Source organism: Filicampus tigris, chromosome 7, assembly GCF_054856515.1.
Source record: "Filicampus tigris isolate MCC_2025a chromosome 7, RoL_Ftig_1.0, whole genome shotgun sequence".
Classification (NCBI taxonomy): domain Eukaryota; kingdom Metazoa; phylum Chordata; class Actinopteri; order Syngnathiformes; family Syngnathidae; genus Filicampus; species Filicampus tigris.
The window spans coordinates 23,073,191-23,194,229 of NC_141223.1; the positions used below are offsets into that span (position 1 = coordinate 23,073,191).

General features: G+C 41.1%; 9 protein-coding genes and 1 long non-coding RNA gene across 15 annotated transcripts; 4 read left to right on the forward strand and 6 right to left on the reverse strand.

The window, feature by feature from the left end:
* Positions 1 to 7,085: 7,085 nt before the first annotated feature.
* LOC147145192 (claudin-9) lies at positions 7,086 to 8,052 on the forward strand. The gene has a single exon (XM_086035572.1). The coding sequence runs from the start codon at positions 7,211 to 7,213 to the stop codon at positions 7,847 to 7,849; it is 639 nt and encodes a 212-aa protein (XP_085891698.1). The 5' UTR covers positions 7,086 to 7,210; the 3' UTR covers positions 7,850 to 8,052.
* A 6,008-nt stretch (positions 8,053 to 14,060) lies between these two features.
* LOC147145193 (claudin-4-like) lies at positions 14,061 to 15,225 on the forward strand. Its single transcript, XM_086035568.1, has one exon. It carries the CDS (start codon positions 14,191 to 14,193, stop codon positions 14,845 to 14,847), a length of 657 nt encoding a protein of 218 aa, XP_085891694.1. The 5' UTR covers positions 14,061 to 14,190; the 3' UTR covers positions 14,848 to 15,225.
* Positions 15,226 to 16,756: 1,531 nt separating this feature from the next.
* LOC147145194 (claudin-3-like) lies at positions 16,757 to 20,022 on the forward strand. Its single transcript, XM_086035569.1, has one exon. It carries the CDS (start codon positions 17,426 to 17,428, stop codon positions 18,071 to 18,073), a length of 648 nt encoding a protein of 215 aa, XP_085891695.1. The 5' UTR covers positions 16,757 to 17,425; the 3' UTR covers positions 18,074 to 20,022.
* Positions 20,023 to 26,005: 5,983 nt separating this feature from the next.
* On the reverse strand, positions 26,006 to 35,355 carry LOC147145195 (THAP domain-containing protein 5-like). 4 transcript variants are annotated; one of them, XM_086035937.1, is made up of 6 exons: positions 35,184 to 35,355; positions 33,734 to 33,854; positions 32,045 to 32,134; positions 31,590 to 31,972; positions 29,077 to 29,263; positions 26,006 to 26,366 (listed from the first exon to the last, which is right to left on the reverse strand). In XM_086035937.1, exons 1-6 carry the CDS (start codon positions 35,255 to 35,257, stop codon positions 26,250 to 26,252), a joined length of 972 nt encoding a protein of 323 aa, XP_085892063.1. In that variant the 5' UTR covers positions 35,258 to 35,355; the 3' UTR covers positions 26,006 to 26,249. The 4 variants fall into 4 exon arrangements, with proteins under 4 accessions (XP_085892063.1, XP_085892060.1, XP_085892062.1 ...); XM_086035936.1 differs by having other exon boundaries at positions 26,010 to 26,366; positions 33,671 to 33,854; XM_086035934.1 differs by having other exon boundaries at positions 26,008 to 26,366; positions 31,590 to 32,134.
* Positions 35,356 to 36,027: 672 nt separating this feature from the next.
* Positions 36,028 to 45,623, reverse strand: ppp5c (protein phosphatase 5, catalytic subunit). Its single transcript, XM_086035314.1, has 13 exons — positions 45,497 to 45,623; positions 43,720 to 43,961; positions 42,670 to 42,817; positions 41,650 to 41,771; positions 41,519 to 41,584; positions 40,532 to 40,630; positions 39,534 to 39,639; positions 39,321 to 39,463; positions 38,847 to 38,934; positions 38,165 to 38,205; positions 37,745 to 37,923; positions 37,581 to 37,662; positions 36,028 to 36,962 (listed from the first exon to the last, which is right to left on the reverse strand). The coding sequence occupies exons 1-13, from the start codon at positions 45,591 to 45,593 to the stop codon at positions 36,900 to 36,902; spliced, it is 1,476 nt and encodes a 491-aa protein (XP_085891440.1). The 5' UTR covers positions 45,594 to 45,623; the 3' UTR covers positions 36,028 to 36,899.
* On the forward strand, positions 45,223 to 101,815 carry LOC147145197 (cyclin-dependent kinase-like 1). Of its 3 annotated transcripts, none has more exons than XM_086035313.1 (12): positions 45,223 to 45,611; positions 46,762 to 46,870; positions 92,153 to 92,284; positions 93,415 to 93,603; positions 93,807 to 93,928; positions 96,335 to 96,407; positions 96,698 to 96,788; positions 97,564 to 97,764; positions 97,841 to 97,923; positions 98,014 to 98,070; positions 98,811 to 98,966; positions 100,718 to 101,815. In XM_086035313.1, exons 4-12 carry the CDS (start codon positions 93,415 to 93,417, stop codon positions 100,811 to 100,813), a joined length of 1,068 nt encoding a protein of 355 aa, XP_085891439.1. In that variant the 5' UTR covers positions 45,223 to 45,611; positions 46,762 to 46,870; positions 92,153 to 92,284; the 3' UTR covers positions 100,814 to 101,815. The 3 variants fall into 3 exon arrangements, with proteins under 3 accessions (XP_085891439.1, XP_085891438.1, XP_085891437.1); XM_086035312.1 differs by lacking the exon at positions 45,223 to 45,611 and adding an exon at positions 45,621 to 45,824; XM_086035311.1 differs by lacking the exon at positions 45,223 to 45,611 and adding an exon at positions 45,992 to 46,056.
* Positions 72,003 to 86,471, reverse strand: tgfb1a (transforming growth factor, beta 1a). Its single transcript, XM_086035310.1, has 6 exons — positions 85,264 to 86,471; positions 74,831 to 75,115; positions 73,988 to 74,222; positions 73,713 to 73,863; positions 72,934 to 73,044; positions 72,003 to 72,849 (listed from the first exon to the last, which is right to left on the reverse strand). Exons 1-6 carry the CDS (start codon positions 85,592 to 85,594, stop codon positions 72,802 to 72,804), a joined length of 1,161 nt encoding a protein of 386 aa, XP_085891436.1. The 5' UTR covers positions 85,595 to 86,471; the 3' UTR covers positions 72,003 to 72,801.
* Positions 101,816 to 102,461: 646 nt separating the features above from the next.
* On the reverse strand, positions 102,462 to 111,817 carry LOC147145199 (cytochrome P450 2F1-like). Its single transcript, XM_086035308.1, has 9 exons — positions 111,471 to 111,817; positions 111,086 to 111,248; positions 110,180 to 110,329; positions 109,321 to 109,481; positions 108,365 to 108,541; positions 108,145 to 108,286; positions 105,703 to 105,887; positions 105,484 to 105,625; positions 102,462 to 102,774 (listed from the first exon to the last, which is right to left on the reverse strand). Exons 1-9 carry the CDS (start codon positions 111,645 to 111,647, stop codon positions 102,590 to 102,592), a joined length of 1,482 nt encoding a protein of 493 aa, XP_085891434.1. The 5' UTR covers positions 111,648 to 111,817; the 3' UTR covers positions 102,462 to 102,589.
* Positions 111,818 to 111,933: 116 nt separating this feature from the next.
* On the reverse strand, positions 111,934 to 119,260 carry LOC147145200 (cytochrome P450 2F3-like). The gene is made up of 9 exons (XM_086035307.1): positions 119,037 to 119,260; positions 117,411 to 117,573; positions 116,971 to 117,120; positions 115,295 to 115,455; positions 114,486 to 114,662; positions 114,127 to 114,268; positions 113,374 to 113,561; positions 113,164 to 113,305; positions 111,934 to 112,691 (listed from the first exon to the last, which is right to left on the reverse strand). Exons 1-9 carry the CDS (start codon positions 119,247 to 119,249, stop codon positions 112,510 to 112,512), a joined length of 1,518 nt encoding a protein of 505 aa, XP_085891433.1. The 5' UTR covers positions 119,250 to 119,260; the 3' UTR covers positions 111,934 to 112,509.
* LOC147145201 (uncharacterized) lies at positions 115,582 to 116,964 on the reverse strand. Its single transcript, XR_015087428.1, has 2 exons — positions 115,867 to 116,964; positions 115,582 to 115,771 (listed from the first exon to the last, which is right to left on the reverse strand). It is a non-coding gene; the product is annotated as an uncharacterized LOC147145201 (long non-coding RNA).
* Positions 119,261 to 121,039: the final 1,779 nt, after the last annotated feature.

Consider the following 121,039-nt stretch of genomic DNA (forward strand, 5'->3'; position numbering starts at 1 on the left):
GGAGGTCAAAACTGAGACAAGACCAAGGGTTTTGGAGGTCGTGACAAGACCAAGACTTTTGGAGGTCAGGACTGACATAAGACCAAGGCTTTTGGAGGTCGAGACAGGACCATGACTTTTGGAGGTCAAGACCGAGACAAGACCACGACTTTTGGAGGTCAAAACTAATACAAAACCAAGGGTTTTGGAGGTTGTGACAAGACCAAGACTTTTGGAGGTCAGGGTTGAGACAAGACCAAGGCTTTTAGAGGTCAGGACTGAGACAAGACCAAGGCTTTTAGAGGTCGAGACAAGGCCAAGAGTTTTGGAGGTTGAAACTGAGGCAAGACCAAGATTTTTGGAGGTCGAGACCGAGACAAAACCAAGACTTTTGGAGGTCGAGACCGAGACAAGAACGAAGGCCCTGTTTTCCTTCCAGGCACAAGTCTCATGCAAAGCTTAGTTTAATTGTGTGCGAAGGTGTTTTCTTTCTTTTGCTATTTTGATAGACTTTGCGCTGGTAGAATTGGGTGTAACAGGGCATTTGCGCCTTTGTGCACCATTGGTGGGATGGAACGTAATGTTTTCATGGCTTATCCTCGCTGAAGCCGTAATTTGCATCAAAGTCAGAGTGGTACGCTCCACGCCCAAGTACACCGTACATGACATACAGAAACAGAAATTAGACTTGTAAGAGTTCGTGTAAGACATTGGCACGTAAACTGTAATAGCTCCCCCTTCGGTGACCGTCTTGCACCTCCCGATCGCGTGTCCGTATGTGACCCCATTGCCAGTTAACCAAAATAGAGCTCTGGAGACTGATCTAAAAAACGACAGCACTGATGTGGGATGGCCAGTGAGTGACCAGGGGTGGCCATGGCCTCCACTTGGCCCTGCCACTGCCTGGAGATGAGTGAGGCAGTTGGGTGATTGGACTAAAGGTCCGGCAAGACCACACAAGGCGGTTTTGAAGTGTCAATTTTGCAAATAATAATTGTTTGGATGGATGACAAATACATATTTGACAAAACACTCGAGGACATAGGGAGGGCGTCTTTCAAAGGACATCTTTAAAATTGGAAAGTAGACAACGAATGTGTAAATATGATAATTTAAGAAGAGCTGCTATAAAAAAGTGTACTGAGAAAGAACAGAGCAATACATAAAAAAGAAAATGGAGTGTTGATTAGGATTAAAGGATTAGGCTGCATCATTTGAAATGAACAAGACCAAAAAGGCCTACAGAGATCCTGCAGCGGATGAGGATGATGTAGTGCCACATGTCGTGTGTTTTCAGGACCAAAATAAGACAGCGGTCAAGTCAACCAAAGTTGATTTAACAGTATTGTTTTTTCTTGTTGCTGACATCCATTTGATTATTTATTTTTGTTGTTTGTTCTTCTTCAGGCGCAGCGCACGACAGGCAACAAAATCTCAACGGTGGCTCCCCAAACTATCGTCACTTGGCGACTCTGATCAGGCTATCCAGTATGGTCTGATCACGAAAACATCATTCGGCACCACATTCGTCATTGAGAGGATTATATCGCAGTCATACTTCAGTCAGTATTGTTCTTTTATGGCTGGAAAATGATATATGTAAATGACAATAAAATTAATGAAGATGGGGCGGATTATGGTAAATGGCATGGACTCCATGTCACACAGCATTTGGCTTCAGGGCTCAACAAATATAAGTCACTATTCTCAAGACAAACCAAAACAAAGCCCCAGAAAGAAGCAGGAGAGCTGAAGTCTCAAATCTGAACGTCTTTTACTTTCTCCAACAGGTGTGACATAGCAGCAAGTAAATACTTGCAGTCTTTGTTGTTGGTGGTGTGAAGTGTGAATGTGAGGCTACATATGTGACCACTCGGAGTGGAACGATACGGGCTCATTATTACATCACAATATTTGGAGGAATGCAATTGATGGTGGAGTCAAGCCAATGTTTGGGTTTCAAATAATGGTTTTAAGACAGAGTTAGGGTTTTAAAAATGTTAGGGCTTCTAATTTGGAGGTTTAGGGCTTAAAATTAGTGTTGTGAACCAGGGTAAGTAAATCAGTTTGGATTTCAAGACAAGATTACGAATTTGAAAACGATTTGGGGCTTTGATTACATTTTCAAGACAAGGTTTGGGGTTTTAAACAAGGGTGGAGTTTCAAACCAGCATTTAGACTTTCATTTACAGTTTCAAGCAAGTGTTTGGGCTTCAAAGTAGGCTTTTAACCAGAGCTGGGCATACTGTGACGGACCGGTCCTTCTATGAAGGGGCGCCCGTTTTGTAGGCGATGGGAAACTTGAAAACATAGTGGGACTAAGCAAAGTCGGAAGCCCATTTTTTCCGTCTAGTTAATCGTCTATTTTCACCACTGCCTGGAGATGGGTGAGGCAGTTGGATGGCTGGAATAAAGATCTGGCAACAACACACAAGGTGGAACCATCTATATGAACATATTCTATGAAATGTTAATCTCGCTAAAATAAATATCTGTATGGATGACAAATACATATTTGACAAGATGCTTGAGGACAAGGGGCGAGCGCATCTTTCAAGGGACATCTTCAAAATTGGAAAGCAGACAATGAATGTGTATTACTGGACGCAGCCCCAGATGACCCAAGGCATAAGCCAACTCAGCACCTGCATAGGGCCCCGACATGAGAAATTAATTAATTAAAGGTACACTTGGATGATCTTAACATTGGCACTTATATTATAGGTTTGCATGTAAAAATGACATCAGTACTAAAATGCCCACCTCAAAAGACTCTGTAGTGATTTAAGAGCTTTTTTTTATTAGGTTCACACAAATTTCCCCGCATCTTTTTGGGGCGTGGCTCATGTTATGTTTTCGGTCTCAGCTGTCCACGCCACGGGAGGGAGCCAAGCGTGGTAATGTTGCTCGCTTTGTCAGTTCTGTTGTCTAAAACGGCGACCGATCGCCACCAAAATGCCAATGCATATTACTACTCTTGTCCACTTCAACCTGTGAAAGTATAAAAGTGTTCTGCACAATAGTTTGGATTTATTGACATAAAACGTGATGTCATCATGATCACCTCCACAAAATCAAAAATACCGTGGCGATCGCTTCTCCACTTACACAGGCTGAAGCGGACAAGAGCATGAATGCGCACACAAACCCCGACTGGTTTATATTTCGGACATTTAGCGACGCTAAACTCGTGTCAACTCCTAGGAGGGAGATGGCGGCTTGCAGCGAGCATGCAGGGCAGGCAGATTGGAGCTTTATACCCCCACCCCCTTTCCTCCCCGGCTAAAAGGTAGGATAACGGGACGGCTAATAGTAACAACTAGCTTCAGGCCGTAAAAACAAAAGGCGTTAGCACAACAACATTAGCTCCTTACTGTCCGCGCAGCCTGTGGAGGTGATCATGAGCCTGTGTCTTCATGTTGCGGGGTTGCCTCCCAAGCAGTCGCGTAAGTTGTCCGACACCGCTTGCAGCCGCCAGCATACGTCAATGTTCAGCGAACAAAAAGTTCCAGCAAGGAGGCTGACTGCACAGCCGAGCGTGGCCACATTGGAACGTACCGTTTCGGCTGTTACGTTCCATTGGACAGCGTGATGTTGGTCGAAAAACTGTGGCCATTCCTCATCCAAATAAATGTGAACGTCCACTCATTCCCACTTCAGTCTCTGTAAATATCCTGACTGGTTTAAATGCCTTGCTCGTCCTAACCGTGATCAGCAAAGAAGCAGTGTTTTCTTTTTTTGAGCAAAGAAGCAGTGGGCACTCGTCCCAGCCTAAATCTATGTAGCTATGCTCATTTCCTCATTCTCATAAATCAGCCACAGAGAGGTTAATCCTTTTGATAGTTGAAGTGGTCATTAGTAGGGATGTCCACATAAATTTTGGTGCCAATTGATCACTATACTTGGAAGTTATAAGCAATGAAAGTACCGGTACAATGATTTCCAATGGAGAGTTTGTAATCGGTCCCTCCAGTGACTCCGACTGAACAAGGATAGAACGGTAGGGGGCGCAGCCATTCTCCTCATTAACAAGAAGCGTTATTCATGGAGTCACTTATTTCCTAATTTCTCCCAAATTTATTGATAAAATAGAAAATGACAACTCTTTCCATTTTCCTGATCAAAAAAATATACAAAATTAACTTGGTAGTGAAAACAAAGCCATCCCGGCCCACCATCCTTTTAAGTCAAGTGAGCCTGGAGTAATATTTTGCTATCTGAGAGGGTAGTACTGAGAAAGAACATAGTAACACAAAAAAAGTTCAATGTTTTGATTAACCCCCTGGTGTTATTTGGACATTTATGTACTTTTTGGTGTTTTTTCATTTTTTTCCATCAAAAAGAAAGCATTGAAAAAAAAAAACAACACTAGGGTGCTGATACTTCACAAGGGTTGGTAAAGCGGAAGTCAACCCAAACATATTTTTTCAAGAATATGTTCCCAGCATGCCCTGCGATTGGCTGGCAACCAGTTCAGGGTGTCCCCCGCCTACTGCCCAAAGACAGCTGGGATAGGCTCCAGCACGCCCCGCGACCCTTGTGAGGAGAAGCGGTACAGATAATGGACGGATGGATGGATGTTCCCAGCAGGCCCACGAGTTGAAACACGGCTATCTGATTAATTTTGCTTTTGTGGAATATAAGTTAAGCAGCAAAATGCACTTGTTTTTAGCCATCTCTGGGGGCGGCCATTTTGTCTTCTGTCGACTGAAAATGACATCACAACTGCTCACAATGACCAATCGCAGCTCAGATTCAGAGAACAGGTCAGCAAGATGGATAACGATCCTGATCATTTGAATCAGGTATGTATTGCAGCAGGGACAGATGGAAAACAGGTAGGAGGCCGGCCCTCGGGGAACAGGATTGAAGACCCCTGAGCTAGAGGATCGTAAATTCATCTAACTAACTACTAACTAATATGATCCGGTTTTACTGAAGTTGCTGTTATGAGCGACGTATTATTAACGTGCTTCGTTAAGTTTCATTTCTTGAAGCAGCGGGTTGCAGTCAAAATGACAGTGTTGTGTTTCAGCTTGGTGCATTATGGGGCAAATGTTAACTATTTCACTCCAGTCAAATTGTGTTGCTGTTTTCAGGTAACGTAACGCTTTATGCACCCACAAACGGTAACACGCGACATCTGTTTTTATATCCAAACCGCAGAAAGCTCTCAATCTCACCATCTGTGGGAATGATTATTGATATGATAATTACAATCATTTTCATACATTTGCTGCTTATGATGCTTTCATAAACCAACCGCGAGGAGGTCAGGTGAAGTCACGCTAACGATTGCTAATATGAAGGTGATTGCTGAAATTTCCTGCCACATTGTTGATTTCTCTACTTATGTCTTGCCACACATGTATTGAGTAATTTTCCACCTACTTGCAGACACATAGACAGACAAGTACAAGACGTTTCAACTGCCCTTTTGCTCACACCATCCTTTAGAGTTGGAACGCCCATGTATGTAGGGATGTGAGAATAAAATGAAGGGAGACGGAGAGACTTTTTTTAGAACGCCTGTAAGGATTGTATTGTACAGTTCTTCTCCGATCTCCTTGCAAGCATAAAATTCAAAGAGAGTATCTTCATCTCCTTATTTTGTGTGGTTTTCATAAATGTCTATCTGATGAACCTGACACCGTCTCTGTGCAGACCCCGGGCGCAGCACAGCATGCACATCGTATTTAGGATGATGTCCTGCTTTTGCTGCTTAAAAAAAACAAACAAACAAAAAAAAACCCTAGAGGAAACACTGGCCTTGCTTACCATAGTCCGTGCCTGCACTAATATATGTCTGCCTTTTCAAAATCATTGTGACTGATAATATTTCAGTATGCGCTTTGCTTTATCTGTCTATTTTTAAGGTTAAAGCAAATTGATGTTACGCAGCCCAAAGCCAAAAGAAATGTGAGTGTTCATCCAATTTCAAGTTTTTTTGTTTTTTTTAACTTTAATAAACCAAGAATTTCAAAAAGTGTTCAGAAGTGGTTTAAATTAATAATCAACCCAAAAAGTGCTGGATTAGTCAAAGGAGGTATTGTTAGACTAATCGACTAATCGGAAAAATAGTCACTAGATTAATCGGGAGAAAAATAATCGTTTGGGACAGCCCTAGTTGGGAATGCTCCAAGAGGGGTGTGTGAGCGAGTGTGTGTGCACGTTTGCGCGTGTGAGTGCATGTGCTGATCAATCAAACAATCGTGACAAACGGTGTTCCCCCAAAATACTAGTAGGCTACTTAACAAATGTTTTTGTGCCGATATGAATATATTTTTGTGTGCACGCGTGTGTGCAGCAAGCGTGTGTGGGCGAGTGCGTGCATGTGACGAAGGGCTGGCCGCAAATACAAAAAATGCACTTGTGATTGTTTGAATTTCTACCCCTTTTGCTCTCGCCAACTGTACATGTGCACATATGAATATATGCTTGTGTGCATGTGTATGGGCACATGCGTGACAGTTTTTGTTGATTATGGCGGCGCCATGTGGACAAAAGCGGTAGTATTTGACAAAAATCAACCACATTTCCCATGCGTGCCAGCGCCTAGTGTGTGAAATCCTGAGGAGGAAGTGAGTATGCTGTGAAGCAATTCAGGACATTTGTATTTTTTTGTGTGCCAGGGTTGATCCCATCCTCCTCAAAGTTGCTTTGTGCCAGTAAAAACGATACAGACCCCCTCAGGGCATGAAGTCCCATTCAAATATTGTACTTTTTAGTCAATGTTTCATCAAAAGAGTTGTGAATTTTTTTTATTAAGGTTGATTTCTTGCCCAGTGCTGCTTTAAATAAGTATTTCAAAATTTTTCTAAAATGTCATCACGTGATAAGTTGGATTTCATGGTTCTCAAATCGCAAAACTCTCCACCAAAAATGATCCAATGACAATTTCAAATGGAATTAAAAAGTCTTTAATTTAAATTGCCTTAAGATGTCGGAACTATGTGCTAGGTTTTAGAATAAATGAATAATCGTTTTTATTGATTGCGATTTCAACATCAATCTGTTTTTCTCACGATCACTCTCTCTCGCTGTCTGGAAGTATTTCCCAGCATCCAGCAGGTCGACACCACCTGGCCCTGACTCCACCTTCAAGTCGGATAAACAAGGTCGAATCAGTTTCTCCCTCTAGTGGGACTCGGGACCTGCAGCCGAGGGGATCTCATATCACCTGCGAGGCGGCGCACAGTCTAGCACACAGAGGTCCCTCTCTCCTCAAATAATGGCATCTTCCGGCGTGGAGATCCTGGGCCTGACGCTGGCCGTGGCGGGATGGCTGGGTGTGATGGCGGCGTGCGGCCTTCCGATGTGGCGGGTGGCCGCCTACGTGGGCCAGAACGTGGTGCTGTCCCAGGTGATCTGGGAGGGCCTGTGGATGAACTGCTCAGTGCAGAGCACGGGCCAGATGCACTGCAAAGTCCACGACTCCATGCTGGGGCTTCCTCGGGACCTCCAGGCGGCTCGAGCCCTGGTGGTGGTCTCCGTGGTGCTGGGCGTAGTTGGCGTCGCCTTGGCGACGGCAGGGGCTCAGTGCACCGACTGCAGCCGGGACGTGAGGGGGAAACGGCGTCTGGTGGCCGTCGGGGGGCTCGTTTTGACCCTGGCGGGCGTTCTGACGCTGGCGGCTGTGTCCTGGACGGCCCACGTCATCGTGTCGGGCTTCTACGATCCGCTTCTGGAGGAGACGGGGAAGCGGGACTTCGGTAATGCGCTCTACTTCGGCTGGGCCGCCTCCTGCCTGCTCATCCTGGGGGGGGCGCTGCTGTGGTGCACCTGTAGCTCCCGGAGGGACAATGGGCCCGCCCAGGTGGACTACGCGGCTGTTTCTCGGCGTGGATACGACAGACGAGACTACGTGTAATGAACGTGTTGCCAATGTGACCAGCAGGGGGGAGCAATGAGCAATGGGTGAGAACGTTTGAAGGACATTGGAGTGTTGGTTTTTCTTTGTTAGGTTTTTTTGCCCAAGTTTCTATAGTGGTGGGGGTCATTGTTTGCTTTTATATTCTATGTCAGTGGAGTCTCCTTTCAAGAGGTGCGCCAGATTTTAAGTGTAATGGGGTGGTCTGGGCTAATAATAAACAGTGGTGTCTTGATATAGTTTGATATCTCATATCTCAATTCATTTTTCATCATTGAAATGAATGGAAATGCTTGATCCCTCCCAAAAAAACATTTAAAATTTTATGATTTTCTTCTCAGTAACAAAAATAGCACTCTATAATATTGTATTTGACACAATTAAATAGAATGTAAAAAATTAAAGCGTTTGCTTCATTTCAATGGACATTTTGCTGCTCCTTCTGGTCTGCATGCCTTGGCCACATGAGGGCAGTATAATACAGACATAGGAATACACATGAAGCCGATCAGTCTTCAGTAAGATGCAGTAAAAATATCTTGTTCTTTGCAGAGGATAAAAACTAAATAAATGGCCCTGAGTCTTGCTAGTTTGTTTGTGTTCAAATATCCGTTGCTGTCTGTTAGCCCACCAACAAGGTTTTCCAGTTTGTGTTAGCATTAAGCTAATGTAAGCGTTCTTAAAGTTGTTTGGTTGTTTTAAATACGCATCTATTTCTCTGTTTTACATTTCGTTTGACTGTAAACTTCAGCATGGAGTGGCAGCAAATGGCTCAAACTCTCTTTTTGAAAAACTGCTGCTTGTTGTGAAGTGAGCTCAGTTGGGATCACTGCCGTCCGACAGCACTCCTATCTCAAGGCACCACTGTATTCCGCATATTCTTTTAATCACTGTAGTGAAACTTTGATGTTGTGTTTTATTTTTTTATTTTTCAGGTTTTCATAATTACACACTGAACCTGCTCATATTCGTGGTTCGGCATTCATATATTTTATGGGGAACCTATACTCGAATAATTAGCTTTAAAAACTCATCGATTTGCTGTTTTTGTGATCACGACAAAGCAATAACAGTGTTGCTTTAAATGAGATGAGATTTTCATTTGCTTCTATCTTATGGCATCTATAAGCAATTACAAAACCTTTTGGGGGGTGTCAATTAAACTTGCAGGTTCTTCTATTTGCTGCAGGGATTCACTGTTATTAGCTATAATACGCTTCTTTTAATGTTATTTTCAAGGGTTGGGAACTTTATTTTCAGGCCCGTATTGACTTTAGCTGAGTTAGTTTCTTTGTGTTTGAGGGTATGTGCAGGGGGCAGAGGGTACGTGGCTTAAAAAGTTTGGGATCTGCTCAGCTATGTCATGCAAGAATGTAGATTTTTAGACGCATTTGACCGCAGTCGACAGAAAAGTAAAACAGCTGTCAGTGGTAGCAATTAAAGTCATGAATTCATGTAGTATCCTATCCATTTAGTTCTCAACTACTTATGTTCATGATATTCTGCATTAAAGTCACTTCCACCATGATAAGCGCCTCACCTGTGTTAGTTGTTCTGCAGAAAGAGCGCACATACCAGCTGCAGCCCCCGACATGAGATATTTAGTTTCGGGGAAAACTTAACAAGGAGACAAAGGGGGGCTTGTTAGCCTCGTCTTCCTTTTGTAACTTGTCCTGAAACCCGGTCTGGGATAATCGGCCAAATGTGCAACAGAAACCCTCACAAAGACTTCATTGATCACCTGGTCCCCGTAACCCCCCACCACATCACACCCCCCACCTCAATGGGACTCTGTAAAATAATAGTAAATGTAAAAGCCTTTCAGTCCAAATGTGCCAGTGAGTAGGACAATAAAAAGATATCAAATTAATTGTACATAATTGTTTTTGGCTTTGTGTTTTTGACTTTCAAGCTGATGCACAAATGAAGGCAAATGAACCATTTATGATGCGTCTTTGTAATTTAAAAATTAAAAATTGGATTCATTACTTGGTGAAGTTGATTGTTGAATTCAACAAATTTTGCAGCCCTATTATTGAGTGACCTAGTTAGTGCACTCTAAACAAACAAAAGTGGCCTACTTGGCTTTTTTTGGAGTTGTTGTTTTGTGAACTAAACACGCTTTAGTTACATGATAAGGTTAATCACCATACAGGTTTGTTTCCAAAAAATACGGGACAATTCATCACTTAAAGGGAATGTATTACGAATGTACTTTTTAATTGCTTGTATATAGATAGTTAGGCCTCTAGATTACACAAAAACCTTTTGACCACTCACAGTAGAGATTTTTTTTTTCCAAAAGACCCTCTAATCTTAATGTCAACTATACATAACTACAGTACAATGTGTAGCCCTGAATGCCAGAGGAATAAAAAAGTTAACTATTATTGAGGAAAAAAAATCATAAGGCTCTATTTTCATGGCACACATGCACTCAGGCGTAAAAACTGGCAGATGTTGATTTTTGTGCAAGTGTTTGCCTCATTTTGTGTGTTTGGGAATTTGGCAGACTGTGCTGGAGATTCCGGCGGACCGTGGCATTTTCTTTTACATGCTTTCGGCGCACCCAAAAATTGGGTGGCCGAAAGTAGAATAGACCTTAGAACAGCTAAAAGCAGGTCTAAGTTGTGGCGCTGGTAGTGTAACATGATTTTGGTGAATTTGATCGAGGTACAGATTCAGTTTCAGAGTCATCGTATTTCATTCATGAATACAGCATCGTGCATTGAAGTGAATCATTTTAGAAATCAATTCATTGAATACATTATTATTATAATCTTTAATATATTTTTATAATCGCCCCCCCTGGCCGCAGCACATCTAACGGAGGGAGGGGGGGCAGATAGGTCACACATGGTCATGAATGACCCTGGTGAAGGTGGTCTCCAAGTGCCCACTTTACAAATGTGATCTATGGTCGCCCTGGCCAAATTTACATCACCCCAAGTGGAGATCTTCTTGCAGTTCAGTGCATCGATCTCTTTCATGGACTCCAGCCATGTAGACTGTGCAGCCATCCTGGACTGAATTTAAAGAGAATGACAGGAGCCGATTCCATTGGCCAGGAGAAAGTCGGCTGCGTTCACGCTCACAATGGCACAAACACCTCTTCTAACTGCGTGTGAAAACACCAAACAAAAGACAGCTATACTAATGCACAAAGACTGCACTTCGCCCTAGACTTGCGCTGGGGACGGAAATGATGGAATAACAAATGCATTTTTTTCAGAGAAAAGAGTTGTAATCTTATGAGAATAAAGTTGTATTTTTCAAAATAAAGTCGTAATCAAATAATCCACCACTATTCGTAGAGAATAGGGACCGAGCCTTGCCAAGAAGAGTGAAAAACGTAATTGAAGCTTAAAGGCCTAGATAGACCAAAAAGACGCTGGCCAACAGTGGCAGACGCTTAGCCCCTGTGGCGTCCGGCCGGCTGTCGGCACGTCACGCTGGAGGAATACACCGCAACGCCAGACAGCGACGCTGACCATTAAAGTACCTTCTGCGCTTGCATAAGATGTAATACCCCTCCATACCATCGGAGGCGGTAGTCACCATTTCTCATGGTTAGAAAAGATGTTGGCCGGGGGCTGATTATAACAACGTAAACAATGCATTCAGCTCTATTCTTCGCTCACGATGAACGCCCACGCGAAGTAAACCATCATGTTCTTGACACGGTATTGTGAAATAATTACATTGTCAACCCTTGCTTTTCTAAGAAGATTATGGCAGCGGAGGTGTGCTCGCTGTTTTTCCACATTTGCCACTTCCCGTTGGTGCTCCGAGGGCTGATTTGCTAGCTAACAGCCAATGAGAGCGACCAAATGTTACGACTGGCGACACCGATTCAACATGCGTAACCGCCCCCAAGACGCTTACAGACAGGTTACGACACTACGACGGTGGCCACTACACCAAACAGACGGCGCATTCAGACGCCACGACGCTTCACGACCTCTGACGTCGGTTTGGTCTTTCAGGGCCTTAAAAAGTTGTATGATTGCCCACATTAATAATTCAAACCATAAAATGTACATTTATGGCATTAATGTAACATAAACTATGATACCAAAACCGGTGAATAGAATTTCCAACATGTGATATTACACTTAAAAATAAATAACTTACAAATGAGAGAAAAAAATGCACCACCAAAAACAAACATGAAGCAAAGACTCTCTGTTAAGAACCCTGGCTAAGCTTAGCTCGTCCCCAACATACAAATCTTCCATGAAACCAATGTGCTACAATGCTATTAGATAGGGCTTTGGCGCCATCTTGTGCCATCTAACTAGACTTCAGAAAAAGAGCAAAGAGGCCAAAATGAAGAAACAGGAAGTAGACACACTTTATTTCTTTAGTGGGCAACAAAAAAAATGTATTGGGCCAGATCTGGCCACAGGCCTTGAGTTTGACACCTGTTAACCAGTGGTGGGTTTGCACATATGACATTAATTCGCAGTCTGGACATGGAGGGGTGAAGATTTGCCAATCTTGAGGGAGTCTCAGAGTCTCCAGAAGTCTCCAATAACTCCACAAAAAGTCACTCTTTTGTTGCTTATCACATTTTAAAATAAATGAATGAAGTCACTCAAGGGGTCACAAAAAAGGCAGAGCAATAAAAGTCTGGTAACAGTTCATATAGAACAAGGCACATAAAATAGTCTGAGGGCAAATAAACCTTTAAAAACACTATGACCTTCAAAACAAGGACACTGATAAGACCCCCCACTTCCCCCACCCACCGCCTGGCACCATTGTGCACACAGGTAATTGTCTATTTACTTCCTGACAAGAATTGTGTGTACATTCAAAGTTTTTCACCGAGGAAGAAATTTCCTTAAAGGTGAGGTCACACTGACAGGTCACTTCATTAAACACACAAATGTAATGAGAGTCAATGAAAGAGCTAAATCAATTCTCCCAGTAAAGAAAATAATGCTCGGACTGGCATGTACATGCCTGTTGAACTAGTGGTGCAACAATTAATGGATTATCAAATTAATCAATATTTATTTTTGAGAATCCATAAACCATTTAGAAACCTTGCTTGATTTAAAATTGTCTCAATCCTTGAAATTTCAGCCTCTCAACAGTATTCTATGAATCCTGTAGTCTTCCATGAAAAAAAACTTTGTGTTGAATCAAAATAAAACATTTGCAAACATCAGCTTTTACTTTGGAAAACAATCATCAACATTTTTGCAGATTTTCTGACATGTTACGGACCAAATCAGTAACTGAATGAATATTAATTTTATGTGTTTGTGCATTTTTTGCACTGTCAATTTGAAATAATGTCCTGTTTTGAAAAAAAAAATAAAAAAATCGCATTCATCGATTCATCAACAAAATAATTGGCTGATTAATGGATTATTAATGTTATTGTTAGTTACAGTCCTATGTCACATATAAAACAAATAATTACATGTTGTGTCTTTTAGATAACTCCATAGCCCTGCCTCACGGGAGTCTGCTTAGGTTAATGCTAACATACTGAAAACGGTATTTACATGCTAGCGGTTAGCATAGAAAGTCAATATTTTAGACATTTTTAAGCAATTTATATTTCAACAGGAGTAATACATTTAGACAGATCATAGAACATTACTCACAGGCATACGTTATTCATCTTCTACAAAAGAAAAGACTAATATTACACTCTTTTATTGAATCACTCACAGTAGCGGTATTAGAAGACTGTATTACACTGTACTTCCTCCTGGTGGTCAGGCACAGGAATTGCTCCATTAAATGATGATGATTCTTTACACTCAATTACGTATGTTATTCATAATCTACAATATTGTAGAGTGCTATTTTTCCACAATTTTTGTGGCTGGAACGGATTCATGACATTTACATATACATAAGCGTTCACATTCAAATCGAATTTCAAGGCAGCACAGTATTTCCTGTGGACAAAATACCTTCCAAATCCGAGGTAGAATGGCTTGTGTTGACCCATAGATGTTCTACTAGCTAAAAAAGGGGAAGTTGGCGTACCAGACCCCCGCGGGTGCTGATATTCAGTTTCAATCATTCATCGGCAGGTTTTTGACCACCTCTGTTATTCTTTAACCGCTCCAGATCTGAGATAGCCACTTTGTGTGTACTCTCCCCTCCACCAAAACAGGTGGGAGCGCTACCGAGGAGTTAAATGATTAAGCCGAGGCCGTTTTCCTAAGCCATAGCTGCTTTTTTTTTTTTTTTTTTTTTTTTTTTGGGACGCTCCACCACAGAGCCTGACAGTTTGAATTTTGAGACTCCACCTTCTACTGCCTATATGAGCGAGCGGGCCCATTGACAGCACAACGAGAAGACAACGAGAAGACATGCCATCGGCGGGACTGGAGATACTCGGAGTGGTGCTGGCTGTCCTGGGATGGATCCTGGGCCTGACGTCGTGCGTTCTGCCCATGTGGAGAGTGTCAGCCTTCATCGGGGTCAACATTGTCACGGCGCAGACCATCTGGGAGGGTATCTGGATGAACTGCGTGGTGCAAAGCACGGGCCAGATGCAGTGTAAGATCCATGACTCCATGCTGGCCCTCAGCGGCGATCTGCAGGCCGCCCGGGCTCTCACCGTCATCGCCATCGTGGTGGGCCTGGTGGGCATCCTGGTGGCCATGATGGGGGCCAAGTGCACCAACTGCGTGGAGGAGGAGCGGGCCAAAGCTCGGGTGATGATCGGGGCCGGGGCGGCGTTCATCCTGGCATCCGTGACCCAGCTCATCCCGGTGTCATGGTCGGCCAACGCCATCATCATGGAGTTCTATAATCCCGTCATCCCCGACGCCCAGAAAAGGGAGATTGGTGCGGCTCTGTACGCCGGCTGGGCCGCCGCTGCCTTCCTGCTCCTCGGCGGGGGCATCCTGTGTTCCAGCTGCCCCCCTCAGCCCGAGAAGAGGTACGGGCCACCGTCAAAGATCATATACCCGCCCAGCAGATCCATCCCCCCGAGTGGCTATGAGCAGAGAAACTACGTCTAATGCGGCTTTTAATGGACGGTCTTGAACTTTGTAGATTTGACTGTGTTCCAAACCTGGCTAAATTTATGGAACATTTTTGAGTTTTTTTGAGTATCGTTACTTGGTATCGGTAATTTCTCATAATGTAAGTACTTCTACATGCAGTCAGTCTGAAAAAAGTGGGATTGCTGCATCCCTAGTTTAAACTACTGTTAAAAAATTTTATGAACATCTCTGGGTAACGTCAATTTTAGCAACAGTTTTTTGCTACTGGCGGAAGGGTTTGGTCCCACAGACAATTTTCTTAATACAAATTCACCGTTTTGATATCAAACTAAAAAAAAAAAAAAAGTAATGTACACTACTATTATTTTGTATTAAAGATTTGTTTGGATGGTGGGACGGCTGAATCTTCATTAATGACTTTTTTACAATGTGAACACTGTACAAAAATATGCACTGGTACAATGGGTCTGAGTTTGGACTTGAGTCTTTAGCTGTGCCTGCATTTTACATCTTCCTTTCAAAGCATTTGGAGACAACTAAATTCTTCCAACTTTGTACTAACAGTTTGTGTAAGGGTATTGTCTCTTCCGTAACTTGACCAAAGCCTCTACTCAATCATTGTTTTTAAGTTCAAAACTTGTTTCTGGAATGTGAACGGTATTTTTCGTACAGACTGAGGGCTCTTCACAAGTACATCCAGGTGAACGGAGGCGTCTACAGCATCAGAGCAGCCGTCTACCGGGCTGTTTGCTCCCAGATAAGAAATATGTCCATCTGCTTTGTCAGCTCCTAAACAAAGGACTTGCTTCATGGTTGAGAAAAGGGAAGGGGGTGAGGGGAGGACAGAAGGCAGTCGTTTGGTGGTGGTGGTGGTGGTGGTAGGGAGGGGACTCCATTTCTAGAGAGACGGTCACTCGGCCAAAGAATTCCAAGGGCATCCCGCAGACAGACAGTGATTAAAGGCCATCAAACACTGTTTGCTGGCATGTGAATGCTTTAAGAGTGACCGGGGCAAGTTGAGAAAGTTCCAGAGTCCTTGCCTTTAACCTCCCTGTGTGAGTTGAAAATAAACAACAACTCACGCTGTATGCATTCTAACCCAAGCTTCTGTAAATGTCTTCAATGTGCATATGACATTTATTCCCTAAATCCAAAACTAAATTGACAATAAAGCTTCCTTCCTTTTGAAATCCACATTGGACATCCTTCCTTTTTCATTGCTAACCAATCAAATGCTCCCTAGGTGATCACATGTACTCATGAGGCCTTCGGCAGTGACTTACTCAATCACAATATTTCAATAAGTTGGGACTGAGTCCTTAGCCAAATCTGAATCTTAAGGCCTAGATAGATACACCAATCCGCTGTCGGAGGTAAGGAAGCGTCGGGGCGGCGGACTGCGCCGTCTGATTGGTGCAGTGACCGCCGTCGGAGCCCGTCAGGAAGCGTCTGGTGAGCGTTTCAGCATATTGAATCGGCGTCGTGACATTTGGTCACTCTGATTGGTTGTTAGCTAGCAAATCAGCGCACGGAGCATGAACGGGAAGTGACAAATGCGGATAAACAGTGAGCACGCCTTTGGTGCCTTAATCTTCTTACAAATACAAGAGCGAGGGTTGATAATGGGAGTATTTCACGACACTGTGTCAAGAATGTGATGGTTTACTTTGCGTGGGAGTTCATCGTGAGCGAAGAATATAGCTGAATGCATTGTTTACGTTTTTATAATCCGCCCTCGGCCAATAGCTTTCCGGTTGGCATTTTCTAACCATGAGGAATGGTGACTACCGCCGCCGATGCTATGGAGGGGTATTACATCTCACGCATGCCTAGAAGGTACTTTAATGGTCAGCGTCGCTGTCCGTCGTTGCAGTGTAGGCTACAGAATTTTTTCAGCGTGACGTGCCGACAGTCTGCCTGACGCCACAGGTAAGCGTCGGTCACGGTTGGCCAACGTCGGATTGGTCTGTCTTAATCGTTGTGTTCAACAACTGCAAGTTTGCAACTTTGAGGGGATAGTTCAAGACGCTTAACTTGGAAGTTACAACTGAACACCAGCACCGTACGATTTCAACCAAAACCCAGACAAAAGGGTGTTGAGAAGTGGGCTGTTAGGAATCATTTTTTGGCACCCATTGCAATGGAAAGGCGGACAAATAATTTGCGAAACGAAACAAACTGTCGGAGTGTACTGTATCGCAACTTTCTTTGCCGACCCTAAAGGTCCATCCCACTAAGTGCAATTTGAGAACCACTGCCCTAAAGATGACTGTATAAAAAGCCCAGTGATGAAACCTGTGATTTTCAGCTTTAAACCATCCAATATGCTATTAGCCAAAGTGTTATCCGCCTTCCACACTTGCCTAAGTGATAAAAGGCCTCATTGTGGCCCATTGTGAAAGCCGAGCGCGGAGTCTCTTCTTCTCCGCGTCTTTCCTCCCCCCTTGTGCGCTGATGTCAGCTCCTCCAAGGACTCCTCCCATCCACCTGACCCTACTTTATAAAGCACAGTGCTCCCGTCAAGGCTGCATACACACGGCCCCAGCTTCCTCAAGAGTTTCTCCGGCGTGACGTTGGTGGAAGAGCCTGCAGGATGTCCGTCGGCCTGGAGTTGCTGGGCATCTCCCTGTGCATCCTGGGATGGATCATCGGCATCGTGGCCTGCGCCCTGCCCATGTGGCGGGTGACGGCGTTCATCGGCAGCAACATCGTGACGGCGCAGATCATCTGGGAGGGCCTGTGGATGAACTGCGTGGTGCAGAGTACGGGCCAGATGCAGTGCAAGGTCTACGACTCCATGCTGGCCCTGTCGCACGACCTGCAGGCCGCCCGCGCCCTCACCGTCATTTCCATCCTGCTCGCCATCATGGCCGTGTTGATCGCCATCACCGGCGCCAAGTGTACCAACTGCATCGAAGAGGAGGCCTCCAAAGCCAAGGTGATGATCGTCTCCGGGGTTTTCTTCATCGTGTCGGGCGTCATGCAGCTCATTCCCGTCTCCTGGTCGGCCAACACCATCATCCGGGACTTCTACAACCCCTTGGTGACTGACGCCCAGAGGCGGGAACTGGGCGCCGCGCTCTACATCGGATGGGCGGCCGCCGCCCTGCTCATCCTGGGCGGCGGACTGCTCTGCTGCTCGTGCCCGCCAAGCGAGGCCCGCTACAACAATTCCCGAATGGCGTACTCGGCCTCCAGGTCGGCAGGGGGCCAGGGGATGGAGAGGAAAGACTACGTGTGAGCGAGGACGTGGACACAAAGACTGGAAGGCCGTCGCCGCCAGGAGATGATGGAAAATTCATACAATCGTCGCTTTTCTGTACATTTTTAATCGAACTGTAAGTCTCACATGTGACTTGCTTAACACTCACTAATGACTGATTAGACAAAAGTTTCCCAAAGCCTATTGAGCCAATACTCATATTTTAGAAAAATCTCATCGCACATCACTCGACATTAATAGACAAGAGCAGCATTGAGATGGAATTAAAGGAAAATTTAAAATGAATCCAAGCAACTTTTTTTTCAGTCAAAAGAAGTACTTACATAAAATGATGACTAACCAGGCCAATTGTACCTTCTGACATCACCACTGTAAAAAAAAGAAAACAAAAGAAAAAAAAGTGTATTTTTGGGGGCTAATACTGCAATTTAAGTTGGAAAAACTTTCAAATTTAAATTATCGACATTTATGGCAACAATGTTATTTAGCATAACAAAGCAAGGAAGTTGTTTTAAGAGTTCCATCCATCCATCCATCCATTGTTTTTACCTATAGCTTAAAGTTTGGGGACGATTAGTTCTGCAAACTCTTATTTGTTGAAAATGTGGGAAAGCTAATTTTCACACTAACAAAACTTAAACATTGCTGAATTGCCCAATTTAAAATTTTATCGAAGTTTGCTGCCTTGGAATTTTGAGTTCACTCAACTTTTTTTTTTTTTTTTACAGAATGGTTGAAGAGCATTTAATTGTTTTGCCTGTGACTACACGTTGCTGGAACCTAACACAGTTTTGTCAGCATCAATTTTGAGTCTTCAGTAAACCTGTAAATTCCCGTTTTTTTCTTTGAGACTCGACAACGATTTTGAGTCTTCAATGAACCGAACATCAATTTGGAATATCCACTAATCTAACCTCCATGTTTTCGTAAATTTTGAGGGCAATTTTGAGTCTTTGGTGCAATTTTTCCCAACTTTTATTGAGCCAAGGCACATTACATTTGAAAATTGGACGGCGCCCCACCAAACAAAAATGTACAGTATACTGATTCCTCAGTGTGAAACGTGGGCCTGTTTAATTGAACATGAAGCTATTAATTCTGATGTAAAAAAGGCAACAGTTGGAAACACAGATTAATTGTACCTTCTGCCATATAGTGGAAGAGCATTTCATAGCTCTGTATGTCACTATATGTCACTGGCATAGACAGATAGATGAACAAAGATACATTCTTTGCTTTAAATAAATAATTTTTGCACCATTCTGGCAGGCAATTTGTCCTGAAATTGCTTTCTTCTTCACTTTTAAGTTTAACACATTTTCTTTCCAGTAAATTGCTTCTTAACATAAATTGAATAATAGTTGTACGTTTAAATATTTGTGTGCCACAATTTTCCATGACTTCTGATTTCATATTAATTTTGCTGTGAACATTATATTTAACAATTAATTGCAGGGACAATTATGTATGTATGATGAGGTGACGATACTGTACATGACATTTTTTTTACAGTCATAACAACCCTATTGCGTATATTTGTGGCTATGGGGGGGAGTTTTTGTTTGATTAAATCCCATCTCGTGGAGGAGCATTTAACTGTTTTGCCTGTCACTATACATCGCTGGCGTAGATAGATCAGCAAAGATACATTAATCGCCATTTTCGCCTGTAGAAACAATCGGCACAGGCAGGACTGTCGCTGCATTCGTGCTGAATATTGTGATCCAGAAGCCACAATGTCTCCTTAAATTTCCGGGACGCGTTCCAAGACAACTTGAAATAATCCAAAGGGGTTATCAACAAGGCAGTGTTTAATAAACAAGTCTGTAAAAGCATCATCAATCTAATCTCATCCCACATGTACTGTGATACAACATGCACTGTTGTCCATACCACAACAATGTCTACCATGTTGCTTTGTTTGTGCTTGTATCTTGTGACAATAAACAAACTCATGTTTTAAGTAAGGTAATATCCTTCTGTTCTTAATTTTTACCATGACGTCTGACATTCAATACTGTGCCATGGAATCGGTTAACAGTTGCCGGTGTACCCACAGAGACCTTTAGTTTTATGTGGTGATAAATCATGGGAGAACTACTCAAATAAAGCCTTTTCATACACCAGAGGCGCGATCGTTTGTGGAATGAGTAATAAAATTGTGCACTCAAGTCAAAAGTATAGGCACTAAAGTAAAAGTTAAAGGTGAACCATTTAACACTGGAAAAAGTTCCTTTTTAATGACACGATCCTGTGTACTTCTACTAAAGAAAAGCCTGAAACTGGATATCATGGAAGCAATACCTTTACAAATGCAAAATGCAATAATGAACACACGGACTAATATGGATAAAACTGAGTGGTAGATCCTGTAATAGAAAAGAAGACAAAGGCAATAACCACTGTAACAGTTTCCATGTGCTTTTTTTTTTCAAATTACAATAGATTAAATAAAACCTTAAAATACAGATATTCTACTTTAAAAAGTTTACAGTAACACAAGTAAATGTAATCCATTACTTTCCGCTGGTGCTAAATGCTCAGTTTTGATTGATATAGAGGTATTATTAGTCTAGGAGGGTTAAGATAGCCGCAGGGGTGGGCAACTCCGATCCTCGAGGGCCACGGTCCTACATGTTTCCCACCTCCAACACACCTGAGTCGATAGAGGAGGGAAACATCTTAAACGTGCAGGACAGCGGCCCTCGTAAAGCAGAGTTGCCCGCACCTGAGTTTCAGGGTCAAATGATTAGAAACAGCTCACTGTGTGATACAACCACAATAATGAAGATATTCTCAACCCTCCTGTTTAGTTTGTGTCTCAGGAACAGCGGTAATATTCCTGTGTCATTTTTTCCAGGGCATGTTTAACTATTTTAAAGAGCCAGAAAAAAAATGCCTTAATACAAAAAAAACCGAAATATCAAATTTAACTTGATTAGTCACCATTGTCAATACACAGTCGATGATCTCATGAGATTTGGTCCCTTAAAGTGGCCTGTGAGCTTTTATGTGGTTGGAGCCAGCGTGTCACACCCAACAAGTGTCACGATTCTAAAATATTGATGGACGACTGATAGGCAAGTGTGTCAAGTTACGCCCGTGTATCGGTGTCGCCGTCGACAAAGACTCAGTGTGACGTGGCCTCTGTAATTAAAGCTACGTTGTGACAACATCAGCATTACAGAGCCAAGAAACCGCGTCCATCAAGTACTATTGAAATGATAGTAACTACAAAAGGTGTACTGTGTGAATGCTGATAATGCTGAAGTGAAATGCTGTGGCATTGATTCAATTGTTGAAATGTAAAAGCTCAACGTTGCAATGGTCTAACTCAGAAAAGAACGGTGGAAGTAGGAGTTCACGATGTAAAATAAATCTTAATTTGGGAAATTTATTGTGAGAATGTGGGAATGTGAAGGAACATGATAAAAACTCCCCAAAATGTCCATTTCGATGGTGAAATTGTTTTTATTGGTTGAGAAATGTGGAAGGAGAAATCCAATGCATACTTTATGTAAAATAAGTCTTAAAGTGGAAGTCAACGCAGACATTGTGTTCCATGCAAGACCACTAGTTGAAACAGGGCATTCTGATAAATATTGCATTTGTGGAGTAAGTGTTAATCCACTCGTTTTTAGCTATTTCCGGGGGCGGCCATTTTGTCTTCTGTCGACTGAAAATGACATCACAACTGCTCACAACGACCAATCACGGCTCAGATTCAGAAAACAGGTCAGCCGTGATTGGTTGTTGTGAGCAGTTGTGATGTCATTTTCAGTCATATCAGCCATCAGCCCCAGTGATTGCTAAAAACAAGTGCATTTTGCTGCTTAACTTATATGCCACAAATTAATGCAAAATTAATCAAAATGCCGTATTTCAACTAGTGGGCCTGCTGGGAACATATTCTTGAAAAAAATATGATTGGATTGACTTCTGCTTTAATTTGTGAATTTCACAGTGAAAATGTTCCCACATTTGGGAAATGTGATAAGATAGTTCTGTGGTCTGAATTGATGAAGAAATGTGTAAGAATGGTGCCAATATGTTAAATGCATTCATTTGACAATGGTTACATGGAAAATGTGGAACAATGAAAAATGTGGGAAACCTGGACGTGTGAACATTTCTTCTCAGGATGTCCTGAATGAGTTGAACAACTGAGCAAAACCCATTCATTTCAATGGGATTTTTGTTTTCAAACTGGAATGGTTTGAACCGGTTGAAAAATGTGGAAGGAGAAGGATTAAAAAAAGGGTCCGAATAATGCAAATAATTTTGATGCAGAATATTATGTTTGAATGCTCCTTAGCCTGATTTAAACAGTTTTCAGATGGAAATGTACGGTAAATTATTATAATATTAAATCAAGCATTATTTTTCCCCCTTTTTTATTAAATTGTATGTGGTGAGAATATGATGCCCAAAGTGAAACAATGGGAATAGCTTGCACAGAAACATGACATAGCGTGTTTCATTTCCTGTTCTTTTGCCTTGTATAGTTTGTGTTTGTTGTGTGTGCGTGTGTGTGTGTGTGTTGGGGGGGTGTTGCGTGTGTGTTTGTGATCCACTGACTCGAGTCGGACCTTCAGGCATGTTTAACCAGCGTTGAGGTAATCATTGACTCTCACTGCACAAAAGGCAATTAATTCCCAACGGATTTCAACAGTGCCATTCCATTACACGCATTTCAAGCATTATATTTGTTGTTTAATTATACTGTAAGTATTAAATGTACTGTACTGATGTACAAACAGTGAGTGTGTGTTGTAGTCATTTTAGACCAGGCTCCTGTCACATTAGACTGGCTCTAAGCAAAGGAGGCTGCTGACAAGTGGTCACATGACCGAAACTGGGGAATGTGAAGGGCAGAGAGGTTGCCTGGCACCTGAAGTTGGAATGAAAAGGAAAGCCCCCTGACCCCCTCCCCCAACTCCAACTGCCAGTGAAAATACACAAGCGCACTATGTCTTCTCATGGGGACTCAATAAACGTTCTCTTCTACAACAGCGAGAATGCTACTTAAAGCAACTGTAGCCACAAATCTTGTTTCGCCATAGTAGTCGACTTAGCTTAATGCTAACAAACAAGGCAAAACGCCAAAGCTGGGCTAATGAATACTAAAGGTGTTGCGGTGTTACAGCCCTTTAAGCAACGGATATTTGAACATAAACATGGTAGCAACACACATAGCAAGATAATATATAATAAGACTCAAAGGCAAATATTCTTTATTTTCTGTGAAGAACTAATATGCCTGTGGCACACTGACTAGTGACTATCTCCATGTATACCTGTATGACCACCACATGGCCAAGGCTTTCACATATGAGCAGCAGCTCCAAATCCATTGAACTGAAGAAATAAATATAGCAAAAACGAATTCTTAATCTATTTAGTTGTTATTACTGTCCAATATTAAAGTGTGCTAATTTTCTTATTTCAAAAAATACATTACAAAAATTTGACTGCTGCTCATTGAATTGATTTTCAAAATATCTATAACAATGTGTGATTCTCAATCTGCTTTTCTGACATTAATTAAGGGTGCTCCACAAGGCTCGATGCTAGGTCCTGTCCCATTCACTGACTATCAATAAGATCAGATTCTCCATAACAGACTGCAACGGTCATCTTTACACAGATGAAAGAGTACTGTATTGCTCTTTCAACACTGCAAACATTGCTATTAAAATCTTCCAGCAAGCCTTTGGTAGACTACAACAATCACTTCTGAGCCTGAAACCTCAATGTAGATAGGACCAAACACATGATTTTCTCAAAGGCAAGAATAATTAGAAAACAATCATCAGTCCACCAACACGCAAACAGGACACAGTATTACAAGATTCATACAACACAAATATCTGGGCATCTGGTTAGATAAGAACAATTCAAAATTCACATCGATACACTCATGAGGAAACAAAACAAATTTCGCCCTGCTGTGTAGGAAACAGCTGGTGTAAGCATTATCAATAGACATGCCTCTGTCTCAACACTAAAACCAGCAGACTCTGTTTTTCACTCTGTACTTAGATACATCACTGTGGGAAGCTACTCCACCCACCACTCCACTTTAAATCAGAACCTGGCACGGTAACCTTTATCAGTATGACGAGATATGCACTGGCTTATTTTCAGTTATAGTCAGTCAAGTAATAAACAGCAACCTGCCACCGTACATCGACACGTTATTGAACTTGTCCCAAAATAACCACATCACGTCAACGTGACTGTTTAACTGCTCAAAATTCCCTGGAGTAAGACTGAATTCCGTAAAACAACTTCTAGTTTTTCAGATGATTTTTGCCGATCTTAAAAGAGCTAATATTGGCCTATTAACCTGTCTGGCCCTACTCCGGAGAATATAACCTATTCTGTTTAAAGGGGAAGTCAACACTAACATTTTCTTGACAATAATATGTTCGATGCGCTTCCTCTAGTCTAAACACAGCATTCTGATTAATATTGCGTTTGTGGAATATGACTTAAGCAGCAAAATCCACTCGTTTTTAGCCATCTTAAAGGGCAGCCATTTTGCCAGTTGCTGTCGACTGAAAATGACATCACAGTTGCTTCGGGGTTCAGGTAACCACCAATCACGGCTCACCTGTTGTCTGAAGCTCAGCCATGATTGGTTGTTACCAGAGCCCTGAGCAACTGTGAGGTTATTTTCAGTTGACAAGTGACAAAATGGCCGTTCCCTGAGATGGACAAAAACGGGTGGATTTTACTACTTAACTCATATTCTACAAATGCTATAGTAAGCAGGATGTCGTGTTTAGACTAGTGGGGCACATAGAACATATTATTGTAAAGAAAATTTGAGGGTTGAATTCTTCTTTAAATGATTAATGTTATTGTCTTTTGTTTTTGGCAAATATTCATTTTGAACCACTCCAGATGAATTCCCCTGCGTAATTTTGTAAAAACACTTTGAGTTTCGGACTATTTATGCAGATTTTAAATCAGCTATATCGGTCACACCCTACTCTGGAGAATAGAATGCATTTTGTTCAGATGATTCATGATTTGTGTCACGTGATTAGACAAACATTAATTCTAAACCGCTCCGGATGATACACGTGGCACAGTTGCCAGCTGTTATAATGTATATACTTTTTGTATAGTATTGATGTTTTCTATAATTGCAACGTGATAAGAGTGGGTTTGTGTGGATATCTGCCTACTGAAAGCCCAAGTATTAAATGCAGGGCCTGCCAGGGCTGTTCACACAATACGACTGCAGCAATTGGAATTCAGTTATTAACATGACATGCATTTAACCGCAAAAATGAATGTATGTTTTACAGACTACAAATGGGAAGCTCAAGTGCAGACAAAGAAGGGAGGACGGAACGCAGTGTGTTGACTTTGTCGGGTCAGATTGTACCGACAACCTTTATGTGTGTGTGCGTGTGTCTGGGTGTGTTCTGGTGGAACATCGGGCCCATTAGCTCAGCGCTGCAGAGGAAGATGTGAGTTAATGCCTGCTGATAAAGCTTCAGGCCAGATGAAAAGAGGAATAAGAATCCCTCCCTTAAATTCCAGCGAGCGAGCAGATAGCAGCCCAGCGCCGCAACGCTCGGGTCGGGACGGAAGCTGGATGGGAGACCAGGTTCTTGGTTAAAAAAAAAAAGGGGGGAGAAAAGCAACGGAACCTCACTGACCTTTGAGAGTAGCCGTTGGTGGATATGATGTGATATGTGTGGATCATGGATGTGTTGTTCACAATGCTGAGATTGAGGCAAAACAATAAACACAAGACTTTACTGCCCACTAGTGGTCACACATATCAGACGTTAACCAAATCCAATGGAGAACATTAAAAAAAATAGTTGTCTTGCAGCATTTAATCCATATATTGTACTGGAACTAATAGATTTGTGGTATATGGCATTAATAGAGTAGAAATGTCATAACATGTTGCAAACAAGATGAACACAACCAGTACATGTGAATGTAAGTTAGTTTTAATGACATTTCTGTTGTGATAAAGACACTTAAATAGGTGAAACAAAAAGTGGTTACAGGAAAATAATAAGGGTGAAACCATAAAACACACACACATTGAGAACAGTCCCCCGATATCATTCACGATTGTGCAAATCAGTGTGACCCACATTTTAATTAATGAGCAAAAAAATAAAAATAAAAAATCTTGCGGCACTCAGACATGATGTGACATTCACATCTTCTCCTCGCCGTCGCTGAGAGTGTAGAAATACGCTGCATCGTCGTCCTCGTAGATGATGGCCACAGTCTCGCCAGGGTCGCACATGCTGGCGCTGCTCTGGATGTACGCCTGAAGGGAGTCAGCATGTAGAAGAATATATACAGAGCTGTGCAGCACCATCTTGACTCTTGAGAAAGATAGCGTGAGAGTGACAGCAAGAAAGCGTGTGTGAGTTAGAGTTGTGGCCGTGAGTGATTTGCGTGCGTGGGGAGAGATATGCTGAGACAAATGTGACAGTGTGCATGTGAGAAAAGGAGTCTAAGTGTGAGAAAGTGTGTGTTTCTGTGTGAGAGTGTGTGTATGTGTGCGAGAGTATGCATGTGTGGCGATTGTGTGAGAGTGAATGTGTGAAAGTGTGTTTAAGTGAATGCATGTGTAAGCAAGAGTGAGAGTGAATGTGTGAATGAGATAGTGTGTGAGAACAAATGTATAGGAGATAGAGTGTGAGAGTGAATGGGTGGAATAATTCATGAGAGTGATTGTGAGAGCGAGAAAATGTGTGTAAGATTGTGGTCACGTATTTATGTGTGAGAGTGAAAGTGTATGCCAGTGAGTTTAAGAATGAATGTATGAGATCGTGTTCCTAAAATTGTTTAAAGGAGAAATTTGAGGTAGTGAGTGTGAGAGCTAGTGTGAGAGAGCGTGAGAGTGAATGGGTGGGATGAATGTGTAAAGTGTGAGATGGCAACTGCGAGTGTGCGTGATGTATGAGAGAATGTGTATACGCGTGCGAGAGGTGAGACATTCACAGAAAGTTCTTGTGTGTGATAGCTAGTGTGGTGAGTGAATATATGACAGATGTAGGGCTGTGCAATTAATCGAAATTCACTCCACCATTACAAAATTGGCATAATCGTAAAAAAAGATTATTAATACTAATTTTGAGTTGTTTTGAGGCCTGCGCACACGAGTTACTCTGCCGCGTCGCCCTCTCCAAGTTAGCTAGCTAGCTAGCCACTAGCCAGCCAGCCAGCCAGCCCGCACCCCGCAAGTCACACTGCACACACTCCTATTCAACGTTTTAAAAGAGTAACAGACCTAAAAATGGCACAAGACCCGCCACAGGAACGACTTGAAAACAAGCAAGGCAAGTCGAAATCGCTTATTTGGTTACATTTTGGGTTTGCAGTGGAAGACGGCGAGCAAAGACGTATAAAGTGCAAGCGGTCTCTGCATTCACCAGCAACACAACGAATCTATTCAACCATCATTTAGTTTAAGATGATGTTATGATACACCAAAGCAAGAAAACACCGAGTTAGATTTGGCGTCGCCCGCAATCGGCACGAGGGATTTGTTTTAAATAATATATCTTATGCAAATATACACTCCTTTTACTAGCACAAAAATAGAAACCATGCTAAACATTATTACTGTGACTTAAGTTAAATTTCTTGTGTAGTCTATAATATGAAGTCAAATTTTTTGTGTTCATTTTTGTTTCAAATTGCTTCAAATGCAATTTGCAACCATATTATTGGTAATTATATTGTAATACAGTTTATATATGGCCTACTGTACTTTAGAAGTATTGTATAGATTACGTACTAGTATGTAACAGTCGACATTTAAATTAGTTTGACCCAATCAGCATATTAAATGTATAATTTAACATAAGCAAATTGCTTTAACTTTGATTACTATGTGTAAATATTACTTTAAAAACAAAACAAAAAAAGCTCCAGATAAAGGTCTAAATGTATAGATGAATAGCATGTCTGTTATTCTGTCAAAATTGGCATTTTACTCCAGTTTACTACTTTGGCAATTTATAAGTGCATAACTTTGGCAATTTATAAGTGCATAATAGCAAGTTAACTCGTTTGTTTATACAAGGAAACCATACTTTAATTTATACATTTGCACTTTTTAAAAAAAAAAATAATTCATTTAATAAATGTTGTTGGGTCCAAAATGAACTTAAATTATAGCGTTTCAAAGAATTTTAATATTTATTATTATTATTATTATAATTATTAATAATATTTTTAGACATGTTTAAACCTGTTCTTGTTTTGTAGCAAAAAATAAATAATCATTTGAATAATCGTGATTTCAATTATTCCCAAAATAATCGTGATTAATATTTTTTTCATAATCGAGCAGCCCTAACAGATAGTATGGTGGGAGTGAGCAGAACTGGGCATCGTCTATCCGTCTATAACTTCTGGGTGGTATTTCCTACCGTACCTCGTCGGCGACAGACAATCGGCGTCAAGAGAATATAATTTTCAGGTCACACGCATGCATGGCACAAGCAGACACGCCACCGAATAAAGAAAAAATATCAAATACAAACAACAGACACTCACACACGCACGTACAGCGTGGTGATCTGTGAAATAAAAACAAAATGGGGCACGTCGTTGCATCTATGGGACCGAAAGGTATGCAACAGTTTTATTTTTTTCTTTGTTTGGCGGGAATTCATGGACGGACTAAAGCATAGACAAATTCCCAGCTTGAGAGATAGCACGTAAGAATGACTGTGTGAGAGAGAATGTGTGACAGAACATGAGCGATATCGTGGGTGAGAGAAGTTTTGTAAGAATGAATACCACTTTATGAGAGTGAAGGGGTGTGTGTGTCACGTGAGTGTAGCGTGAATTGTGAGAGATCGTGACTGTAAGAGATGAATGAGAGTGAATGCGTGAAGGACATGTGAGTGAATATATGATAGAATTGTGTGAGACTTTGTGTGAGACTGCTTATGAGAGTGAGGGTGTAAGACTGTGAATGGGATGGGTTTGAGAGTGACTATGTGAGAGCGCATCCTCACCCTCTCCAGGAGCTGCAGTCGTTCTTCAGTCATGATGTTTTTCTGCCTCAGCTGACTGACAGCGTTCTCCAGGCCCAGCAGCTTGTCCAGGTGGCGCCGGTGCCTCTGCTGCAGGACCTTCACCTTCTTCTGCAGCTCGGCCACCAGCGCCTCCAGCTGCTCCTTGCTCAGACGGTGCTTGTGGTAGCTGGCCCGCCCAGCAAATGCAAACGCGCATGAGTAACCGTAAGCAGGACGCTCGCACATGTTCGTTCATGTCTCTAGCTATCATTTCGCTCTAGCAGTCATTTCCGAACAAACAAGAATGACAATATTTTCTAGATCACTTTTTCGCACTGAAGACAGTGATACCATTCAATTTGCCCCGTATGCTCCAGTTTCCTGCACACACTATGTGCTATTTTTTGGGCAGGGCTGTTTTATTAGCTTACAAATTACTTCTAGCTACTAGAACAGGGGTGGCCGAGTCCGGTCCTCAAGAGCCACAATCCAGCCTGTTTCAGGTTCATCCCTACGGCAACACACCTGTTTCAAATCATCAGGCTCATTATCAGCCTTGATGTTGAAACACACCTGTTTCAAGTCATCAGGCTCATTATCAGCCTTGATGATTTGAAACAGGTGTGTTGCCGTAGGGATAAACCTGAAACAGGCTGGATTGTGGCTCTTGAGGACCGGACTTGGCCACCCTTGTACTAGAACTCACCATTAGTGGATGTGGATGATATACTGTATGTATGAAGTGCATGAACAAGATTTTATAGGTTTTACGTTTGTATGAAGGAAAAAAAAACTGAATGAATTAGAGGGTGACACGGTAGTGGATTTTCACTACTGTCCCCTCCCACAGAAAAAAATCCTGTACAGTCTCGTCCAGTCCTGAACCGTAGTAAAAATATATTTTTTTAAAAACTCTGTCTCGTCCCGGTGATAACAATTCCCATCCCATCCCGCTAACGCTCCCATTTTTGAGGAAAAAAAACAAACAGTGTCACCCCCTCTTCGTCATGAACGCCCTTACTCTTGTCTGGTCCCGTAAATATTCTACCCTGTGCCGTCCCAATCCTGTGAATAAAAGGAGGTTGACTCCCATCCTGCACGAATCTCACAGGATTCCCCAAAAAATGTCAGCCTCTAGAGTAAATGCCCATGTGCACCCTTTCCTCAATTGATAAAGTGCTGCATTATCGTCATTATTGTACGGCAAGTTTAAACATTTGTGATTTCAAGCTCAATCAAAAATAATCATGATTACTATTTTTTCCATAATCGTCCACAGTCTTTTATACAAAATTTTAGTTCCGATGCGAAATACAGTAATCCCTCACCACCTTGCGGTTCGAGTTACGCGGCCTCATTGCATCGCGGGTTTTCATAAAGTATTTATCAAAAAATAAAAATAAAAATACAGCCATATTGTGGAAAGGCGCATTGTTTCAAAGATATGAGTTGACTCTGAGGCTTTGTACATACCCGCGGGCACTCATAAAAGGCGCATGATTGGCTCTCGGCGTGAGATCGACCAACGGGAGCACGGGTGGATTTATCCTGTGAGCTGGTTGGCTGCGCATCATCGCAGCCTCTCGCTAGTCTCGTCCACGCTAACAAACGAGCAGCAGTTTTGAACAACGTTCTGTTCGGAAACTCATAACGTTATTCAAATGTGCCGTTCATTTAGTCAGAGGATAGTAACCAGCTGAGTTCATAAGTTGTGAGCACGACGTGTTCAACACAAGGATGACAAAACATTGGCAAATAAAATGGTAAAGTGTTTGCTAGTTTTGTCTTAAGTTTGTCTCAAAACAGCTTATCTTAACTAGAATCCCGCGTTGCATTTGATTCAAAGGACCTTGTTGATGTTATTGTGCAAAGAAAAAGTTAAGCCATGCTTACTTCCGGCGACCGCGCTTCTTCTTCGTTTTAAAAGACGAAGAAGAAGGAGGGGCAACGAAAAAGCAGCAGCAACAGCAGCAGTGACTTTTTCGCTTTGCATAACGACGACGACAAGCGTTTAAAAGTGCATTACACCAGGATTGTACCTTTGGATAAAACGCACCATTGCATTCTACTTAAGATAAGACAAAAAGTAAAACTTTAACGTGGTTATTAGCGAATGTTCTGTCGTAATCGTCCGCTGCCGCGGTTGAAACTCACATTTCTCTGACTTGCAGCTTGATTTATTTCTTCATTTTGCATTTTTAAAGTTAAATTTGTTGTATAACAAGTATTTTAAAGGATGGGAACCATGTCGGGGGGTTTGCAACAGCATAATAGAGGCGTATATCCCCCAGAATAAAACTTTAAAATAAATATAATATAAAATTGAAATAATAATAATAATAATAAAAGAAGACGAAGAAGAAGAAGAAGAAGAAGTCAACCTCTACTTCGCGGGTTTTCACCTATCGCAGGGGGGTTCTGGTCCCTATTAACCGCGATAAACGAGGGATTACTGTACTAGCTGGAAAAAACAAAACAAAACGAACACACACGGACACTCACACAATTCTCACCAGTGCTCCTCCAGTTGGTGGTCCCGGCTGTCTGCGTTGTCGTCATCTTCATCCTGCTGGTCGTAACGTCCGTCCGCCTCAAGCGACAGGGGCATCGATGGTGTTGGCGGGGGTGCGTGTTTGGACACAATAGGCAACGTGGACGCGATGGGCTCAAGGCTCAGAGCGGATGATAGCACCGTGTCGGAGGAGACCAGCAGGTGGCCGGGGAGGATGTTCTGTATGGACTCCAAGTAGGCCATGACCTGAGTTTGGCTCGACTCCTCTGCATGCATCTCTTGGACCCCAAGTCTATGGGCGGGGCTGATAAAGGTGTCCGCCAGCTCCTCTTGGCAATCGCCGGGCAGCAGGACCACCTCGCCGTCGTGGTGCCCATCCACTGGCTGCATTAAGGGAGGTATGGTAGGTAACGTAGGTAGGTAAGGGAGGTTAGCGGCCGCGTTCGACCCGCCCACCGCAGCCCGCATGCTGGGGTCCTCTTCCAAGACGGCTTCCCTGCGAAGCACTTTGGCTTTCCTCTCGTTGTCATCCATCACTTTGCGTTTCTAAAAAGATGCGGAAGACTGATTTGCATTGACAATTCACTGGAGGTCATACATGCATTTGTGATTAGAAACGTAACAAAAGGCTATGGATGGAACAGGTAGATTAAGTGGAGTTCTATCCAACAGTAGAACAGTAAATTAAAAAAGTAACTATGGAATCAGTACATCAGATTTTTTTTTCGGACATGGAATTAGAAATATAAATCAAGTGGAATACGGAACTAACTTCAGATGTGTCATATTATCACGTGGGCTACACAGCCAATCGGGTGCCTGTATTGCGAATCCAGGCATCCGATTGGCCGCGTCACACGGACCCGGAAGTGAAACGCTGAAATGCCATACTGAAGAGCAAAATGACATTTTAAGAACAACGGCTCATTATTTTGCAGCGAAACAAGACCAGGACGATGGCAAGGGACTTTTACCGCACCGTTCCGTGCACCCCAACCCTCACTACATACACAATGAATGAGTGTCAATGACGCGCTGCGCCCAGCTAAAATCATTTTTGAAAAGGACTTCAGGAGCCGCATAAAACCGGTCAAAGAGCCGTATGCGGATCGCGAGCCGCAGGTTGGCCAGTCCTGAAGTAGAGGAACTTAAAATGCATCAGGCTTTAAATGAAACTATTGGATTGGAAATATAACAAAGGGATTCATGCAGAACTGGGAGACGAGAAAATCAACTATGGGATCAGTACACTGGAAATGTTAAAAACCAAACAAAACAAAAAGTTGTATACGGGAAAAAAACATTTTAACTATACCTGAAGGTTAGACATGGAACACGGTAGATTAGAAATGTAAACCAGATGGTATACGGAACAAGGAGTAGAAAAGAAACTATGGGATCAGTAGATTAGAAATCAAAGACTTGGCTGTATATGGAACTACTAGATTAGGAATGTAATGTTGCAATGGAGGCAGTAGATTTAAAATGCAACTAGAGGCATATGGAACTAGGACATCACAAATGTAACAAAAGGTTACACATGAAATTGGCATATCTGAAATGTAAGGTAACGCTGTAGATGGAATTGTTAGACAAGAATTGTAACTATAGATTGTATACTAAATCAGCAGATTTGAAATGTAACACAGGTTGTAAATGGAACAGCAGAAATTTAAAGAGAAACTTTGCATGGAACTATGAGATTAGAAATGTAATAGAGGTTGTAAATGGAACTTGTCGATTGGAAATGCACAGTAAATAAAAGGTTTTATGTGGGACTACTCGAGGAGAACGAGTAAGGGTTAGTACTGTATACTGTGTAACACGGGTACTGCACAGAACCAGTAGATAAGAAAATAAATGTAAAGTTTAAAACTAATTTAATGTTGTATAATACTACTAGATTAGAAAAGTAACTATAAACTGCATATGGAATCCATAGATTAGAAAGGTAAATTGATCTTGTTTATGCATATGTAGATTAAAATTACAACAACAACAAAAAAAATCACCCCAAATGAATATGGAAGTGGCAGTTACACTTGTGTTGTTGCGTCTGGTCGCGTTTTGTTCTCGCGTTACCTCGACCCTCCGGAAGATGGTGGGCACGGCGTCGCTCTCGAGGTAGCGAATCCCCCAGCGTACCTTGAAGCATGACGGCGTAAAGTGCTCGTGGCAGATGTACTGGTGCCGAGAGGGGGTCCAGTTGTCCCGGCCGATGTTTCTCAGCCACAGCTGCAGCCGCTCGGGATCCTGCAGCGGGAACCTAGGACCAAGTACAAAATAGTACAGTACAAGTACAGACGCGCAACAGGCGGATTACCATTTTAAATAGCCATCGTATAGGAATTACTGGATTAGAAATGTAACACAGGTTAAATATAAAAGCAGTAAATACGAGCATTATAAGGAACCAGCATGGGACCAGTACATTTGAAATGTAACAAAATTTGCAACATAAATTTGGAAGCTGTAGATTAGAGATGAAACAAAAGGTTGTATCTGGAGCCAGAAATTAAAAATGAGACAAGGGGGATATCAAAGTAGTACATTTGAAGTGGAATTTAAGGTTATGCATGGAACTGGTAGATTTTCAAATCTAGGGTACACACATATATACATATACATATATACATATATATATATACATATACACATATATATACATATACACATATATATACATATATATACACACATATATACATATACACATATATATATATATATATACACACATATATATATATATACACACATATATATATATATACACATATACATCTATATACATATATCTACATATATATATATACACACATATACACATATATACCTATATACATATATATATATATATATACCTATATACATATATATATACATACCTATATACATATATATACATACCTATATACATATATATACCTATATACATATATATATATACCTATATATATACATATATATACCTATATACATATATATATACCTATATACATATATATATACACATATATATATATATACATATATACCTATATACATATCTATATATATACATATATACCTATATACATATCTATATATATACACATATATACCTATATACATATATATATATACATATATACATAGATATATATATATGTACATATATACATATATATATATACATATATACATACATATATACATATATATAAATAATCACGCGCACGCACGCACACACACACGACCCCCCCCCCCCAACCATACACACACTGACACACAAAAATACATATGTAAAGTGGCCACTTCGTTCGGGTATCTCTCAACTCCAAAAGTTATACGTCACGTCATTTAACTCAACAAAAGTGATGGTACAGTGTCACGAAACTGCACTCTCTAAGGTCAAAAACCAGGACGAACCAACGCGTACAAGTCCTCAAATGGTCTTTACCCGTCCGTGTTTTTGTATCGCAATAAATGTGTGAATATACAGATTGAATAGCAGTTTAAAGTTTAAAAAAACAACAAAAAGAAAAAGACGCGCGGTCACCCAGACGACCGTAAACAGCTTCACATCAAACAACATTCATCCAACCTGTCTTACTTGTAAAAGCTTTTTCGGTCGCTGTCGCCCGTCGAGTCATTCTTACAGTTTGGCACCGAACAATATTTGGGCATGTTGTCCTACTCGGTGTCGTCGACGTCGAGTCAGCTTTATCTGCGCGTGCAGACGGATTGACAAGATGAAACTCGTGCAGTGTTGACAACGCGGTGCACATAGTTGACGCCATATTTACGTGACCAGATCAGCTGCTTGCTGACGCCGTATACAGGCGACTGACACCGTAGCTTTGTACAATTTGGCAGCATAATTCTTTTCAAGATAAATCTTGAGGTTTTGCATGAATGTTTAAATGAGACTCTACTCACACTTTAAAGTAGGGAAACTTAGTAACTACCATATATATTACTTCATCTAACACTTAACTGTTGCATTGTATTCTTTTCACTTTGTTGGTTTGCGTCTATTTGCGGAGAGGAGCAATTGTGACTACTATCTATCCATCTTCCATCCATCCTGTACTTACTTATCTGTACTTCACTTTTTCCCCCTGACTTTACTCCTTACATTTGAAAACAGGGTTGCACTTTTTACTCCTTGCTTCATCAAAATAGGCTGGGTAATTATTTCACTCTGTGGATGTCTACATACATGAAAAAAATGGCGTTAACAGACCTTTTAATGTTTGTTAACACTACAAACCAGGGTACCTCCGGGTGGCATAACATCAGTGACTACTACTGACGTGAACTGAAAATGATAATCCATTGGATCCCGTGTGTAAGGCAAGTTTTTACAATTTTTCCGAATGACTACACATCAATACAATAAATTGATTCTTAATTATTATTATCCCCCTCAAAAAAAGACACGCATTTATAAAATCTCTGGACTGATTTTTTAATTATTTTTTTCTCCAAACATTACATGGAATCTCAATAAATGATACAGTATATATACATACACATCAGTGTATTTCTTCACCTAAAAAGTAGAGGGTCATCAGACAGTGCGGCTGTGCGTTTTCAAGACAGGGTTACATTTTGGACGTTTTTACTGTTTTGTGTGGTACTGGTGTAATCCACAATACTGGGTGACATGTCGAATGTTTGGGTTCGGAGAGTGGGGGCAGTGTGCGAGCTGCCGGGCTGAAAAGATGGAGGGGCAGAAAGGGAGCAGCAGTATCTTCTTCGGTAAGAAGAAGAAGCAGTGCAAATTAAACATTGACCACGTCTGTTCTAGCTAACACGTCAAAAATGTCAAACAGCACCTATGTGTGAACCCAGAGTCAGTCTCTCTTTTTGAGCTGGGATCATAACGTTTACGGAGATCTCGTATACCTGAAAAGTAATACAACGTGGAAAAAAAGACGTATTGTTAAGAAACACTCTGACGGAAATGTCGCTCTTGAACCATCTTAGATGTGCGCACACGCTAAACTCTTTGAGAGTCGCTCCTCACTAACATTCCATTACAGATCTTTGGTACGGACCACATAGGTGATCCATTTAAAATGGTTGAAACAAAAAAAATTGTAGACACATCCAGGTTTCTGAGTGTTGAATTCATGTACGAGGTGACCAAACAGAAGTGTTTTCCAGTTTCAGGAAGTGGTAACCTTGTGGGCCAGGCGAGGGGGTCTAAGGGATCTCCCTCAAGATGAGGGGGAGCAGGATCCCTTAGGCCCAAGTGGGAGTCAGGGATCACTGAAGAGCGTGAAGTGTGAACTGTTCTCGGTGGACCGACTCCGTTCAGGTTCTACATCATCCCCAGCTGCATTAGCGTGTTGGCGTATGCCATGGGCTTGACATTCGGATGAGGCTGGAAGACAAAGTTAGGAAGAAGTAATCCATAAGAAATCAACATCAAGGCTTGAAATAAGTGGTTTCAGAATTCACATGTTGTGCCTCATTAAAACACAATGAACTGCAAAACTGAGAATCACAGATTTTTAAGTTTTAAGTAAACAGCGGAGACTGTCCCAAAACGCTTTGCTGGGCAGGACAGACGCACATTAAAATTGCCTCAACACGCTTATGTCACCTAAGTGCACGACATGGGCAGTCGTGTCAAGCTCGTGCTACTTAAGCCACAACCAGCTAGCTAGCAGCAAGCTTCGGCTGGCTACAAGTGTGGTTAAACACTTAGCAGACTTGCTCTTGAGATGGCTAAAAACGAGTGCATTTTGCTTCTTAATTCATATTTCATATTAATCATATTGCCGTGTTTCAACTAATGGGCCTGCATTTAACATATTCTTGAAAAATACATTTTTGGGTTGACTTATCATTTGATTCAGGTGTAGAGGAGGAAAATATCTAAAACATGCAGGATACTGGCCTGTGCACCAGAGGGACTGATGGTGAGGAAAGAGCGCCATGCTTCGACACAATAAAAGGAGTTTTCACCTCATGGAGTGTAAATCTACATGATACTGACCACAGCAGTGAACTGGTGGAACTCTGGCTTTAGATCGGATCCCCTGAGGTGGATAAAAGCTCCTTTGTTTCCCATCTGGTCACTGTAGGAAGGCAGGAGATCACAGACCAACGTTTAATGTCCAGCAACGCTCGGTGACCAAAAACAGGACCAGCGGCGCTCACCAGTAGTTGGGTGCCGAGAAGACGGTGATGCACTTCCCTGAGTGAGTGACCTCGTAGCCCTCGGCCTTGACTTCGTGACTCCGGATGATGAACTCCAGCTTGTTCTGGTCCAGGAAGCGGTCCGTCACGTCGGGCCCGAACTGGCAGCTCACGCCTCGCTTGCTGATCGACCGGCCGTTCTGCACACACGCGTTCATTCCGTCATTACCTCATTCACTGCCACTGACTAATTTATTTGTGTTTTCACAGTCCAGCCATTCAATCCCAGGAACTTATTTAGATTCTTCTCAATTTTTTTTTTTGAAACGTCAGGGTAACAGGATCTGATATTGCCTGGCAGTAAATTCTTAAGTCATCGCGAAGGGGGGGATGTATGGTGCGGGGGTTGGTGGATGTTGGGTTACATGAGGTTCTACTGACCTGAGGCTGGGGGTCCGACCAAAGGAGGTCACACATGGGACCTACAAGACACATGAACACATGACGAAGATGCATTTTAACAATTAGCTCACACACAACAAATCTCAGCATACACACACACACTCACATCACTATATGTGTCATTATATAGTCATGTCACCCCCACCATACACATTCGAGCTGAACAAATCAAATTCAAATCGACATTGCAATAGTAGAATGTGATTTCCATATCGCAATGGCTGCAATTTGGAGGAAAAAAACACTATTATGAAACGTGAAAAGTTCAAATTACTGAATTACGTCTACACCAGTCGTTTGGTAGAATTTTGGAAGTTGCCAGAGAATGCTTAAAAGACTGCAAGTTAAAGTGTTTAGGAAGTTACCGACTCTAATTGAAGTAGATAAATAAACTCTATTTCATAATAATTCATGGTTCGTTTGCCTTTATTTTAGTGTAAGACTAACTTATTAGACCAAAATATTTATGTATAATAAATCTGATAGTGTATTGTAATTAATTTATAGCTTTGTTAGTTAAAAAATACATGGGAGTAGGACCTTGAAAAAGAATTGCATATTAAATAGCAATATTGAGGGGGGGAATCCTTTTTTTCTCCAAAAAGTTTGTTTTTCTAAATTGTTTAGCCCTACCACTCACGCTCACAAAGAAACACTGTACCCGAGTCTGGAGGCTGTCTGTTCCTCTCAATCTTCCTGAGGTCCTCCAGTGTGACGCCGTCTTCACTGAACAGCCCGCCATGCATCACCTGTGGCACAAAAACAAAGTCAGATCAGGGCTGTTCACTACAGACTTACAAGAGATTAAATACTACTGACAAAATGGCGGATTTTAGCATTAGGTGCTTTGCACGCTGCCCCTTGAAGAGTGAACAAGGGGTAAAGAAGGTGAATCCCGAGAGAAAACCAGAACAAGAGTCTGTCCACTCATTCCATTCCTGTACTGCAGGTAAAAAAGGCAATTATGGACCTTATGTGATTGGTGTCGTGCATTTGAGTCACTGATGTTTGACCAGAAGGCACAAAGAGTGAAGATTCAGACTGCTACGTTTGCTTCTTGTGTTTAAAAAAACCCAAAACATTATAGTGGGGCGAACTCTGTAAATGTCAATTTCCACATTGTGGCTCTGCCTACCAGTATTTTGCTGTTGATGCACTGCGCGAGCGGCAACCATTGGAAGACCTCGCTGAAAAGCTGGAACATCTGTGCCGTGTACTTGGCCTTCACCTCGCCCTCAAAGCCGTACATCTGGTTCATGTTGTCCGTCTCGTGGTTACCTGAGGGTAGGCATTCTTAGGCTATCGAAGCAAAATTGGCCGACGCGCGTGCTTCCGCCTTAACGCTCACCTCGAAGCAGGTAAAAGTTGTCGGGGAGGAGCAGCTTGAAACCAAACAGGGTGAGAATGACCTCTACGGAGAAAGAGCCGCGGTCCACAAAGTCACCATTGAACAGCTGAGGTCAGCCCAGTTAAGAACATTTTTGCAAATGGAAATACAAGTAAATACAGTGGTGCCTTGTGATATGAGTTTGATTAATTACCTGACCATGCTGGTAAGTCAAAAAATGTTATCTGAAATCATTTTTCCCCAATCAAATGAATGAAAAAGCCATTAATCCAATCCAGCCTGCAACCCCCTCCTCAAAAAAAGTTTGTTTTTGTTACTACTGTAAATAATTCTGTAAGATACTCTATTAGTAACTTTTCATAGAGGATAAAGAATATATGCCTGTGAGTATTGTTATATTACACTGAGGAACAATTTGCAAAAAACATATTGTTGAGTTAGATTTTTATGCTGATTAAACTAAAATTGGCATGCTGATTAAAAACTTTCTGTCATTTTTTTTCTAGCACATCAAGTTTTTCCTCCTCAATTTACCAGATAAGCAATATTCCACTGATTAGCTATAGTAAGACTTGCCAGCATATTACGATTTGACTTATCTACAGCTTGCTTGTGCAGTCACAAGGTGTGTAAAGCTCCCAATAGGTCAGTACTTTCGATATCTGGAAACAGAAAACATAATAGGAATTAAGAGGATCAGCGCTGTCTTTTTTCTTTTTTGTAACCATGGGCATAATTAAGTTCTATTTAATTTTATGCAGTTTTTTTTTAGTTCTGAAAGCTTGTACCTATTCTATCTGTCTTAATGTTTTATTTACACACATACACATTTATTTATTTTTTAAGGAAATTGGGCATCCTATAGCTCAAATAGTTGATGTGATGTGATACGAACGTGCTGAAATTCAGGACACTTCCACCTAGGCCTAACCTTAGTTGAGCCACTATGTAATATGGCTGACAGAAGGATTAGCGACATTTCGAGACATAAAGGATACGTAAGGATTGCTCTCCGATGGCAGACCGTTCAATTCAAAAATGTTGAGGAGATCGTAGTACTGCCCATGCGTGTCGCCACAAATGGTCATTTTTTCTGCCTGTTGGGAAAAACAACACATCAGAGATCGAGAGCAGAAACAAAAGAATCAATGTAGGAATTTGTTTCTAAGTTAGAGCTAACTCGATTTTTTTGGGGGGGGGGGGTCGTCGACTCGTCGGTTTATAAACAGATACGGGTTACTGTACACCACGGACTGGTCAACAGCCAATCACAAGCAGAGGAGACTAGTAACGCACTACATTTATTTCGTTGCACATACTTGAGTAGATTTTTGGGAAAATTGTACTTGTCAGACTAGTTTCATGCCAAACATACTTTCTACACATACTCAAGTATTTTATTAAGAATGAACACTCCTCTTACTCTTTGACATTGAGTTACACTGCAATCGCTGATCTTGATTGTATTGTGGCGACGTTGACTCGCACAAAATTAGAAAAGCCAGTAGCAAACTTTCCATGAACATTCCGTAAAGTGGTAAACAAACAGGGGCTCACTACACTCAACACTACCTTAACTTGGGGTACACACACAACTACTGTTACACAACTGGGAAAACCAAACGACAATAATTTGAGATAAAATACTATTCATAATAGACGCTAAGCATGGTGGGAAGTTCCTCAGTACTTGAGCAGTGTTCTCACTGTATTTACTTAATCTTACTCATGTAATTATTAGGTGGACTACTTTTCATTTTTACTAGTTGAATGATATTTTTCTTAAGTAGCAGCAATCTTGAGTACAACTTTTGGCTACTCGACACAATTCTGATCATGGGGCACAAATACACGGGTATTGACATTCACACCTATAGGCATTTTATTATAAGATATTTTCACAATGGGGAATTATGACACCACCAGAGAAGTATACCAGTAATCTACTAAAATGTTGTGATCCTTTAAAAAAAAAACATCCTCACCTCTTGTAATGTGACTTCAACGAGACTTGGGAGTTTGGATAAAAGGTCTTTCACTTGCACTAAAATCTGTAAAAGAGAACAGTTTACTGCACGTCTGCTTGTCTCTCTCAGTGCTTTTCAATGCACTTTACCTGATATGCGCACTTTCTGTGCAGTTTCTTCTGCTCTTTGAACCAGTCCATCATTTCCTTCATGAACTTCAGGGTGACCTTGCCCTCCTCCAATTTGGGGCCCGTGTAGTCGTCCTCGATGGCTGCGACACGAGAGCGGCATCAATATCAGAGCGAGGATGTCGCAAATACAATACAATGCAATACAATTTTATTTGTATAGCACATTTCACAACAGATAGAGCCGCACAAAATGTCACATAGCACTTTACATACAAACAACACAATAGGCATAATACAACAAGTTAAATCAATAAATTAACATAAAACACTACAGAATATACAATAGACGGAAAAGAGACAAAAAAATCTGGTCTCAGGTCGCATCAAAAGCCAGCGAATAGAAATGTGTCTTCAACCGGGTTTTAAAAGTGGACAGAGTGTGTGTGTGTGTGTGTGTGCGTGCGTGTGCGGGTGTGTGCGTGTGTGTGTGTAATGCAGAAGCTTCTGAGCATGACTTTGTAACAAAATCTTCTGCTCCGCTACTACCATCATCAGCAACAAGAGGAGAAGGAGAACAGTATATAAGAATATAGTACAGTACAGTGGAAAAAAAAAAAAGCTCAAATGCTGAGGACATTTTTATACACTAGGAGCAAACCAATATGGATTTTTTGAACCCGATGCTCATTCCGATATTTAACAGAACACAATTTTCTGATAACCGATTACTGGACTGATTGCTGAAAATATATCATCGCAGTCCAGTGAAAAAGACGTATGTCCAATTTTGCAATAAAAAAAAAATGACGTTAATGTGGTGTATGTAATGTGGAAACCCCATTTATGTAAAAAAGTATGTATATTTTTAAAAAAATGGACATAAGTGCTTTTCACTGGACTGCGACAATATATAATAACCCAGAAGGAAAGAAGGGGTGCACCAATGCTGTTGGAGTTGCATCAGGGGGTGATTTGACATTAAATGAAATAATGTCTGGCAGCAAGTGTATTTTTCACAATTTTTTTTCCCACACTTACTCATGCTTTCTATGTCCAGAGAGTCAACGACTGACTTTTTGACCTCGTCGCTGGCGATGGCTCTCTCGAAGGCCTTCTGCTTGACGATCTTATTACATTCCTGGTACTTCATTTTCGCGTCCTTGTCGTTTGGTCGAACACGCACTACCTGTCGTCACACAACACACATTTAAAAGCAGCTCATTTGATTTTGGCTGGCGTTGGCCAAAAACCTCTTAAGTCACATTTTGGTGAATTTCATTTTTTTTATAAAAAAAAATACACTATTGTTCAGTTCACACGTTTTTTTTTTTTTACACATTACTGACCAATCTAGAGTGTTGAAAGTGGCTTGCTCTCTTTCGCGTTGCAATGCTAATGGTTGAACAAATGTCCCATTTTTGAGGTCTCCTGAAAAGTGACTATTTCGGATGTACAAGGTTTTGGCCCGACGCCAGCGTTTTATTACCGTTTTACCCGAAAATAGGAGAGAACCCTGATGCAAAACGGTGAGTAGTTGGCACCCGCCCCCAAAATTTTAATCACTCAACAAAACTGTATTGTTATTGTAAAACTGAACTGCTTTGTTTTTAGTCAGATTTCATTAGACAAGGTATTTCTTGAAAGCAATTGCAGAGGGCCTCAAGCTGCTTACTTGCATTACTCTTGTCAAAGTCAAGTCAAGTCAAATTTATTGATAGCCCTTAATCAAAGGAAAGTCTCAAAGGGCTTCACATACGCACCAGATCATATACACGACATCCCCTGATCTTAACCCTCAGGAGGGCAAGGAAAAACTAAAACAAAACATCTGGGGAAAAGTGAGAAACCTTGAGAAGGGACCACAGATGGGCGAATCCCCCTTCCAGGATGATCAGGCTGCAATGGATGCCGAGTGGGCAACATTGAACTCTTAATATGCCAACGCAAGACATGACACCGACTCTCACACGCTCGACACTTTGGCATTATAAAGGGATTAGTGGTATAATCCGTCTTTCAAAGTGTGGAGATTAGCTACGTGTAGACCTGGCGAGGCCTTTCAGATTCCTCTTCTCCAGCCCGCCTTACCGTCTCGTAGTCTTTGAGCGCAGCCTTGAACTTGCCCAGTGCCATGTTGGAGGTTGCCCGGCGGTAATAGCCTTTGATGTAGTTCTTGTCAATATCCAGCGCCTTGGTCGCATCTGCCAAGGCGTAGCCGTAGCACTCAGTGCGCAGGTACGCCAGGCTGCGGTTGCTGTAGTAGATTGCATTGGATGGATTGAGCTCCAAGGCCTCCGAGTAGTACTTGATTGCATTTTCATAGTCTTTATCTGCAAAAAACAATGTAATAGTGTGTACAATTACATTGCAATTCTACAATAAATTGATATTTTAACACAAACAGTGGAGTAACACAAGAAAACTACGTTTTTTCCTCATAGGAGCTCACATTTGATGTTAATAAAAACGAAATACTGTGCCGCACGCTTTTATATTTTCACAGTTTGAAATGGACAAGAATAGGAATGTGCAAATGAATTTTAGTGGCAATTAATCACTATCAGACACTAGGTGACAACAGAACGTGACAAACCAAAACAAGGAACAACACGAATCAAGCCTCCCTGTGATGGCGTTGATAGCCTGAGATGGGGAAAGAAAGAAAACCACGTGCCAAAAGTGGGTGGGCCAATTTGCGGCTTTAGTCATCACAAAAAAGCCCATAAATCACTACAGATTCTTTTGGGGGTGAATTTTAGTGTTGACATTTTTTTTTCATACAGACTTTTATATAAGTTAAGTGTTGATGTTCAGCCAAATCAAGTGTCCCTTTAAACAAACCAATTACTGTCTGTATCATTGCCTTGGGCCAATTAACAGCTCCGATATAGATCATGTAGTAGCACAATTATTGAAATAATTTACTGTCACAAACTACAATCAATTTAAAAAAGAAAACAGAAGGATTGATACAATGTGTTTTTTTTGTTATTTAAGTTTGTGAAGAATAATTGTCAGATTGCCATCATGGTAATCGGCAGAGGTTCATTACAAATCCGACAATCCTGCTATGTAAATAATATTTTTTTTAAAAGAGTGTTATTGCTCGAATAGTCTTTTTTTTCCCAGACAGCAAAAAGCACATTTTCTTTAATGGTATATGATCCTATTTTTCAGAGATTCAGAGAATAAAGGAGTCTGTTCCAAATCAAAAGGCAGAATATTACCATTAGTCACTCGTTAAACTCTGACTTTATTCTCTTTACTCCCCAACTTTACTCTCAGAACATTACGACCCCCCCCCCCCCCGAAAACAGGCAAATATTCAAATCCTACTGTATTTAGGGAGCGTGATAGTTATGTTTATTTGGCGTTCGGTGAATAATGCATTTAAGTGTAGCCAGCTCAATAATAATGATTTCATTGGCGACGAGGGGCTGCAGTTGAACGCCGCTGATCACATGATGGTTCCGCTGATTAACGGAATATTCTAGCAAGTTCTACGCACACCAAGTAACGTCAAATTGTGTTAAAAATCTTGCCAACCCATCGGCCATGTGGCTGAACTACCGTTTCGGGTCCAAAGTGACTGTGAAGTGAACTTGACTTGGACGGGACAATGATTCACGCGGTGTAAGACGCCGTTAGCAGGAACGTATTTTTTGGAGCTAGACAAGTGAGCTAACCGCTTTCAAGAGTCCAATGAATGGACTTCATGCGCTAGCATGCCTTGCTGGCCTAGCTTCACATTGGCGTGGGGCTGTGATCAGGAGCATTTAAAAGGCAACATTTTGCCCCCCAAAGGAAACAATGGAGACGCTCTCGTCTGCGTTCGGCCGCCGAATTGACAGCGCTGCCAACTCACCTTTAAAGTATTTATTGGCCTTCTCCTTGAGTAGCTCGGCATCGCTTACTCCATCCGCCATCTTCTCCACGCTGCCGTATTCCGACGCGTGCGCCATTGACGGACTGTCGCAAAGGTAGCAAAGTGACGACAGTGATTTTTTTCCTTGCTCAAGATGAATTAACATTTTTTTCCCCAAAAGTGTGTTTATTTCGAAAAAACAAGTCAAATGGATACTGAAAAATAATTTCTTAACTCAAATGATGTGTAAAATCAATGACTGTGTTCGTTAACATTGCATAGAACACACAACAACAAAGTATGACACTAAAAAAAAGGACACATACAGGTATAGTTTTTATTATTATTATCATAATCATTATTTTCAAACAAATGTCTGTGATAAATAATATTTCTGAGACAAATTTGAATTAAAAACGTAAATATTAATTGTATTTCGCGTTATAAACCGGCAGGGAGCACTAGTGACATGGAAACTTCACTCTAACTGTAGAATGAATGTGTTAGTTCAACGTTGCTGAGAACACAAAACGCAAAAGACTCTAAAAAGGAGGAACCTGGTATTGTACTTTTTGTTTTCTATATTCACCCCGTTCGGTTTTATTTTAGTTGTGCATTTTGCTACAAACCAGTAGGGAGCACTAAAGACATATAGTAACCGTAGATCGTGTGAAAACCTAAACTAAAAGTAGTATTTCCCAACCTTATTTGAGCCAAGTCACGCCACTAAACAAAAATGTCAGAAAATATATATGCAGTACTGTACTGAAATAATGAGGGCCTCATATTTGATTTCTCAATGTGAAATCGTGGCCTGTTTAGTTGAACACAAAGCTGTTGTATATGCTTCCGCCATCCTGTGTGGAAGAGCATTTAAGTGTTTTGCCTTTCACGATATGCCCCTGGTATGGATATATGAACAAAGATACATTATTTCTACTTAATAAATCATAATTTCCTGACCAATTAAGTCTAATTGGATAATAAAACAGTGGTTGGGATGATTGAACTAACGTAGTAGAAATCATCGTGTATATGAAATATGCTCAACCACATTTTAAAATGCTAGTTCAAACCATATAATTTGCTAACATTATTAATTTGGAGGAAATTTATACCTTGAAGAGTACTGTGAAATTACTCATTTGTAATTTTAGGCCTTGAAGAGTCCTGTGAAATCAAAAAACAACAAAAAATAAGCCTGAGAACTTGTTACTAACAAAGTACATCTTCACACATATTTTTTTATTTTGGTCTTCTTCCAGGTGCCTCCAGGCGTGAGGATGTTGCTTAAGAAGTTTCCTGCCATCTGAGCGCAGCAAGTGGCCTCCGGCCTCTACAGATGTCCGAGTGAAAAGGACAAACAAAGCACAGGTGTGCATCCACACAAATACATGCACACATCCACTACAAAAGGTTAGGGATATTGGGCTTTCCGGTGAAATGTCACGATTGGTGAATTTAATTTGGTCCTCAAAACTTTTTTTTTTTAATGCATGTCCAATTGTTCAGTGGTTCAGTACTTTTATTTTCACAAATTGCTGTTCTCCGTCAAGGGAATGGCAAGTTGCGTGGAAAGTATTTGGACGTGCAGTCTAGAGAAGGTCACCTCTTAGGGTTTTAGTGCATTGTAGTTTAATCCTAAAATATCACCCGAAAGGCCAGTATCCCTAATGTTGTGTACGCGCACACGCACGTATATGGCATCTAACACCCTGGCGCCTTAAAATAAGTAATTTGCCAAATACAGCGCAACCGAAAACAGAGATGCTTGCCTTTCCACGCCAGAACTCCGCTGGACAGTCTAATTAGAGTGGCGCCCGGGAAGAAAAAGTAGACTTTTGATTTAAAAGTTTGTGGGTTTCTTTGTTAATGAGGAGACGATGAGGAGTTTCATAAATTACTGTGACATGGAGGAGTATGGACCAGTCAGCTCTCCTTGCTCTGACTCACAAAGCACATCCCAGAGTCAAGAGTAAGAGGCCCAGCAGCCAGGTGAGTCACTCCCGGTGACCCCCTGGTGAACACTCACTAACCCCACAGTGTGAGTTCATTAACTTTCCCTTAAGCCAGAAGAACGATGACTCGTGTCTCCCTCCGAGTCATATAACCAAGGTGGCAAAAGTACTCTCACTCTGTGCTAGAGGTGAAAAACGTACAGACTCTGAAATGTACTTTTGTCTAAGTTCAATTACAGTGAAACTTCGATTTAACGGACTAAATGGGGGAAGTGGTCGTCTGTTACAGCCAATTGTCTGTGATATCGAAGTACATCGGTCACTGGTGGACGCCCGTTTTTCTGATGTTTTTTTGGGGGGACCGACTGACGGACCAACTGACTTCTGACGGACTCAAATGACGGATTGACAATTACAATTAAGTTGTCACTGACTGACGAATGACAGACCAGCAAAAATTAGTAAAATGCCCACCTCTGTCCATTACAATAGAATAATGTTTTTGTCTTCTTCTTCTTCTGTCTTCTACTTCTGTCTTCTAGCGGTTGTCATACAACCTTTGGTGAATTACTGCCACCTTCTGAAATGGAGTGTGGCGGGCTGAAAAATGCCGTTTCGCAACCTCTTAGCCCCACTCCATCCAAAAATTAAAATAGAAATGTAACACTTAACTCACAAGAACTTCTCTGTAAAACTGTCTCTGTATTCAAAACTATTATATTCATTCTTAGTCAGCCTGAGTAACTCATGATTCTCTCTGGTGCATACCTCCACCTGCCGTTCATATACAGTCAATGCAGTCCGGGTCACCTGTCTGTCTCTCGTCAGCAAAACGAGGGTCTGCCAATGATGGACTGTGAGGTCCGTTCGGACTTAACCATCTTAGTAATGATTACACAGATGGACGAAAATCTGCTTCCGTCCGTACTTAGTCCGTGTTTTTTTTTTTTTAAGTTTCCAGTCTGTTGTCTAACGCCAGCAAAATGGGCGTCCATCAGTTACGGAATGTCCACCTCTACTATTTTCTGTCCGTTGAATCCAGGGTCCGTTGATTCTGGGTCTTTTAAATTGAGGTATCATGTATATATATTCTGATTCTTGTGCACAAGACCTTCTTTTATTAACATACATGGTACTCACACGGATTAATAGCATTTCAATTAATTTCAGTAGGAAAAAATATTTGACACACCAGTAAATTGAGTTTCATGCTTGGTCACGGGATAAATGAAGGTGCGTTTGTTACTCCCCACCATTTCATACAGTGTAACATGTCTCCTGTCGAACGTATTTTACTAGTAGGTGAAAAAAATAGACTACGAAGGGACAGGAGCGGACGTGAGCACCCCACGCGAGAGTAAACGCAGACAGTGAGTGGGAGAGACGGTGTGGGAGGGAATCTGGCAAGCCGGGTAGCGGAGGAGGAAGACTGCTGTCCTCTCGGGTGCTCGATGGTCCAGCACAGAGCCTCTGGGGGGTCCTGAGAAAGTTAAACAAACATAAAGTGAGCAAGCGAACACAGAGACAGATGAAGGTTGCCGGGAATGTGAGTGACATTCCTGGGCCGCAGGCCAGTGAAGAATGAGGCCTTTAGATTGAGGGCGGTATATATTACATAGGCCTGATGTAGACCTCGTCACTATTTATTATTGTGGAGCACGGAAAACCAAAGCCGAACAGTGTTTTCTCTTGATTCCCCAGGGGCTGTTTTTCAGAGGCTTCCTCTCCTGAGCTGAAAGACAAGATAAGTTTTCCAAAGTTTACATACCGGTACTTTAGGGATCCCAACTTATCTTATCGCTGGTTATGCAATCGTAAATACTTGATCCAACAGCGCTTATCAACACATGCGTGTGTTATCCTTCTTGTTTTCAACTTTGTCAGTGAAACATTCAAAATATGTGGTACTTGTATAAACCACTGCCACTGAACTTTCACTAATTCATGACTAACTCACCTTATTAACTGAAGGTGTTATTTAGTCAGCTAGACTTTTAATTTAAAGTACACAGTGTAGTGCAGGGGTCTTACCACTCAAAGAGCTATTTCGACCCAGTTTCCACAGAAACAAAAAGAGTGGGAGCCGCAAACAATTTTTGACATCTGAAATGAAGATGTTAGCCTATATATATATATATATATATATATATATATATATATATATATATATATATATATATATATATATATATATATATATATATATATATATATATATATATATATATATATATACACATACTGTATATATATGTGTATATATATGTATATATGTTGCCTTGACCTGAATTAAAAAATACAATTGAAAAAAGCACTATTTCACTGAACAATGAAAAAAATTGCAAATTAACTGTCTGAATATTTACTTGGTTAATGGGACTTCTACTCCTGAACCTCTGCACACAGCGTCTGCAAATCAGAGCTGTAGAGAGTCATTTTCATCTTTACGCAGGACTGAAAGCTGACGTCTATTTTAAAAAAAAAAAAATCATATTTTTTTGTGTAAGCGTTCATATTGCGTTCATACACTATAAATGCGACCTTGATCTCTTGTCAGCCAATCAGAGAAGGGGTAGCAGGCACAATGAAAGGGTCAAAGCGATATGTTGAGAAATGATGAAGTTTTACTGCATGCTTTACTCTAATTTGAACACGTTTTTTGACTAGATTTTCCATAGTAATCTCTTCACACAAAAACATCCCCCAAAAAGGCACATTTTTTTCTGCCACAAAAAAAAAATCTAGTTCTGCGGAAGCCGTCATCCAATTTTCAAAATTGTTTTTCTAAGGTTGAAGTAGGTATTCCAACCAGACAAATCTTATGTTGCTATTTAAAGGGGACCCCCAAAAATAAATAAATACAATTTGAAAAAGAAGTGCCTAACCACACGTCAAAAATGAAATTTAACCAATCTTTTGATATTAGCCCTATCCGAGTTGACTTTGGACGAGAGGCGGTGTACCCTCAACTGGTCACTCGCCTAGCCTGTTGCAGGACAAACAAAAATCACAATTCCGGTAGCCTTTCTGCCACGATAGTTAATAATGGACAATTTTGACTAAAGGCGAATGAAAACTGTATTTGTTTTATACAACAGTATTTTGAAGACTGAAAAACAGACTTTTAAAAGAATGGCTCAGAGTGGAAGTTTTTTCTTTGAAAAAACATTAACTGCATCTTAAAGAAAGTTAAGGAAGTTTATGATTAATGTTTTCACAATTTAGGAAGTGTGTCATTTCCTATGTAGTGTTCTAGACACACACGTTGACTCAGGAACAGTTCATCAGTAATTTTTCTGAAAATCCTGTCTCACAACAATGGCTACCAAATAATAAACTGAATGCCGACTTAACATTTGAATTACTGGTATGTCAGATATTATTGTTGAGTCTTCCTTTCCTTGTCCTTGTCTCTCCTCTGATGAAGTAGGTCACCAGTGAGAGCTCAATTTAAGCAGTAGGGTCGCACTTTCAATGTAAACCATGTGTTTTTTTCCTCCAGTGGGCAGGACTTCAGAAACTAAATTTAGGAATTAGGAAAACATTTTATCGTCTCTTGCGCCACCCGTCCCTGTGTGCTATTACCCCCCTCTATCTCGCTGGGCATGGACTTTGGGTTGCTGGAGAAGTCTGCATTTTTAGGACCCTTTTGAGTCATAAATGAATCTATCCAGCCAACCTCCCGTTGATCAGTAAATCAACATCCTGAGCTGACACATTGTACGCTGAGCCACAGGGGAGGCACAGCACGGAAATTTCATGTAAAAGGAAAAAGAAATGTGGCGCATTACCTGCCCAAGGAGTCAGCTATGATGGCTTTCTTTTTTTTTTTTTTTAACCTTTCCACATTAAAAGCTGTTTTTTTAAAAGCCAGTTAAATAAAGGATCAGTTTATTTCACTTCCAGTCTTTATGGGGTGGATGTTGTAAGTAATATGAAGGATAATTAAAGGTGGCGCAGGCTATGAAAATAAGATGACCAATTTAAATATATAGTTTCAAATTCGGTTCACATGGGGTACATTAAGATTACAAGAGTGCTTTATTATTTATTTAATTTAATTAATTTCTACCCCCCAAAATAAAAGATTCTGAAATAAGGAAAGTAGTTGTATACGGTACAAGTTGTACCTCTACTTACGAAATTGAATGGTTCTAGAAGAAATTTCTTAAGTAGAAAATTTTGTAAGTAGGGACGTGTTTTCCATGTAAAAGCCCTAATCCGTTCCAAGCCCCCTAATATTCAGACATTAATGTTTTATAAAGCATAAAAATTTATCAAAACATGTAACAATGTTACAATTAGATTATTGCACAATAAATAAGAGTTGTGCATAATGTAGAAAGAACAGCAATTTATAGAGTAAAGAATAAAAATGATGGTCGTTTACCTTTTAATTGCTGTCCTCATCGCTTTTTGCCATCTTTGGTTCATGTTCTCTCTCAGAAGTGTTTTTTGCCTGGCGTTTTGTAAAGAACTGATTTAATAACGTGGCGACTGTCATGTTCTTTGGCGAGATCAACCAAACGCATCCCGTTTTCATACTTTTCTATTATCTCTTGTTTGTTTGTATGGCCAAAAAAACGATTTTCTTTTTTCTTTTTTTTTCTTTTCCTCATTTCTAATTCACGTCAAACTATCGGAACACCTCATGGCCCGAGGGGCGAATGACGAGGACGCGGCATAGACATATCTATCACATATATATTTATCTACCTTTCTATCTGCACACATAGACACATAGGGTAGAGGTCCCTCTTAGCCAATGGGATGCCAGGAAGATGCAAGGCTAGCCATTGGCCGAGCAGCTATGAGTATGTTGCGTTCAGGAAACTCCGGAGCTGCGATTGGCAGCCCAAACTGTATTTTTACCTTTCGTATCTTGAAATTTCTTTCGTAACAAGAGGCAATATTTTCCTGTTGAGGCGTTCCATAACTTGAAAATATTTAGAGACGTTTGTAAGTAGAGGTACCACTGTATACTGTATGTTCATGTACAGTGTGTGGGGGTGTGTGTGGGTGTGTGTGCGCGTGTGTGCGCGCGCGTGTGGGTGTGTGTGTGTGTGTGTATATCTATTTCTATCTATCTATCTATCTATTTATCCAGGCTATCTATCTATCCAGGCTGCGATCGATCGGGCACTGATAATGATCGGCTGATTTTCGTGAAAAATGACGTGATCGGCATATTCGATCAAAGCCTTTTATTGCCGATCAAAGAATCCGTTCACCCGCAGCTCGTGTGGTGTGCTGTGTGTGGTTTGCGTCTTGTAATATATGCCATGAAAAGATACTTCCCGGGGGGAGCATGTACACAAGTTTCAACACGACCAACTTAATCCGACATTCGAAGAACAAGCAATTGGAAGACTACGGTGAGTTTACAAGGCTCACTGCATTGAAGCAGCAGCAAAAGAAGGCCTGTTGTCCTGTTTAAGTTTTACAAGTGTTAAATGGAGCTCGGATGTCAGTCTTGTGTCGAAGTTGAGTCTAACAAGGGAGTTTTTCGCTCGCGTACTGCTTTTAATGACAATGTTCGAACGAGGCAAATGTATTCCAAAATGTGTTATACATGATGCGTTAATTTTTTCTCGTTGACAAATGCGCAAGATAGTTTGCCTATGCACAGGAAACCAAGTTCCTGAGTCGTTTCAATTTAGGAACTCATTGAATAGTTTATTCGAGTGAAGCCTGCATGTGACTATTTTTTCTACTTTGATTATATTCTGAACCATGCAATGTTTAGGTGGCATGTTATTTATTTGACTTTTTGCATAATTAAGTATTTTGAGACTGCTGATTCTTTTGATCTGTTAAAAACCGTGTTACTAAAAGCTGTTTTTTCAATTATCTTTGTGACTGAGTAATTGTTGTATTGTGCCAGCAACAGCTTTGTATTTCTTCATGCTTTTGAAAGTATATATAGATTTTTGTCAAAATTACGGCAATAATATGGCTGAGTTTTTTTCCAGATATTATTGCATAATAGCAGTCACCATAAATAAATGGAAAAATATACAGGTATGTGATCGGAATCGGTATCGGCCGATCTACAGATAGATAGGAGTCAAAAGTTTGGAATCACCTTCAAATTCAATGGCTTCAAACACATTAAGAGGGAATGAAATTCAACCCTTATCTCTTGATAATGCACAGCTGTAAACTGAAATTCATTCCAAGTCATAAAGCAACATCCACATCATAAAGCTGACTGACAAAATACCCAATATGTGCAAAGCAGGGCAAAAGGTGCCAACTTTGAAGAATCTGTCTATAAAACATTCTGTTTTGATTAAAATTTTTTATGTTTAACAAATAATTCCATCAATATTTCTTCATAATTTCGATGACTTCAGTATTAAACTACAATTGAGGACATTTTTGAATAATGAAAAAACACTCAATTAGAGATCAGAGGGCGTTTCCTAAAGTGTTTTAAGATACGAGCGTGGTCATGGAACAAATTAAACTTGTATCTCCAGTCGCCCCTGTGCTTAAAGCCTGCTTAAATATAAGAAAAACTATGATCCCAAGAGTCTGATGTCATTCCAAACTCAATTTACATATTCATCCTTTTTAATAAATGCAGATCCATAATCTTGAAAAACTCAAATAGGTGAATTTGTGAATATGCGGGGGATTACCGTATTCCCTTTCACTCAGCTACCGCCAAACTTCTTTTTACACTTCTGATACTATATGCGAAGACAGCACATTTGCAGATTGATTTCAAACACCCCCCAAAAAAGAAAAAAAAAAACACCACCCTTTTTGTGCTGCTGTTTGTTCACCCAGAACAGAGATCCGGGGAAAAGTGTAACATTATAGGCCGTGCGAAAGGGGTTTATGAGTCACCCAGCACCCCTTTCCTCATAGAGTGGCCTTGTTAAAGAAAAAGGTAGAAAGTGGCAGATAATTAAAACAAATACAAAGTAATTGCTCCGGGAAGTGAAAGCGGCCCAGATTCCTCATAAATTAAATTAGGATGGAAAACAATTCTGCCGAATGAGCTCAGCTGCAAGTCTGAGCCTGTGGTTATTAGCATAATCAACCACTTTATATTTCCAACCATTTTTATTTTACGTTTGCTTTTTAGTACGTCTATGTCATCTCTCAGGATTTTTTTTCTTCTCCTCACTTCCTCCTCTCCTTCCTTCCCGGTCACATTCTCACAGACCTCATGCCACTCCTCCGCTCCGTCTCATTCTCATCGCAAGCTTTTCGAGTGTGTACAACAATTACGCATGAGGACGCAATACGTGAGAAGGAGCTTGGTGTTTTTTTCGAGTGAGATTGAGGGAAGGAGGCATATGAACCCCCATCCTAGTTGATTTCACACTCGTTTAAAAAAAGCTGTACTCAATTTGAAGTAATTATAATTTTCTCTTACTAGAAAATAACTGTGTTGGATCAAAATCTTGACCCAACATGCTGAATCAAATCCTCAGCCCAATGCACTGGGTATTAATAACGCAGCATTGGTTCAAGCTTTTTTGAACCCATTGCTAGGTTCGCTGTTTCATCCAATTTGGATTCTTTTTAACATGATATCAAATCCAGTATGGAGCCTGTTTTAAACTGAGTGACATCTCTACAGAACAGTGATTCCGAACCAATCTTTGTTTATCTGATGGGCAGAACAATTATATTCTCTTCCACTGGATGTACCAGTAGTACAATGAGTACAGAATATCCACCAATTGCCATTCATACAACAGAGTAATAGCTTTGTGTTTAACTAAACAGACACGTATTTATCACTGAGTCAAATTTATGAGAAAATTGAGATGAAATCATTGGACGTCACAAGACCAAACCCAGAAAACAGCTGAGCTGTGACGTTTGCAATCAAGCCCAAGGGCAAATTCCAACTTCCACGGTTGATGACAGACGACTTTAGATCTCATACATTCATTTTATACTTTTAAACATTTAAGTCGGCCTACAGGAGTTGAAATGGCATTTCTAATTTTACTACTGCATAAGTACAGCGTGTGAGGGCTTTTGTCACCTCTATTATTCTCCATTTTAAAAGCCAGTTTGTCAACAACAAATTGAGTTATTTAAAACCTCAATCAGTATTAACAGTTGTTTTAATGAGGACTCATAAACACGACCTAAAAGTTCAAAAGCCTCATGATGTTCGTTGTGACACATTTAAGACTTTCTTGCATCCGTCACCATGGAGCCGTGCTTTTTGCGAGGGGTTGTTGAAACAGCTCACTTTGAGTCAGACAGGGTGGTTGTGTGTTTGCTTGCCACCACGCTGCATACTCGTACCAAAGTGCCAGACGGCGACCAGTTAGCAACAGAGCTCATAAAACAAGCGAGAATCCCCCGGGATTACCGTTCAAAGCGACAGTGGCGCGCCGACGGGGCCTCCGTGAGGCTTTCATCTGCCCGTGCGGTCGGCGTTTTCGCACCAGAGGTGACGGCGTGTTGTTGTAGCGGGTTTGTTTTACTCCCAATGGGCTTGAGCACTGCACACATGGGCTAAGCTTTCCCACAGAGAGGACCCCTATTATCATGAGTGAGTCTGGGGTGTGGGTCCACAACACTACTATACCGTATTTTTTCGGACTATAAGGCACCCTGTTTTCCATAGTTTGGCTGGTCCTGCGACTACTCGGGTGCGACATGTATAAATTAAAAATAGAGGTTGGACTGGCATCCAAAGTCCCCGTTCCTTATTTATGTTGACTTTCTGTGCATTAACGCCATCTTCTTTCTACCTCTCTTTGCCCATACCCCAAAAATACATATTACCTTCAGATAATATGCTAGCATTGCTACTTTAAAGGGCCTCAATGTCAGCTGTGAGTGCACGCACGTCACGGTGCGAAAGGCAGAAGCGCGAAGAAGGGAAAAGAAGGAGAGCAAGAAAAAAAACCAGAACTGTTAGCTGATGTGTGGACCGGGGCTCCAGGCTGGTGTGGTCGCGTTAGAGTCCCTTGTTGTGGCGCGGAAAGGCCCTGCGAAATGAGATATGTGCCATGCACCGTAGTCTTTAAGGGGATATATTTTTGTGGCTCAAACATTCTTCTTTGTAATGTGTCAAATTGAAAAGACATTTACATTCACTTTACAGACACTTGAATTGGACCAAAGCTAGGTATTGGTATTTTTGCTTGAGTGGAGCACTGGTCTCCATATGTCAAGTAGGTTAGCGTTTTGATTAAAATGATATGCTGCATTATTTTTCAGTCACCCAAAACAATTGTAGAATACCACAGTTTGCCATTTAACTGTAAAACTGAACACTGATTGCATTTAAAGTTCCTGTTAAATCAAACTACTGCAATTCACGACAAACACTAGCCACCAGCTAGCTCGCAAGCTAACCGGGGTTGCTCTCGGCCGACGGACAGCCAGCAGGCTCATGTGGGGTATCACCTCCTTGCTTGGTGTTGGTGTCTGTGTGTGGGTCCACATAATAGAGACCATTCAGGGAAAGTCAACTGTTTATTAAACACTATGGCACACATTCTCAAGTCCGTTGTGTGAACAAGAGCCTAAACTACACACAAAGAAAATACAGTATGTTTTTACAAATAAATAGCCATGTTTGTATGCCATGTGTATACCAGCTGTGAGGCTCAAATGCAGCTTCTGAAAATATCCAGTTTCACACTGACAAACCATCCAGGATGTTGTGGTGGGGGGTGTTTCCTCTTCCTGTTGCTGTTACTGTTGGACTTTCCTGTCAGTTAGTATTAACTACTAATAGAGCTTTGGGCGCCTTCCAGACCCTCCTAAAAGATACTTCTTTTTTCTTCTTCTTTAATCTCCACTTTGGATTCCTCCCAGTGAAGTAGATCACATTCTGTACACTTGGGTGGCCAGCGAGGAGATGAGACAGAAGGTAAATGAAGAGAACACGTGTTCATCACATGCAACATAATTGTCTTCTTGGTCATCTCAAATACATCTCATTCAGGAGGTTTCTGAAGCTAGTTGGAAAGATGAGCTGTTTGTTGTCCACGTGGCGGCCTAGGATTAGTGTGATGTTCAATAAAGTGCCTTCATTTTATTACACTGTCTACTACGATGCTAGACTAGTGGTTAGCAAAATATGGCCTGCGTGCTACATTTTTTGTCCATTCTTTAATCCAACCCACGCATTTACATTTTCAAGAGTGCTGTGACATTTGTTACTTTCATTTAGCATTTTTTTCCCTCAAAATTGATTAATTATATTTTGGCCATTACAGTAATTCTTTGTAAGCTTCATGCATATACTGTTATACCATCATACAGTATATGCATGTGAGGTGCAGTTATCATTTTTGTCCAGTTGGGGTTGCCATCTTCATGTACTACGCTGTAGTATGTATGATGTTGAATGTATGTGTTTGCCTTTAGAGGGCGGGCCTGGCCTATTGAGTAATGTAGAAGTGATTGAATAGGGATATAAAGTTGTTAACTGGCTTTAGTGTTAGCCACTGTGAGTGCAGAGTGACGGCGTCAGTTGAGGTCATTGGCAGGTTATCTTAGAATGTGCTTGTGTTTACTGTTTTGTTACCGTTTGTTCAATTAAGCAGTTGAAAGAGCACCAGCGGTTATTTCCCTCCCCCCCTCAAGCCTAACCACTTGTTATGGATTAATATTCTTTCAGACAAGTAGTGGTAGGTTATATTTAGTTGGCTAACAATGTCCCACGTCACATAAGTTTGAAATCAACTGTTTGTTACAGCTCTAGCTGTTATGAAACGCGCTATGTAGATAAAATTGTATTGTATTGTATTGTATTGTTCTAAAAGTGCATGGTTTAAACTCTCCAAGATGGCTCAAGTCTTTTATGTCCCTCATGAAGACTCTCAGCGATCTCACACAAGCGGGGAAGCTGCAGGAGATGATGTGGATGAGTTTTTCATCAGATACCACTGCTGACTGTGTAAACTCAACTGTCGCCACTCCTCCCAATAATTTACACATGAGCGCCACAGTGCTGCCCTTCAGCGTTACCAAGATGGCTGTCAATTGGTGGGGTTGCACTTGTACTAAATGCCAAACATCATCTTGAATTAACTTGACCACATCGTTAGACAGATTAGCGTTGTTGTTTGATTCAATGCGGGGATGGGCGGGGGTTTGGTCTCTAGGGCCACATTTGGCTTCTAAAACCCCTAGACCAGCCAGACCATTCATAGATGAGAGGGGAAGAAAACGAGCTAAATTTGCAGTGCCTAGCAAATTTATTAGACCGCCACTCAATGCAAAGTTTATGAGACAGCTGCCCTAAATTAACAGCAGTGGTAATTACCCAAATAATTTTTACGTTTCATAATACAATACACCAGTGTGTAGAAGCTCTTTAATCAAGATGATTTACCGCTATATAGTGAGTAATCCATCATACAAGTATGGTCAATGCTCATGTTGGAGCAAGGACAAATTAAATTTTGAATGATTCCATCCATCCATCCAATATCTACCGATTATCCGGGGTGAATTGAATGATTGAGTAACTCAAAAGGTCAAGAACGGATTTAGTGTGACACAGAATTTAGCACTGACACTAATACATCCAAGTCACTGATGGTAAAGATGTTGACTTGCCTGACTTCCATGCAAGCAGCATGGGTTCAGTTCCCATTTGGTGGTAGTGTGAATGCGAATGGTTGTACTGTGTGTCTACTGTGTACGTGCCTTGTGATTGGCTGGCGACGGGTCCAGGTGCTCTACCGGTCTCCCAAAAAGTCATTTGGGATAGGTTACAGCTCACGTGTGACCCAAATGAGGACAAGCGTTGTAGAAAATGGATAGATGATAACAGTTTTCCCTTCATCACTTAACAAAAAATATACATACCGTAGATGTTTTTCTTCCAATACATGGTGGTATCAAGATATGATTGTAATCATTGGCAAATTGTCATGATGATATTTTGAGTTACTCTGCTTTTCTCACCACTATTGTGTACCTGTAAAGTGAGTGTTTGAAGTGTGCGATCAAGACTTTATGGAATAGTGCAAAGAGGAAACACAGACTAAACACTTAATTTCCCCTCGTGGCGGTCCGATCACAGGAAGTGGGCGTAGATGGATGACTCAGCGTACTTTGACCTCCCTCGCCCACGACAACACCCTGACACCCCCGCCCTCTCTAATTAGTTTGTTTTTTTCACCCTGTCTGAGCCTCTCGATGCGCGTCCTCAGAGGAGAGCGTGTCCCGGGATTTTGACGGTGATGACTCATGCTGACGTCCCCCTCCGCCCTGCCTTCTCAGACACTTTCTCTTGCAGAGTGGAGGACAGGGGTTCTCAAATCCCCTTTTAATGCAAATTTAATATAACTACCATGTGTACCCCTAAATGGCAGAGGAGTTTAAAACCTACCAAAATGGGTGTAACGGTTCACAAAAGTCACGGTTCGGTACGTACCTCGGTATGGGGGTCACGGTTCGGTACGGGTTCGGTACAGCAATAAGTCTCAAGTGCATAAGGCTAGGTTTTGTTTTTTGTTTTTTTACTTTTAACAGAGAGCAAGTTACAATTCAATTTTCTATACACCAAAAAACATTCCCTGTTATAAAAGCACAAAATAGAATAAAAACTTGCGCATTATGGTTGTTCATTAATAATAATAACAATAATAAGTAAACACAGGAAACACACCTTTCTTGTATGGATAGAATGAGGTTGCAGATAAAGTCAGGTAGCACTTGCCTACAAGTAACTTTTAACTTCATTCTAAGAGTTAGGGCGCAGCAGAATACAGCTCATGCTCCACCACGGCTCTTGTGTGATTGTATAGAACAGGGAGGGCGGTCTTGCTAATATGCGCCCGGGGTGGGACATTGTAACGGGGCTCCAGCAAAATCCTTTAATAAACATTTGAAGCTCCTCGACTAAAGCATATATGTATATATGACGATTGCTTCAGTTTTTACGAATATCGTTGGCTCTGTCTGCTTTCATTTCTCCAGGCTGCTTAAAAATACCAGGGATAAGTTGTTGGTGTTGAGCGCGTTTCTTTTTTTTCTACCCCCGGTAACTCTATTGAGGTGATGTTAGCATTTTTGAAGTGTTCCCTGCAACATACCGAACGGAGGTACAACAACGCCGACACACAGCTTTTCAACGCCCCCCAAATTCCTACTTTCCACACATTCAACTCATTCAGGCTAAAAAAAAACACAAAAAGTCAACTATTCACCATTCATTTCCATTGGAACGTTCAACTTTTCACATTTACACCTTCCCAATTTCCACAAATTCAAGTCATTCAACTCATTCAACTCACATTCAGCTTTTCAACACCCCCAAAATTCCTATTTCCCACACATTCAACTCATTCACACTTAAAAAACCCACAAAAATTCACCATTCATTTCTAGTGGACCATTGTTGTTGCCCCTTGGGCTCCCCAGTGCGGCGGGCATCTTGGGCAGGGACATTAGCTAGACTGGGGAAACTCACCCCGACGTCTTCCCAGTGCGGCGGCCATCTTGGGCAGGGACATTAGCTAGACTGGGAATACTCACCCCGAGGTCTCCCCAGTGCGGCGGCCATCTTGGGCAGGGACATTAGCTAGACTGGGAATACTCACCCCAAGGTCTCCCCAGTGCGGCGGTCATCTTGGGCATGTTGTTCAAAAATATTGGTACACCCCGATTTTTCATCCCCATGTGTCCCTAATGAAGCGACCATGTTGTTCAGAAGTATTGGGATACCTCGATTTTTCATCCCCAGGTGTCCCTAATGAAGAGGCCATGTTGTTCAAAAGTATTGGGACACCCCGATTTTTCATCCCCAGGTTCCTTCCTTCCCGATATTCCTTGTTTCCTTCCTTCCTTGCTTCCTAGTGTCCTGTTTTCCTCATTTCTTCACCTCATCCTTTCTACTATTTTGTTTTCTTTCTTGCTTGTTTTCCTTGATGTATTTGTTCCTTGCTTCCTCCCTTCCTTTGATTCCATGATTCTTTGTTTTCCTTCTTTTCTCACCTGACTTCCTTCTTTCATTGTTTCCTTACTTCCTCTTTTCTTGTTTCCCTTCTGTTTTTCAAGTCATTCTATTTTATTCAACATCATTCCAACGCATTCCACGGTTTTCATTCAGCTTCCTTCGCCTTCACATGCAATTTCTCTAGAAATTCCATTCTCTAGTACTATATATACAATACACTATATTAAAGGCTGATTTGTATAGTGCAGACGGCTCCTCTAGTGCCATGCTTTCTCCCGCACTCACCATTTTTCTTCTACTATCCATTTGTTTTGGTCTATTTCTTCTTAAAACAACAAATGTGGCGGTCGCTTGGTCTCAGCAGGTCTCAGCAGGCGATGACTTTTTTTTTTCCCTTCATCAGACGTATTTGTTGTATGACTGCGTGTACCAAACCGTGAAGCCCGTCCGAATGCAAAACTATATATATATATATATATATATATATATATATATATATATATATATATATATATATATATATATATATATATATATATACATACAGTGTTGGGGGTAACGCGTTACAAAAGTAACGCAGTACAGTAATATATTACATTTAGGCAGTAACGACGTAATGTAACTTGTTACTCCGATTTTTTTTGTAATATTATTACAGTTACTGAGTCTGGTAACGCGTTACAAATTTCGGGCCCATAATACACATGTTGACATCTGTAATTTACATTTAACAAGTAGGTCTGTTCACAACATCACTTGATCGTAACTTATTACCTCCAGCAGTACTTAATAAACAATTCCTGTCGCTCTTGGAGCTTCACGTAACAACGTGAGTGTACGAGTCAACTCTCTTCTAAGGAATTCGATTGTCTTCAAATCATTGACAACACCTAAGAGGGCTGAGAAGTTATTGTTTGTGACAATAATCACTGTCACGGTTTCATAAAATAAAATGCAAATCATAGACACAAAATACAAGCAGGAACAAACCTAAGTAAAACGAAGCGAATAAACTGCAAAAAAATAAGTCACTGTGCTTTTTACATATGACTTAATGAACTTAGTGCCATCAATTGCCTTATGTAAAACGTAGTGATTCTGATTGGCTGTTCACAATCAAAATGCAAATCATCTGCCGGTGACCAATGACGTCACGCGACGGCACCATCAATCGGACAAACTACAATAGACGCCATTATTAGTCTGATGCGCTCGTATCTTATTTACCTCTTTTTTTTCAAAATCACCTCGAAACTTTGTCTCCTGTAGTAAAAGAAAATTAGAACCAACTGAACTTTCAATTATTATAAATAGAAAAAATAATAATGAAAAAGGAAAAAGCATTTAGTCAGGTCAGTTTTGACTTCAATACATATTTTTGGTTTTATTACACATGCCCTGTCTGTGTGTTTCTATCTATCGATCTATCTATCTATCTTGTTAGACCAATTATCGATTATATGTTATGCATCACTATTATTTGTGTGTAAATGGCAAATGGACTGTCACTTGTATAGCGCATTTCTAACTTTGGTACTCAAAGCGCTTCACACTGTACCTCATCTACCTCCTGATGACGCAGCATCGGGAGTAACTGGGGGTTCAGTATCTTGCTCAAGGATACTTCAACATGGTCACAATGGCCGGGAATTGAACCCACAACCTGCCGCTTGGGAAAGGACCACTCTACCACTGAGCCATGCCGCCCCCAGTGTGTAAATTAATTTGAGAATAATGATAATTTCATTTGTGGTTTACTGTCTGATTATTTATTTACTGGACAAAATATCAGTTCAAGTATTTATATTTAAAAAATAAATCTTATTGATACAAATATTGATCAAAGGTTGTGATGTCCCACCACACCATAGAGTCGAAACATTTAATATTATAGACCACACTATATAGTTAAATATGCTCATAAGTTAACTTTACCAGCTAGAGTATGGCAGCAAATTTTGCATTTTCCATTTAAGGTCTTGAAATCATTATTGAATAAATTAATCCCCGATTTTTGAAAAAGTAACTTAAAAGTAACTTAAACTTGAGTAACGCATTACTCTACAAATAGAGTAATATTGTAAAGCAACTTATTACTTTCACATGCAAGTAAATAGTAATATGTAATATATTACATTTTGGAAGTTACTTGCCCAACACTGTGTATATATATATATATATATATATATATATATATATATATATATATCCATCCTGTTGCGACCCCTTTGAGCATGGTCTGCTCAGGTGTATCCCGACTGTATGTTATAATTTTTGTGGGGGTAGATTTAGACATTGAGACACACACACATGCAGCTTCAAAGGGTAGTGTGTCATAAACAGAGGGACAGGAAGTACTGGTTTTCATTTGGGAATTCAGAGCCAGCAGGAAAGAGAGGGTGAAGGGGAGGTGGGTGAAGAAAACCCTGCCTATTCGTGGTTCGCTATTCATGCCCAAAAACTCACCTACTGGTGCTTTTTGTGCTCTTTCTGTAACACCATACAATGCCACAAGATGGCACCAACGTAATGGCTAGTAGGAAAGTAGTATTGGTGTCAAAGAACTATGTTAAAATGATATATTTTGAGTAGGGCTTTCCCGACTAGTTGACATAGTCGACGTCACCGATGACATAAATACGTCGGCCCGCACAACATACCGTCGACGACGAGTGTCGATGACGTTTAATACGTCGGCACGCACTTACCGTCGAGTGTCGATGATATAAAGACGTCAACACGTGCATACCGTCAGTTGTAAACAAGTGCGCACAGCAGAAAAGAAAGGAGAACAGCAGAAATGGCGGCGCACCACGAAGCAGCTGAACAGCGGACAAGAAAGTCCAAAGTATGGACATATAAGTATGGTGGTCTGTAGCCTTTGTAAAGTCGAGTTGGTGTAAAGCCGAGTGATGAACGAACACCTGAAGTGAGGTCACCCAGGTGCTGCTGGAAGACGACGGAAAGCAAAAATCTGGAGGATCGTAAGTTCATCTAATTAACTACTAATACTTAAGTTGCTGTTATGTGCAACGTATTATTAACGTGCATCGTTAGGTTTCATTTCTTGAAGCAGCGGGTTGCAGTCAAAATGACATTGCAGTGCATAATGGGGCTGACGTTAGCTATTTCACTCCAGTCAAATTGCGTTGGTGCTTGCAGGTAACGTAACTGGTTCCGTTGCTTTATGTAGCCACAAACGGTAACACGCGACATCTGTTTATATATCGCAACCGCTGCTGCCCCGGTCTCACCGTCTCTGTGTGCAGCACAGCATGCCCATTGTATTTAGGATGATGTTCTGCTCCCGCTGCTTGGCCTGCTTACCATAGTCCGTGACTGCACACCAGAAAGTGCATCTCAACTCACACAAAGTATCCTGTCCTAATGATTGTCAAGGACATGATGTCCATTGCATTTGTGGAGGGTGCTCCTCATTGGACTCTATTTAAGAGTTATTTATTTTTTAGTTATATTTGGACTGCTTAAAATGAGCTCGCACATTGTTTCACTGTAATGCATAGACAGAGAAATACCTCATTCATGTTCACAAGTCATGATGCTTGCCTAAAAGAAATGTGAGTGTTCATTCAATTTCAAAAGTTTGTTTTTTTACATTAATAAACAGATTTTTAAAAAAGTGTTCTGAAGTGGTTTTGTAAATTAATAATCGTTAACCCAAAAATTGCTGGATTAATTAAAAAAAAAAAAAAGTATTGTTAAACTAATCAACTAATCGGAAAAATAGTCGATAAGGCAGAAGAATAATCGTTTGGGACAACCCTAATTTTTGATGTTTTAAGATATTTGTCTATCCACGCATGCTAGTGAAATTGAAAAATGAAGCTAAATGATCACTGATAAATGATTTCCAACAAAATGTCTTGAGTGGACCTGTCACTCTGTGAGGATTTGTTCCAGATTTGTGGATCTTTAAATCTTAAGGATGCTTCTCCCTGTGAATTGTTTTGCCTGTTGCCCCAGTTACCAGTAGGGACGCTACCAAGTTCAGACTCGTGTCCATACATCATCATCAATCACTGCGAGCCTCATCGGACATCTGCTCACCCTTTCAGTCAGTTTCCAGTTTTGGACCTCTGAGAGTGGAGAGGGGGGCCGCGGTGGGCCGCAATGAAAAGATGGAAGGAACTGAGGGGCGGGGGAGTGGGAATGTGAGGATCCAGATGTAATTGGTACCTACCCTTTTTTAGCAAACATTTCTCTCTAGCCTGAGTGAGTCAGAGCAGTTTGTTTTATAAGCACTCAGGAATACTTTCCCTTTGTACTTTTCTCTTTGAAGAGTTTCTCTTCAGTGTTTTAAACCCTGGTGAGCGCTGACAATGATGATGAAGACGAGGAAAATCCTTGGACAGGAACATTAAACCCGTATGCGAAGTGTCTCAAAAGCACATCTGTGTGTGGTCTTTGAGTTGTATCTCGCCCTCATTGGCGTTTGCTGCCCCCATCGGCCGCCGGGATGATAAGTCACAATGATCTTGAGTGCGTGTCTTCAAAGAGCTGCCAAGCTTTTGGACACAGATGTTTGAGAGAAAATTCAAAAGAATAGAAATGCGATGAGGCTGTCAAAAAGACACCATGATAAGCATCTGGAGGTAAACTGCAGGTGTGAGCAGAGTGAAGGGGGCGTGGGGGGTTTGACAAGACAGATGGATGAGGGACAACCCCTACTTCTCTTGTTAGTCAGCCACATCAAGGACAGATATGACAATAAAAAAAGCTCAACAAAAAAAAATACACACACCTGCCACAATATTTGCAATACATGGACAATCTCGTCTGACCCAATACAAGAGATGCATGGCAATTCTCTGTCAGTCTTCTCCTGACCACTTGGGAATGTTGCTCAATGCTACCTGTCAGAAGATGGACAACGCTTCGCTGCACTTCCTCAATGGCCGATGCCTTTTTTTCATCTCAGGCATGGTGTACACAGGCTGGAATGATTAAATCAATCGGTCTCAAAAATCTCTCAGCGGGCCTAATTCAATAATCTGCTGGTTTAGCATACGTTGCATTGCTTGGGGTCTGCAGCTCATGATTTCGCCCAACATGGCACTGCCCTTACGTTCCATTTAACTCTGCAATATTAATCCGTGGCATGTGTCCAGACTGAAAGGTATACATAGGTTTTATTTTTTATTTATTTGGCGGCGTGTCAGGAGTGCGGCACCTGCGTGTGATGTGGTACCGGTAAATCCGTTCTCCACACCGTTTGGCTGGTGTATCGGTTTATTTTCTTAAAATCGTTTTATTATGTTTTTATATACAATACAGCGCTTCTTTTCTTTACTAAAATCGTAACAAAAAATAGAGTCGTTTTTTTTAGGAGTCGATTAGATATAGATTAAATTGAGCGAAAAGCTTGGTCAGAGTGAATTCACTTTACTAGACTAGACTCACGAATTGGTGAAGAGCTGAGGAATGGTGAATAGTGAAGCGCCAAGAGATTGGAATTCAATGTACTGTACAGTATTTATATTAATGAGTACTGTAGATATTGTTTGGTCCTATTGTAAGTTGGCCAATTGACAATATTATTACTTTAACTATTGTTTTTATTGTATTGTTTTGCCAAGTTACATGTCATGAAGATACAATAGAAACAGCTCAGCCAACTGAAATCGAAACAAGCTCAAAGCATTTGGCATGTTTGATGCCGCGGGTTTTTTTTAAATTCTTTTGTATTTTTTTATACACACTGGCCACCTGTAGCATCAATAGCCACAGGCATCACTACATCAAAGTGTGTTTTTAAGATCGCACGCAAGCAGGAGTTTCTCTGCAATGTTTAATGAATGACTTCTGCCTATAATGCAAATGTCATCGACTTGTTTGTGAGTCAGAAGGCCAAGAATAGCATCCTGTGAGGCCTGCACTATGTCAAATCGGTGCACATGTTGCGTGATTAGCTTTGCACACACAACAGGTAAAAACGTGCTAGGCCGTGTTCCATTTTAGTTCCAGCCGATGAGAGAGCAGAAAGTGTAGCACATGGATGCTCTTAAAGACCCCATTGTGATAAAACCCAACTATAGTAATTCCCTGTATATTGACTGTTCACTCTCCATTAATTCTCTTAATTGTGTTCGCTATTTCAGAATTGAAGCCTTTTGGATTAACTGGACTCTTCTTGGTTATGAAGGAAATGTCATCTTTAATCCAAAAGGCATCTTCCGAACTCAAGAGACTGAAAAAAAACAAAATAGTTTAACCTTAATGCAAAAGTTGAATAGAGGTAACTGGACCCTTCTTGGTTGTTGAAGAAATGTAACCTTTAATCCAAATCCTGCTCTTGAACCGAAAAGACTGAAGAACGTAAAGACAACCGAATATTTCTATAATGTATGGTAATACTTGTACTGAAGAATCCTTCTGTCTTAAATGTGAAATATCTTCCACAAATAGGAAGAGTGCAATTGCCTCGATTCAGCTTTTGCTGACTTCATATTAAAGTTGATATTACTTTGTTGTCAGAGTTTACTAAAACTGCAAAATCTAAAATCTAGCTAAGATGAAATATTTTGATTTGAAATCACAAAATGTCCTTGTTGTTTGTCCATCCATTCATCCATCCATCCATCCATCCATTTTCAACACAGAGCCTATCCTAGCTAACTTCAGGCAAAAGGTGGACTACACCCTGGACTGGTCTTGTTCTTTGTCTGCCAATATATTTTTCCTTACCAGGTAGATTTTGTGGAAAGAGAATTTCACTTGCTTCAAGCACGTTTTCCTCCATCTTAACAAGGAATTATAAGTTGTTATTGACATTTTATTACTGATTATAGCACATTAAAATAAGAACTACTCTAATATAATCCATAGGTGAAGGTAGTATAGATACACTAATTATAAGACATTGGTGGGGGCTTCTGAGGATAACTGTGTTTACTTGTATTAAAGCGGAAGTCAAGCCCCAAAAATCATTTACAAGAATATTTTCTACGCAGGCCCACTCATCGAAACATGCCATTCTGATTAATATTGTGTTTGTGGACCATGAGCTACGCAGTAAAATCCACCTGTTTTTGTCCATCTCAGGGGTGTCCCATTTTGTCACTTCTGTTTTGTCACTTCTGTGGACTGAAAATGACATCACAGTTACTCAGGACTCAGATAACGACCAATCAGGACTCAGCTTCAGAAAACAGGTGATCCGTGATTGGTCGTTACCTGAGCCTAACTCGTATTCCACAAACGCCAAATTAATCAGAATGCTATGTTCTGACTAGTGAAGGTCACAGAGAACATATTATTGCTAAGATTTTTTAGATGGTTGATTTGCCCTTTGAGAAATCTTTCCAAGTCAACTTTTCCTATTCCATTGGCAGATAATTTTGCCTAAATTAAGTATTAGACCCCCATTTCTTGATGTTTTCTTCTTTTTTCAAGTCCACTTTTTTTTTTCCAAGTATGGAACACTTTAATTCTGGAAAACAATTATTTCTATTCCCGTTACTTCCTAAGGGGGGGAAACTGTCCCCCAGTGCACTAGTTTATGACCTAAGGTTTCACTGTGTGCCTTCACTGCGGATGAGGTGCACCGACACTAACTCATTCATCATGTAGTCACAAGTGGTGACACAACACCTGTTGACTATGATTATGTGGAAACACTCAAAATGTAAGTGTCTCCCCACTGTTCTCCACATGTTCACGGTGACGTTAGCAGTTTTTCAGGGGCCCCCCATCAAAAGCCAGGAAGCAGCTGCTGAGAAACGAGCGATGCCTTCGAGGATGAGCCCACTTGAGTCTGACTCCCCTCAGGGAGTGTTCCATTAATTTGTGACAGATTTATGAGCCTCCTCACATTGCCATGCTTAGTCATCGCAGGGAGAGCTTCAACACAATTTCTATGTTGTTGCCCCCCCCCAACCCCGCCTCCCCCAAAAACTGCTTGTTTTGCTTGTAGTGGTTTTGTTAATGATGCCCTTTCCTCCTTGTAACATTCCAATTACATCTGCCTTGCCGAAGGCACCACAGACCATCATGTGCCGCAGGAGCGGTAACATTTAAAATCTGGCAACATATCTTGTCTTGTTTAGTATGAATTTGTTTATCACCCTCAAAAAGAGTTGGCACGCTCCTTAGAAATTCTTGGGTAACGTGACCAGCTTTTGGAGCAAGATGGCGCAGGTCGTCGTCTTGCTAGGCATGCGAAATTACGTAAATCGAGGTGGACAAGTGGTGGTGGGGGATTCATGTCAGCGGGTTCAGTGTTCTTACCCGTGCTTCATTTTCCATGTAGTCACAGCCCTAAAGTCTGGGCTGTACCAACGGGTCTGGACCTGCGTTCGTCATTCCCAATGCAGCCTCATGGACTGCCAGTAATCCTCAGTGTTCTTAGGAAGAGAGGTGGGGCCCCATTAGGAATGAGGTGCACACAGATAAAAATGTTTCCGTGACATGTGTCCAAAGACTTGGTGCCAAGAATGGCGTTGTGCAGCCAGGAATGTTAGCGTTAGCTGGGTTATATGCAGCGGTTGTCGGTCAGGGCCAGCAAGGACTTCTCTGCTGGCCTAAACACTATCGGAAGCACTGACCTACATTTGCAACCTAAATTCTATTTTGTTCCATGGAATTGTAAACATCTATTCCCAACAATCTATTCTCATCATGTCATAGTGTTGGCCGGACTGCTTCCAGTATGAGTAGTGCTGACCTATGTAACTTAAATTACAGTATGTTAACAAATGGATTGTTTCTCTCACCAATCAATCAGATTTCAAATTTGTCATCCCAAGGCTGGTCATTGACGTCTGTATTTCTCCTTCCTATGATTGGTTGCTCAGAGCAAAACCTGTTACAGCCAACACCAAAAAAACCTATGTAGCTATCTGGACAAATGAACAGATTTCGTCATCAGCAACTCTGGTGAGTGTGATGTACTGTATACAATTAGTATGAAGAATTGAATTGAATTTATTTTTTGTCATGTTATTTGTTCAGTGCTGATTCTGAACTGCTCCACATACACTAATTCATGTGGAACAGTTGTGTCTGTTACAGTCTATTTAATTGTTATATAGTATTGATAGTTTCTGTAGTTGTGATGTAATAATGGTGGACTGGTATAATGAGGTACAGTACATTAAGATGGGCACGTCCCCACTGAGGTTCAAAGTATAAAATGCACGGCTCGACCAGAGTAAAAAAGGCATCTCGGTTCACACATACACAACAACATGTGTAACATCAGTGTTTATTTTTTCTTTAATATATTTACAAAATCCAAACATGACGTGCACTTTGAAGTAGGGGTGGGCGATATATATCGTCATCGATATTATTGTCAATGTTTCTTTCACGGTGCGCGATTTTACATTATTGAGTATTTATACTGCCTCGAAAAGGAAAGAAAAACGAGTCCGTCGATGGCCGCAAAGTAAGAGGAAGTGATGAAATCCTCATTCTGCAAATCGGTGTTTATAATCGGAGAATCAGCTGGCAGGACCCGGTCACGTCACTCTGTTAGCAGCCGAGCAAACATATTTCAAATATGGAGAAGTGTCCCATCTCAGCGGGTAAATTAACATCAAGCCGCAAATCCACATCCCCAGTCTGTAAATGATTTGGGGTCGACAAGACTGATGTCGGTCAGAATAACATTGTTGGATGTGCCAAAACGGTCCCTGTGAAGAGCAATTCTGTTCATTCAGTTTACCCACTTGTAGTCCGCATCGTAACTTCATTTGCGGCACGGCTGAATTTGTTGTCACTACAATTGTATATGTAATAACAGTGCAAGACGCTGTATTTCTCTTACCGTGTGTGTTAAGGACAGTCCACAAATGACATGCTTTTATTCCAGGGTGACGCATGTGGCACAATTATATGACAGGGTATTAGTGTCACCCAGCGAGAAGTTGTTGTGCTCTAGTAGTTGGCAGTACTTGCCTTTATGAAATAATAGGAAACATTTGAGTGACATATATATTCCCCAAAATCAATGTAAGTCTAGGAATGATTTTAAGTTCTTCATTGTTAAATATTGCCGTCGAATGTCATTATGTTTTGCAGATGTATGAAGCAATTTAAAATATAAACAAGAGCTATTGTACACAAACGCTATCCATAATTGTTCTGTGAAGCGCCGATTTAGAATATTTTTTGTATATCGTCAAATTATCATTCTCGAGTTTTTTGAAAAAAATATATTTGTTTAGCCCATATCACCCACCCCTAATATGAAACGTGTTTTTGCTTCATTCCTAAAACACATGACTCTGCAGGAAGAAATTACAGTAAACCAATTCACATATCTGTGTTTTTTTTTTATCTGGAACCTATCCTCAGCTTGCTGAAACTCACTTATTCATGTTTTTTTGTGCTCTTTTTGAGTTCCCTGAAATGTCACTAGATGGCGCTAAAGCCCTAACTAATAGGAAAATAGTAATTAGTGTCAAAGGAAATAAGTTGAAGTGATGCATCGCAACTGTTCTCCGACCTTATTACGCCAGGGATGAGCTAAGTTTCACCTGGGTTGTTAGCAGAAACAAGTAATTAGAGAGTCTTCACCTCATATTTTTGCACTGCAAGCTAACAAACAAGGCATGTATTATTATTGTTTGACAAGCTGCCAAACACATGCATTTTCAGTGCATTAAAAAAGGAAATCCTCTGTAAGCCATTTGTTTTTAATGAAATGATATTAGAGTGCTTTGGGATCATAGGTTGTAATGCATTTACAGTTTGAACTATTTTCATACACAATTATAAACATTTTTGGGGGCGCGTCCCTCTGGGATTTGCACAATTGGCGGGTGATAGGGACAAAGCACTGCTGTGAAGCGGGAGTTTACTATAGTGCAAAAAACAGTCTCCAGTTAAAGACACCAGAAATGGAAACTGACGATGGTAGCAAATACAGGTCTATTTTTGACAGCATGAAAAAAAGCTTCATTTGGATATGCTGACATTCATTCATGAAAACAAACCAAAGAACAACAGCATAAAAACACTTTAAACACTAGACTTGGGTTGAAAAAGCAAAGTAAAACTCTCAGTCGGAGGGAGTTTCCGCGAAGCAGGGCATCGCTCGCGCGCTCGCCTGCTGTCCTTTGTAAACACACCTGCTGCAAAGTCCCCTGGGAAAACACCAATAACAGCAGCAGCTGTTTTCCATGTCTTCAGCTATATGACCTCTGGGGCAGACATCCATCGTACAATCGACATCACTTAGGTCCTGATGTGACACTTGCACGTGTCCGTCCATCCCAAAATAAATTAATCCTTTTCAAAAGTCACAACTGCAATTGAAAAATTATTTACACTATTATTAATGACATCAATGGAAGGTGAATAACAGTTCGATTCCAACATGGCGATGGTTGACTTCCTAGAGTTCCTACTCGGATCTTCTTTTCACCATCAGGGTTCCCAAAGCGGGATTCTTCGTCATTTCCCAGTCTTGTCATCTTTTAGCTACACTTGCAGGACTTGACAATCATGTTGGAAAGCTGCTCCACCTAAAATCCAAATAAAGCTATTATGTACAGCACATGGGTGCTCTCTCATGTTGCAAGTGTCTCAAGTGTTGCACGGGGACTGACCTTGTGTTGTCTGCCAACGTAGTAGAGAATTGGAAGGGGCTCCAGCGCCTGCGGGACGCAGCACGGCTGGGCCGACGCTCCGGGGTTGTGGTGCTTGTACAGGGCCAGAATCTGAAGGCAAGGCAAGTTTATTTGTATAACACCATTCATACACAAGTCTATTATGTTTTCAAAAACGATTAGTCCTTGTAAAGTGCAAATAAATGTCTTGTAAATTTCACACACTCCTGAAAAGAGTGTTATTAACAAACCTCTCAAATGTGAATGGGGGACGAAAGGGAGATGTCCAATATTTTCTTGGTGTATGCATTGCTAGCTAGCTAACTGCACATTGCAATTGTGCTGGATAGGCGCTGATGCGAACACAGGCGCTCAAATTATTAGATAATGGGGGAGGGGCGATGCGGGGGGCTGTGGTGCGCCACTGGGTGCCGTTTCAAAAAATCAGGAAAACTGGAATGGTGAAAACGGTTAAACGCCGTGGGCACTATTTCCATTCCGGGTGCAAGTCTAGAGCAAAGCGGAGTCCCAACTGTGCGCATGGGTGGAGTTTTTTCTCTTTTGGAATTTTGCCAGACTGCGCCTGCAGAATGGAGCCTACAAGGCCTAGATAGACCAAACCGACGTCGGAGGTCGTGAAGCGTCGTGGCGTCTGAATGCGTCGTCTGATTGGTGTAGTGACCACCGTCGTAGTGTTGTAACTCAGTGAGCGTCTGAGGGAGGGGGGCGTTTACGCACGTGGTGATCGTACGTGAGCAGCTTCTGCCGTCGCTCCCTACCTGAGAGTATTTGTTCTCAGCATTCCAGATGTAGGTGCACGAACCCATGCAGTAGTTGGCATGGTAACCGGTCGGCCGATGGATCCACTTCCAGCCCAGGTCTTTCCTGAAGTCGATGTAGAGGCTCCTTACGCAGCAAGTCTCTGTCTGGCTGCATTGGAAACATTACTTACTTTTCTGTACCACTTTTTTAAAGATTAGTTCATGTAGAATATGTGCCTTAATGATGGATTCTGGATTTTGACTTGCATCGTGGAACAATGAGGTCGACTTACGCCGTGCAAGTGTCTCGCGTGTCTGTAGAGCGTCTTTTCCGTGAGGTAAGATGGCCACTGGCACTTTGTGGAATGGACATCGTCAGGATGAAGGGTGGCTGCTGGGTCATCTGCTTTAACATTCCGATGTCGCTCCGGTCGCTGTCGATCCCGGAGATGGAAAAGCTGAAAGTGGCGTCAGCGCTTCTCTGGCTGCATTCGCAGAAGAGACGAAGTTCGAATCCCTGCTCGTCCACTGCCAGGACAGACATTCCAGATGTAAAACTTATAAGTACGTCTCAAGTCTTGACTTTCATGTGTGAAAGTACTGTGGCAAAAATCAAGCGAGTCAAGTTGAGTCCCCACTAAATTTCAAGCAAGTCAAGCAAAGTCATTCCTTGGGTCATACAATCTTTTTTTAGTCACAACATGAATTGGAGTAATAGTATAATGTATTCTCACTGATCATAATACGACCAAAAATGTAGCCACCCTTGAAGAATCTGACAAAATCTGCATTCCTAATCTGTCATTTTTACTGTAGTCCAATCAATCGTTAGGGTGGAGAGCCTGTTTATTAGGATGGACAATTCAGGCGGTTAGATCAGCTTTCTGTGTTGTTGTTTTTGGAATGGACAAAAACTAATTTTCTTTCAAAAAACAAACCACGACACACTATGTTGAAAATGCAGATTATCAACTGTAAACAGGAAAGACTTGCCTTGTGTTTCAAGTCTAAATTGAGTGCCATGAATACCAAGTCGAAGTCTTAAGTTTTAGCCAAGCACGTCTCTAGCCCTAAAATTGGCGAATCAAGTGCCCCACTTCTGGTTTTGACACGATGGTGTGATGTCACAAACTTACCTTTGCTTTGAAGCCAGTCCTGTAAGGTCTTGGTGACGTCAAACGAGAGCCACTTGTCCTTCCATTGGTTGGTGATGAAGCGGGACGCCAAGTATCGGGCTGTAGGGCCCACGCCATGGTACAGCTCAACCCGCTCCTCGGTGGGTATGGTGGGATGCTTGATGAGTATCCGCAGCTCGGCGGAGGTCAGCAGGTGATAGTCGCCCACACTGCCCCGAATCTCTGAGATGTTGAAGGATAATGAGATGCTTTTGGAGTTCTTGGTGCTCTCAGAGTAATTTTTTTCTGTGGAATTTAAAAGAAAGGGTTAGTTTGGGCACAATTTCACTTGACTTCAATGCTGCATAGATGAGAAGGAAATGAAAGGTTTTAAACGAAATTCGGTTAAAATCACAGTCCAGAATGGTTTCCTTTGCTTTAACTGTAAGGTACTGTATTTATTTGTAATGAACCATATTTACATGACATTGTATGCAGGCCATATTAAATGCTGTAAATACATAAAATGCCTAATGCATCATATTTCCGTCATAAAAATTCAACTGCACTGCATTTATATTGTTTTAATAGTCTATGGACCTCTAGACATCTAATGTACCATATTTACATCAGATTTAATGTTGCATATGCTGTACTTAATGTACCATATTTACGGAATGTCTATACACCTCTAAGGTACCATGTACATCATATTTAATATATATATGTAATATATGTTTGTCATTAATAAACTAATAACGTACAAACCCAATTCCAATGAATTTGGGATGTTGTGTTAAACATATATAAAAATAGAATACAATGATTTGCAAATCATGTTCGACCTATATTTAATGGTAATTGAAAAACTACAAGGACAACATATTTAATGTTCAAACTGATAATCTTGATTGGTTTTAGCAAATAATCATTAACTTGGAATTTTATGGCTCCAATATGTTCCAAAAAAGCTGGGACGGGGTCATGTTTACCTCTGTGTTACATCACCTTTTCTTTTAACAACATTCAATGAACATTTGGGAACTGAGGACACTACACTACAGGTAATTGTTAAAGCTTTGTAGGTGGAATTATTTCCCATTGTTGGGGTCTCCGTTGTCGTATTTTACGCTTCATAATGCGCCACACATTTTCAATGGGAGACAGGTCTGGACTGCAGGCAGGCCAGTCTCGTACACACACTCTTTTATTACCAAGCCATGCTGTTGTAACACGTGCAGAATGTGGTTTGGTATTGTCTTGCTGAAATAAGCAGGGGCGTCCATGAAAAAGACGTTGCTTGGATGGCAGCATATGTTTCTCCAAAGCCTGTATATACCGCTCAGCATTAATGGTGCCTTCACAGATGTGTAAATTACCCTTGCCATTGGCACGAACACAGCCCCATACCATCACAGATGCGGCCATAACGGTCCGGATGGTTCTTTTCCACTTTTCCTCTTTGGCCCCAAGGGCACAATGTCCACAATTTCCCAAAACAATTTTAAATGTGGACTTGTCAGACCACAGAACACTTTGCATCGGTCCATCTTAGATGAGCTCAGGCCCAGAGAAGCCGGCGGCGCTTCCAGGTGTTGTTGATAAATGGCTTTTGCTTTGCATAGTAGAGTTCAAAGTTGCACTTACAGATGGTGCGCCGAACTACATTTGCTGCCATTGGTTTTCTGAAGTGTTCCTGAGCTCATGTGCTGATATCCTTTACACATTGATGTCGGTTTTTTGATGCAGTGTCGCCTGAGTGATGGAAGGTCACGGGCATTCAATGTTGGTTATCGGCCTTGCCACTTCCATTTCTTGAGATTCTCTGAAACTTTTGATGATGCAGTTGTTCACAAAGAGGTGAACCTCACCCCATCTTTGCTTGTGAAGGGCTGAGCAATTCAGGGAAGCTCCTTTTATACCTCCTATTTCCAGTTAGCCTGTTCATCTTTGGGATGTTTCAAAAAGGTTTTTGATGAGCATTCCTCAACTTCTCTTTTGACTTGTTTTTTGACACCTGTCCCAGCTTTGAACAGCTTTGAACTTGTTGCAGCCATAAAATTGAAAGTTAATGTTTTGCTAAAAAACAATGAAGTTTAGAAGTTTGAATATGAATATCTTGTCTTTGTAGTGCATTCAATTAAATACAGTTTGAACATGATTTGCAAATCATTGTATTCTGTTTTTATTTATCTTTAACACAATGTCCCAAATTCATTGGAATTGGGTTTGTGCCATATTTTACATATTATGGCCTCATATTTAATGATCTACGTACCTCTAATATACCATATTTGCATCATTTTATTGTCTTATATATGTCCCTGTAATGTATCATATTCACGTCATATTTAGTGTTGTGTGAACCTCCGGTGTATGATACAGTATTTACATTTAACTCCTGTCACAATGGCTGATATCTCATTCATATCACATCACATATATTTCTATTTCTTCTGGTAATTGTAGGTTCAAGTATCACAGTTACATCCGATAGTAAATTTTGGCTATGTACCCTCTAGTTAAGATTCATGTGTTTACCTTATGATATTCACTGACTGGTAACACGGCAGGGTTCAAATGTACGCATGACATAACATAACTGTTTTTCATACCAATGCCTTTCCCAGCTGCGCACACACATGAGTAAAATTGAATAAGTGCACGCATGCAGAGTGTGACGGCAGCCAAAGAGGAATCGATTCCACCTGTGGCAATGTTGAGCGTAAAGAAAGAGTGTTTTGTTTTCTTTCTCCTCTTTTTTTCGGGGGGGATGGTGGCAACGCCCCTACCCCTCCCCACTTCCCTTCAGAGGCCGACATAATACAGAACCATATCATAAATCAGGGGTGTCCAAAATCTGGCTTGCGGGTCATTTGCGGTCCACTACATGTTTTTTTTCCTTTAATTTTTTTTCCTTTAATTGGCCCACCACATATTCTATTAATAACGCCGCACTGGGCGCACATCAAAAGGGAAAATATTTTTCTAATCTAAAATTAAAAAGGAAATCAAAGTTGAATGTTGTATCACACTTTTTATTTAAATATGTTTCATTAGCCTAATAGCATAATTGCTTTAAGTTCTTTTTTACTTACTCTCACAGTAAAATAGCAATGTACTTGCTAAAAATTGTGTAATTTTTCTTTGTCTATGTAGATTCTCAGTCATCCAGGTCACGGTAATCAGCAAGGGTTGCAGTGAGGAAACTGGACTTTTATTAATTTCGCAAAACATTTTAAAAATGACTCGGCCAATTATGTTGTTAGGCTATCGATTTGGATGTTACAAGATCCAAGCTCACATATTTTTAGAATTTCAAAAGTTAAATGTTACAAGATACCATACCCCTCTCGAGTAAAACAAATTTAATTGAAATTTCTAACGCATTCCTTTTATTTAAAATTGTAAATAAATTTAAATGGTATAAATACCACACTGTTTTTTTCAATTCTGAATAAAAGTGTATCAAAAGTTGAAAGTTCCAGGATACCTGTATCTAAAATGTTTTAAATATAATTACAATAACATTTTGCTTTGTGAACGATAACAAGGTTTAAACACACGCACCCATGCTCACACACACATATATATACCTACAGCATATTGAATTGTTCTTAGACTGTTTCCAAAAATACAAAATCAAGTGAAACCCCATTCCACCCCCCACACCTTTACCCACTTTTCTGCATGTTGTCTTCAGTGAAAAAAGTTTGGATATCCCTGCCATAAATCTAAACCTTTGAAAGGATGACACTGGGCAGAAATGAGTGAAGGTGAGCTGGAAAGGCACAGCTTGGTTGAAAAGGAAGAAGAATGTATGTGGGATTAGTAGTCAAGTAAAGGAGGGGGCAAAGGGTTGCAGTGGAATGTTTATCGATGCTGTTTGGTCTTGGCCCGTGCCCAAAATTCTCTATTTTGCTTGGGAATGCCTAAGCTATGATTCTCTTCTCTCCTCGTTTCACGCATACTTTCCGGACCTGGATCCGGGCTGTACCAGGATTGCAGGTCGACTCCCAGTGTAACACTTGTACCAAAATTTGTGCTGGTGCTCTGACATGAACAAGTGAGTCCAAAAGGCCCAAAAGAAGCTGTTAGGGCTTGTGAGAGGAAACCAGATGACAGTTTGCCGGGTGCCGCCCATGCCAGAGAAGCACTACTGCTGTGAAAGCGAGCGGTAATTGTGTGAAGTGAGATAAATGTGCCATGGGTTAGAGAAGTGAAGTGAAACAGGAAGTGAGGTCACTTCCGCTCTGAGGAATATTGGCTACAGTGCCAGTCCTCACTTCTACTTTTTAATTAAAAAAACAGACCTGTGATTGAACTTCTCCATTGAACTGATTGCAATTATTTTTTCCATTTTGCCTCCATGCTCACTCACAACACCAGGGGTGGGGGACTCAAGTCATGATTTGATATGACTTGGCTCGAGTCAGATTTGAAGGCCTAGATAGAACAATCCGACGTTGGCCACCTAGGACAGACGCTGTGGCATCGGGCCTACTGTCGGCACATCGCACTGGAAAAATACACAGCGACGACAGACAGTGACGCTGACCATTAAGTACCTTCTGCGCATGCGTGAAATGTAATACCCCTCCATACCATCGGCGGCGTTAGTCACTATTCTTCATGGTTAGAAAAAGCCAACCGGAAAGCTATTGGCCGCGGGCGGATTATAAAAATGTAAACAATGCATTCAGCTATAAAGAAATAGAGGATCTCCGTTTCTGTACAGGCCTGGTCTTAGGCTGCTCACAATAAAAGCTCACTCTAAAATGTGTAATGCAAAACATCTTTGCATAGGGTCAGGGTTGATAATGTTGTGTTGATTGTGGCCTATGGGAAGTTGGCCCACCCCTCTTCAATGGCTTTGCGAAGTTGCTGGATATCAGCAGGGATTAGAACACGCAGTCCAATACGCCATTCTCTTACTTGCACATATGTGACTTACTCCCCAAAACAAAAACTGACAAACACATGCACACACATGCACACAGGTGCTTGGGTGTGGGAGGTTTTGAGCACTGATCTGCAGGTAAGCCAGGGACAGCTGTTGTGACAGGCAGGGAGGCAGCTCTGTAATTACCAGTGGGAGGAAATAGATTCCAGCAGGCAGCTCCACCCTCCTGTCCACCGCCGCCCTATGCCCCCCGCGCCCCCAAACTCCCTGACATCACGCATTATACACGCCGACATGGTTTAGTTGAAACAAAAATCATTGAGATGTGAAGGGCTAAAAGCGGATTATTCCCTGCACCAATGAGGTCATGTTTTCAAATGGCTGATCTAGTAAAGAAGTTTAGCGACTTTTGACAAAGGTCCACTTTGGCATGGAAATACCTTAGGGTCATAAAAATACATTTATCCTAAGATAAACCTAACCCTTTTGACTTTGTTGACATTTTCCTCGTGTTCATAACCCACAATGGCACAAACCAACCATTTTTGAATGTGCCAACACAAATTACTAACACCCAGTCTAACCTGCCTATGCGCAAGATTTATGCAGCTCGGCGAGTCGGACTTGCTCAGGTCACAAAAATAGAACCCTATTTTGTAAATGCATTTTAAAATATAAAGCAGGCAAGATTTGTTAAGTCATGTACCTTTATGTCTAAGGCCTGGTGCACACATAAAGAAGCTTAGTTATCTTTGTGTTATATCTTTACTGACAGAGGACAACAAATGCCATATTATTTTAGGCCTAGTACAGATATGGATTTTTCAAATCTTAAAATATGTTTTTATCTGTTACAGGCCCCAAACTTGAAGATAAAAAATCAGGCATTTACTAGTTTTGATCGTATTGTGTGCGGTGCGCTCCGATAACATTGGCACAACACACCGTGCACAAGATTTTTTTCCATCATCGATCTAGAATCTAGTCCTCCAAGGCGGAAATCTCGCCGTGCTCAAATGTGATCTAGCAAAAACTAAGAAAAAGAAACAGTAAGAAAAGGGAAACACAAGACGCATCATGGAAGACTTGGAGGACACACGAAGGGAATGAGAGTACTCTTGTGACCATTTTTGTACGTAAAAATCCTCATCTAAAAAAAAAGACGAACCGTGGAAAAAATCCTACCAATTCTGCCTCTCTTCCTTGTTCCTCAGTCAGTTTGCTTCTTGATTGGCTACATTTTCTAATTTTCACATTACAATTCTCTGAGTCATGACTTGGGAGTCATCGGCTTTCCCCACATACGAAGACTTGTGGTCATAAATATGGAACGCATTTAAGATTATCGGCACTGACACATACAGATCCTTTCTTGGGACAAATTCACTCTTAAATGTGTTAAGGGACACAGACCAAAGGATAATCTAGGATCATTTTAGATCTCAAATCTACAAATAGAAGATAGTCTGGTCTTTGTCATTGTTGGTCAGGAAAATGCTAGATCATTGAAGGACTAGCCTAGTCTAGATCCATAATAGAACGTCATCTGTATGTGGGTGGAGTCCTGTGTTGATCTTATCGGAGCACACCACACAGAGTACAACCAAACCTGCTAAATGCCTGATTTTTATACCTTCATTTCCGGGGATCGTAACAGGTAACAGTTAAAATATCGATCTATTCAGATTTAAAATTGACAATTTTTTTAAATTGGCCCAATTGACAAATGGAGTCTCATAAATACAGGGTTAAAGTCAAATTGAGTATTTTACAAGTTTTAGCCAGGCAAGTCTTAAGTCCTATAATTGACCACATAAATCCGACTTAATTTGAGTCTCCCACCTCTGCCAAAACACAAAATAAAATGATTACATCCTTTATTTCACATCCCTGAAGAATGGTGTGTGTGGAAAGTGTTAGTCATCCAGTAAAAAGAAAGAAACAACACAGAGGACAAATTGAAAAACAGGAGAGTTGATGAAAAGAACAGAGAGAGGTTAGCTAGTGTCCCACGCCCTCTGCCTCCTCCTGTGTTTTTCTTACAATTGCAAAATATTCCTCCACACGTACACTCAGGCGGCTGGCTGGGGCCCAGCACGAGCCAGCGAGCATGAAGAGGGCTTGTTTTAAAAGGAAGCCGTGCCGAGGCCCGGACTGTTCTCTGGCATTCCAAAGAGGTAGGAAACATGCTCTCCCCACGGGCACCGGACCTGAGTCACCCTGGAGATCTCAGCGGCCATCAGCCTGCCTTCCTTCCTGCAGAGCTGGCCCGTCACGCTCGCCAACATGCAAGCACGCTGATAGCCCGCTCAGGAAGCCTGACGTGGAGGAATAACCCAGAGGTTGAGGGCCAAACTGCGTGCATGACTTGGGTGGAGGATGCAGTGGTGGGAAGTAACCAAGTCCGACTATTTTGTTACCGTGCTTAAGTTGGTTTTTCTTCAGGTATCGGTACTCTACTTGAATGATTTCTGATGACTTTTTACTTTTAGTCTCTACATTTGAAAATAGAGAAATGTACTTTCTACTCCTTACTTGATCAAAATAGGCTGGTTTCTCTCATTAACCTTGAAAATGATATACTAGATAGAGAGAAGTCAAGTCAACCTTGGTTGAGCTCTTGACGTGGTGCTTATTTGCTTGCATTGTGTGCAGCAAAGAGTTGCTGTCTGTAATTTCTGGCAAGGTTTCACTTTAGTCGCTTTCAGGCACACTGCTCGGTGTGCGTTTGGCCCGAGTAACCTCAAAATTAGGCTAGTTTAACCACTTATGCGAACAAAGCCTCAAGTTTGGAAATAGTGGGGGGGTGGGGCAACTCATGCCAAGCGCTCAAGTGCATCACAGGGCCCCGTTTTAGCCATACCCCAAATATTCAGAAACTGAAATGGCGATGAACGGTTGAACACTGTTAAGTCTACAAACAGGTAATGCAAAGAGTACCAGTAGTTCTCAGTCTTTTCACGTTTTCAACAATTATCTTCCAAACATCTAATCTATTTTAAAACAAATCTCAGAATTTACTTGACAGGGTTTTATTACGTAAATTTCAGTCTGTACTCCTTTACGTTGACTTGAATCAGTACTTCTGCCAGTAGAACTGCCTTGTTCTTCAAAGACACCAATATCTGTACTCCTACTTGAGTGCAGAGTGCGAATACTTTTGCCACTTCTGAAGTAGGGTTTACATGGAAAGTGTCCATAAAAAGCCGTGATGGAGAACAAGTGACAGGATATGCAAGGGAGAACCTGACGCTCGAGTTACAGGAAACCCCCAATCCCTCAGGAGAAAATGAAAGAGGGAATGAAGCCGGGTGAATGAGTGCACGTCATGTCTTAATTTCCCAGTCTGCTCTTTTCCATCTGAGCCCTAACGAAAAAAAAAAAAATCATTTTTAAAAGCTCCTTTGTTCTCCTTCTGGATGGAGCTTTTCTTTTGAAGTGGCGGAGAAGGGAGGCAAACGTGGACGCGCAATGACGCATACAAACAAATGAAGATGTGTTTATGGTCAAAGATTGTGAGGCCAGATGCTTGGTGGTGCTAACATGTAGAGCGTGTGATCTAGCCATCATATTGCCTGGAGATGTTGGGTGGAGATCAGAAGATCATTTACGGGCCAAATTACATTTGAATCCCGGCCATCTAACATGAGGTGGTGCGTTGAAATGTGAATATTCAACCAGATGCTCAAATGATGACATTCGGCTGGCATGCTTTCACATTTTTAGCGGACTTTTGAACATCGATAAGACACAAATAGTTTTTACCTTGCCAAGGCACGACCGTGGACTAAAAAAAAAACAAACGCCTGATTTCCCCAAAACCTTGTGGAGGAGTGTGACAAAAAATAAAACAACTTTGATCAGGATCTTAACTGATTATGATTTCTTTCCCAATTTAACTCCATGGAAGAGAGTAGCAATGGCATCTTCCTCATTTGTTTGACAATTGTCAACTATTTTATAATACTAATAATGCATCAGATTTATATAGCGCTTTTCTGGACACTCAAAGACGCTTTATAATGGGTACATTATTCATGCGCTCACACATTCACACTCTGGTGGCGGTAAACTATGTTCTGTAGCCACAGCTGCCCTGGGGCAGACTGACGGAAGTGCCGGTGTGTGCCTACGGCCCCGCCGACCACCAACAAACATTGACACCCAGCCGTACACCACTGTGAGTGGTGCTGGAGATAAAGGTGGGTGAAGTGTCTTGCCCAAGTACACAACGACACATGACAGAGCGGGATTTGAACAGCCGACCCTCCGGTTACAGAACGCCCCGCTCTACCTGCTGAGCCACAGCAGTGTCCACCAGAAGAAGCAAATTCAGCTTGTTAAAGAAAAGGTTGCTGCGTGGCCGATTTACTTTTTAATGCTCATATTGTCCAATAATTGTCCAATTCTGACCCACAAGATCCAACAGATGTAGCTGGGTAGAAAAAAAAGCATGCTGTTTGTGACATTAGTGAGCTACAGGGCTGGAGTGGATCGATAACGTCCGTCATGTCATGATTTTTTTTTTTCCAAACAGTCACATGGGCATATTTAGGATTACTTTGGCCTTGGTGGGGGTCTGTACTCTATGGACAAATTGAAATAAAACAGCCGTGACACTTAAACCATTTAAAATGCACATATCCACGTTCATAAATACCACAAGAAGCACAAGTTGTACCTGTTGAGCAGTTTTTGTGCCTTTTCAGCAGCAAGGACCTGACTTGTAAATTGGAATATGTTTGAAAGTAAAGCTTATATTTAGCTGAAGTGGTAAGTCTCACATGTGCAAATCATATATAGGTTACAAGTTACTGTAGCAAATCTAAAGCTAGAAAGTCCCCACTAAAATTGTAGCAAGTTGATTCAAGTCATAACCTGAATGAAGCAAGTCATAATTATTAAGTCTGAAGCCACACCATTTTGTTGTCACATCTCTGTACTTGCAGTAGTTAGTGGGCCCAACACATTCACGATCATGTTTTTTTTTTAATGGTCCTAAACTGGACTTTGTATTGTGTATATTACTTTATTGCCTACTCAATTAAACGTTAAATTGAACTGAAGCTTAGTTAGTTTGACCCGCTATCAGATGGCTAAACTGTGAAGTTAACAGGATGCTATTCTCTTTTTCATGATTTTATCACAAAACTTGACCTCGAATCCAACCGTGATCGTCGTCAGAGCTCCCTCCATACAGGATTTGCTTCATTAAATGGTCTTTAGACTCCGCATACTAGCCTTTAGATTCCACAGAGTGGCGGGTTGCCACATTCGCACGCGATGTACGAAATTAACTTGATGAGAATGCTAATTTGGAGATGTAAACCGCCAACTTGTCAAGTCGTAAGGTTTTGATTTTATTCCAATTTCAAGAATACCAAGTCAAGTTGAGTGATTCATAAACTTTACCCAAGCAATTCCCTAGTCTCAAAAATGAAGTCTGACTAGATTAAAGTCACCTAACTCGAGTTCCCCACCTCTGATTTTTAGAATGCTTATCAGTATGTCAGCCATCTTTGATGAAGGCAAAAAACAAGGTAGTACTCACTGGTCATGTTAAACTTATGCACCTCCTTGGCGAAATACTCCTCCTCTTCTTGCTCGGTGGAGATGTCCATCTGGACCTGGGTCTGCTGCTCCCTTAGCATCTCCTTGGTGCTGTTATAGAGAGACATCAGCGTAGAGGGGATCTCCTCCTGGTCTCCCTCCTGGTCCTCCTCGGGCTCCTTGGGCAGACGCAGCTTGCTGAGGATCTGACTCCTGATGGCTTCGATGCGCTTCTTCTTCACCATCTCCAAGTCCAGAGTCTTGCACGTGGACATGCTGCTCCCCCGAGCCACCATGTATACGGCCACCGCGATCAGGAGGGCCAGCTTCATGACGCACCGCTGGAGATGTGCCTCGGCTGAGTCCTGCCTCCGGCCTGGAGAGCTTGGATGAAGTGAATCACGGGCGGAAAGGTGCAACTGACGCAAGGTGTTTACCCTCGGGGAGAACAATTAAAGCAGTGTGGAGAGTCTCGGAGGTTCAGGACTGTGAATAGCTCCTAACATTTGGGTCTTCTGAAGGGCGGGCTACTGGAAGCCCCTGACTCAGCAAGGCAGGTAACACAATGACGTGTGAGCTGTCAAAAGCCTTGCACTCACACACTAGCCGACTCCAATATTTAGATAACCTCCACACACTCTATTCGGATCTTCTCCTTACAGTCGACCGCCCTCCCTCCATGTGTCGGTTCAGAGTTGTTCGGCTCACCAGGCGGTTTCTCTTCACATGTTTTTTTTAAAACGCTCAGCCAAACAACAGCACCACTTCCTCTGCTCCTTAACACATCTTAACACACCACCCGGGACTATTCAACACACAGTCAGGTCCAATAAGACTGAACTAGGGAGCCCAGAAATGGGCTATCGGATGAGCTCATTCAGAATTGTGAATTATTTGTTTTAAAAGTCACTCACAAGCAGGCGTAGAGGCCATTATGAAAATCATCTTCTCCTTTTTTGAGCAACAACAACAACATGTGACCTGCTGCAGCTTGACATACATCCTCCGACGCAATGGCTAAAAATGCTCTTTCCCAAACTTTGACACACCTTCTCTCCTCCAGACTTAGCAGCAGAACTGGGGCGTAGGGGTGCATCCGCGCGTGTCCTCCGTCTATCCATGCGCTTGACTTCCAACTCAGTTTTGTTGCATCTCCGCCTCCCAGTGACACGGCTTCCTCTATACGCCTCTTTTTTTGGAGGGGGGGGGGGGGGATTACTTTCGGCCTCTGCTTGTCACAGCTTGCTGGTGACAAAGTGATTTGTGGGATCTTGTGAGCTCAGCTAACTTAACACCCCACCCTCCGCCTCCTCTCACTCTTGAGTCTTTTCTGGTTCCTCGTCTAATCGCGCGCAGAGCTTTCCGCCCAGGAAATGAGGCTAACGGTTGCAGTGTAAAACATATGCTCTGCCGCCTGCTGCTTCCTCGCGCACATTGTGGAGGCTTTACTGAATGGTTGGCATTGGCATTGGCTGCCCCCCCCCACACGCACACACCCCAACCAGGTTTATCTGTGGGTCGGCTTCATGACTGACATGTCAACAAGCTGTGCGCAGCACCGGCGTCTCGATGACTGACCACCACATTTACCCGGTGCCTGTGAAAGTCCCAACGTCTGCCAGGCCAGAGAGCATGAAGGCCCTGATCTAAAAGTGGAGGTTTTGGAAGAGATAACAAGGCGGGGCCTGATGGTGCTCTCACTGATACTGCTATTGCTACTAGGTTAGGTCTGGTAGGTAGGTTCGGTTCAGTTAGGTTAGGTCAGGTTAAGTTAGGTAAGTAAGACTTCGGGAGGGAGGTTCGTGGTTAGGTTATGTTAGGTTAGGTAGGTAAGTTGGGCAGATAATTGGGTAGGTCGGTAGGAAGGTTAGGAGGCGGGCAGGTAGGTTTTTAGGTAGGTAGGTCATAGGTATGTTAGGTTAGGAGATATTTACGTAGGTTAGGTTGGATTAGGTTTGATTGTGTTTTCTTAGGTGAGGTTTGTTAGGTTCAGTAGGTATGTTGGGTTAGGAGATAGTTACGTAGGTATTTAAGTAGGTTAGGTTGGATTACGTTAGATTGTGTTTTCTTAGGTGAAGTTTGTTCAGTTAGGTTCAGGTGTGTATGTTTGGTTAGGTAGGTTTTTTAATTAGTTTGGTAAGTGGGCTAAGTAGTTTAGGGTAGGGTCAGTAGGTGGATAGGTTATATTAGATTAGGTTAGGTAGTTTAGGTTATGGGTAGATTAGGTTAGATAAGGTTAGGGTAGGGTAGAAATATAAATACTTTCTCAATCCTGAGAAAAATTCCAGAAGGTAGGTAGGTAAGTTGGTTCATTTGGTTAGGTTAAGTAAGTTATTTAAGTAGGTTTGTATACTTTGTAAGTTAGATCTGTATTTAGGCTAGGTCAGGTTGAGTTAGAATAATTTTGTTTAGTTAGCTAACCAACAATGTACTTACCTATATAACTAGATTTGGTACAATAAGTAGGTTAGATTGGACTGGATGGATTCTCAATTCCAAGGAAAATTTTAGAAGGTAGGTTTGTAAATTGATTAGGTTGTAGGTAGTTCAGTTAGGCTAGTGAGTAGGTTTGGTTAGGAGTAGGTAGGTAGTTAAAGGTGTTACCTTGGAATAAGGCTTTTTTTTTTGGATGGGCTAGTTTGGGAACGTTGTGTTACGTATGTGATATTAGGTTGGTTAGATTAGTGTTGCTCAACCTTTATTGACCCAAGGCACATATTTCACATCGGGGAAAAAAACGATTCACAAAAAGTGGCTATACACAGTCATGTACCTTCTGTCATCTAGTGGAAGAACATTTTATTGTTTTGCCTGTTACTGTACGTGGTTGGCATAAATGAACAAAAGTTGTTTTTTATTAGAAAATATATATTTGTTGTCAAAGTAATAGACATTGTATAATTTCCAATTACTATCCAATGTATCAGAATGTAATGTAATAATAAAACATCTAAAACAACCAAACACGCAAGGAAAAAAACAAAAGAATGAAATGTTGACATACAATCAGTAATGGTGGGGCAAAATACTGAGATTGTTATTGCTAGCTCATACGCAGTCATGTATCAACACACCATCATCAGATACATATTCATATTTACACTTTACGTACATCGTTACAAACAGCAGATGTGTTGAATGTATTTCATGCAGGATGATGTTTTCGGAAAATGGTTTTATTAGTGGCAAAAACAGAAACACATGCACTGAAACTTGCCGATGTCAGCACACTTCTATTGGTTTAATATTTGAAGTCGGTTTTCCTCCTACTAAACGAAGAAACAAACCGCTTTTATCCCCTTGAGTTGTAAAATGACCCATAAAAGTAACGAATGATCATTTTATAAAGTGATTCATCACGGAAGCAGAGCAACTCAATCGACTTTGAAGGACATACAGTGACTACATTGCCCTCGCCACTGTTTGATGTGGCACTTTTTTGAGGGAAGGCTGGTCTGGCTGTGTTTTCCCATGAGTGTCGCTTGTCATCTGCCCAGTGTAAAGAATGTGCCATTCATCTGACGCTGACACTGAATGGGTGTCTTTAACAACAGGAGAGGCGAGACAAAATCCCCTCAAACATCCGCTGTAATACAAACAAGAAAGAAAGACAAAGATGATACACACAACATTTCCACTGAGTCAACCAGAGATGTGTGAGACAATAAATAAATGAGTTGCCGTTCCCATCGAAAGCATGTGTGCTAGTATTGTATGCGTATGCATATTGTACGGCATAATCAAAAAATAAAAATAATAGTAATAGTCACATGTATGTGTCTATATTAAAATAAATAAACACACACATATATATATATATATGTATATATGTATGTATATATATGTATGTATATATGTATGTATATATATGTATGTATATATGTATATATGTATATATATATATATATGTATATATATATGTTATATATATATGTATGTATATATATATACATGTTATATATATGTATGTATATATGTATGTATATATATATGTATGTCTATATGTATGTATATATATATATTTTATATATATATATATATGTATATATATATGTTATATATATATATATGTATATATATATGTTATATGTATATGTATGTATATATATATATGTATATATATGTATGTATATATGTATATATATATATATATGTATATATATATGTTATATATATATGTATGTATATATATATACATGTTATATATATATGTATGTATATATGTATGTATATATATATGTATGTCTATATGTATGTATATGTATATATATATATTTTATATATATATATATGTATATATATATGTTATATATATATATATATGTATATATATATGTTATATGTATATGTATGTATATATATATATGTATGTATATATATATATATATGTAAATATATATGTTATATATATATGTATGTATATATATATGTTATATATATATATATGTATGTATATATATATGTATGTATATATACATGTATGTATATATATATGTTATATATGTATGTATATATATATATATATATATATATATATATATATATATGTATATATATATATATACATGTATGTATGTATATATATATATATATATATATATATATATATATATATATATATATATATATATATACATATATACATATATAGCATTTAGGACATCCACACAATGATGCCTATAAAAAGAATCCTTTTTATAGACAGTGAAAACATCACAGACACAACTCACTGGGGGAAAAGTACTTAAATTAATTGCACATGCTTAAAAAGCGGTTACATACTGTCCCCTGGTGGGTGTGTCAGGTAGCACCTACTGATTTTCGGTGCAGGATTTAGCACATACCCGTAATACAAGACTAGCATATTCTACTAATGAGGAGGAAAATAAAAACACAATTTGAAATAAAAATCTGAGGTTATGTGCAATGTAACGTGTCCACGGTTCTTAAACCTTTTACACTGAGTATTGATGAAAAACGGGACAGCGGTTTTGTTCCTAAACCTATATACTGTAGTATGTACATATTTTTACACGCATTGAATATTAAAGAGACAGTGGGGCCGGGAAGGCCATGTTTTCACTAACAAGTTCATTTTATATATGTTTTGATCAGGAAAATGAAAAGAGTTGTCATTTTCTATTTTATCAATAAATTTGGGAGAAATGTGGAAATAAGTGACTCCATGAATAACTCCCCTTGTTAATGAGGAGAATGGCCGTGCCCCTAGCGTTCTATCCCTGTTAGGCCGGGGTCACCGGAGTAACCGATTCCAAACCCTCCATTGAAAATCATTGTATTTTCATTCCTCATAACGTCCAAGAACGGCAATCAATTGGCACCAAAATGTATGTGGACAGCTCTACTAATGCCCACTTCAACATATCAAAAGGATTAACCTCTCTGTGGCTGATTTATATGAGAATGAGGAAATGTGGAAGTGAGCAGAGCTACATAGGCTGGGACCAGCGCACACTGCTTCTTTGCTTGAAAAAAAACCAAAAACACTGCTTCTTTGCTGATCACTGTTAGGACAAGCGAGGCATTTAACACCAGTCAGGATATTTACAGAGACTGAAGTGGGAATGAGTAGACATGCACATTTATTTGGATGAGGAATGGCCCCATTTTCTCGACCGACCACACGCCGTCCAATTTGGAACGTAAACAGCCAAAAAGGTCTGTTGGAGCAATATTACCACGCTTGGCTCCCTCCCGTGACGTGGACAGTTGAGACCGAAAACATAACATTAGCCACGCCCCAAAAAGGGGCGGGGAAATTTGTCATAAACCTAATTTTAAAAAAGCCCTTAAATCACTGCAGAGTCTTTTGAGGTGGGCATTTTAGTACTAATGTCATTTTTACATGCAAACCTTTTATATATGTGCCAATGTTAAGCTCACACAAGTGTCACTTCAAGCAACTGCATAGTTTGAAAATCAACACTGCTGGACTGAGGGCGGAAGGTGGCCGACAGGTTAGCATGTCGGCCTCACAGTAAAAAACATGCATGGTAGGTTAATTGAACACTAAATTGTCCCTAGGTGTAATTGTGAGTGAATGTTTGTTTGTCTGTCGATTGGCTGGCAACCAGTTCAGGGTGTACCCCACCTTCTGCCTGAAGACAGCTGGGATAGGGTCCAGCACCCCCGTAACATTCGTGAGGATAATGATTTGGATGATGGATGGTTGGATGGATATTGAACTGAAACATTAAATACAACTGAACTGTACTGTGACTCTTTCGTGTACCATGAGAGGGATCCAGCTACTACCATAATAATTGTGAATCGTTGATTACACAATATTAGAATCTTTTATCTGGAATTGGAAGTAGTGCACACAGTTAGCTGGTAAAAGCTCCTGCACACCCGCGCCCCTGTTTAGGATAAGCAGTTCGGATTTTTACATTAGAGTATCTTTTTTAACTCATGAGTATCCGTAGGGCTATGCCAAATTAGTGTACCATTCATAATTGAGCTGGACGAATCTAATTATGGTGGAACCAAACAAACAAATAGATTAAAAATGTGTGCCTAAATTGTCCCCCAATTGTGTAATATCACTCATATATATTGCTAGATTTTTTTAATTAAACTTGCGTTTGAAATAAATAACTGAATTGTGTATATTGTTTCGTATTTCACATTAGAAACTAAAACCAAGACTGAATGACTAATATTCCTAAAACAATGTTTTCTGTCTGCCGTCTGTCTCCATGGTTACCGCGCAAATAGCGACGTGAATTGCCCATTTTACGCCTCTTGTCGCTCTTTATGCGTTGTTTCTAGGAAGCAACCCTCAATCGCCGTCCGTTTGTTTGGCACGGTTTGTGTTTATGTAAAAACGGCGACGAATAATCTTACTCAAGTGTTTTCTGGGGGGGGAGGCCGAGCGAGAGGCGGACGGAGCAGAGTGAGACAGCCGTGTCGTGCACGGCTCACATCACTCCGTGAGATAGTTTGGAAGACTTCTCGGGGACCGAAGTTGCTCTCTGCTGACTCGTCCATGCAGTGGACAGGTGAGTACGCCTTGGGCGTTCTAGGTTGGCCATTTTTACCTTTCGAGACTTTTTAGCTGTGTGAATGGAAATGTAATGACATTTTACGAAGCTGGTGATTTTGTCCGGTCCTCTTATTTCCAACTTCAGCCCTTTAAATATATCGATAAAATACTGTTCAGAGTAAATGTTACCCATTATTTTTGACCAATTGAAACCTATGAAAACTATGAGGGAGCAAAACCGTCCAAATAAAAAATAAATAAATGATAAATAGAAAATATTATATATATATATATATATTTATATATATATATATATATATATATATATATATATATATATATATATATATATATATATATATATAATTGAAAAATGAAAGACAAATAAATTGATGTTTCATTTTATTTTTATATGTATTTTTGTATTTATTTCCACATTTATTTTGCAATTTATTTTTAAAGTTCAAATATTTTTTATGTATTTATTTTTAATTGCCATTTTGTCACTTGCTGTTGACTGAAAATTACATCACAGTTCAAGTAACAACCAAGCACAGCTCACCTGTTTTCTGAATTAATTTAATTAATTAAGCTGGTCAACAAATTTGTACTTATTTTTTAATAGAGATAGATGCAAGTAAACTTTTCTAAATATATTTTTGGGAGCTTCAGAATCTGCCCTTGTTTTTTCTCTTGCACATCCAATTTTCATAATAATAATATTATAATGTGTAATACAGGTATAGCGTAATATTTGTGAATTAAGGGTTGGGTTCAACAAGAGGTGGAATTTTTTTCTGAAACATACAAATAAATTACAACACATGGTAAAATCCGCATTGTGCCAGTTTATATAGGTCAAACTTAAAATATCTCAAAAACCTGATGTGAAAAATGTAGTAAAAGTAGTAGTTTTTTTTTTTTTACATCAGGGTCAAAAATAGGTTTAGCCACAGATAAAGTCATCTGTGATTAAAATTTTCTGTTGAACAGTATTGTTGAGCATTTCTTTTTTTAGCTACACTGTGAATTAATTGTTTTGTTAGGAAACAGACTGTAAGAAGCAGCTTCAAACAAGTGGATAATTGTTATCGATACAACGTAACACATTATTAAACACTAAACAATGTTGTTTTATTTCCCCAGATGTTAACCAGTCACTGCCCGATGGAGAAGTACGAGAAACTGGCCAAAATCGGAGAAGGTTCTTACGGCGTGGTATTCAAGTGCAGAAACAGAGACACCGACCAAATCGTTGCCATCAAGAAGTTTGTGGAATCCGAAGACGATCCCATGATCAAGAAAATTGCGCTGAGGGAAATTCGCATGCTGAAGGTGAGCAGATAATGACGTACAACATAAGATACTGTAGGTGGCGCTGTGTTTCAAGGACTTTGCATACAGTTACACACACAAACGAAACTGGTGCCAGGGGTTAACTATCTGCAACTTTTAAGGGGAGATGTAGGTCAACCTCACGTTGTGTAAGTCCACGTTGTCCATCTTGGTTGACGTTGCATTCTCTTCTTGTCCTGCAGCAGCTGAAACACGTCAATCTGGTCAACCTGCTGGAGGTGTTCCGCAGGAAACGACGCCTCCACCTGGTTTTTGAGTTCTGCGAGCAGACGGTCCTCAACGCGCTGGAAAAACATCCACGAGGGTGAGTAACGTGCTGCAATGGGACCTTCGGAAATCCATCTATTTGCTTTACCGCTTCGTGGTACAGAGAACACAACGTTGAATTTCTGCATGCAATAAAATCATTTTGAGCACTGAAAAAAGATGCCTTGTTGAAGCTTACTTTCAAATAAAATAGTGTCTGTTTGAGCCCCGCTCGTATTCATGAAAATGAATTAAAAGTCATAATCTTGCAAAAATAAAGTCCAAACATTATGATGAAAAGCCAGTTTGATGAGCTAAGAAAGTCACATTAAAATGTAAATTTAGTTTGCGTCTCATTCTCATTATATTACAGGTTTTGTTTTACTGTATCACTGTCTTCAACATACTGCTTAGCTCAGTTGGTAGAGCGTCAGGGTTTTGATTAGTGTTGTTCCGATACCGATACTGGTATCGAGAGGTATCCTGATACCACATTAAAACACTGGTATCGGTATCTGCGAGTACTTACATATAACGTGCCGATGCCATTTCCCGATGCTGTACTAGTAAAGAACGTTGAATGCAGCGCTTTGTATCTTGCTCCCTGCTGCTTTTTCATGTGTGTGCACTGCTTGTTTTTGGTTTTGAAAATGAATTTGGGAGCGGAAGTTGTTGCGATGGCTCACTAATACAGTACTCAAAACAAACCTATAATGTCCTATAGCTTTTGTAATTAATCCGACACAATCCCTCTCAAAGATACCTCGTGTATATTATTTCTTATTTTTTTCCTGTTTCACAAAGGTCTTTAAGTCTGACCAAGCCATGATAGCAATGGTTTTACATCCAAGTGGGTCTGCAGTTCTTTAGAATTACAAGAAAAAAATGCTCATATATATCTTTTTTTTTTTTTTTTTTTTTCACAAAGGTCTGGTATCGGTACAGTATTGGCATCGGCCGATACCGCACAGCTGGGTATTGGAATCGGTATCGGGGCCAAAAAATGGCATCGGAACAACACTAGTTTTGATCTTAGGGTCCAGGGTTCAAGCCCATGATCAAGTGGCCGCTTCAATAGTTAATTACCTCCATCTTCTGCATTACGGATGAACTTTTTTTAAATTGTCATTAAAACATTATTTTGTACATTACCTATGCCCGTTTCTTTCAGTATTATCTTTCATTTCATTTCTTTTATATCTTTCAATAAAACTAACAAATTAGGATTTTTATTGCTTAGTGCTATTGTTACTTTTTACTTTGCATAGTACAAATAAACTTTGAATCTTGATTGTTGTTATTCTGGAAATGGTGCCTTCATTCTTTCAAGTCTTGAAAAAAATGCTTTAGCTCTAAAAAAAAAAAAAAAAAATATTTCGTAAATCATGTCCCTTTTGTTGTAAAAAAAAAAAAAAAAAAAAAAAAAGAAAATACTTTATTAGTGTAGGGATGTCATATTTTACAATCACAACAGAGCCTTTAATTGGCCAAAAGCTCCAGTGGGGAGGAGTAATTTGTTTATTATTGTTTTACACCAGTCCCCCATATATGCACTTTTTGAAGGATACAATATAATTTATGACAAATTATTTTGCGGAGCCACAGGATCCCAGTTTGAGAACCATGAAGGTAGAGAGTACAGCCGCTGTTAAGTAATGAAGGTTAGTAGTTGGCTCAATGTTTGCAATGTATACTTGAGTGTGAGTAGAAACTCACTTATATACACTAACGTCATACACAAGTCAGCTGTTTCAGGCCGTCCGACCTTTTTTTTTCTCCATGACGCCACGCGGCAGAAACCGTAGTCGCCCTTGGTTACTACGGTGCTTGCTGCCCCGAGGGACAGGCCGAGGGCTACCATGGCGATGAACAGCCCTTTCTCTTTTCAAATGGAGTTGAAACGATGTGCAGTGTTCCTCCAGTTTAGTGATTCCCAACCACAATTGTTGCCATGAGAAGTGATATTCGATACCAATTTCCTTTCCGATCTGGTACTGCTGGTATTAGCAATACCAATCGGATAGACGCTTTTGTGCAAAGTGTTCCACAAAGTTTTCTTGCCACAACTCCTTACAAATATCACAAAGTGAGTCTTGGCTGTTTGAGGAGCCGTAATAGCTCCAGAAATGACTTATGCTGTGCCCTTGTTTACCAGGTAACTGAACAACTCCTGCGATTGCGCGTTACACACTTACTCTTACGACAAGTATTTTAGAGTCCCTATAAAGTGCATCGTTTAGACGAGACCTCAATTTACTTTTCAAATGATTAAAGTATCAAGCGTAACAATGTTTGGTTCGACAATCGATTTTAACATAAAGAGCTGGCATCGTATATATCGATACTTCAGTATTGATGCACACATCACTAAACGTGAGCTTTTTCTGATGCAAAATATGTGCCCTGGCTCAGTAAAGGTTGGGGAAACACTCCCGTTAACATTCCTTGTGTTGCACTTCCACAGTGTTCCAGAGGCTCAGCTGAAGAGCATCGTGTGGCAGACGCTGCAGGCCGTCAACTTCTGCCACAAGCACAATGTCAGTAGACAAATCTTCTCAATGTATTGTGGGATGCATTGTGGGCTTTTTACCCGACCACCTTGCATTTCTAGACGCAATCTTTGACACAGCTCTTCTAGTTGATCTCGCGTCACTGGTTATTGGCAGAGATGGGGGAAGTCACATACTGTATGAGCAATTTAAGTCTGACTCAAGTCATGTGACTCCACTGATCATTGGCCAGTGAGTGTATAAATAGCGCGGCGTGAATGCGGCGCGGTGTTGAGTGTCGGCACGAACATGAGACCCGTGTTGTGTTTGTGTTGCAGTGCATTCACCGCGACGTCAAGCCCGAGAACATCCTCCTCACCAAGACTGGCGTCATCAAGTTGTGTGACTTTGGGTTCGCTCGCATTCTGAGTGGGTCCATTGTGCGTGCACGTGTGTGGGGGTGTGCGTGTGTGTGGCCTTTACGTGCATTTACCAACTCTAATGACTTATTAAGCACCGCCTCCTCACTTTCGATGCTTCACCCCGAGTCAATTAGTGTGAGCCCTGTGGACCGTTGAAACATCCCGTGTTGGGTTTCCGTGTAGTGTTACCATACATGCTGTCATGTAGACGCTCAGGAGCCCTTGTAATCCCTCCGCGATGTTGTCTTATTTAGTGCTCACTATGAACATAAGCCCCTGTCACATGGTTGCCAAAGCAGACTTTTTCCTGTTGGAATGAGGAGGACGAAAACGACCTCCCGGTTTTGTTGGGTTTAGGGGTGGTAGACAGTATTGTAGCAGCTTTCACACTCTGCATCAAATCTTTACATGCAACACATGTAGACAAATATAACAATACAGTACATACTTACAGTTATATATTCTTTGTCCTCTGTGAAGAACGAATGTTACTGCAGCTTGAGCTGAGAAACTGAGACTTGCTCCTTATGCGTAAAGTATATCTTGTCTGTCTGTACGTTAGGTTAGGATTATGAGGGGGTCCTTGGAAAAATTTCTCTGGACCCCAAAATTTGAGAAGCCCTCATATCGTCGCTGTCCAATTTAGTAAAAACGCAGAAATCACGTAAAAAGAAAAAAATGGACATACGTGTTTTTCACAGGACAGCGACGATATACAACATGTACCGCATTGCACATTTGGTTTTGTGTGTCTGACAAAGTACATGTTCTTGTGTGCTCAGCGGGACCAGAGGACGACTACACTGACTATGTGGCAACCCGCTGGTACCGGGCCCCTGAGCTGCTGGTTGGAGACACCCAGTACGGCCCCCCTGTGGACGTGTGGGCGCTGGGCTGCGTCTTCGCCGAACTGCTCAGCGGGAGTCCACTCTGGCCCGGGAAGTCAGACGTGGACCAGCTCTACCTCATCCGCAAAACTCTTGGTACGCCGCCACCCATTCCCGAAAGATACCACATGCAAGACTGTGGAATTGGTCCATAGTCCTTCCCTCGTTGCAGGGGACCTCATCCCTCGACACCAGCAGGTGTTCCAATCCAACATTTTCTTCAGCGGAGTCAGTATTCCTGAACCTGACACCAGAGTATGATTCACGTCTGCACTGAACCTTTTTATTTTTCCAACCATACTGTACATTGAGCTCTGATGTTATCACATTTGTTCTTGTAAATAGGAAACTCTGGAAAAGCGATTCTCTAGTGCATCACCCCTGGCTCTTCAAGTCATGAAGGTATGTGCAATTTTTTCCACACACAATGGACCGGTTGCCAGTTTTTCACACTCAAATTCGCACCTACAGACAATTAAAGTCTTCAATGAACCTAACGCATGTTTTTGTCACTAACAATCCAACGCAACTTAACAATTTAAAGACAATTTAAAGATTTCAAAACAAATAGAAGAACCTTAAAATGAATTGTAAAGTGAAAAGGGAGACAGTGAACAGAAGCCAGAATCGAAGTCAGTGTATGTGCTTCCTCCTACGAGCTCGGGTTAGAAGGCAAGTCTCGGCATTTTGGACCAACCGGAGACGCTTGAGGGAGGACAGTCTGATTCGAGAAAGTAAAGTGCATTACAGTAATCCAACCGAGATGAAATCGGGAATGACTGTTTCCGAGTGCAGTTGTGAAATGAGAGGCTTTAGTTAGAACTTTAGTCAGCTGCTTAAGCTGGATTTAACAAGACCACTAATTTGCCGGTCCAATTTAAAATCACTGTCCGATTTAAAACCCAGACTGTTGGCTTTAGGTAAGACGCCAGGGGGCCCAAGTCAACAGGGTAAGATCATGATATACGAGGACCACCACCGTAACATGTGATTTCTTTTCATGAAAATTCAACAAGTTCACTGCCATTCAGGCTTTGATTTCCTCCGGAGAGGACAAAAGTGGCCTTCTTTTTGCTTAGTGGGACATAGATGGGACTGTCATCAGCACAGCACTGAAGGGAAATATCTGTATTTGTGCATAGTCGTGCGTGGTGATGGATCCCTCGCTCAGACTGTCATGCGAGGAGCTGCTGGCGTTTCCCTACATGCACGAGGAAGGCGCCGCCGCCTGGACCCGTGAGGGCGAACAACGTCCCGCCAGACGCCATGACAAAGGCCCTCGTCGTAGACAGGCGGGGGTGAGTGGGACGAGCTGATATAGATCAAGTGTTCTTAAACGTTTCGGGGCCAGGACCCCCTGCAGCGAAAATTTTTTATCACGGACCCCATAATCCTAATGCTAATTAAACACAATTACCATGCGTACCTGTAAATGCCATCGGAATTTGTTACTGCAACACAACATTTTTTATCAAAATTTGGAAAAATGTAATGTTGTGAGAATAAAGGCATATTTTTCAAGAAAAATAAGTCATAACATTTACAACAAGTCGTATTTTGCCGAGATAAAAAGTCTTTTGGGATTTTTTTTAAATTACTGAGGACCCCTCATAATCCAAATGCCAATCAAACATAACTACCACATGTACCCCAAAATGCTATAGGAATTTAAAAGTTGCCAGTTAACAAGACAGAAAAGTTATGTTGTGATAAGTACAGAAAAAGGTTTTTATGAAAGTACAGTTTAGTCATACACATGCCCATATGTTTGCACATATGTAGTTTTTTTTTAAATGATATAAAATTGTATATTGCAAATCTTTTTGCGGAGCCCCATGCCCAAGTTGCAGCTCACAAACTAGAGTGTACACCAGAGGTGGGCATTCTGTCCATGGGACGGAACGCTCTGTCCCGGACGGATGCCCATTTTGTGGACGGTCGAACAGAGGACGAGAACTCTTTTAAAAAGGACGGACTGAGCAAGCACGGAGGTAGGTTTTCGTTACGTCCCTCTAATCGTCCCCACCCGGGTCAAGTACCGGCTGACGTGTTGGGTTGGCTTCTTTTAAAAAGCAAGACTGCCTGCTAAGCCCGCCACAACACTGGAGTGCTCTTTTTCATGTGTGTTCCCTCCCTGCAGTAGTGTTCTCACAGGCATAGTATGCCCTCTAGTGGATGCCCATTTCACCGACAAGGGAAAAAAAACACTGAAAGCTATGACTCGGAAGTGGAAGACGTTCGTTCTCCTCCTAAAATAACATTGCCTTATTTGGCAATAATTATTTTCAATGCAAAATAACGCAATTAAAAGTGAAAAGGTGCAACACAACCCAATAGTATTGTGTTATTAGGCAATCTTAAATATTCTAGCTATGTCCCCTGGCTTGCTCCCGTCCGCATCGTCATCATCATCATCATCATCTTGATCATCACATCACGACGGTGGTTGCTGGCAGCCAAAAGCTATCTTAGTTAAACGATTGTAAAGAATTCAATCCACTCATGATGCTCCCAGACGATAAATAGAAATTAGCCAGCTAATGAGCTTGAAATAAATAATAAAAACTGACGTTTTTTTTTTTTCTCCCTATGGAATGTAACTGTGCTTTAAAAGGACGAGGATGGACGGGGTCAGAGGATGATCATTTTTATGAATAAGGACGGAGGGACAAGGACGAAAGGGTCGCGGACAGAGGACGGACAGGGAAAAAATTGTAAAATGCCTAGCTCTGGGTGGGTCGCTGATGGTGTAGTGGTACACTCGCCTGAATTGTGTGCGGGCAGCGTGGGATCGGTTCCCACTCAGTGACTGTGTCTGTGTGCATGCCCTGCGACTGGCTGGCGACCAGTTCAGGGTGTAGTCTGCCTTTCGCCCATAGTCAGCTGGGATAGGCTCCAGCACGTCCCCGTGACCCTGTATACAGGATAAGCAGTTTGGAAGATGCCCAGCTCTGGTGTACACCGACCTCAGTGAGCCAAATTTACTGTAAGTATAAAAAGCCAAGAAATGACAATTCTACACTGATGCCATGTCTCTTCATGTGTCTAGGCTCAATACCTGCCACAGTTAACAAACAGCAACATGTCACCGGCGCCGGATGTCAAGAAGCCCACAAAGCATAAATATCACCTGCCCAACATTTAGCCAACGACCAGCAGCCATCTTCCTCTTCTTCTTCGTGTGGGAGCGACATTCCATACTGGTAACACTGACGACATGGAGTTGTAGGTCTGAAAATCATTTGAGTCACTTTTGACATTACGGTGGTACCTTTACTTAAATTTGACATACAAGGGAGATTCGGATTCGCTTCCCTTCAAATTAATTGGGGAAAAAAAAACAGTTCTTTACATCCATTCTATAATATTTTTTTGTACAATACAGTGCTATTTTCCTTTATTAAAGCGGAAGTCAACCGAAATATTTTTTTTTGAAGAATATGTTCCCAGCAAGCCCACTAGTTGAAACACGGCATTCTGATTAATTTTGTATTTGTGCAATATTGTGCAGCAAAATGCACTCGTTTGCACTCACAACAACACCTCTGACCTGTTTTCTGACTCTGAGCCATGATTGGTCGTTGTGAGCAGTTGTGATGTCATTTTCAGTCGGCAGAAGACAAAATGGCCGTCCCCAGAGATGGCTAAAAACGAGTGGATTAACACTTATTCCACAAACGCAAAATTAATCAGAATGCCGTGTTTCAACTAGTCACCCTGCAGGGAACATATTCTTGAAAAAAATATGTTTGGGTTGACTTACGTTTTAAAACCATGTACAGTAGCTAAATGTTGTGGTGGGGTTTTGGGGGCTGGAATGGATTAGTGGAATTTCAATTTGCATTGTGTCTGACCAAGGGACCGGGCCATCTGTCCGTCACTGACGGACGCCCGTTTTGTTGACGTTAGACGACAGAGAGGAATCTTAAAATAAAAAAAGACGGACTAAGCACAGACAGAAGTGGATTTTCGCCCGTCTGTGTAATCATCACTAACCTGGATAACTCTGAACAGACCTCAGAGTCCATTGTTGACGGACGCCCGTTTTGCTGAAGAGAGATGGAACGCGACCTAGACTGCATTGACTGTATATGTACAGTAGGTGGCAATATGCACCAAAGAGAGAATCATGAGTGCGTCAGTCAATCATGAGGAACTGATGATTGAATGATTCTCTCTTTGGTACTTCTTAATAAGAAGTAATAAAGTTGCTTTGAATACAAAGATGCCAACCAGTTCGGGGTGTCCCCCGCCTACTGCCCGAAGACAGCTGGGATAGGCTCCAGCACGCCCCGCGACCCTTGTGAGGATAAGCGGTATGGATAATGGATGGATGGATGGATGAATACAAAGACAGTTTTACAGAGGAGTTCTTGCGTGTTAAGTTTCCCATTTCCACTTTTATTTTTGGAAAGAGTGAGGTTAGGAAGTTGTGAAACGATATTTTGATTATTTCATGAATAAGGACCGAATGACGATGACGGAAGGGTGCCCAGCTCGCAGTCGGAGGACGGACCGGCAAATAGCGTAAAGTGCTCATCTCTGTTCATTTGGAGGGCAAATGTGATTTGAGTTACTTTATTTTTGCTTGAAAGTTTCCATTAAAATATTAAAAAGTAGCTAAATGCTAGGTGCTTTTTCTAAATATACTGTAGTTGATAGGGTAGTTGCTGAATCTAGCAACAAAAGTGCTAAGTTGGCATCAATGCATTCAGGTAGCAAAATAATGTGCTTCTATGTAGTGAGACACACACACACACACAATAATTGCTAAATTATAACCAGCCAGTCAATAACGTCACAACTTTATTTGATTATACAGTGTCAAAAACCTCAACTGTGACTAGACTGACTTAATATTGGTCCAGACCAGATAACATATCATACAGATCTCATGCGCAAGGTGTTGCTCACTGAAAAATCAAGTGCGAGGCATGGCGACGATGTTGTACCTGCGCGGCACATTGGCGAAGCTGCTGTACTCGGGACTCAGGTCCACACTGTCTGGTCCGCCGGCATGAGAAAAGACAAAGTTCTGCAGGAGTGACACTACGAAGAGGAAAATCTCCATGCGAGCCAACGACTCCCCAACGCAAGCCCTTTTCCCTGCGGAAGTAGCCACAGAAACAAACAGGCGGGCTAACCTGAAGCATTTCTTCATTTCATTTTGCCTTTCAAAGCCATCCGTTTCCTAAACTGCTTCTCCTGTTCAGGGTCGTGAGTTCATCTCGGAAACGTGGACTACTATATACCATGGACTGATCACTTAACAACCACAGTTGAGTGGGAACAGCTACGCGAACTACACTACACTATCAGTAACCCAGATTTTTCGCTTAAAGGGACAGTGGGGCCGGGATGGCCAACAAGTTCAATTGATATATTTTTTGATCAGGAAAATGAAAAGAGTTGTCATTTTCTATTTTATCAATAAATTTGGGAGAAATTAGGAAATAAGCAACTCCATGAATAATGCCCTTGTTAATAAGGGGAATGGCCGCGCCCCCTAGCGTTCTATCCTTGTTGGGCCGGAGTCATGGGAGTAACCGATTCCAAACTCGCCATTGAAAATCATTGTACTTTCATTGCTCATAGCGTCCAAAAACGGCGATCAATTGGCACCAAAATGTAAGTGGACATCCTTACTAATAACCACTTCAACATATCAAAAGGATTAACCTCTCCGTGGCTTATTTATATGAGAATGAGGAAATGTGCAGAGCTACATAGATTTATGCTGGGACGAGCGCACACTGCTTCTTTGCTTAAAAGAAAAGGAAAAAAAAGAACACTGCTTCTTTGCTGATCCCAGTTAGGACGGGCGAGGCATTTAACACCAGTCAGGATATTTACAGAGACTGAAGTGGGAATGAGTAGACGTGCACATTTATTTGGATGAGGAATGGCCACTTTTTCGACCGACAACACGCCGTCCAATGGAACGTAACAGCCGAAATGGTACGTTCCAATGCGGCCACACTCGGTTGTGGAGTCGGATGCGCACGTTCAAGGCAGCCCCAGTGTTCGATGAGGTCTTACCTCACTCTTGACACCGCTTCACTCTCACGGCTGCAAGCGGTGTCGGACAGCGCGCGCGACTGCTTGGGATGAAGACGCAGGCTTATGATCACCTCCACACGCTGCGCGGACAGTATGGAGCTAATGTTGTTGTGCTAACGCCTTTTGTTTTAACGGCCTGAAGCTAGTTGTTGCTCTCAGCTGTACCGTTCTTCTACTGTTAGGAGGGGAGAGAAGGGGGGGGGGCATAAAGATCCAATCTGCCTGCGCTGCTGCCACTGTCTCCCTCCTGGGAGTTGACACGAGTTTAGAGTAGCTAAATGTCTGGAATATAACCAGTTGGGGTTCGTGCGCCCATTCATGCTCTTGTCCCCTTCAGCTTGTGAAAGTGGAGGAGCAATCGCCACGGTATTTTTGATTTTGTGGAGGTGATCATGATGAGATCACGTTTTCTGTCAATAAATCCAAACTATTGTGCAGAACACTTTTATACTTTCACAGGTTGAAGTGGACAAGAGTAGTAATGTGCATTGGAATTTTGGTGGCGATCGGTCGCCACTGACAAAGCGAGCAATATTACCACGCTTGGCTCCCTCCCGTGACGTAGACAGCTGAGACATAACATAAGCCACGCCCCAAAAGGGGGCGGGGCAAATTGTCGTAAATCTAATCACAAAAAAATACCTTAAATCACGACAGAGCCTTGTGGGGGGGCGGCACTTTAGTACTGATGTCATATTTACATGCAAACATATTATTATTAAGTGTGTTAAGCTCACCCAAGTGTCCCTTTAAGTCTAAGGAGGTTCTCAAACCTTTTTGGAACGTTAGTGGCTTTTTTACATGGCAAAGATCTTAACAAAGCCTCACATGCACATGCCAAAACATCAAAAACAAAAAGCAAGGGATGCCCAGGTAACGCCATATGGTCCCCATTGAAATGTTTACTACATACGTAGGTACCGGTAAAGGGCAAGGTAAAACCTGGCATTAAACTTGGACGTCCGCACAAGTTGACCCAACATTCACATTTATCCATCAGAGTTTTTGGCTTCGGGAATCATAAATAAAGGCTACACCCTTCATATGTGGACGGCCGTAGTGTCTGGATCCTTGGAGTCCAAGTTCCATAGCAGCAGTGTTTACTCGGCACGAAACAGTAATCATAAATGTCAGGTTACAGACGATTACAAAATCCATTCCCGCTTATGCTTAATGTGTCTTTTTTTAAAAAGAAATCCCGTTTATTGTTTATCCTCATAGGCGGATAGACAGATAGGCAGATAGGCAGAATGCCCAGCTCTGTTCTTAGGTGCTCCTTGCAGTTTCACTCTTTGCCATTTTTTGATGATAGAAGTCATTCAATCCCCTGACTTAAAGTTTGGCTTGCCGTTCTGGGAAGTAAATACAGCGGGATTGGTACACTCTCCACCATTTTAGCATTATCCATTGCTCTTATCAATATATGGTGTTTTTTTGTGTGTATTTTAAGACCATAACTTTTTAGTGCCATTAATGCTATAGAAACATGACAAGGGTGCATTTACATAGGTTATTTCTACGCTGCAGATTTTACTTATTGCAGAGGTGGTCTGGAACGTAAGCCCCACAATGTCGGTGAATTACTATATTTGTCAGTGAACAAATAAACACTTGAATTTCAGTTGCTGAATATAAACAGCACTGACCGGGTCAAAATGTGAGAACCTGAGTCAAAAATCGCTAAGTGGGAACCTGAGTCAAAAATCGCTATGTGTGAACCTGAGTCAAAAATCGCTACGTGGGAACCTGTTTTACCTGCGGAGAACGGAAGAAACGCCGGATTCTTCTTGAAGTTGCCATTGTGGTCAAGGAAGTGTTGAGGGTTGAAACTCCATGGTGTGGCCCACTGCTTCTCCTCCTTGAGCACCGAGTGTAACAAGGGGATGATGATTGTGTCCTGTGGATGGCAAACACAAATGTTCATCATCATCATCATCATCATCATCATGTTCAGCACGGAGATTTGATGCTGACCTTCGGAATGAGGTATCCCCTGAAGGAGATGTCCCAGAGGGCGTAGTGAGGGACGTTCATGGGCACGATGTCCATCAAGCGTTGGACTTCGTGGAGGACGGCGTCAGTAAAGGGGAGGGACTTCCTGTCCTCCATGTTGGGACAACGCCGTCCAATCACAGTGTCGATCTCCTGCTGCATACTCTCTGCCGGACAAAGAAAGTAAGTCGGGGGATGAATGAAAATTAAAAACAATAAACCTTCATTATTAGCAGAAAATAGGGACCAGAGTCCAGTAAATATCCCCATCATCATGTTTTTGTCCAGTTATAGCCAAGGCTATTATATTTAACTAAATCTAACAAAATAACTAAAACTAAAATTGAAAAAAACATTTCATTCACAAAAAAAAAAGACAACTAACTAAAACTCAAACTACGATTACAGTATAATGAAAATATCCTTAGTTTTTGTCTTCATCATTTAATACGGGTGTTATACATTTGCTTTCGGGGTTCATTTTAAATGTTTATTATGGTATTGCTGTACGTCTGTACAGAAATAGGAATGTCAAACCATCATTTGGTAATTGTATTTTACTATATGAGACTTTGTGACCTTTATTTGTTTTATCTTGCACTCAACAAATCCTCTTTGTATTTAAAAAAATACAAACTAATAAAAACAAAATAAATTGGAATTTTCCCAAAAAATTTAAAAAACTAACAAACCTGATCTAAAAACTAATTAAAAATAACTGGGGTTTTTTTCCAAGTAAAAACAAAATAAAAAACAACCATAAGGAAAAATCCCAAACTATTATAACCCTGGTTATAACTCAATTGTGTTCTTTATTTTGTGTAATTGCACTGGGCCATTACGTGATGACACAGTACTGTGTATAACTGTAAATTTGAAAGAAGAAGAGAAAACAAAAGTGTCAGCCACATTTTTGCTGAAGAGATTAGAAAGCGATTTCTTGTCTCAATCTCTCCCATCCTGTGTTTTACGCTTACAGAGCAGAACAGCTGCAGGTTCATTTTAAAATGTGAATCTTTGGGAATCATTATTGATGTATAACATGAGATAAGTTTGTTCTTTTGGGAAAACAAAAAACAGGGTTTGTTTACTGGAAACACAGGGATTGGAATATATGCAATGAATATTGTTGTCTTATCCAATGCTCCTGCATCTTAAAGCATCTTAGGGTGTTAGAAAAAGTGCCCCAAAGTAGACAAACTGTTGTTTGTTTTAGTCCTGCAATATCTGGGGAGCAAATGTCTTTCTTTCCACACTGACTCTCTTGAAAAGTTTGACATATGCAGTAAGCTCCTCTGCAATACAAGAGATAGGGCCTCAGTGGGGCGCCCCTTATTCTCCGCAGCTCGGTCTCCATAGATGTCTATGCATAGAAATAGACTGGCTATAGATGTCCACATACAACATGTCTGGATCAAGCATGACAAAGTTCACTAATGACTCTTCACTAATTGGCTCACGTGTTTTCTGAAGCTGAGCCATGATCAGTTGTTATCAGAGCCCTGAGCAACTTCAATATCATTTTCAGTTGACAGAAGTGATAAAATGGCCGCCCCTGAGATGGCTAAAAACAGGTGGATTTTGCTTCTTAACTCATTTTCCACAAACACAATATTACGGTAAACAGAATGCCATGTTTCAACTTGTGGGCCTGCATAGCACATATCATTGAAAAAAATATGTTTGGGTTGACCTCCCCTTTAGCTAATTGTTAACATTTACATACCTTATCCCTGTGTATGCAAAGTATGCCCTTATCTGGGACTGGGACATCACTGGAACCTAAAAATCTCCGCCAGTGCCGCTGTACGCCCTGGAAGTATAAATCTTAGGTTTCCTCCTAAGATAACCTTGTGTTATTTTGCGATAATTATTTTATTGAGAAATAATGCAATAAAAACTGAACATTTGTTGCATTATAAAGCAAAAGTTTGGCAAAAAAACGGAAGGCGAGAAACGGACCACAAAGTTTTAGTAAATGCCCAACTCACCGGGCTCGACTCGCGATACGCCCAGCCGGTAAGTGGATGTGAATAGGAAATTAGCCAGCTAATGAGCTTTAAATAATGTTTATGAATCATTAAACCTCTAACATTAGCATCTCTCCTTTTTGATGACGGATGGGGTCACAGTACGATTGTTTTTGTGAATAAGGACGGAAGGACGAGCGCAGAAGGGTGGCCAGGTCTCGGACGGAGGACGGACAGGCAAAATAGGGTAAAGTGCCCGCAAATTTGAATGTAAGTTTGCTAACATCGGCTGCAAGCATACTCTTGTATTCGGTGCTTACTCAATCAGAGGCCACAGAAAGAGTGACAACTCAGTAGCCAAGCTTGTTTTAATATTGTATGCAGTATACCGTATATGATCAAAAATGTTGTAATGTGTTTCACTGTACGTTTGTGAGAGCTTCCTGTGTCTGACCTTGGACTTTGGGGTATTTCATGAGCACATTGAGGGCGAATCGGACGGTGGAGCTGGTGGTTTCTGTTCCTGCCAGGTACAGATTCAGCACAGTCGACACCAAGTTGTTGTAGTGGAACTCGGTGGTGGGGATGTGTTTCTCCTAAAGAAACCATGCAAGAAGCCGTGATTAAAAAAAACATGGTTTTGGACAGGGAAGAGGAGGATTTTGAGCGGACACCTGATTGAGTCTGGTCAGGAAGCAGTCGATGTAATCTCTGGGACACCCGGGGCTCAGCGTGTTCCGGTGCTCTTCAATCTTATCCATGATAAATGCTCTCAGCTCTTCAATCCTAGCAAACCTTTTGTGGTGCTGACCGGGCAGCCACTCCATCAAACGAGGGAAGACGTTGTACAGCTGCAATGGAAAGCAACAGGATGAGAATTCTCTGTTTTCGTCTTCGCTGCTTTCCTTAAAAAAGTTCATTTGATATATTTTTTGATCAGGAAAATGGAGAAGCGATCGCCACGGTATTTTTGATTTTGTGGAGGTGATCATGATGAGATCACGTTTTCTGTCAATAAATCCAAACTATTGTGCAGAACACTTTCATACTTTCACAGGTTGAAGTAGACAAGAGTAGTAATGTGCATTTGCATTTTGGTGGCGATCGGTCGCCGTTTTAGACAACAGAACTGACAAAGCGAGCAATATTACCGCGCTTGGCTCCCTCCCGTGACGTAGACAGCTGAGACCGAAAACATAACATAAGCCAGGGGCGGTGCAATTTGTCGTAAACCTAATCACAAAAAAGCCCATAAATCACTACAGTGAGTCTTTTGGGCCGAACATTTTAGTACTGATGTCATTTTAACATGCAAACCTATTATATAAGTGCCAATGTTAAGATCACCTAAGTGTCGCTTTAAGATCATGTCGACCCACTTGATTGCAGGTCGGCAAAGGCTTTTTTATAGAATCCGCAGTTGCTCTATTTTTATCCAACTGCCGCTTGACGGCTTTTCCATTTAAACTATTCAATTACTGCTTCCTACTACTAGCTTTCAACCAATTTAAATCTCTCTCGCACTCACGCGGGCTTCAACAAAATATTTGTGGTTTGAAATCGTATACATGGGGTCAAAAGTGTGAAATCTGGATCCAAAACGTTTTGAGAACCCTCCGTTTCCTCTCACCTGCCCCCAGGGACTGCTGCCGAATCTGATGGTCTCAGAGATGATCTGCAGAAGGTGCAGGAAGTGCTGGTCGTCGTAAGAAAAGCGCTGACCAAACACCAGGCAGCAGATCACGTTGGACACGCTGCAGCTCAGGTAGTAGCTCGGGTCGAAGGGCGTGGCTGGAGAACCAAAAAAATTACTTACAGTGGTACCTTCATTTTGGAGCGCCACAATTTGGGAGTTTTTCCAGGTAAGAGATGTTGGTTATCAGGTTTTCTTTTTTCAACACAGGTCAAATTTAGCTTCCTGTAGTCTCTCTGTCAGGATTGAGGGTTTTTGTTGTGGTGGTGGGGTGGCATAAATGGAGGACCCGAGTGCAGGGAAGCAAGGCGGAAGTGCAGGAGTCTCAAAAAGTATTCACAAAAAAGCAAACCAAAGTGCGTGTATAGGAATCAAAATATTAAATTACAAACTCTAACCAAAACAAAATTCAAAATAACAAACCAAAACTGTGAATAAACTCACCATAAAATAATTCATAACGTGGGGAAACATGACTGACATGCGTCAACAATGGCAACAAAAATAGAGAATAAACTCACGACCAAAGGGAATGAGATTAACAACAATGAACAGACACAGACTGACAGAAAGCAGGGAACTATATGCATGATAACTGACACTCAGTCAGGTTTTATCACTTCGACATACTTGACATTGAGTCTTACTTTCCTATTAAGTGACATTTCAGGGCCAGGGCTTTGGCGCTATATCTCGTGGTATCTTAGGGCGTGACAGAAAGCATCCCAAAATACGCAGAGGGCCACAAATGGGCGGGCATTCACTGTAGTTAAATGAATAGCTGGCTACTACAAACCTTTGGCGGTGTCAAAGCGGGCCACCAGATGTTTGCTCTCCTCCTGAATCCACTCCTCCATCCCCTTGCGGCCCATCCCGAAGTCCCGGAGGGTCATCAGGGTGAAGCGACGCAACTGGCGCCAGCGCTCGCCATTGCTGATGGCCAAACCTTAAATGACACATGCAATGGAGAACTGACTTCTTATTCACTTAAGGCACATGCAGTATAGTGGTGCCTTTATATTTATCCATCCATCCATCTATGGTATGGGTCATTTTCATACAAGTGAATAACGGAAACGACAGGCAAAAAGAAAACACAATTCTAATCCATTTTTTAAAAATTGTTTTAAATGGGTAATTGTCTACCATACTGAAACAGCCACACTTTACATCCTATTTTCAAAACGTGATTGATAATTTAACATTTTCGGCATTCAAAGTAAAGGCAATCTTTAGATTGGTAGTGGCCCACTGAAATACCCTGCATAACGGTAAAGACAAATGTGCATAACAGCAAACAGCTTCATAAAAATCCCAATTCATGGAAAAGGCATATTAAGCAACGGGAGAAAAATAAAATATCGTATTTCCAAAAATGGAATCCACATCTTCAAAAAAAATGCTGAAAAAATTATTTAAGATTTTTTTTTTTTGTTATTGTTTGAATCATCTACCTAAAAATAGTAATCCGTTATTCGGGTAGGGATGTCAGGTTGGTGTGACATTGTATATGTCACAATTACATCAGAGCTTTTATTTGGCCTAAAGCTAACGTAGGGAGGCGTATTTGTTTCAGTTTTATTGGCATGCCCCGTACTAAGGTACGTACTTTTTGAAACGAACATTTCAACAAACATTTCTTGAATATCATTTTGTGGACCATAAGTTAAAGCTCGTGGAGACTGCCACTGCAACAGGTTACCATAGCCTCTGGTGGCCCGCATCAGGAACGGAACCGGTCCTCTTCCGGTGAAGTCCTCAGCTTGATCCACAAGCGCTTCCTTTACGGTGTCGAAACCGACCAGGACAATGGCTCTCCGCCAGCCCAGATGCACCGTCAAGACGGGCCCGTAGCGCTTACTCAGCTGCAAATACAAAACAAAAAGTATTTCCTGTTCAGACATGCCACACACTACATAAACACCACCAAGACCCTGAAACTCCTGAGAGACGACTAAGGCCCGTGTCTCTGGATACAAAAACGAGAAGCCCTATTATGTCGAGCAGTAAAAGTAAACTGCACAAGAAGTCGGCGCATTCTCTTCTTTGTTGTTGTTGTTGTTGGTGGTGGTGGTGGTGGTGCTCACCTCGAGGAAGGTTTTAAAAGGCGCGTTCTTGTCCAGCTGGTGCAGGTTTCCAACGAGAGGAAGACGAGGAGGTCCTGGAGGTAAAGGCGCTGTTAAGTTGCTGCGACTGCGACACATCTTCAACAAGCACAGCCACAGCAAAAGCACAATTCCGCCCAAAAGAAGCACAAGCTCCATGCTTGCTGCGCTCCAAGAGTTTCTGTCGTCCTGTAGCAAATCTCAGATCAGCGCTATGTAACCTTGACCCGCATGCACCTTTATCCCACATTCATACTGCAAGCCATATTGTAAACAAACAAACAAATCAGATAGCAACATTGTCTTGTACGTCAACGCCCACTTTCGAACTTTGAAGCAGATACATTTGGGTGATTGAGCACTTTGGAGTCACTTCGCAATTGGCCAGCAGGTGGCGAGAGAGACACACACCGGACACTTTATTAGGCACACCTGCTCATTCCAATTCAGGGTAGCAGGGGAGTATTTTTTATTTAATTTACTTTAAAACATATGTCATGCTTTGTAACTCTTACAACGATTTACAATACATATTGTTAAACAAATCGTTTTGGTCAAAAGTAATCATTATCATCTTTATAAAAGCAGATTTCTCAATAGATGATATACCTAAGTGACCGGGTGCTGCCATTTCTTCAATTTGACATCTCCAGGTCACATTAGCATCAGCAGCATTAAAACATTCCGAAGATTCACTTGAATAGTTGCATACAATAATGAAAATGGAAATGAATGTTGTACTCCATGTAGTATATTTGAGGGTTCCCTGTTTTTCAATAACACATAGGATGAAAAGTTAGTATGACTATTCTCATGAGATTATAATTTTTTTTCTCCCCGCGCAAAAAAATTATTCTCTAAACAGGCACATTTTGTATTCTTATGGCGCACATGCCAGGTTTATGAGGAGGGCTCTTGGAAAAAATTCTCCCCACACCCCAAAAAAGTTTGACACGCACTGTGGTAAAGCTGAATAGTGAATTCCCTGATCGACTGGTTGTGGGTGCACCCGGTGCGGGTGTCAGCGTGGCGTGGCAACGAGCTGGTGTCGTCGCGGTGTGTTGGCGAAGCTGCTGTACTCGGGGGTCAGGTCAACGCTATCTGGACCACCCGGGCAGGAAAAGCTGAAATGTTGCAGCAGCGTCACCAGGAAGATGAACAGTTCCATGCGAGCCAGAGACTCCCCTACGCACGCTCGTTTCCCTGAAAGGACACACACGCACGCACACACACACACACACACACACGCACACTTTGAGGGGTGTCAAAGTGGGTCAGTGCCCACCCACGGACACGCTCTGCCCACCCAAAGAAAACTGGATGTAGTTCTGATGAATGGGATATAGAAAAATCAAAATCAAATCAACTTTTGTTTAGTCCAAATCACAACAACAGTTATCTCAATTAAGGAGAAAACAAAACACGTTGGAAGGTGTGAACGTTTCATTCCAGAAAGCCTCAAGACTCAAGGCACCCTCTGCGCCGCATGTAGCAAAGCAGCCGGAGAGTTTAGACACTGCACAAGACATTTCGGTCTCGAATGCCAAGATAGTCTTAAGATGTCATTGTAGCCTTTTAATGTTGCTGTCACAGGACAGCACATTTCAGTCCAGGCCACCTTTATAGTGCACAGAGTCAAGACACCCTTTGCCAGCGGCATCAAGCACGCACATACCTGCTGCAAAAGGCATGAAGGCCAGGTTCTTCTTAAAGTTGCCGTTGTGGTCCAAGAAGTGTTGCGGATTGAAGGACTGAGGCTCGGCCCACTGCGTCTCGTCTTTCAGCACAGAGTGCAACAGGGGCACGATGATGGTGTTCTGTTGAAGACTGACATTCGGACAACAAGAACCAAACCAGGGCACGAGGACCGCTCGCCGAGGAGTACCTTGGGGATGACGTAACCTCGGAAAGAGATGTCACGGAGCGCGTAGTGCGGCAAGCTGAACGGGACGATGTCCAGGAAGCGCTGCACCTCGTGGACGACGGCATCTGTGAAGGGCATGGACTTCCTGTCCTCCATGTTGACGCATCGCTCTCGTCCAATAACTGCGTCAATCTCTTGCTGCATTTTCTCTGCACAAAACAACCCCCAAAACAAACCCATTCAGGTCGTGGTAATTTACCAAAAAAATCAATTTTAGGTATCTTGGCTTCAGACAAATATTTATTGGGTAAAGAGGAGTTTGCGCACCTGGCTGCACGTTTTGGCTTCAGCATTGGTCAGCGTGCTTCCTGGTGTGACGTGTCTTAAGATGGGCAAGGAAACTTTCAAAGTAAAACTGTGTCTATTCTCCGCCTTTTTTCCGCCAGTGAAGAATGGTAGCCCAGATGTGTGGGCCCAACACTTTTTAAACACATCACACCAGGAAGCCGTACACCTCTGATGCAAATCCCAAGCGTCAGCTGTTTATGTTAGCCAGGTTAGATAACTTTTCTTTACCCTCACAAGAAATGTAACACTTATCACCAAAGAACACATGATGAACGCAATGATGTAATCTGAAAACGTTGAATGGAGGCATCTGGTTTCTTCTCAAATTTAGAACTGAAGAAGTCTTTTGGATTACAGGTCTTTAAACGCCACATTTTGGGGCTGTTAGGTCCTAGCCACGTGTGTTTGCCCTGCGGGAACTTGGACCTTGTACTCCGGGATGTTTGATGAGCACGCTGAGGGCGTATCGGATGGTGGAGCTACTGGTCTCGGTTCCCGCCAAGAAGAGATTCATTACTGTGGCCACCAGGTTCTCGTAGAAGAACTCGCTGGACTCGTTGTGCTTCTCCTGTTGGGGCGAATGCGGTCACAACTGATACTGCTGATCCACTACTTCCATAACAAGAAAAGAGTGAGCATTCCAAGGGTTAATACTTTAGTTACACTGCTTGTTGCGAGACCAATACGTGCTTTAAAAGTCATCAGTAAAATCTTCAAATCAATTCAACAAGAAGCGTAGCTGTTGCATTCTGTCCTCACAACTGACTTTGGATGTTCTTTCCGACCTGTTCGATGCGGTTGAGGAAGCAGTCGATGTAGTCTCGTGGCGCGGAGGGCTCTAAGGAGTCTTGGTGCTGCTGGATCTTCTCCTTGATAAAAGATCTCACCAACTCCATGTGGCTAAACACCTTGTGCTGACGACCGGGAAGGCGCTCGGTCAGCCAAGGAAAAATGTTGTACATCTGTTGAAGAATCCAGTCATTGATATACTGTACACGACTCATAAAAAGTTTCTTATTGGACTTCTGGGAGAAATTTTAGCTTTAAGCTAAAATGCAGTACAGTGCGGGTGCCCAATGTGTGATTCAGAAATCACAGCAAGAATTGTTTTATAGGTTGAAAAAAAAACTATTTCATCCAGTGACAATGTGAGGGAGGGTGGGATTTCAACAGACACCAGCAAAATCACAGCAAAAGGAGTAACACATGCCAAATACGCAATTCAGAAATCCTAGCCAGAAGTGTTTTATAGGTCGAACAAAGTTCAGTACTTTAGTACTTTGTTCAGCGAGGCATCAAAAGCCAGCCAATGTTGAGACAGTTGAATGTATTCAAATTTGAGAAGTTATTACAAACCTAAGCCTCATAAATACGTGAATTTACACTATCAGCGGGAAGCTTCTTTTTTTTTTCAGGCTGTAAAAAGTTGACCATTTTGTCCAGTGATGCATAAATAGTTACTGAAAATCCTGCCACAGAAACCCAAGTCTCTGTCTCACAAGAGTAACGTGTGCCTAATATTGAATTCCCAATAACATAATTTGCTTTTTGTGTGTTTTTGTTGTTGTTGTCGATACATTGCAGTGCCACTCGCCTGCCCAAGAGGGCTGGCCAAAAACTGTATCATTTCTGAAATGATGGCGAGCAGCCGCAGGAAGTTGGCATCCTCGTAGTCAAAGCGTTGGCCAAACACCAAGCAGCAAATCACGTTGGACACAGTGCAGCTCAGCAAAAACGAAGGGTCGAAAGGGGTGGCTGGATGGGGTGAGATAAGAAAAAAGAAAGTGCATTGATGGAAATACATCATGGATTTCACACACTGATGTCATCAGAGGCAGTCAAGGGCTCTGTAGTATGTGCTGAGAGCATTGTTTTCAATAATACAGCCGCATAATTTATTGCAATTGTGGCAGAATGAGATGCATTTGCCCCCTGGTGGTAAGTGCACAGCCCTGCCCTAATCAATTAGCCAATCAGCAATTGAGGTTTCCCTTGTTGTGCCCTCCTCTTGATCTTTGGTTCTGAGGTCCGCCCACTTCTGGGTTGTCTCATTTGCCTCCGTCCGTGTGCCCTGCCAATACAGGTAATGTAGAGGCTCCTTAAATCTTTTTTTTTTAGTACCCGGAGCTAAAATCGTTGGATTTAATTTTAGACTAGGTGTCTTACCTAGCCGTTCTGCAGCCCTTGTGGGGGAATCCCAGTCACCTGCACGCATGCAGGTTTGCCCTCGTTGCCGCTCTTAATTGAGTCCAGGGAGCGGTTGTTGCTTCCCTCCTGTCTCCTGGCTGGTATTGTTATCTACACAGCCGATCGGTATGTATGGCACATGGCCACCCGTTTACCACTGCATTTAACTACAGTAATTAAGACGGAGTTAAAATTTATTTTCCTCTGGACATTTTCTAGCGGGTATAGACTACGGTGGCCCATGAGAGTCGGCTGCTCCGGAGACACGGCTGCTTTGCTTTTATCGTGCTTCACCTAACGCTGGACTGTTTTAACTGGATCTTCTTTTTGTTACGTCTTCGTGTAGCTCGCATGCCGCGCCGCCGTTGAGCGGCCGACCCAAACTGCGCACCCCGGGGGTTTGGGAGGTGGCGATATAACCTGGCCGGTGCTCGATATAGATACTATCCTGGGCACACTCGACGTCAACATTTGATTCCTTTTTGTGTGCTGTTTTTAACACTTGTTTTAAGAGTATTTGCCAGTTGCGATTTTTAACCGATTGTTTATTGGTTCTTGCTGTGGTGTTTTTGTTTCTTCGTTTGTTGCAGGACTGGAGGCTTGCGGTGGCGGCCAGGTTCGGGATTCTTGTTTTGCTGTGTCTGTTAATAGATCACTGTTTCTGACTTCCGGGAATTCTACTTTTCGTGCGTGCGCTATTGTGCGCCACCGGTAAGCTCCAGCCCTGCTGTGTCAATGACATGTTTTGTTTACTATTTCATTTCAAAGTTATTGATTCTGTTTGAATAACAATTGTATATTTATTTTGAACTACGCCTCATGCTCGCTCTCAGTAAAACGAACCTGAGTGCCTTACGGGTTAGCTTAACTTTCCTTGGGTAAATTCCCAAGGTGGCGTTGTCGGGTATATATTTTGATTGTCCCTAACTTCACCCATTGCATGATAAATTTGACAAACACTCAACTGCCGCACTTTTTTTTTTTTTTTTTTACTACGGCTCGTTGGCACCAGGGTTTAGGGTCTGGGACCAAAGCTGAAGAAGCACTGAGTTAGGTAATTACAGAGTGGATTTCCTAAAGCACCTGTATAATTATCAATGTGGGCCCTCATGTGTTGGCTCTCCTCCTGGATCCACTCCTCCATCCCTTTGCGGCCCATCCCGAAATCCCGGAGTGTTGTCAGGGTGAAACGTCGCAGCTGACGCCAGCGCTCGCCATTGGCGATGCCCAAACCTGACAAAGGAAAAACTCAAATCACACTAAGATGACCTCAAATATATACAGTACAATGCCAGTTTTCTGACATTAAGCAACGCTTTTGTATGCTTGCGTTCAATGTTTTAGACTATACCCGAACATTTGCGAGTAATTGATGCTCACCCAAAAAGGTTTGTAAATGTGCATGGATGGCAGCGAAACACTTTTCAATGAAACAATGAAATGTAGTGCCGACTATAGCAATAGTTCAAATTTGAGGCCAGTTTTCTCATCGCATGAAAGTAAACTTTTAGGACACAGCTCACCGTAGCCCCTGGTGGCTTTTAAGAGAAAGGGCAGTTGCATTCTGCCGGTGAAGTCGTCGGCCTGATCCACCAGAGCCTCTTTGACGGTCTCGTAACCCACCAGGACCACCGTGCGCTGCCAGCCCAGGTGCACCGTCATCACTGGGCCGTACGTTTCACTTAGCTGGAAACAGTCCAATGTTACAAAACTAATGTTAAATGCTATATTTATCTTAATAAAAACATACAGATTGGATACAATTACTTGTTGGCCCACATATGTCAATTTGCATTGTTTGTTAACATTAGGCTAGGTGGACTTTGTTAGGAAGTTATGTCCTGGCTTGGTTACATTTTCAAGGGGTCATTTTCTTTTATGTTTAACTGATAGAGTCAATAAACAGCCTGAAGACTAGAAAAATGTTCACTATCATACAAGTAAACAAGTGTAATACTTTTTGTGAAGCAAAATTCATATTTTCAGGAAATAGTGTCATCTTTAAAGTGGAAGTCAACCCAAACATTTTTTTTTTCAAGAATATGTTCTATACAGGCCCACTAGTTGAACAAGGCATTTTGGTAAATATTTTTTTGTTTGTGGAATAAGAGTTAATCCACCCGTTTTTAGCCATCTCTTGGGGTGGCCATTTTGTCACTTCTGTCGACTGAAAACGACATCACAGTTGCCCAGGGCTCAGCCTCAGAAAATAGGTGAGCTGTGATTGGTCGTTACTTAAGCCCTGAGCAACTGTGATGTAATTTTCAGTCGACAGAAGTGACAAAATGGCCGCCCCCTGAGATGGCTAAAACTGGTGGATTTTGCTGCTTAACTCATATTCCACAAATGCAATATTAATTGTCATCTCAAATAGTGGGCCTACATAGAACATATTCTGGAAAAAAAAAAAAAAGAGTTTGAGTTGACTTCCACTTTAAGTCTAATAATACGAGATTAAAATTTTATTTTGGGTTGGTTAAAAACATCCCACATGTAAACAAGAAAACAGTCTCATTTACCTCTGTGATTTAATTTGATAGAAAATTCTGATTTTCATGAAAAAAAGCCATAGAGTTTTTTCATTCAATCAGTATCACAATCCAGAAGAATGCAGTTTAGAAAAAAAATGTTGTCGGCTTTATTTTTTTTATATTAAATGTATGATTTATTTATTTAGTGTAGATAAATTGAGTGCTTAAGTGCAGTCCACATGTTTAAATATCATGGACTCATGACGCATGAAAAATTGAAGTTAACCCACAGATTTGTTTGCATGATTGTTGTAATCTGGTTTATGACTGACTGACTTATGTTTTTCAAATGTGGTAGAAATTGTTTTTAAAAAGTTGTTGTAGTGAACGCTTAAGACAAAATCAAAATGTTTAAATTTTAGTTAACTCTAATTGCAGTATTTAACCGAAACATAAACTAAACCGATAAGACTTTGATATAGGATAAATATGTCCATTGTCTATTGCAATACTGATTAATTTATTGCTTGCATTTGTTAAATAATACAAGTAAGAGAACTTTGAAAGACTAATTGCATATTATATCGCAATGTTGAGGATATCACAATTATTTTTCATTGTTCAGCCCTAGTTTTAAACATGTGTAACTGTTAATATGATGGTGCTGCAGCATCTCACCTTAAGGAGGCTTTTAAAAGGAACGTGTTTGTCAATTTGTGGCAGGTTTCCTATGAGAGGCAGCGCGAGCGGGCCTGGAGGAAGCCCACCCTTCCCGCCGCTCTGGTTTTTGTTGTAAAGTAACCAGAGCAGAGCCAGCAGGACCCCGAGCAGCAAGACGGCCACAGAAAGCTCCATGACGAACGCTCGCACACACGGCGGGAGAATTCTCATGTGGGACGTGCAGGAGGAACAGGTCAGGGTGGTCACATGACTCTTTGCAAATTGCACCTTTGCCCGCATTCCTTCTGCCAGAATAAACAAGTCAAGTTTGACCTCAATCGAAATGGGCCAAAACAATTACACTCCAGCTTAAGTTCATCAGAGGTCTAAAAGATTAACCCTATAGTTGTTGTTCTTATTTTTATTATTTCAAATGTTGCATTACTCAAATTCTTTTTCACAAGCATAAAATCAAAGTCATATTTTTTTCTGACGAGGTAGAATATTAGATTAAAGTGTTTTTAAAGAAAAAAATTCATATGAAACAATTATTTTCCTAGTATTTCTTTTTAAGAAAAATACATTTACTTAAGAAAAAGTCTTTTGAGAGCATGTTGCAGTGTTACGAAAGTTGTATTTTTTTATTTTTTTTTAAGAAATGGCAACAATATGAAAGTAAAGACATACTTTTTGGAAGAATAATAGTCAAAATAATACCATGAAAAAGTTAAAATATTTTATTTGGAATGTAACAGCTGAAACCTTCTCGTTCTTATGTGTGCGTGTGTTTGTATGTGTTTTAGTTAAAATACCGTATTGGCCTGAATATAAGGCGGTGTTTTTTTGCATTGAAATAAGACTGAAAAAGTGGGGGTCGTTTTATATTCGGGGTCTAGACATTATACCCATTTACGACGCTTGATGGCGCCAGATATCATTGAAGCGAATGCTGAACTTGACTCCCCAGGCCCACCCCTGTCACGTGAGGATGACGTGTGCACAGCCCGGCAGATAGTTTGTGAAGAGTAATGTTCTGTCATGACAGATCTCAGCTACTCTCAAGTTAAACCAGTTTGCATTATTTTATTGCAATGTTTTACCTTATTCAGATTTGTTTCAAGACTACAGTTACAGTTAGACTTCACTTTGATGGTTAATGCAGTTATTGCAATTTTGTTGTTTGATCACACTAGATTGGTTTATATACATTTCAAAAACCAGAAGCCAGTCAATTACGAATGTGATTGCACTTTAGTTTACACATTTAAATGTTCAGATTTTTAAGATTTGAATGAGGCAAAATAACATGTCCTTTCCCTCAAATATATTGTTATAATCATTTGTTTCAGATGTACTAAAATTATTTTCTGTACAAAAATTAATTTGGTGTTCAAAAAAAACTTTTTTCAAACTTGAGTCTTGAAAAAGAGGGGCTCGTCTTATAATCAGGGCCGTCTTATATTCGGGCCAATACGGTAGCTGGAATTATAAAATCTAAGTTGTATTTTTTGGGTGTGGGGAGATGTTTGTCAAGAAAAAAAGTCATATGTGGGTGAAGTTGTAAACTTGTAACAATATTAGATTGTTTTTTTGGGTGATGAGAATAAACATCATGCTATGAGAATAAAGTTATTTATCCAGGGTTAAAAGCCGTGCATTAAAGCCACACATTTTTCAAGAGGGATTGATTTTGTGTATTTTTTTTTTTTTTTTTTTTAATATGAAAAGAAAATCTTATGTGATCTTAATTTATCTAATTTATTCTGATTTAAAAGTGTTTTCTTTGGGGTTTTTTCTCCAAGAAAAATGTAAATCCTTATGTGATGGCCAAGATGTTTTTCGTTTTTTGTTTTTTTTTTTAGAAAAAAATGCTAATATGGGCGGAAAAAGTCATACAGGCTTAAATAGTTAAATACTCCTGAGTTGCATTTCCTGAAATACAACTGTTTGGTTGAAAAAAAAAAAAAAAAAATTGGCAGGAAAAAAAAAAAATAATTGAGGAAAACAATCTTCTGTCTGTG

Excerpts from the sequence above, each read along its gene's own strand:
- LOC147145192 (XM_086035572.1), top strand. The coding sequence starts at position 7,211 with ATGGCATCTTCCGGCGTGGAGATCCTGGGCCTGACGCTGGCCGTGGCG.
- LOC147145193 (XM_086035568.1), top strand. The coding sequence starts at position 14,191 with ATGCCATCGGCGGGACTGGAGATACTCGGAGTGGTGCTGGCTGTCCTG.
- LOC147145194 (XM_086035569.1), top strand. The coding sequence starts at position 17,426 with ATGTCCGTCGGCCTGGAGTTGCTGGGCATCTCCCTGTGCATCCTGGGA.
- LOC147145195 (XM_086035933.1), bottom strand. The coding sequence starts at position 35,257 with ATGCCCAAATATTGTTCGGTGCCAAACTGTAAGAATGACTCGACGGGC. Across the intron at positions 33,855-35,183 it reads GACCGAAAAAGCTTTTACAA|GTTCCCGCTGCAGGATCCCG; the intron begins GTAAGACAGGTT and ends ACTTGGTCCTAG. Across the intron at positions 29,264-31,589 it reads CACCAACTGGAGGAGCACTG|CTACCACAAGCACCGTCTGA; the intron begins GTGAGAATTGTG and ends TGGGCGGGCCAG.
- ppp5c (XM_086035314.1), bottom strand. The coding sequence starts at position 45,593 with ATGGCGCACGCGTCGGAATACGGCAGCGTGGAGAAGATGGCGGATGGA. Across the intron at positions 38,935-39,320 it reads GCATCAACAGCAAAATACTG|GTGATGCATGGCGGGCTGTT; the intron begins GTAGGCAGAGCC and ends TTTGTGCCACAG. Across the intron at positions 37,924-38,164 it reads GGTCGGACCCCCAGCCTCAG|AACGGCCGGTCGATCAGCAA; the intron begins GTCAGTAGAACC and ends GCGTGTGTGCAG.
- tgfb1a (XM_086035310.1), bottom strand. The coding sequence starts at position 85,594 with ATGAAGCTGGCCCTCCTGATCGCGGTGGCCGTATACATGGTGGCTCGG. Across the intron at positions 73,864-73,987 it reads ACGCGAGACACTTGCACGGC|CCAGACAGAGACTTGCTGCG; the intron begins GTAAGTCGACCT and ends TTTCCAATGCAG. Across the intron at positions 73,045-73,712 it reads CTGAGAACAAATACTCTCAG|ATTCTGGCCCTGTACAAGCA; the intron begins GTAGGGAGCGAC and ends CCTTGCCTTCAG.
- LOC147145197 (XM_086035313.1), top strand. The coding sequence starts at position 93,415 with ATGTTAACCAGTCACTGCCCGATGGAGAAGTACGAGAAACTGGCCAAA. Across the intron at positions 93,929-96,334 it reads CTGGAAAAACATCCACGAGG|TGTTCCAGAGGCTCAGCTGA; the intron begins GTGAGTAACGTG and ends GCACTTCCACAG. Across the intron at positions 98,071-98,810 it reads TGGCTCTTCAAGTCATGAAG|TCGTGCGTGGTGATGGATCC; the intron begins GTATGTGCAATT and ends ATTTGTGCATAG.
- LOC147145199 (XM_086035308.1), bottom strand. The coding sequence starts at position 111,647 with ATGGAGCTTGTGCTTCTTTTGGGCGGAATTGTGCTTTTGCTGTGGCTG. Across the intron at positions 105,888-108,144 it reads GAAATACCCCAAAGTCCAAG|AGAGTATGCAGCAGGAGATC; the intron begins GTCAGACACAGG and ends TTTGTCCGGCAG. Across the intron at positions 105,626-105,702 it reads GGGGATACCTCATTCCGAAG|GACACAATCATCATCCCCTT; the intron begins GTCAGCATCAAA and ends TGCCATCCACAG.
- LOC147145200 (XM_086035307.1), bottom strand. The coding sequence starts at position 119,249 with ATGAGAATTCTCCCGCCGTGTGTGCGAGCGTTCGTCATGGAGCTTTCT. Across the intron at positions 117,121-117,410 it reads AAAAGCCACCAGGGGCTACG|GTTTGGGCATCGCCAATGGC; the intron begins GTGAGCTGTGTC and ends TTCCTTTGTCAG. Across the intron at positions 112,692-113,163 it reads CTTCATGCCTTTTGCAGCAG|GGAAACGAGCGTGCGTAGGG; the intron begins GTATGTGCGTGC and ends GTGTCCTTTCAG.